General features: G+C 44.3%; 4 protein-coding genes and 1 pseudogene across 6 annotated transcripts; 1 reads left to right on the forward strand and 4 right to left on the reverse strand.

Annotated features, from left to right (window-relative positions):
- Positions 1-11,120: 11,120 nt before the first annotated feature.
- On the reverse strand, positions 11,121-17,872 carry LOC121599036. Its single transcript, XM_041926510.1, has 3 exons — positions 17,516-17,872; positions 14,780-14,940; positions 11,121-14,681 (listed from the first exon to the last, which is right to left on the reverse strand). Exon 3 carries the CDS (start codon positions 14,670-14,672, stop codon positions 11,121-11,123), a length of 3,552 nt encoding a protein of 1,183 aa, XP_041782444.1. The 5' UTR covers positions 14,673-14,681; positions 14,780-14,940; positions 17,516-17,872.
- A 1,242-nt stretch (positions 17,873-19,114) lies between these two features.
- Positions 19,115-80,735, reverse strand: LOC121599055 (oxidative stress-induced growth inhibitor 2-like). 2 transcript variants are annotated; one of them, XM_041926549.1, is made up of 6 exons: positions 80,230-80,735; positions 30,836-33,057; positions 26,712-26,917; positions 26,522-26,605; positions 22,840-23,492; positions 19,115-22,759 (listed from the first exon to the last, which is right to left on the reverse strand). In XM_041926549.1, the coding sequence occupies exons 2-6, from the start codon at positions 30,906-30,908 to the stop codon at positions 21,682-21,684; spliced, it is 2,094 nt and encodes a 697-aa protein (XP_041782483.1). In that variant the 5' UTR covers positions 30,909-33,057; positions 80,230-80,735; the 3' UTR covers positions 19,115-21,681. The 2 variants fall into 2 exon arrangements, with proteins under 2 accessions (XP_041782483.1, XP_041782482.1); XM_041926548.1 differs by lacking the exon at positions 80,230-80,735 and adding an exon at positions 44,379-44,684.
- Positions 80,736-81,815: 1,080 nt separating this feature from the next.
- LOC121599037 lies at positions 81,816-84,911 on the reverse strand (annotated as a pseudogene).
- A 2,600-nt stretch (positions 84,912-87,511) lies between these two features.
- On the forward strand, positions 87,512-91,148 carry LOC121600014 (nischarin-like). 2 transcript variants are annotated; one of them, XM_041928258.1, is made up of 4 exons: positions 87,512-88,601; positions 88,739-88,863; positions 88,952-89,351; positions 90,446-91,148. In XM_041928258.1, exons 1-4 carry the CDS (start codon positions 87,851-87,853, stop codon positions 90,694-90,696), a joined length of 1,527 nt encoding a protein of 508 aa, XP_041784192.1. In that variant the 5' UTR covers positions 87,512-87,850; the 3' UTR covers positions 90,697-91,148. The 2 variants fall into 2 exon arrangements, with proteins under 2 accessions (XP_041784192.1, XP_041784191.1); XM_041928257.1 differs by having other exon boundaries at positions 87,514-88,601; positions 88,949-89,351; positions 90,446-91,144.
- A 45-nt stretch (positions 91,149-91,193) lies between these two features.
- On the reverse strand, positions 91,194-93,220 carry LOC121600013. Its single transcript, XM_041928256.1, has 3 exons — positions 93,066-93,220; positions 91,999-92,997; positions 91,194-91,929 (listed from the first exon to the last, which is right to left on the reverse strand). The coding sequence occupies exons 1-3, from the start codon at positions 93,183-93,185 to the stop codon at positions 91,204-91,206; spliced, it is 1,845 nt and encodes a 614-aa protein (XP_041784190.1). The 5' UTR covers positions 93,186-93,220; the 3' UTR covers positions 91,194-91,203.
- Between the last annotated feature and the right edge of the window lie 29,996 nt (positions 93,221-123,216).

Genomic DNA, 123,216 nt, shown 5'->3' on the forward strand with positions numbered 1-123,216 from the left:
CACTGTTTTAGAATCTAGTTCTTCGAGACGAGAAAGATGTCAATGTGCTGTTCTTGAGTAAATAATCGACAACTCGAATGTTAAGACGGTTTGCAATTAGTTTTGGAGCTTTCGTTTGACTGAAGCCATCGCCATAATACCCTATGCCAGTCAAGATATGACGCAAGTTGTTAGAAAGTATCTGTTGAAGAAGTATCTGTTCGTGGACTGTCGCTCCAGTTGATAATACTCTTGGGACTTGACTTTGTATCGTTCGGCGAATGCGTAATCCAAGACTCCATACAAACAGATGGTCTATTTGTGTTAATGAACTTAATAGACATCGTATCGAGCAAAAGTTTACTATTTTCAAAGATGCGTACGTAACTGCCAAGTAAATAATCAATCGACCAACAGTATCTTTCACCATCCAGTTAATGGTATTTGTCAGTATCCTCGTCTACTAGATCATATGACTGATTTACAACAGCCATGTGAAGACATTTTCTTGCTTTCTCTAAGAACGATTCGATTGAACAAGTCACGCATTTGATACACTTCACCTTTCCAATATGAGCCGAATCGAGAATCTCCTCGCTTCTCATGCGGTTCTTGTTATCGTTCATCCAACAAACCGCAAAGTACTCAGCAAATATTCGATGAGTAAACTGAGCAATGTCATTTCGAACTACTTTGATGAACACAGTCTTTCATTGCTCTCAGCTATGAGTTTCATACATTCCAAAGCTTCCTGTTTTTCATGGTCATTCAACCTTGGTGCATTCTGTTTGTCAAGCAAAAACATCATTGCCAGCAAGCCGTATTGGTTTTTGGTTAACCGATCGTATTTGTTGTGTCTTGAGCTCCAGCAATATGAATGGAGTAGTTCTTAGTCATCTCACGGTCGTTTCTGTGTAGCATGTTATCCAACAAATCAAACCAAACCTATTGCAATGTTTCAACAAATACTCTAAGATTTCACCTGAACGATTCTCTTCCTCATTTAAAACAATGTAATGAAACACGTTCCAGTCATTTGATGCGTTTACGTAGCCGGGTCAAATCCCTTAGAAGTCAAACAATGCATCATGAAGAAACAACCATTTTGAGCAGTCATGTGGAGCAGATTTCGACCCTCATCATCTACACTGTCCGTCTGTTGTATGATCGAGAAGATACATGAATGCAGGCATCGATTTCTTGTGACAAACGTTTTACCTTTCGGAAGTAATCTCATGGTCATTGCGATGAGTCTGTTGGTGATGGTCATATTGGTCTTGAGATGAATGTATCTGAGCATAGAGACGTTTCCTTCGTGAACTGAATAAGCCAGAAGAGCTTCCAGAACATATCCATCATGCAGGATATCTTTGCATCATATTCAGGCAACGATAATCGAACGTTGCTAGATGAGAGTACACAACATACCTCAGAAAGATGTCGTTCAGTGGTGGAATGATTGAACACAATAGTCGTCGGGAATATCAGTTTCCTCGTTCATAGGAATGTTTTGTTGGATACAGAGTTGTTGAAAGATAGCTTTGAATGAGGTTAGCTTGTTGTTTTGTATGGTATATTTGAGAGCAGAAATAAGCCCAACGATGTTGTTCATTTGAGGTACAGGAATGTCACGATCTTCGATAAAATGAACTATTATTTTGTGAGCATTGTTTTCGAATGCTATCTTGAAGAGCGAGTAAAGTCTTGCTCCGAAAGCTTAGAATGAACGTTGATTTGCAATACAAATTGTTTGAATACTTCCAGGAAATCTTTAGCGATGCAAAATTCAAGCACTGTTTTAGAATCTATTTCTTCGAAACGAGAGAAGATGTCAATTGCTGTTCGTTGAGTAAATAATCAACAACACGAATGTTAAGACGATTTGCAATTGGTTTGAGCTTTCGTTTGAATGAAGATATTCTCCATAATAATGTAGCCCATACAACAATGAACGCAAGTTGTTAGAAAGTATCTGTTGAAGAAGTATCTGTTCGTTGACTGTCGCTCCAGTTGATAATACTCTTGCGACTGTACTCTTGTATCGTTCGGCGAATGCGTAATCCAAGGCACTCCATCCAAACAGATGGTCTGTTGTGTTATGGACTGAACGGACATCTTATCGAGCGACAAAATTTCTATTTTCAATGATGGGTACGCAATTGCGAAATGAAGAGGCAATCGACCCACAGCATCTTTCACCAATGCAGCTGATGGATTATTTGTCAGTATCTCGTCTACTAGATCATATGATTGATTTACAACAGCCATGTGAAGATCATGTTCTTTGCTTTCTCTAAGAACGATTCGATTGAACAAGTCACGCATTTGATGCAGTTGAGGTTTCCAATATGACCACGAATGGAAGAACTCTCGTTTCTCATGCGGTTCTTGTTATCGTTCATCCAACAAGCCGCAAAGTACTCAGCAAATATTCGATGAGTAAACTGAGCAATCTCATTTCGAACTACTTTGATGAAATAGTCTTTTCATTGCTCTCAGCTATGAGTTTCATACATTCCAAAGCTTCCTGTTTTTCTAAATCATTCAATACCTTGGCTGCATTCTGTTTGTCAAGCAAAAACAATAATGCCAGCAAGCCGTATTGGTTTTTGGTTAACCGGATCGTATTTGTTGTGTCTTGAGCTCCAGCAATATGAATGGAGTAGTTCTTAGTCATCTCACGGTCGTTTCTGTGTAGCATGTTATCCAACAAATCAAACCAAACCATATTGCAATGTTTCAACAATACTCTAAGATTTCACCTGAACGATTCTCTTCCATTTAAAACATGTAATGAAACACGTTCCAGTCATTTGATGCGTTTACTGTAGCCGGGTCAAATCCTTAGAAGTCAAACAATGCATCATGAAGAAACAACCATTTGAGCAGTCATGTGGAGCAGATTTCGACCCTCATCATCTACACTGTCCGGATCTGTTGTATGATCGAGAAGATACTGAATGCAGGCATCGATTTCTTGTGACAAACGTTTTTACCTTTCGGAAGTAATCTCATGGTCATTGCGATGAGTCTGTTGGTGATGGTCATATTGGTCTTGAGATGAATGTATCTGAGCATAGAGACGTTTCCTTCGTGAACTGAATAAGCCAGAAGAAGCTTCCAGAACATATCCATCATGCAGGATATCTTTTGCATCATATTCAGGCAACGATAATCGAACGTTGTTAGATGAGAGTACACAACATACCTCAGGAGAAAGATTGTCGTTCAGTGGTGGAATGATTGGAACACAATAGTCGTCGGGAATATCAGTTTCCTCGTTCATAGGAATGTTTTGTTGATACAGAGTTGTTGAAAGATAGCTTTGAATGAGGTTAGCTTGTTGTTTTGTATGGTATATTTGAGAGCAGAAATAAGCCCAACGATGTTGTTCATTTGAGGTACAGGAATGTCACGATCTTCGATAAATGAACTATTATTTTGTGAGCATTGTTTTCGAATGCTATCTTGAAGAAGCGAGTAAAGTCTTGCTCCGAAAGCTTAGAATGAACGTTGATTTGCAATACAAATTGTTTGAATACTTCCAGGAAATCTTTAGCGATGCAAAATTCAAGCACTGTTTTAGAATCTATTTCTTCGAAACGAGAGAAGATGTCAATGTGCTGTTCGTTGAGTAAATAATCAACAACACGAATGTTAAGACGATTTGCAATTGGTTGGAGCTTTCGTTTGAATGAAGATTTCTCCATAATATGTAGCCCATACAACAATGAACGCAAGTTGTTAGAAAGTATCTGTTGAAGAAGTATCTGTTCGTTGACTGTCGCTCCAGTTGATAATACTCTTGCGACTGTACTCTTGTATCGTTCGGCGAATGCGTAATCCAAGGCACTCCATCCAAACAGATGGTCTGTTGTGTTAATGGACTGAAACGGACATCTTATCGAGCGACAAAATTTCTATTTTCAATGATGGGTACGCAATTGCGAAATGAAGAGGCAATCGACCCACAGCATCTTTCACCAATGCAGCTGATGGATTTTTGTCAGTATCTCGTCTACTAGATCATATGATTGATTTACAACAGCCATGTGAAGATCATGTTCTTTGCTTTCTCTAAGAACGATTCGATTGAACAAGTCACGCATTTGATGCAGTTGAGGTTTCCAATATGACCACGAATGGAAGAAACTCTCGTTTCTCATGCGGTTCTTGTTATCGTTCATCCAACAAGCCGCAAAGTACTCAGCAAATATTCGATGAGTAAACTGAGCAATCTCATTTCGAACTACTTTGATGAACATAGTCTTTTCATTGCTCTCAGCTATGAGTTTCATACATTCCAAAGCTTCCTGTTTTCTAAATCTTCAATACCTTGGCTGCATTCTGTTTGTCAAGCAAAAACAATAATGCCAGCAAGCCGTATTGGTTTTTGGTTAACCGGATCGTATTTGTTGTGTCTTGAGCTCCAGCAATATGAATGGAGTAGTTCTTAGTCATCTCACGGTCGTTTCTGTGTAGCATGTTATCCAACAAATCAAACCAAACCATATTGCAATGTTTCAACAAATACTCTAAGATTTCACCTGAACGATTCTCTTCCTCATTTAAAACAATGTAATGAAACACGTTCCAGTCATTTGATGCGTTTACTGTAGCCGGGTCAAATCCCTTAGAAATCAAACAATGCATCATGAAGAAACAACCATTTTGAGCAGTCATGTGAGAAGATTTCGACCCTCATCATCTACACTGTCCGGATCTGTTGTATGATCGAGAAGATACATGAATGCAGGCATCGATTTCTTGTGACAAACGTTTTTACCTTTCGGAAGTAATCTCATGGTCATTGCGATGAGTCTGTTGGTGATGGTCATATTGGTCTTGAGATGAATGTATCTGAGCATAGAGACGTTTCCTTTCGTGAACTGAATAAGCCAGAAGAGCTTCCAGAACATATCCATCATGCAGGATATCTTTTGCATCATATTCAGGCAACGATAATCGAACGTTGCTAGATGAGAGTACACAGCATACCTCAGGAGAAAGATTGTCGTTCAGTGGTGGAATGATTGGAACACAATAGTCGTCAGGAATATCAGTTTCCTCGTTCATAGGAATGTTTTGTTGATACAGAGTTTTGAAAGATAGCTTTGAATGAGGTTAGCTTGTTGTTTTGTATGGTATATTTGAGAGCAGAAATAAGCCCAGCGGTGTTGTTTATTTGGGGTAGAGGAATGTCACGATCTTCGATAAAATGAACTATTATTTTGTGAGCATTGTTTTCGAATGCTATCTTGAAGAAGCGAGTAAAGTCTTGCTCCGAAAGCTTAGAAGGAACGTTGATTTGCAATACAAATTGTTTGAATACTTCCAGGAATTCTTTGGCTATGCAAACTCAAGCACTGTTTTAGAATCTAGTTCTTCGAGACGAGAAAGATGTCAATGTGCTGTTCGTTGAGTAAATAATCGACAACTCGAATGTTAAGACGGTTTGCAATTAGTTTGGAGCTTTCGTTTGACTGAAGCCATTCGCCATAATACCCTATGCCAGTCAAGATATGACGCAAGTTGTTAGAAAGTATCTGTTGAAGAAGTATCTGTTCGTTGACTGTCGCTCCAGTTGATAATACTCCTGGGACTTGACTATTGTATCGTTCGGCGAATGCGTAATCCAAGAGACTCCATACAAACAGATGGTCTATTGTGTTAATGAACTTAATAGACATCGTATCGAGCAACAAGTTTACTATTTTCAAAGATGCGTACGTAACTGCCAAGTAAATAATCAATCGACCAACAGTATCTTTCACCAATCCAGTTAATGGATTATTTGTCAGTATCTCGTCTACTAGATCATATGACTGATTTACAACAGCCATGTGAAGAACATTTTCTTTGCTTTCTCTAAGAACAATTCGATTGAACAAGTCACGCATTTGATACACTTCACCTTTCCAATATGAGCCCGAATTCGAGAATCTCTCGCTTCTCATGCGGTTCTTGTTATCGTTCATCCAACAAACCGCAAAGTACTCAGCAAATATTCGATGAGTAACTGAGCAATGTCATTTCGAACTACTTTGATGAACACAGTCTTTTCATTGCTCTCAGCTATGAGTTTCATACATTCCAAAGCTTCCTGTTTTTCATGGTCATTCAACACCTTGGCTGCATTCTTTTGTCAAGCAAAAACATCATTGCCAGCAAGCCGTATTGGTTTTTGGTTAACCGGATCGTATTTGTTGTGTCTTGAGCTCCAGCAATATGAATGGAGTAGTTCTTAGTCATCTCACGGTCGTTTCTGTGTAGCATGTTATCCAACAAATCAAACCAAACCATATTGCAATGTTTCAACAAATACTCTAAGATTTCACCTGAACGATTCTCTTCCTCATTTAAACAATGTAATGAAACACGTTCCAGTCATTTGATGCTTTACTGTAGCCGGGTCAAATCCCTTAGAAGTCAAACAATGCATCATGAAGAAACAACCATTTGAGCAGTCATGTGGAGCAGATTTCGACCCTCATCATCTACACTGTCCGGATCTGTTGTATGATCGAGAAGATACATGAATGCAGGCATCGATTTCTTGTGACAAACGTTTTTACCTTTCGGAAGTAATCTCATGGTCATTGCGATGAGTCTGTTGGTGATGGTCATATTGGTCTTGAGATGAATGTATCTGAGCATAGAGACGTTTCCTTCGTGAACTGAATAAGCCAGAACAGCTTCCAGAACATATCCATCATGCAGGATATCTTTTGCATCATATTCAGGCAACGATAATCGAACGTTGTTAGATGAGAGTACACAACATACCTCAGGAGAAAGATTGTCGTTCAGTGGTGGAATGATTGGAACACAATAGTCGTCAGGAATATCAGTTTCCTCGTTCATAGGAATGTTTTGTTGGATACAGAGTTGTTGAAAGATAGCTTTGAATGAGGTTAGCTTGTTGTTTTGTATGGTATATTTGAGAGCAGAAATAAGCCCAACGATTTGTTCATTTGAGGTACAGGAATGTCACGATCTTCGATAAAATGAACTATTATTTTGTGAGCATTGTTTTCGAATGCTATCTTGAAGAAGCGAGTAAAGTCTTGCTCCGAAAGCTTAGAAGGAACGTTGATTTGCAATACAAATTGTTTGAATACTTCCAGGAAATCTTTAGCGATGCAAAATTCAAGCACTGTTTTAGAATCTATTTCTTCGAAACGAGAGAAGATGTCAATGTGCTGTTCGTTGAGTAAATAATCGACAACTCGAATGTTAAGACGGTTTGCAATTAGTTTGGAGCTTTCGTTTGACTGAAGCCATTCGCCATAATACCTATGCCAGTCAAGATATGACGCAAGTTGTTAGAAAGTATCTGTTGAAGAAGTATCTGTTCGTTGACTGTCGCTCCAGTTGATAATACTCTTGGGACTGTACTATCGTATCGTTTGGCGAATGCGTAATCCAAGGCACTCCATCCAAACAGATCATCTGTTGTGTTAATGGCCTTAATAGACATCTTATCGAGGAACAAGTTTTCCATTTGACTAGATGGGTACGTAACTGCCAAGTGTAGAGGCAATCGACCCACAGCATCTTTCACCAATGCAGCTGATGGATTATTTGTCAGTATCTCGCGAACTAGACCAAGGGATTGATTTACAACAGCCATGTGAAGATCATTTTCTTTGCTTACTCTAAGAACGATTCGATTGAACAAGTCACGCATTTGATGCAGTTGAGGTTTCCAATATGACCACGAATGGAAGAAACTCTCGCTTCTCATGCGGTTCTTGTTATCGTTCATCCAACAAGCCGCAAAGTACTCAGCAAATATTCGATGAGTAAACTGAGGAATGTCATTTCGAACTACTTTGATGAACATAGTCTTTTCATTGCTCAGCTATGAGTTTCATACATTCCAAAGCTTCCTGTTTTTCATGGTCATTCAACACCTTGGCTGCATTCTGTTGTCAAGCAAAAACATCATTGCCAGCAAGCCGTATTGGTTTTTGGTTAACCGGATCGTATTTGTTGTGTCTTGAGCTCCAGCAATATGAATGGAGTAGTTCTTAGTCATCTCACGGTCGTTTCTGTGTAGCATGTTATCCAACAAATCAAACCACCATATTGCAATGTTTCAACAAATACTCTAAGATTTCACCTGAACGATTCTCTTCCTCATTTAAAACAATGTAATGAAACACGTTCCAGTCATTTGATGCGTTTACTGTAGCCGGGTCAAATCCTTAGAAGTCAAACAATGCATCATGAAGAAACAACCATTTTGAGCAGTCATGTGGAGCAGATTTCGACCCTCATCATCTACACTGTCCGGATCTGTTGTATGATCGAGAAGATACATGAATGCAGGCATCGATTTCTTGTGACAAACGTTTTTACCTTTCGGAAGTAATCTCATGGTCATTGCGATGAGTCTGTTGGTGATGGTCTATTGGTCTTGAGATGAATGTATCTGAGCATAGAGACGTTTCCTTCGTGAACTGAATAAGCCAGAACAGCTTCCAGAACATATCCATCATGCAGGATATCTTTTGCATCATATTCAGGCAACGATAATCGAACGTTGTTAGATGAGAGTACACAACATACCTCAGGAGAAAGATTGTCGTTCAGTGGGGAATGATTGGAACACATAGTCGTCGGGAATATCAGTTTCCTCGTTCATAGGAATGTTTTGTTGGATACAGAGTTGTTGAAAGATAGCTTTGAATGAGGTTAGCTTGTTGTTTTGTATGGTATATTTGAGAGCAGAAATAAGCCCAACGATGTTGTTCATTTGAGGTACAGGAATGTCACGATCTTCGATAAAATGAACTATTATTTTGTGAGCATTGTTTTCGAATGCTATCTTGAAGAAGCGAGTAAAGTCTTGCTCCGAAAGCTTAGAATGAACGTTGATTTGCAATACAAATTGTTTGAATACTTCCAGGAAATCTTTAGCGATGCAAAATCAAGCACTGTTTTAGAATCTATTTCTTCGAAACGAGAGAAGATGTCAATGTGCTGTTCGTTGAGTAAATAATCAACAACACGAATGTTAAGACGATTTGCAATTGGTTTGGAGCTTTCGTTTGAATGAAGATATTCTCCATAATAATGTAGCCCATACAACAATGAACGCAAGTTGTTAGAAAGTATCTGTTGAAGAAGTATCTGTTCGTTGACTGTCGCTCCAGTTGATAATACTCTTGCGACTGTACTCTTGTATCGTTCGGCGAATGCGTAATCCAAGGCACTCCATCCAAACAGATGGTCTGTTGTGTTAATGGACTGAACGGACATCTTATCGAGCGACAAAATTTCTATTTTCAATGATGGGTACGCAATTGCGAAATGAAGAGGCAATCGACCCACAGCATCTTTCACCAATGCAGCTGATGGATTATTTGTCAGTATCTCGTCTACTAGATCATATGATTGATTTACAACAGCCATGTGAAGATCATGTTCTTTGCTTTCTCTAAGAATATTCGATTGAACAAGTCACGCATTTGATGCAGTTGAGGTTTCCAATATGACCACGAATGGAAGAAACTCTCGTTCTCATGCGGTTCTTGTTATCGTTCATCCAACAAGCCGCAAAGTACTCAGCAATATTCGATGAGTAAACTGAGGAATGTCATTCGAACTACTTTGATGAACATAGTCTTTTCATTGCTCTCAAGCTATGAGTTTCATACATTCCAAAGCTTCCTGTTTTTCATGGTCATTCAACACCTTGGCTGCATTCTGTTTGTCAAGCAAAAACATCATTGCCAGCAAGCCGTAATGGTTTTTGGTTAACCGGATCGTATTTGTTGTGTATTGAGCTCCAGCATTTTGAATGGAGAAACTATCTGTTACCTCACGGTCGTTCCTGTGTAGCATGTTATCCAACAAATCAAACCAAACCATGTTGCAATGTTTCAACAAATACTCCAAAATTTTACCAGAGCGATTCTCTTCCTCATTCAAAACAATGTAATGAAACACATTCCAGCCATTTGATGCGTTTGCTGTAGCCGGGTCAAATCCCTTAGAAGTCAAACAATGTATCATGAAGAAACATCCATTTTGAACAGTCATGTGGAGAAGATTTCGACCCTCATCATCCACACTGTCCGGATCTGTTGTATGGTTGAGAAGATACATGAATGCAGGCATCGACTTCTTGTGGCAAACGTTTTTACCTTTCGGAAGTAATCTCATGATCATTGCGATGAGTCTGTTGGTGATGGTCATATTGGTCTTGAGATGAATGTATCTGAGCATGAAGACGTTCCCTTCATGAACTGAATCAGCCAGAAGAGCTTCCAGAACGTATACATCATGCAGGATATCATTTGCATCATATTCAGGCAACGGTAATCGAACGTTGTTAGAGGACAGTACACAGCATACCTCAGGAGAAAGATTGTCGTTCAGTGGTGGAATGATTGGAACACAATAGTCGTCAGGAATATCAGCTACCTCGTTCATAGCAATATTTTGTTGGATGCAGAGTTGTTGAAAGATGGCTTTGAATGAGGTAAGCTTGTTGTTTTGTATGGTATATTTGAGAGCAGAAATAAGCCCAACGATGTTGTTCATTTGAGGTACAGGAATGTCACGATCTTCGATAAAATGAACTATTATTTTGTGAGCATTGTTTTCGAATGCTATCTTGAAGAAGCGAGTAAAGTCTTGCTCCGAAAGCTTAGAATGAACGTTGATTTGCAATACAAATTGTTTGAATACTTCCAGGAAATCTTTAGCGATGCAAAACTCAAGCACTGTTTTAGAATCTAGTTCTTCGAGACGAGAAAAGATGTCAATGTGCTGTTCGTTGAGTAAATAATCGACAACTCGAATGTTAAGACGGTTTGCAATTAGTTTGGAGCTTTCGTTTGACTGAAGCCATTCGCCATAATACCCTATGCCAGTCAAGATATGACGCAAGTTGTTAGAAAGTATCTGTTGAAGAAGTATCTGTTCGTTGACTGTCGCTCCAGTTGATAATACTCTTGGGACTGTACTATCGTATCGTTTGGCGAATGCGTAATCCAAGGCACTCCATCCAAACAGATCATCTGTTGTGTTAATGGCCTTAATAGACATCTTATCGAGGAACAAGTTTTCCATTTGACTAGATGGGTACGTAACTGCCAAGTGTAGAGGCAATCGACCCACAGCATCTTTCACCAATGCAGCTGATGGATTATTGTCAGTATCTCGCGAACTAGACCAAGGGATTGATTTACAACAGCCATGTGAAGATCATTTTCTTTGCTTACTCTAAGAACGATTCGATTGAACAAGTCACGCATTTGATGCAGTTGAGGTTTCCAATATGACCACGAATGGAAGAAACTCTCGCTTCTCATGCGGTTCTTGTTATCGTTCATCCAACAAGCCGCAAAGTACTCAGCAAATATTCGATGAGTAAACTGAGGAGTTTCATCATGAATTTGTTTGATGATTCCTGTTTTTTCAATGCCCTCGCGTACTTCTTTTATGAATTTATTTATTTGGATGGTTTCATTTGATGTCAAAAGTACCTCTCTTTGCTTTTGGTCAAACATTACCACCATGGCTAATAAAATGTGTCGTTTTTTAATTTTGTCCCAAAACTTTTCGTTTATTGCCTTTTGGTGAGGGTAGTCTAAGATGTATTCCGGTAATCCATTTTTGTGACTGCATAAAATTCTTAGTTTTTGATTGATGAAATTTTCGATAAGTGATAAAAGATCTACATTTGCTTTATATAACATCGCTTCTGGAATAGTAAAACGTCTTAAGTCCATGTTTTTTTGTGCTATTGGTAGATTTATAATGCATGCCATGTTAAGAAATAAAGGTATACGCTTCAAATTTCCTAAATATTCTACTATCTGGCGATAAAGGTAACCTAAAACCTTATCCCGCTTACTCGAGTCGCATTGTTTATAACCTTCTAGTTCCTGCATCAAATAATTGTGAACAAATTGCAGCTGATCGTGCTGTGATAAAAGCGTGAGATAATGCATTCTGCAGTTAGAAAATGTACTTTTTAGCTGTTCCATGTAATCGTAAGGTCTAGTTGAGATGAACAGAGCTCGAATACCATCCAAACTTGCAAGTCTTCTAAAGAAATGCACTACGAACTCTTTATAGAAAGGAGCAGTCTCGTCAAGCCCATCGAATAAGATAATCAGTTGTTTTTGGTTGAACTTCTGCTGGAAAACCTTCAGCTCGATCAACTGTGCGAATGTTAATTCTAACGTTTTTGTTTTACATGTGTTGACATAAAGTGTTCCGTTCACTAACGTCAATAGCTCTGCAGCATGATCAGCTTGGTCGCGGAACACATCCGTTGATTCAATCGAAAAGCTATAAACGTTTGGAACAAAATGGGTAAGATGGATCAAACGGTAAAGAAATCGAACGATGGCGGTATCATCAAGCAACTTAATGTCAGATTTTTGCCATCGTTTGTAATCGGTGCAATACTGTGAAGCATTCATTTGAATAACATACTGTGATGGATCATCGATCGATAAAGCATGTGTAAGCCATGTGAAATATGTTGACTTTCCTGCTCCAGCTTCATCAAGTAACAAATGTACTTTCGTTTCATCGTGGTGCTTGAAAACATCAGGAATGGTATATTGTACATCATCATTTGCGGATGAAACCGATGCGACCATTTGAGAAAACTCATCACTGTTGAACCGGATATTGTCAAGGAATATTTTTTGAAATTCGACCCTATAAGTGAAATAAAAATTATTCTCCTCTACTTCTGAATCTTTTGCATTTTCTCCAACATATGGATTAACGGTGCGCGAAATATACCTTGGCTTGATTGCTTCAAAGTTCTGTTCCTTCGATTCGATATATTTAATGTGATCTAGTTCATAATAATTGTACAAGAACTTACACACGAAGCTTAAGCCATCATCATCATTTACAATACCACTCAGTGATATCGTGGTTCCAAAAAGATTTAATGTTGTTTTGCAATATTTTGCGTACAGCTTTTGTCTTGCCTTTTCGGTTAGATCACGTACGTAAAAACATTCTTCATCCGGGAGTGCTTTAAGTACTTCTTCGATTACTATAAACTTTATCTTATATTCTTTGGCATATCTTTGAATTTCTGGCAATATCGATTTCTTCGACTGCTCAATGGTCATTATAATGGTGTAAGAGATGGGATCTACTTCTGCAAAGAACTCAAATAATCCACGGAGTACATCACGTATATCTTCCTCAAAATCACTCGCTGCATAGTGTATGAATAATGCATTGCATTGAAGCAATGCAACGGTCTGGGATGCAACAAGGGAATACAATACGATATCCAATGTGGTATAATACTGGTAACGTTCATAAGTGGTCTTACCACTGAGAAACTCGTACAATTCAGTGTGTTGAAGTCGATCTGATCGAACCACAATGTATCGATACATATATTGCCATCGACTAAGGTCACACTGTGATTCAATTTGGAATCTAGAAAAGTTATAATTTACTTTCATACTGATAAACTGTTGTTTCAAATAGTTCAAATCCATAGGAATAGGCTGGGGCAAGCTCATCGAATCAAACAGTCGCATGAACATAATGTTATGCGTTGTCTTTCTATCGTCGACCCAGTGTGGCATTATTTCTAGAACACTGTTGTGTAGCTGGTCCCCGTTCAAGGATCCACAAACAAGCATAAACTCTTTGTAAAATCTCTTTATAACACGATTTACCTGATCAAAGAAAAATGATTCGTCGTGCGTGGAAGTCGGAGGACCCTTGGTTTGAAAGAAGGACTTATCGATCATGAATTGCATCTCTTCCCAGCTAACACAACTATTGTCACACTGCTTCGCTCTTATAAGCCTATCATATTCCTTCTTAAGAACAGCTCGCAACTTCCCCATGATTGATGTCTCACATGCAGTTAGCAATCGATGGCTTAGTTTAAACTTCCCTGTGCCCCCTTCTAGTTCCTCGACACACACAGCAATCAGATCGACGAATACGTTTAACGAAGAATAATTCGATTTAATTTCTGTGTTGTAACGAACATGTAGTACGAGCATCTGTCCTAGCTTTTCTAGACTTGCTTGCCGCAATGCATCAGTCAGAGCATGAAATTGTTCCTCAGAGCTGAAGCTGTAACACGTTGCTCCTATGACGTCGCAAAAGGAAAGTATCTCGCTGCTGTCCTGTGGCCGTAATGTTAATTTTTGTTTCAATTTGTTGTCAATCGTTGCATTAGTGCACAGCAGGTATGTATGCGAACCTGTGATCGATCTTTCATATCCTTCCAGGTACGAAATGAAGTACTTAGCAATTGAAAATGGCCCATTGGAGTTCCATTTCGTGAGCAGCGTTCCTTCCGTAATGGCTGGTCGCTCTTTTCGCGTTGGCGTGTACGGATGGTTTGGATGGATTTTTTTCGATTTCCTTGGCTTCTCGGATGGATATTTATGTTTAGCTTGTATGTAGACAGTACCTTCCGGTATCGTTGGCGATGAGTAGCGAAACACCAGGTCGTCGAACTTTCCTGCATCTGGAACCTCCATCTTCAATTCAAATTGGGGCAACTTTCCTTGGCGGTGCAATGCGAATGCCCGGAAAAGAATGATCATCGTCAATCGAATGTGGTAAGCGGCGCCTTGTAAAGGGGATCTTTTGCTGGTTACTGTGTTTCCTGATGGTCTGGAACCACCGCTTGATGTTGCGTTCGATGCATTGTTATTGGTCGGGTCCATGTTTCTTTTCTAAAAGTAATGTGAAATATACATATTACGGCTGCAGCTTGAAGTTGAATGATATAAGAGATCTGTTAATTGCGATTTACGTAGAAACGTATTTTTACCTTTGTTAAAGATGAGTTGCTACTGTATACTATCAAGATGTTAGCCTCAGTAAGATTTCCGAGAGGCTTTGGTCCTTAAAAAAACGTGATTAACGCTGGCTAGTTAAGTTTTCTAGAACCAGTTGTACAGATGTTTTTATTGGATAGTTTTGTACTGTATCCTACGATATTTGATAAAATAAAAACTGGTAAGTTTTATGATAAACGTTCCAACATTTTTCTTGCTAAAATTTAATCCTAAATCTAGAAAAGTTATGATTAATATTGTGTTAAAAATTATTATGAATAATAATAAATGAACCAATCCCGTCATACAGGCGTCGTCTCGTACGATTTTCACCATTTTCCAAATAAACAATGTTAAGGTGCTTTCGAACATTGTTCAACTATTAGTAAACATTTTTCGTCTAGCTCAAGGTTCATAAATTATTGCAGGTCGGTCCGTCCAGAGTACTTTGAAAAATTTTCATTTGACAGCTAGGAAGTCCAAAGTTACTAAGCAATTCATACAAAGTCCTTAACAACTCTAACTCCCTAACTGCCAATCTTTATAGAAATCTCCATCCATTCATCCATCCATCCAAAATCTACCTAAATCGGAACTAAGCTTACCTACCTGTAGTTTATGTTTGATATGTTTATTGACTAATCCATCGGGATCTTGGAGATCCTACATGAATGTACTTACATTAGTGCCTATAGACTATGTAAGGTACATAAATCGATAGGAGAGAACTGGTACACAAGAATAGAAAATGTATATTGAAAATATGATTATCACGTAAGTTGTGTCCTAAGTCTATCTTTAAAAACATTATGTGATATGTTGAAATCAAATAAATCATAGGTATTGAATCATAGGTATAGAAAGCCATAACTAAAAGCACTTCACATCGAAAAGCTCGTGGTTCAATGCTCAATTTCAGCTATTTAATTACACAGCTGTTTGGGATGGTTCTATCAACGTTATCGAATCAAAACCTCAGAAAATTTCACTCACAAATAATAACTCGCTTTTCACATATCGATTCTGGCTCACATGTTAATCGTTCATATCACGCATTGTTTTTCATGTGTACACAGAACTACAGTTTTACTGTCATATGTGAAAAATTGACAACCATTTCAAGAATTCAGTCCTTAGTAACATTTGAATAGCAATTGCTCATACAATTTCACAAACTAGGTGTGTACACTTCAACAGTTGGTATGAAACTTAAGCGATAAGTTCTTCTATCGACCGTCTTTGGCTGATAAGGTTACAAAATTTATCTAAAATTCGTAGAATATCGTTATCTTGTGTTTGCACCATTGATTACTGGTAATCTCAACCGAGCAATAACGCTCGAACCTCTGTTCACACAGAAACATTCACGCATAAAATAAGCTTCGTAACTAGCGTAACATAGCTGGCCAAAGTTTGACTCCATTTTCGTTGTACCATTGAAACACGTACATGCTATATATAGCTACAGTCAGCTGACTAGATTTGACCCAAAACATGATTGGATGAGATTGGATAGATATGAGATTTAATGTACAGTTAAGTTATTATGCAACCTGTTATTTAGATGATCGCCAAAAACCTTCTCATTGCATGCATCCCTGAGTTTATCAGGGGTACTCATAATATGGCGATACTTTCCTGACTCTTTCTTAGTCGCAACTTAAGACAGCTTAAAGCAGTGCTGTAAAATGACATTGACTTTTTTATAAAAAAAATGTCGACTGAAGCAAACTGAATGTCAGCGTCACGTGCTCAACTGTGATGATCAGAGGTCAGACTCAAACAGTTGGTGTGGCCAATCACATGCTTGGTGACATTTGTTGTAACATCCAACTCTTGGTCCCTCACTTGGTCATGACATTTTCTCTCTATGATAATCACGACATTGTTGGAAAATTCTTGGCGAGTGGTTCCAAGCAACAAAATGAGCATGATTGCTCTCTCTGTGTGTTTTGATGATCTGTTGGGGGTAGAATGGTAAAACATTTGTGCAAAACAGCATGCTCATTTTGTTGCTTGGGACCACACGAACGCACGGCTTATCTCCCATGACTGGTTGCTCAAAATGTCACCAAGCGTGTGATGGTCGCAACAACTGTTCGACTCTTACCTCTGATCATCACAGTACAGCTCGTGACGTTGACATGATTTCGTGTCAGTCAGAATTTGTTTATGCTGATTATCACAATTGAGTATGTGACGCTGTCATGGATTTTGTTTCAGTCACAACTTTGTATGACATTGACAGTGACAGTTTGCAGCACTGCGGGCAACGACATCAGCAGCGAAATCTGAGGATGTATTATGGAATCTTCCATACTATGGGCTTCACACAACACCAAACAACTCGCTGTTTTCCTCAACCGTTCCTCCCTTGCTGGTCATATTAGGTAATAAAAGCGTCACGTGTGTCCCGATCGTAGCCACTTATTCAAATACTTTTGAGTACAGTTCCCAGAACTGCAATTCATATTTGAAAACTTCGCCTGCAACAGGTGTTTTTCAAATTGGATAGAGAAGTAATGTCTCAAATGAGTTTTCGGTGTGTTCTGTTGATGGTGAGTGACTACACGAGCTTGAAAAGTCACATATAAAAGCACTTCACATCGAAAAGCTCGTGGTTCATCGCTCGATTTACTCGATTTACCCCACAGCCATTTACTTACAACACTGTTTGGGATGGTTCTATCAACGTTATCGATTCAAAAACCTCAGAAAGTTTCACTCACAAATAAGAACTCGCTTTTCGCATATCGATTCAGGCTCATTCGTCAATCATTCATATCACGCATTGTTTTTCCATGTGTACACAGAACTAAAGTTTTACTCTCACACGAGAAATTGAGAAATTGACAATCATTTCAAGAATTCAGTCCTTAGCAACACTTGGATAGCAATTGCTCATACAATTTCACAAACTAGGTGTGTACACTTCAACAGTTGGTATAAAACTTATCGCTTTTTGCGCTTCTATCGACCGTCTTTGGCTGATAAGGTTACAACATTTATCTAAAATTCGTAGAATATCGTTATCTGGTGTTTGCACCATTGATTACTGGTAATCTCAAACGAGCAATAACGCTCGAACCTCTGTTCACACAGAAACATTCACGCATAAAATAAGCTTCGTAGCTAGCGTAACATAACTGGCCAAAGTTTGACTCCATTTTCGTTGTACCATTGAAACACGTACATGCTATATATAGCTACAGTCAGCTGACTAGATTTGACCCAAAACATGATTGGATGAGATTGGATTGGATGATTGCCAAAAACCTTCTCATTGCATGCATCCCTGAGTTTATCAGGGGTACTCATAATATGGCGATACTTTCCTGACTCTTTCTTAGTCGCAACTTAAGACAGCTTAAAGCAGTGCTGTAAAATGACATTGACTTTTTTATAAAAAAAATGTCGACTGAAGCAAACTGAATGTCAGCGTCACGTGCTCAACTGTGATGATCAGAGGTCAGACTCAAACAGTTGGTGTGGCCAATCACATGCTTGGTGACATTTGTTGTAACATCCAACTCTTGGTCCCTCACTTGGTCATGACATTTTCTCTCTATGATAATCACGACATTGTTGGAAAATTCTTGGCGAGTGGTTCCAAGCAACAAAATGAGCATGATTGCTCTCTCTGTGTGTTTTGATGATCTGTTGGGGGTAGAATGGTAAAACATTTGTGCAAAACAGCATGCTCATTTTGTTGCTTGGGACCACACGAACGCACGGCTTATCTCCCATGACTGGTTGCTCAAAATGTCACCAAGCGTGTGATGGTCGCAACAACTGTTCGACTCTTACCTCTGATCATCACAGTACAGCTCGTGACGTTGACATGATTTCGTGTCAGTCAGAATTTGTTTATGCTGATTATCACAATTGAGTATGTGACGCTGTCATGGATTTTGTTTCAGTCACAACTTTGTATGACATTGACAGTGCCAGTTTGCAGCACTGCAGACAACGACATCAACAGCGAAATCGAGGATGTATTATGCGTGGAATCTTGCTTGCGCTATGGGCTTCACCATCTATAGAAATCCACAAGACTTTGTATTTTTACCCAAAACATCCATTTGGCTTTAGTAATGTTCTGAATTACAAAACTGGCCAATGGGAGACCGTACGTATGGCAGCAAACCACGGTACTTTTCCATACGGCTACCAAATGCCAAGCAACATTCAAATGGAATCCATCACATGTAGCCTCCCAACTGCCTAGAAGCATCTCTCATGCCTTTGAAGAATAATATCAAAACAAACAGGGTTTCGGATATTTAAATTATATTTAAGTGGAAATCCACCATTAGCTGGAATGATTATTTGAGTATCTTTTTTTCTGTATTATATTTTCAACTTTCCATAAAAGAAGAGCAAAACGTAACAGCTTACGCTAAAGACGTAATGTTTTGATTCGCAACGTTTGATTTGCGGGGTGTTTGTTTCTTTGTTTTCCAACTGTTTTCCATAGTGTCGATTGCGCGTTGGTGAGTGCATGGCAAGGAGAGAGAATGTGGTATAATTTCTCACAAGGTATAAACTGTGGTATAAACTTCTCTCTACGATAAGAAAGGGTTATTGATGGCTAACAAAAACAAAACACTCTCCATTCTCCAAACTTTCCAACCAACACATGCACACACACAAACACGATTGACGACTATGATATCGTGATAATACAATTTAAGTAACAGTTTATATGTGCAACTTGTGAAACGATAGGTGCTTCGGTAGAGTAGATCAGTAAAAGTTTGTATGTTTGGGTGCATTGTAAATGTTGGCGTTTGGCTTTGAGTCTACCCTGTTTTGAATTGAATAAAAGACAATTTTAATATCACTCCTCCAACTGTAGATGTCGAAGCGGTTGAATAATCAATGAAAAAGAAATAGGGCAACGATTACACGACGGTGGAAAACGATTGGAAAGTACAACATATGCCGGGTTCGTTCGAGCGCATTGCCACAAAAGGCTCTCGTTCGCACCCGAACGTACTCGTAGACTAGTTCTAAAACGTACAAAGATCAGTCTCTAGGTTGTCGCCTCTTGCTACTAGGTTTGTTCATATAGGTTTCCTACTCGATCTCCACTAACGGCTCTTACACCTCATCCACCTGCAATCGGGTGTGCATTACCTAGGATGAACGTTATTACTTTAGAATTCGGTTACATTCCTAAGAAAACGGGTGTACAATAATTGCACAACAGGCAACCGCATGAGAGATATAAATTGAAGTTGGTTGGTTGGTTTGAATTTTCTTACACATTATTTCCAACATGCCGCCTACCTTTGCATACATCCACATCTGCACAAAATGTTACGCACGTTGGTAATTACAGGTTGCGTCCGTTTACTACACTACCGAGGTACGTCGCCTGCAACGGTAGCAGGAAGTAAATGTATGTATATAGAACCGGGTATATGCTTACATCCCGCTTCCCTAATCTAACTGCCTGCCCTTGTGTTTCTGTCAAATCAACAGGAAAGTATGATGAGAGTCATCTCTAGCAACTGCAATCGGATGGTTGGATGGGACTCGCATCAAGCGGCCAAGGCAGGTTTAGGTTCCGCGCTAGTGTTCGGTTGCTACAAAAATGGGGTTTTACAACGATGGCAGTAGGACACTACGGACGAAATAAGGAGGCCCACCGCACTACACTCAACCGTGTTAAATGTAAAACAAAAGCATTTCGATCGCGTGTACCACCGATCCTGTCTCACTAGACCGGGTCGATGTGTAGTGTGTGCGAGCGTGGATTGCTTCCTGTGTTTTGGTGAAAAATAAATAATCTCTAACGCAAAATGCTCTACATAAGTAAAGCCGAAACTAAATCACAGACGGGCAATAAGTGTACTCCAAACCGAAGTGAAGCTTTGAAAGAGGCAAAGAAAAACTCTAGACCGAAGCTACCATTAAAGCGAAACACCGCGCAAGGCGGACATTGTGTCGGCCCTCCGGTCGACTCTAACAGTTTCGCCGTATCTCGTCGAGCCCGGCAGCTTAGTGCTATCCGTAGTAGAGTATTTGTGGGGCATACATTAAGCGCTGGGAATGTTATGGGGCATGCAAGGCGGATTTGTTGTGGGGGGTTTTTCCCTCTTCCCGGGTGCGAAAACCAAGTGCGTCTAGGTATGGATTGTAGGACATTGGGGGGAGAAAACGTTAAGTTTAAAATAATATAAACAATTTATCTACGTGAAAACTACTCTCTTCGACTGCCTCTTCCCCTAGTCGGGTTTGCTGCACCCGAAACGAGCTACAATCTTCCTTTGATTGATACAAACAAATTTAACTACACTTGCTGCTGTGCCGTACGACGGTGCAACAGCAGCCAACCCATCTTCAAATACTTTAACCGCTCCGTTAAACATGAGTATTAGCATTACGTGCGATTAGAACTTCGGTCGGTTAGATTAAAAAAAAAAATTATATATACACACACACGATAAGCTACTAACAGCGGCAGCTTCAATTGACGTATTCGGTGAACTGATCATCCACGCCGTCCCAATCATCAATCAACGTGTTTAACGCTTCCCTACCCATCGTAGCTACCCGGGTTGTTATTCGTCCAACGAAAACCCTCATTCCCGTGTGGCAGAAGGTGACGCTGGTGCCGATATAATGATGATAATAACACAATTTATCGGTTAGCATTTTCTTCTTCTTCGTTTTTGTGCAGGATCAGCGTTCATCTCCCACGGCCACAATGGACGCATTTCGCCACGCACTGCAGACACGTTGCGGGAGCGAACCCATACCCATAACGATCGAAAAACCCACTCGCGAGGGGCCCGATTCGATCAGCGGGAGCCAAAAAAACACACACAAATTGAATGAAACCCACGTCCAGTCGTCGGGGTCGGTTCTAGCAGCTGCCCCGCGCCCATCAATCGTTTTCCGTGTGCTTGTGCAGGGCGGCGGTAATGCAGAGCGCACCGCCGGGTATGAAGCGCACAAAGTTGTCGCCCACCAGCGGTCCCATCGCGTACAGGCCGGGAAGGGCCGTGCGCAGTACCGCGTTCGTGTACTTATCCACCTCGATTGGATTGTTTTTGCAGTCGATCGGTTTGGTCGGATCTTCGCCGAGGCCCAGCCCCGAGGCGGCGCTTAGATTGGACGCCCCCAGCTGACAGTGACCGCCGCCCGCACTGAGCGCCGGTGCGTTGTAGTGCTGCTGCTGCTGCTTGTGATGTTGGTGGTGGCGCGGTTTATCGGTGAGGTTGATGTGTTTGCATTTGGCACACATGTGCTTCAGCCAGTACAGCTTCCGGCCGAGGCAGGAGGTCAGCAGCTGCTCGGTAAACGTCCACATCGTGAGCGGCTGGACCGGGGGCCGGCCGAAGCACCGGTCCGGAGCCACCTGGTCGTCCTCCGTTTCCGAGTCGGGACTGGCGTTGCCGTCCCCGCCCGCCGCCGGCTTCGTCAGCGTGGCGATGAAGCGAAGGTCGGGCCGGGACCCGATCAGTATCGCACAGTACGACACGTCCAGCACGCGCCGCTCGCCCGTCTTCAGGTGCTGGACGGTGACGCGGCCGGCCCCCGCCAGATCCACTAGCGTGTGCTCGGGCAGCGGGGTGTACAGGTCGTGCTTGCGGTTCGCGTCCTTCATCATCTTGTGCACCTCGTGGTACTCCGGGTACACGTTGCCCGGCAGCATCTTGTCCAGCCCGGCCGTCCGGTTGCGGTACACGTGCACCACCGGGATGCCGGACGAGCGGCAGATCGTGACGGCGTCGGCCGCACTCAGCCCCGCCCCCACGATCAGCACCGGCTTGAGCTGGGAGCGGCCCGGCTCGTCGTACTGCTCCAGCGCCCGCTCGAGATGGGGCAGCTCGTACTTCACCCACGGCATCTCCAGCCCCTCGCCCTTCACGCCGAGCCGGTTCGCCAGATCGGAGGCACCGTTTGCCAGGACGAGGTTTTGGCACACGATCGCGAACCGTTTGTTCGTCATTCGGTTGAATCTAATGGGTGGAGAGGGAAAGAAGCAAAAGGGGTTTAGTACAGCAAGTTCACGCTCAGGCCCTTGCCCGACAGGACTCACCCCGCTACGATCCACCGGCCGTGGCGGAAACGCTCCGGCAGCACCGTCTCGCACTTCCCGTCCAGCGGCACCACCGTCGTCACGATCGTTTCGTTCATGAAGTACCGCTCCAGCCCCATCTCCGCGACGTAGCTCGCGTAGTACTGGGCGACGCGCGAAATCAGTGCGCGCGTTTCCACCTCCTTCGACACCTGCCGCTTGAGCGAAAGGTTGCGGCGCGGGGGGCAAAGCAGCTGGACGTTCACCTTGCCGGTGCGCTCGTCCAGCATTGCCACCACGTTCCCACCGTCACCGTGCTGCTGCTGCCGCGTCATGCCATTATTTCCTGCCCCGCTCGTGTTGTTGTTACCGTCCGTGCCGCTGCGATGACATTTGCTACACTTGCTGCTGCTGCTTAAGGCCACTTTCTGTCCGGTGCGTTTGGCACGCTTCGTCAGCTCGCTGTTGCAGCGGGCGCAAACCGACGGCACCGGTTCGGACGTTACGGGTTCGTCACCGTCAGCCGCTGCCACCGGTGGATGGCGCGATTCCCAGTCCGCGAACGGTAAGCCGGGCAGTGACATCCAGGCGGCCAGCGACAGGGTGCGCAGGTTCGGATCCATCCGATGCCAGGAGCCGCCCGGCGGTCCGCGTCCTAGCACAAGATGGTCAATCTGTCAGAGGGAGAGAGGAAAAAAAACAAATCGAGAGAAACACGATTAGCTTCTGTTTGTTTACAGACACACACAGGTGGGCGAAATGAAATTGGAGATAAATTAAAGGTTCACGATTCAATCGGTGTTTGCGTAATGGCTACGCAGCAGAAACACTATTTGGCGCAAACGTGTGAGTGTACCCATTATTTGCTGAACACCATTTTTATGCACCGTTTGCACGAAATGAAAGATCCCCGCACGCTTGGTCCACCCCAGTGCCCGGTGGGGTGAGCGGCACGTGTTACTTACTAGCGCCTAATGAACAAAAAAAATAATACAATAACAGAACATCACACACACGCATAGAGAGACACAATTAATGTACTCTTAAAATTGCTTCGCGGATACAATTGTCACCAGCAGTGGCAGCAGTTGGTGGATTATTGCACGCGTGCAATCAAGCGGCACAGCACACAGGGTGGTTGTGTGCGGCTCCCGGTTCACTATCGATTCGCAGCGGCCCCCCGGCAGCGTTTGCATATCAAATCGAGCATAAACATTGTGCGGTGGCGCGTACAGCGTGATATGGGGGCACACGCTCAGCTCGGCGGCAAACTGTTACTTGCAAGCGTGGGAGGAAGCGAGACGAGCGAGATGCAGCGCCGCCAAAGCGAACGTGCCTTAACGTTTGTTTGTAATAAGGGCTGGGTAGGAAAAGCGCTACTGATGGCACCGATCTGTGCGCAGGAAATAAGGATGAGCTATTGTGTGTGTGCAGTGTGGAATATTGGCAGGGTTTGTTGTCAAAGTTGGTCAAATAATGTTTTCCCCCAAAATTGTATTTCAAGTGCTCGTAAGATTTACGTAGCTGTTGATACATTTGCCGGTAATCACGCTATGATATGTGTTTAAAGATGTTTTATTAATCAAAATCAATTGCTAATTAATTATATCTATCAAATTCCGTATAATATTGTGTTTTTTTTTTCAATGTAGGAGAAACAGTCCAGAAAGGCCATACAGGGTTTTCCGAGTCAATTTCCAATGTGTACAACATGTTTCATTGATTGCGAGATGTTTTTCAACAGCTGACAAATATTGTATTTGGATGACAGTAATGGTTCTGTTCTTCCACATGATTTTCAACACATGTCAAACTGAGTTGAGTTTTTTGTGATTCGTTGAAAATCGTGTGTAAGAAATGAAATGTTTAAAAACTGTTGAAAAACATGTTGGCGGTGATGAATAATGATGTGCACATTCGAAAGTGACTTGAAAAATCTTGTATTGCTTGTTTTGAATTTTTTTTTGATACAGGGAAACAAAGGAAAACTAATAAAAAAACACTGTTCTATATTTTTTACCATTTTTTATATTCTAAGATATTTGACTAATTGGCTCAAAAAAAAAACCTCAAAAAAAATAGATCGAATTGAACGACTCAAATTAAAAATTTAACTAACTCGTTGCAAATCTTCTTCAAAGAGAGATGAAATAAAAGGGTAAAGGAAGTTGATAAAAATGTGTAGTGTGACCCACAGTAGGTTTAAGTACGATTTGAAAGTATTACAATTTAATTCCGGAAATCGTGCACGATCTTGTCGAACATTTTTCGGATAAAAAACTTTGCATCTTAGGGAACCCTCAGGGGCATGGGTTTGACATACCTGCTATACAGTGACCGGCAAGATAATGTGCCGACTATTTACAATTTAAGATTTTTTTTTTGTTTTTTCGTATTTTCTCTTAAAAACATTTTTTCTAATTATGGATGAATGTGCAGTGCCAAAAACAATTGACAAAAATGAAAAGTTAGAGAAAAACGAAAATTATTATTATTATTATTATTATTATTATTATTATTATTATTATTATTATTATTATTCTTATTATTATAATAATAATAATAATAATTCTTATTGTTATTAACTAACATATGATTCCCAATTAAACACAATTTGGAGCTAACATGCTCTAGAGAGCTGGTCTGAAACCTAGATTTGACCAGTTTCACAAATAAAAATAAAAAAACTTTTTGTTACCAGCTTTCGATAGCATAACTGATCATTTTTAACAATACAGGGTTATTGACTATTTCCTATGGGAAGTGAACTTCATATGATGGAAAATGGACTCTGTGGTACCCTTTTTAGGCAGGCTCCATGGAAATTCCTATTGGATGTGTTCATTTCACTTACGAAACAGTCAATAAAGTGTCCCACAGCTATGAGAACTACTGGAAAGCACTGTAACAAGAAAAAAAAACATCACATCTTTACGGCAGCAGCACAGCAAATGACTCACGAACCGTCCCAACATTATGTCGATGTTGTAAATTGCATTTTATTTCACGCAAAATCTTATCATCCAATCCAATCAAAAAATTATTCACCTCCACCGCCACTTGCGCTCCCACTATCGCACTTGCCCACTCTGCGCGGTGACAAACGCACACACATTCGGGAGGGGGACATTGTTTTATTGTTTAATGTGCGCGACGACGTTTTATCACCGTACACAGCAAAAGCACAACTAACCGAGCAAATATTGAAATAGTGATTACAAATTCGGTGTCAGCTAGTGGCAAAACGTCATCAGCCTGTCAGCACTCCCCGGGGGTGGAAAATCCCCCGCGTTGGTTTCGATTTCAATTACGCCACTGATAGCGAATGTGAGGGAAGAGAAGGAGCCTTTTATTTTTTCACTACTCATCAGCACGGAGAAGAAAAAAAAACAACACCACAATAGGTAAATATTTATCCACCTTTGCCGCCCCCCGCCGGGGACGGTCGATGCGTGACGATAAGGGAGAAATAGAAGCATCATCATCAACAACGACAAGCGCGAATTTATGATAGCAATCCTCGCACCGCGCCTCCATTCCAGCCCGTATCTAACGCAAAGCAACGCGCAACAATCGCAGTCATGTGCTGTAGCGATTAGAGCGATAGAAAATCAATGCCCCCCTTTCGACTAGACCCAGAAAACCAGGACACACGCAGATAAGGCGCCGCTGTAACGTCACCGGTGGGAATTCGACTGCTTACCTCCTTCTCCGGATGGTGCCGGTACTCGACCATCGGGGGCAGATCCATGCCCAAATCGGCACACGGATGCTGCAAACTGTCCAGCTGGAAATGGGGGGAACAAAAATGGGAGAAGGACGCCAACGAGCGACGTTAGCAAATCATTATTCCACTCCAGCAAGTCCAGGCCAGACGCACGGTCGGTACTTACCAGCAGCGAGACGGGATTGGTGCTCCGTCCCTCCAGCCCGTCGGCCAGGCTGAACAGATCGTGCTCGACCAGGCTCTTCTGTGCGTCGTAGTAGTTCAGCCGTGCCCGCAGCAGCTCGTCCGGATGCTTCTGGGCCTTCTCCGGCGACCAGTAGGGCCAGTGGCCCGCCAGCATGTACGACAGTGATATACCGCTCGGCCCATTGCCTATTTGGGAGAGACCGACAGAGAGAGAGAGAGAAAGAGAAAATGTAAGAAACAGGAGGAATGACTTTTGTTTTTTGTTTGTTTGCTATTGAATCGACATGAATATTCCACGGTTTTGTACCACACACTGGGCCCGTTCGGTGGCCGCTTGTTGCCAATGGGTAGCAATCCGGGCGCGAGCGCCGAACAATCAAACGCCCGCGGACAGGGTCGAAAGGTTAGGCAATGCACTTCCCACATTCGCGACCAAGAGTCCCGATAACACACTGCCTTGGCCGGAGGGTGCTTGATTAATATTAATTACTGGCCTGACGGCGCTGACTGCGTCCGACTGCGTAACCGACCGATCGGGAGTCGAGTTCAGAGTGCCGGTCGGTAATTTATTGTTGGCAGCGCAGGCTCGCCATCTCCGACAAGATGTCCAGCTGTCCAAAGATCACTGTCAAGGTTTTGCAAATAGTGCCGGCTGTAATCTGTACATCATCAGCTGTGCGCGAACATTCTTGGACATTGGAGACCGGAACCGGCCGCATTTCATTATGCAATTCATGACTCTCCAAAACCCAAGCTTCTGCACGATCATCTGACGTCATGAGGTCATGCACTAACAGCTCGCAACAAAAAAAAAATGGATGCTCTTTTAATCCCGCCACAAGAGAAAGCGCGTAATCTTATCAACCGAACCGCTTCTAACAAGGCCCGGCATTGGGGTTTATGTGCGCTCGAACACGTCTACGCGACTATCAGATAACTGTGCGCGGGCGCGCGCGTGTTAGTCATCGCAGCAACAGAGATGTGCGCGCACACACACGTCAGGTTTGTGCGCACAGTTCAGCACAACGAGCCTCCCGCAAACACAGCTGATTGGTGGTTGGTGTACGGAAATAGACGCGCCGACGCGGCGATAAGACGCGGCGGTCCCCGCTGCGTTCCAATTGTGTCCGTCAGGCGCACGTTTTTGGTCGTGCGCAAGCGTTTGACAGGCGCACGCGAGCACATTTATCAGCGCGCACGGCGCACATATACATACCGGTGCGAGCCGGACGCGTTCGTCGAGTTGTCCTCTCGTGTTTGCGCCGACCGGGGTCGTGTTCTAGCAGGTAGCTACCAGGGGGACGCGCGCTTTATTTAGATCGTAACAGAGAACGGGATGCAGATTACTTGGCCTATTCGGACGCGTCTTGATGGCGTGGATGACACGCCGCTACCACATGATAGTGATAAACAGTTTTGCATACTATCTTGCCCACCACCGGCTCACGTGCTCAAGGTTGTCGCATGACGCATCACGCACACACGCAGTATCATGGGACATTTTAACACATCTGGAACGCAATAAGTGGGCACAGCGCAGAGGGGTGGTCCGCAGTTCCCACAATCGTTATATCGCTCCTCACCCATCCATCTCCTGTGCCGTTGTCGACAGCAAAATAAGAAACATGCTTCTTATCAGGATCGCGAATGAGTTTGCAAAATCAGTGGAACCAGTGCGAGAATCAGAGAAGTTCAGAACCAAGTACAACCCGACAGCGCTGATTACGGTATCCGCCTGATGGATGATCTAATTGGGTTTTGAGGTTCGACACAAAAACAGATTCCGGCACAATCTTATCGATCTCGCACCTGGCACCGTCTGCCGACCGATGATTGATCTGGGCACGTTGCGACGCTAGTTCCTGGAACATTCAACCTAATGCACGTGCAAACTCTGAACAAACAATACAAAAATTAGTTCCTACAACCAGTGCTGCAAAATGTCACTGTCAATGTCATAACATCCAATATATGCTTCCCGCTCCTTATTCCTTCCCGCCAAACTCGTCATGGCCAGAATGACTCTTTCTTGCGCGCTCTTTCTGCCTTCAACGATTCGTATCTCCTATTCGACTTCAACGTCCCAGTTTCCCAATTCCGCTCCCGTCTTCGTGAATCCTCATCCCTTATGTTTCCCTAGATTATAAGAACACATTTGTAAAACCCTAGAGGCCAACAAATTATTAAATAAATAATAATAATAATAAATAATAATTGACATTTTTGCGACCATCGCTTGATCAGTCACTATGTCATGACTTGTTTTATTACTGTGATCAGTGCTGCAAAATGTCACTGACATAGTCATGACAAATTCTCGCTGAAACAAAATCATGTCAGCTCTACTGTGATGATCAGAGGCGAGACTCAAACAGTTGATGCGACCATCACATGCTTTGTGTCATTTTGTGCGACCAATTCTTGGTCAGTCACTTGGTCGGAACATTGTGTGTCGGTGATCATCACGATAGCCATGGGAGATGATATGCGGTGCTCGCGGAGTGGTTCCAAGAAGCATAATGAACCTATTTTCTCGCGCTGTTTGACCCGACAGACCAGGCAGAGCAAGAAAGCATGCTTATTTTGTGGCTTGGTACCACACGCCAAGTATATTCCAAGAATGACGTGATTATCACCAACATAAAATGTAATGACCAAGTGAGTGACCACGAGTTTCGCGTTTGATTCAAGCACTCGCATGCCATGATGCATTTTCATCGAGTATCAGCAATGAGCATCAAGCCACCAAGGATATGTTCATTGTTTTCGTTGGTGAAATTCTCATGTTGCTCATAACATTTTGCAGCACTGGCTACAACACGTGAGGCGCTAAAATAGTTCCACCCTTAGAGCAGCAAGCAGATCTCACCCGAACGAAGGCAGAAGTAATACAAATGAGTGAATTTACTAAACATAGCGCGCTGAGCGATGTCTTTACTATCAACATACAACAATGCGGTGCGATAAGGCTAGCAGATTTATGGCCACTCAAAGTAACTGCACTGTGAGTGTGGGTGTTTGTGTGTGCAATAGGTTTAGCAGCGCTCAAATCTTGATACTGACGCCAATCCCATCCATTCCATTGAACCTTCCAGGTACTTCATGAGACTGGTGGGTGAGTTGTAGCAAGAAAAGGAAAAAAACCGTTTAACTATTTTATTGCGCAATTGCCCACTACACTTTGTACTACGGGCTCCGATTAAAGATCCCGATCGTCCTCTACCGGGAGCTGATTAGAAGTTACACTGTTTGGTAAAAAAAAAACCATAGTGCCGTATCGACCCCCTAGGGACTTTGTTGGGAGATCACAACATAGCACGATCGCTCCCCTCAACCACCTATTGGCCGCGGATGACATTCTTTGTGGTTTAAAAGTTGTGTGCTTTAAAGTCCAACAGGGTTCAGGGTTGCTTGTGGTTAAGGTTTCCCGAGAAGATTGTGCTCTTCTCCGTTCTTATCAGTCTAAAAAGTTTCCGCTTTAAACGATGTGTGGTTCCGCGTAGCGGGTAGATCAAGTGACATCCAGAGCGAAATTCCTACAACAACACGCAAAACCTTATCTTAGGTACATTGTTTTGAGTTGCTTCGTAATTATTTCAAACTCCAAATTACTTTTGAAAACTGTTATTAAATTGTCCAGCAATTTACGACACTATGAATAATTGAGCCGATAGCTACTTATCTTTCAACGCATTTTTATTTCGACTCTCTCCTTGCTAGTTCTTGCTTGCACAGTCACCTGCATAGTCCTCACAAACACGCACACAAAACCATTCGAGGGGCGGGAAATAATTAATGAGCCAATATTGATCGAACAGGACGTGATAAACGGGCCACAATTGTCTGTTCAATAGTAATCGGGGCCATAATGTACAGTGCGAACCCCATACAGACAAGCCGTTTGTCGTATTTCGTCACACTTGGTAATGGTCACGGTGGATCATCATATCGCAAGCTTCCGTACCGGTGATTTCCAACCGATCGTACACGCTCTCTGTCTCTCGATCGTTTCCGGCATGATCGGCGAGATAATTTGACATCCGGTCGTTTACGGTTTTACGACACTACACTCTTTCGCTCTACATACCGCCGTGCGCAACTTACCGATAATGACCACATCCTTGTAGATGGTGTCCTTGTGCAGTAGTAGATTTCCCTTGCTGTAGAGATCCTTCATTTTGTGATTTTGTGTGTATTTCACGGTCCACTAAAACGCGAACGTTACCACTGTTTATCGCTTTTACAGCAGAGCGTCACAGTTTGGTATTTTTCTACCGAACAATTTTTTTTTTTAGCCAACTTTGATACAAACCGAGACAACTCTCGACACACACACACGAACAGTGTTGCGGTACACACTTTCCAATTGGATTGCTTCGATCGAGCAAAGCACGTGCGTGCACGATTACTAATCACCGCGTGGTATCAAACAAAAAAAAAACACGACTTCAGCCACGCGCAACCGCTCTACTGGCAGCTACTCCTCTACGACAGATCACAACCGCCACGGCAGCCACGAACTTCACGAGCTTACACTAATTGCACTCGAATTGTGGCAACTATTGCGCCAGCTAAACGGATCGCCTTAATACGGGCACCACTACTCACGGGCACAATAGCAACAAACGCCGGCAGCACGCCAAACCAAACAGGCACAATCGCGCTTCGCGCTTCTCGAACAATCTTCCGCCGAAACCGCACGTTCTGCCGGTGAAACGCGGTCTCGAAAAATGGCCCGATAAGTGTAGCTCTACACCCCTTTTGATCTGCCTCTGCCTGACTGCTTCTCGCTTTCACGTACCAAAAGGCCGCCCAAGTTCACTGTTGTCCACCACGCTGGATTGCACTCCCTGTTTTTTTGTTGCTCCCCTAACTCTCTATCACTGCTGTTGGTAATGCGCTCCCGAACAGTGCTGTGGCCCGGTCGCGAATGACTGTGGAACCTCGTTTGTATCGCAAACTTTACCCGCAACGTTCTCGTTGCTCACTGGCGGCGAGCGAATGTTAACACACACAGTTAAGTCCCTCTCCCAGCTGACGGGTGCGTGTCTGTAGCGCGTCTATGGTGTAGTCTGCTGTTGCGGACCGACTCGCGACCAAGCTCGTACTGATGGAGCAGTGCGCGCGGTTCGGTAATTTTATTCGCGATGTGTGCAACACCCTAACCCTCCGCTAGTCGCCGGCCGCGCTGTGTCCGATGCGTAGGGCGTCGATGCTGTGTGTGTTGTGTTAGGCAGGGGGTGTTAGTGTTGGCTTTAATGCTTCGCCTTTCCCGCGATTTCATTCACAGCCGAGCGGAACACGACGGACTCGGATGGACAGTGGTGAGCGAAACACACGAAACAATTCTCTCTATCGCGCTGCCGATGCGGACCTACCCCGGGCCGATGCACGAGACGGTGGATGGATCTGCCCCGGGACGCAGTCGACGTCGACAGTTGGCTCCCCTGGTGGTTGGGTCGCACACTCTTGCGCTCTCGCTCTCTTTACCCGCGGAGGTTCGATGCTAATGTTTAGTAGCGTCACGCTACGCGCTCCATCGAGCAAAAGCGAAGGCGTCTTGCCGAAGGGCTCTCTCACGCTCTCACCCGTACAGCACAGCGTTCTCGAACGTATCCAAATCGTTGCCAGCAGTTTGGGGTGCGATGCTCTCGGGGCCTTCTCGGTGGTTCGGTTTACGATTTAGCGCGCCAAGTTGGCCGGTGTACGTACGCGAGACAGCAGCACATGTTCATCATCATCATCATCATCAGCGCCATCATCATCATCTTGGTCATCATTCTGTCTGCACTCCAAGGGAACACCAAATACGAGGCCGCAGGAAGGAGTAATGGCTTTAACCGCAGCGATTAATTAATATCATTACATTGTGCCGACACGGCCGTCGCGCATGTGTGTGTGTGTGTGTGAACATCTTGAGAACCAGACTGTGTTTGCGTTTTCATTCACGATTTAGCTTTCGGTAGTTTTTGGCACACTTGACCAAAGAGTGTGTTCGGTGGTACTCAAGGAAACTTTGCTACGGAAGCCACCACCACGCTCATCATAGCATACGCGCTCGCCGGGCTAGAGAGCAAATTGCAGTGCACCTCGTTTGATGACGTACACGATGTCCTAATTCTTTTTTTTTCTGCCTGTTGGCTGCGTCAAAACTCGATTGCAGAGCGATATGTCAGTAAGGACATTGCAGGATTGGTAGTTGCACCTGCTATGACGTCATTAGCACGCACGGTGTCCCATCTGGAACTGGGTCGAGTTCGGGTGTTCGATCGTCCGATTATGCTCTAGTTTATCACTATCGGTTGGTTTTTTTCTGCCGCTCGGTTCTAAAACGAGAAATAAGAGCAAAGTTTTAATTAGTTGAGAGTGGCAGGAGCTGGATGTCGCTGCAGGACATTAGAAACAAAGGAAAATAATAGATAATCAGAGTTTTGCTCATTACATCTTGCCTTTCAACACTCATTTGGTTTTGATTGATTTGTTCATTTATTGCAATACACGGCAAGCAGATACTTTAGAGATCTGTAAACTTTTCAGATATACGATTTATGATTCCCAGCTTACAGCTGTAGATGAAAGAAAGGCTTATTTCTTGGAAGCAAGAACATTAAAACAAACAACGACATTGAAATTTAAGGTATACAAGCGTAAAACTCTGAACAGCTCTTAGCGCAAGAGTATTTTACATCTAGGGCGGACAATATATCATGTTACACAATGGAAGAGTAAGGTTCGTCCCAATTTCACTTATTTACGTCCCAAAGGTATTCTCCATTGGAAATTCCTGAATATCAATTTGCACTAAAAGATAATCGGAGAATCGAGGGTAACTCTAGAGGGCTCGGGCAACATCTAACAGCAGTTCCACAATATCTACTTGCAATTGAATCGAGAATCGAGTGTAACTCAAGAATGTTAGCAACACTTCTAACAGGACTTCCACAATATCTCGTTTCAAAGGCATTCTCTTCTACGAACGATAAGAATCTCCTACCAATATTGATCAAAAGTATGATAGCGGCGGTGTCCTAGCAATATTCTCAATTTGGGTTTTGTATGATATTGTATCAATTGCGAAAGATAATTATAAGCTACTATAATGTCTGCAGAATTCTAATTATTCCAAAATTGGCAATTGACAATTAACCTAGAAAAAATAGTAACAGGAAGACCTCGTTCAGATTCCCAAATAAATTTGAGTTCTAGACAAATTTCAAGAAATATCCAGAACGAAAGAATTATCATAAATCCCCTTTTCAATAACAACTTCTTTAAACCGACGCTTATCAAACCTTGATATAAATTATCCAAGTGAAGTCTTAATATTAAATTGTTTATTTACGCTCCGAAAACGTTGCCTCCTCTTACACAAGCTAATACACTTGTAAATTAGCATCTCCCAATGAAACCCCACAGGGCGAAATGCATGGTAACTGCCCTGCTACTAAACATGATTCAGTTTTGTTTTAACCCCGTGGCACGATCCAATCAATTAACACGATGTTGTGTATCGAGCTCACCATCACCTCCTTTGGCAGGGTGGAAGAGAAAAAAAACAAAAAGAAACTCACTAAAATCATAAGATCCGCAGTCACGTCACGATGATCGTCCTCTTTTTTCTTTTGCTTTCGATGGTTGCATCGAACGATGCCAATACCAGTTCATTGCCTTCTAGTGATCGCTTGTCATGTGTATGTGTTGTGTGTGTGTTGTGCGATGCAACGGGTTTGTGTGCGACCGTTACTACCGATGCTGTGTTACGTTTGTGCCAGTTCTAGGGCAGGGCGGGTGGGTCGTGAGAGCGCTATAAATGGATGGCAGATACCGTTTGCATTTCTAATGGGCGGCAGATGACGGCACTCGCTAAACTGCAACTCATTGCAGTTGAGATTCGCTGGCACACACACGTTCTTGATCATTTATATTATCTAAAAAGATCCCTGCTAAAAATGGCGGTTACACTACATTTTCGTATTTGTCCTCACTGTTCCGAAACTAGTCTACTCGATCGATGTTTATTGAGGGTGTAGCACAAATTAATCATTTACAGTGGACGCCAAGACAAAGCAAACATCAATCAAGTATCGACGGACGTGGACGATTAGTAATAGCCGGTGGAAGCGTCCAAACGAAAGTAAACGAGCCAGTAACGACGAAGACCCCCACCGGTGACGGTCAGTGAAAGTAATCGTAACATTGTACTACCGTCGACCAATACCGATTACGGGTGGTCTAATAGTATGATGACTAAAATAAAGCATCCATTGGAACTCATCAGCACTAATGCATGATGGACATTCTTGGTGTGAGATACCAACCGGAAAGGCCCAATTTATCGACGTCCACATCTGTAGTAATGCCAGTCAGCCAATTTGATAACCTGGCATAACCTCGATGTTTAGTAATTTTTGTTGTGTACTTTGTTATTTTCCTTCAATTTACCCTCCACTTTGCTCTTAACATGGAACATGAAATGCTGTAAAGTATAGGACAATACAAACGCCTTTAACACTTCACCACTGTTTACTGACTTTCTTTTATGGAAGTATTCTGAGTCAAGCACACCATCTAGTGTAATTATTCCGATCCATTGAAATGTTTTTTTCATGTTTTTATTTTTGTTCCAGTGCACGGTTAGAATCCGCTAACGAAACAATCTCTAGGTCGAGGTCATTCTTCCCCATCTCTGCCTCTGCAATCTCGTCCCAAAAATTGGTCGACCTTTGAAAAGAATTCTTGCAAAAGCGTGGTCGTCGTTATGTGCCAAAAACCCGTGGTTTGGTGTTGCCAATAGCAGATTGTGGTTATCGCACTGCAAAGCGGGAGGCCCCCCCATAGAGTGGTCAAAGCTTTGCGGCCAGTACCGGGCAACTGGTTTTTGGGTGCACCTTCAATTAATCTCCCAGACGCGGGCACTTCCTAATCTTTCCAGTTCCAGGGGGGCGATTGTTGTAGACTTGGTTAGACGATGAAGTTGGATGTGTTTGTATGTCTTTTTTTAATACCCACTATCAAATCAACAGTGAGTTAGCAACAAACGAATGCACAAAGATTTGGAGTACATTTCCTATTCCCAGGTTCTTCTAGATTTTTGAGTTTTGTTTTCTTTTTTTGGTTTAGTTCCAATTCCTAGCAAGCTTGTTTTATCTTATCTGAGCCGTTTCTTCATAAAATTTAGGGTGTCAAGATTAGATATTCGCTGTGTTTCTTATTGATTGGGAAGACAATGCTAGCATTTTTTTATTGGTGAAATAAACTGGAACAGATTTAGTGATACGCAATATCCTTCTGCTATCTATAATCTGCCTTTCCATTGAAAATATTATTTTCACCAAGCCATCACTATGATTACACCACTCTTTATATCTTTCACAGATATTAATTTATTCAAGGCACATGAAAATGTCCATAATATGAGTGGTAGCATCGAACTATTTGATCGTTCTCTTTCTTGGGTTTGGATTGGGGTTTAATAGTAAGCGTGAACGGGGTTTCAAAAGTTATCACAACGAGACAAGCATTAAGAGAAATAGCATATACAACGATATTATTCTCAAATCATTAGGAGTCAACTTAAGATCTTGCGCTTTCTAATAGTTGATATTTAACGCGTTCGAGGTCTCGTTTTACAAATGAAAATCTGCCATTGTACTATCATCAACTCGTAAGCAGCGTAAGCAGAATCATTCAGTAATCACTAACAATTTTTCTACTGTTCTTAATGTCTTCTACACATCCCAGGTTTACCCCCTACAAAGATGATAAGCAGCATGATCGTGCAATTAAAGTTGTTTACCATTCTGTTAACGGTTAACGGTTCAGTGTTATGTTATCAGGAATAAATTTGACGGGTAAAAAATCGCAAACGTTCTCATTGATACGCTCACAAAATCCCCAAATTCAGTAACTACCTCCTACATCCAGATGCGTTCCTAGAATGCTCGCAGGAAATTTTAGCCTATTTTGAAGTGATTCTTTCCATTGAAACATAGCTTTCCTGTTGGTTTAACATACAACAGCAAAAGCAATGGTACAACAATCAATAATGGTCTAATGATTGTTTAGAATCTGCAATCACGCTGCAAAATTTCTCAAACTTCAAGTTGTTCGCTGCCAAACGCACGGTGCCATGGAAAAACACAAAACAATTCCACCAGCGCATGACGAAAATTGGAGCTAATGTTTCACCGTTCAGCGAAATTCCCGGTTGATCTTGCCAAGAACAATATTGACTGCTCCCTCCCGTCATCCTTATCAGTGTAGGGCGGGCGCGCGAGGATGCTCATTTTCTGGAAAGTACCATTGCTCATCCCGCCCGGGGCACACTTGAGCGATTTCGTAACGCCAAACAGGAACAAAAATGTTTGACTATCAAAACACATCCGTGCGCTTCGTTCGTGCACTGTGTGTTGCAATACACAACACCACCACGATAATGGTGTTTCGATTTTGCACGTTGAACTCGTCTTCAAATGCTGCCGATACCGTGGGGGGGGGGGGGGGGGGCTAGACTCTCGCCTGCAAAGCGACCCAAATTGCATCCGCCGCTGCGTTCGGGGTGCATTATTCGTGCTTGACCTACACACATTAGTGGCCAATTTCGTGGCAGCCACAACTGCTACAACACAAGCACAAGCACAACATCACTATCGTATTCTGAGTGCACGCAACTTGCCCCTCTTTCCCAAGGCGTATGGGGGCGACCGCCCTCACACTTGCATCGCGCATCATTGCACATTAAAAACGTTTATTCTGCTTTTATCTGCAGGGAGAGAAACAGAAAAAAGCCTATGGGGCACACCGTACATGCCCGCGCGGTCGTACTTCTTGGCAGCATCAGCAACGGTGCAGTGCCCTGTACGACTCGGCTTTTTTTTTGTTTCTATTTCGCCCTTGAAATCAATTCTTCTTTGCTAGCCGCTTGCTAGTTCCCCTTCTTACTCCATCAGCTTGTTTAGCACTGCCATAAATCTTCGTTTGCAAACAGGGCAATTTATCAAACAACCGCAAGGAGAAGAGCGAAACAATCGAACGGTGCAAAAATACCCGCCCCACGTAGCGCACGGTGCAGCTCTAATGTGTTCCTCTAGTTGTTCTCCCACCCGGTCCCAGCCCATCCACGCGCGCACAACCATTCGGAAACACGAAAGATTTAATAGCCGATATCGCAAACTAGCGACTGTTTATCAACGTGGCGGGCAAATGGCGGGTGCGCCAGAATCGGCAAAATGACAATTGATCGCTTGGCCGCTGTGGAGAAGGTTGCAGTCCTCCCCCATCCCCACCACCCCCTTCCGGCCCCTTTTGATGGTGCAACAGTGCAATAGTCAATGCACCAATAATGGCTAGAACGTGACTAAACACGTCCCAACCAGCTCCCCTCCATTCTTCAATGGCGTGACTAATGGGCGTCCCAGATGGAAATGCCCGTACGATTGTACGTAGCGAGCGACGGGTAGGTTAGGGGAGGAGGTGGTAGCAGAAAAAATCAGAATGTGATTAAAATTGTTTCACTAAACAAAATGACAGCTGCTTGTGCCCTTGCCCCTTAGAACGTGGCAAGGGCGAGGTATGAAGAAAACACAAACACACTCAGGCTCAGAAGGTTTTCAAGGGTGATTTGAACAATGTGCTAGATTTTTGTGTGCACTAGTTGAAGTACGGACGTCCGTTTAGGTTGTACAATAAATACTCTTTGTTTTTATTCGTCGCTTTCTTGTACACAAAACTATCATCTCAGCTTCCACGTGCTTAATATGTGTGCAGTTTTTAATCAATAAATTTAAATTGTTTACCTACACAGGCCTATACAATATGAGGTTAAACCTAATTTAGCTTAATACTAATAAGCTTCAGTTTAATGCTAATGTCAGATTGAATGATGATGAGTTCTTAACTTTAAGCGCAAAGTACTGAACAACTTCAGATCACGCTTAAACATCTTTTTCAAGTTTCCTAATACACCGATATCAATTCTTTAACATGGTCTTTATTGTATCAACAATACACTACTATGCTCTTCTCTTGACCTTAGCAAATCTACTGAAGCTACCCGTTGCATCGTTACCTGATACTGGGACCGCTACTCATCTTCTATTTGGCGTAAACGTCCTACGAGGACATGCCGGCCCTATACAGGCTTTCAAAACTTTATTACAGGGTTTTCGAGGATTATATAGACATGTTCAGCGAGTTGATTCGTTCGGGCATATAATTGACTCTTTCAGCGAGATATAGAATTGTTCGGGAGTAGGCGTTGACATGTTCAGCGATTCTGTTGTGCTGTCATTTGTTTTGTTTACAACCTGTGCCGAAGCGTGTAATTTTCATTCTTAGTTGTCCTAACAAATAACCATTCCCCAAGCTTTTTAATTGATATATTAGTTAATACCAGCAGATTTTTCGAAAACCGTTTGTTTACCTTCTGATGGAAAAGATCCAAGTTGCAGTCCAAGGGGTACGAAAGTGACAGCTCTATAGTATCGCCGAACATGTCAACGCCTGCTTCCGAACAGTTCAATATCTCGCTGAAAGAGTCAATTATATGCTCGAACGAATCAACAACTCGCTGAACATGTCAATAATATCATTGAAAACCCTGTAATGCCACGTAGCCGGATAGTCAAGTCTTTACTACGGGGGGACGGTCCATTCCGGGTTTAAACCCATTACGGGCGTGATATTGAGTCGTTCGAGTTGACGAATGTACCACGGGACCGCTACTCATATTTGGTGTAAAAATTCGAAACAAAAGTGAGAGTGAGTGAGTGAGTTGAGTGAGAGATAAGAGTTTGGTAATAACTAACCTAACCTTCCGAATAGTTCTTTATCTGGGCCAGTAACTAAACTGTACTCTATGCCTAGGATTTTTTTTTTGGTTAATAAAATGTCCTTCAAATAGAAAAACAGTGCTGTAGAGTCACACAAGAGCTATCGACTTCACACTATAAACGCGGTGCTGATGACGTAGAATGCATTATTTAACAAATAATAAGCAGCAAATTCGGCATTTTAATAATGGGAAAATGTATTGATGTTATTATTAGAACGAAAAATTATTAGGGATGACGATTTTGATTGTGTTTATTAATTTTTCAACACATTCGCAATTTAATCGATCATATGACATTATACACACATGAAAAAAAAGGTCGTAATGCAACAAAGCATGTTGTCAATTAAAAATAACATGACGTGTTTTCGAACATATTTAAAAACACATTACTAACATTGATTGTGCCCAAGCTTGCAAATATGCCCGTCACACAAAGAAAACATAAGAAATAATCGAAAGCAATGTATTAAAGAATTCCTACAAGGAAATGAACAATGCTGCTTATTATGTCTCGAGACAACTGACCTCAAGGACGAGACCGTCTAATGTCAGCATTCACTTCTAAACCTTACCCTCCTCTCTCTCACTCTCTCTTTCCTTCTGTACTCGAAATGGCAAGCAGCAAATCTAGGCGCGAGAAGCCCATAACTGTGTAGCAGTTGTGTATTTAATTAGTTTCCTCGTTTCCCGGTGTTCCGGAGCTGTTTACGATTTTAGCATACGAGCAACTGTTTTACGATTTTAATTGGAAAGCCTACTGCACCCTGGCCCACCGATCACCCTTTCGCCTTGCACATAAACACAACCACATTGGAGTCGATCTAATCGTCGGGCGGACAAAGGAGCACTCTTGCTCGCTGCTGGCACATCCATCGTTTGAAGCCGACGCCCTGTCCGCGGCCCCTTGCGATCATATCCAATACACTACACCAAACAGAAGCGCACGCTGCTGTATCCTGCCATCTTGCATCGCATCATCATCGCACGTATCAAGAGCACTTGTGCACCCGCTTTACGTCATACGCGCACTGGGCTCGACCTCAAATGTCTAGCACTTCGCTCAAGTATTTCGCACATGTTTTGCGGAGCGCCGGGTTGTTGCTAGACGTGTGGATGGGTGAAGATGATTCAACCGGCAGACGGCAAGGACACAGAAGAGCATAGACCGGGGACCATGGTTCGTTCAGCTCGCGTTTGGTTTGGATGATGATACAGGTCTGTGGATGATGACAGGCAAATAAACGCAACACTATGGGGCCCGTGTGGTGCCGGCCAATAATAGCGAACATTAGTTTGGATCTTTTATTCGGTGGTATGGAAAGATGGTTCACACTGGCCGGTTTAGTCCGCAGAAAAAGGAAGATGTCAGAAGCAAAAAAACACAATGATTTAAGACAAAAACAGGTGTAGAGTGGAGATTTAATTTATATCTCTCATAAGCTTGAATATCTATTGCCTATTCCCACAAAAACCTTCATCTTCAAGAATTTACATTTAGAGACCGGGAACGACTTTACTTGGTAGGCTACAACAAGGGATCTACTTCTTTGCTGGCTGCAACGGAATTATTAGTTAAGACATTTAGCTGAAATTGAACTATCCCCACGATTTACTATATCCTTCTGTACCGTCACCAATACGTCACCTAATGCTCATTGAGCGACCAAAACTATCACCATCAAATATGATGAGTCAATGCTTACGAAACGCCGTCTTTAAATTTGGATAAACAAAGTTCCGACCCAAAACACATTTACATGATTCCCACCGTAAGCTGCGAAACGGGTTCGATTTGCATGCAAATCAGCCGCACAGCGTCCAATCTCCATATTGGGGCCCGACTTTAAGCACTTTGGCATCATCATCATTATCATCATCGCCATCATCGTGCATTCACCGACCACGTGCTTGCCAAATCACGTTTTTCTCCATTCTCGTCCCGTACTGCCAGGGCTCAAAGCCTGTCTGTTCCCCTCTCCGGCCCCTTTCGGGATGATAAGTTTGCGGAGAAAAAAAAAAACCTTCCCGTTCATTCTATGCAACCGGTTTATGATGCCATGGTAAGAAGGTGGTAGAAATACAATTTTACTACATTAAAACCACACATAAAACACAAAAAAAAGACCCACAGTGCGACCCAATCGGAACCACAGCTTCTGCAGAGGAAGCCCAAGACCGAGCGAGATTTGAAGTTAGATTATCGGATATGTCTGTACCGGAGATAAAGCCGAGCGGAATGGATGATGTCCAAACGAGGAGATATCGGAGGATATTTCGTGAAGGGGGACCACAACAAAAAACTTTCGCCGATCGAATTATTCAAATTAAACTTGCCCGGGTCGGTGGGGCAGATTCGCCGTGAGCAGAAAGTTGGAGAAACACAAACCCTTAAAACCTGCTTTCGGATCTTCTGGTGCAAGAAGGGACCGGGAAACGGGTTTTCGCTCCATTCCAGTGTGCTTCCCCTTCCTCTTGGGGACCCCGCCCAAAGACATCCGACGAAACTCTTCACAGATTGGGGCATAGATTCCGCCGAGTCATGGTAGCGCTAGCATGACCGCGAATACTTGTGGAGTGAAGTTTTTGCAGCAAGTGAAACAGACCTTGGTCGGCCCCGGCTTTGGCGAGGGAGCAAGTAAGTACCCAAACCTGACCGAACGTCACCCACCCCAGGCGGGAGATCCCCATCCACGCGGTCAAAGGAATATGCCTTCTCATCGTTTTGTTGCCGCTAACCGACGATGGAATTGGTCAAGTGGTGGGGCCGCTGGGGTAGACGTGAAGGTGAACCGGTTGAAATCATGGAGGGTTTTGATGGAGGCTTTTGCCGGCTGAGAATAACCAGGTACGGAATTACCAGGTGAAGGAAAAAAAAACGCCGGGACCGGTTTTTGATGAGTGAGTGAGACTTTTTTTTTTTGCATATCTCCTCTCAAGGTAGTTTATGCCGGTGCACAGGCATATGATTATTATTCAACTGTACTTCTTCTTTTTATCGATCTCCAATGACCGATTTGTTCAGGAGGTGGTCCAGGTCGTGACTAGAGTGGGGTGAACACGTTTCGAGGAAGACGTTTCTTCTTATTCCTCTTCCAGACGATCAATAATAATCGATTCAATATGGACATGATGGTTGTTATATATTACCACCGTGGGTTTGATGAATGATACCGAGCGAGGTAAGTTATGTCGGTACGTTTCCTATCGATAAGTTTTATTAGCTGACATTAGAAACGCTGGTCGAATCAATGACCTACGATCTCTCTCTCTCTCAAGGTATTCTACATCTTTTCAAAGAATAACCAAGGGACAGGTCCTGTAGTCATCAACTCGTACGACTTAAAAACGTGCCCGACGTGAGTTCAAGTCTAGAATAGACCGTCTCTCGTAGCAAGGAATAACTATCCGACTGTTTGGTACTGAATGAGTCTCGAAAGCCTGAATATGCCGATATGTCTACGAAGGATGTTACGCCAAGTAGAAGAAGAGCTTAGGATAATAGCGCTATTGGAGCAATAATAGGAAACGAAGTATTAATTATTCTTCAAATCATTTGGCAATTTAATAAATAACAACAAGGTTATTTGTACCAATTTGTCTAATGTACCCCCAATGTCTTCAAGATTATAAAGACAATATCTAAGACAGTCAGACAGAAAGACAATATAAAGATCAATATCTAATAATACTCATTGTCTGTCTACCAAGGTTGGGTACAATAACCCATGAGGACAAATATTGTTTGTCCTTCAACACACTTTATCTCGCAAAAGTACCATCGCCTACTTCAGATATCATTCAAAATGACTACTCACTGACCACTAAGAGTTGTCGCAATAATGATAACCCAAGCCAACAATAAAGAGCGATCTAATTTCCTTGTGACCGACAAAAATCACCTCTACAGAATGTTCAGAACACATCCTAAAACCTTGTCCCACCATGCGGACGAGTGTGGTGGCGCTAAAAGTGATGGTACGTGAGTCATTGCAGCTCTTCTTGCCCCTACTTGTCTACCACCATACGCGTTCAAAAATAAACTCAACATGACGAAAAAACTGAACACACAAGCGCGGAGCGTAGTCTCGTGCCGTTCACACTTGTTGAATTTCCAGAAATACTTTCGCTCCCGAGGACAACAAGCGAACCGGCTTCTACAACACCTATCAACGGCTCGGGAAAGGATGATACTGGGGGTACGTGATTGGGATTGCTGCGTGTCCCCGCTAGATGCGCAAGATGAAGATATCTGTGTGCTGTTATGGTGCAGAAAAAGAGAGAGAGAGAGAGAGCGCGTGCGGGGGATACTGTCACTTTACTTCGAATACTAGGGAAGATGGTTCATAATGTTGACCGCCCGTGTCCCGTGTCGTGTGTTGATAAACAGGTCCCCAACGCCGGTTTGTCTCGCAAGGTAAAGCGGTTTACTCTTGGGGTCTTGAGGTAAGTCACCCTCACCGCAAGCGAAGAACGCAGAACAGAACATCGTGTCGGACACACTAGTAGCCGACGTATGGCACGTATTCACTCTAGCGCTACCCCTCTAGGGGAAAGTGAGAAAACATACCCGTCTGCCGGGGGGAAAAGTGCGCCGAGTGGAAAGCAAAAACTGCCGCGCCTGTTCACCGCCTTCCTTTATGGCTGTTGCTATTTAAAAATATTTTCAAAAACACTGTGCAGACCTCAGCACTCTTTGTGGACAACCTTTTGGGGCGACCTTTTCGTGGATGGAGCGTGTAGGTTGTTTCTTAAACGGTGCAGAGTCGGCTGTTTCATGGATTGTGTTTTTTTTAATGCACACCAGTTACTCACATTGGGTGTCAGCTTGTATTAGAGTTTCTTCGAACTGCGAAGAATTAATGATACACACTGCATGGCACTGATCTTATATTAATACTTAATGTCTTTAACACCTCCAACTTCCTGAACGGAAGTGGTCACGACTCACGTGTTGAAATTATCGATACATTAATTGTCTGAAGCAAAACACAACACCAGCTATCACTCTTCTCTGCGTTCCACTGGCTCAACACAAACAAAATGAAATACAATTTTCGCTTCCGAGCGCGACTACCGTTCTGCTGACACACTGCACTTACTACAGCCAAACGTCTGCCGAAGACGACGTTCGACAAATGACTACCGTAACCGGGGTTCAGCGGTACCGTTGGCCGAACACCGTCCAAGGGTGTCCAAGTTTTTCATGTTTTCCCAGGTTTTTTTGTTGTTGTTGTTGCTCCTCAACCATGGGAGCGCTTACGGTGGCAGAAAAAGGCGGTCCGTTTCGTGTCATCATCGTTCACAAAAAGACATTTGTAAATTAACAGCACTCCTCTTCGTCGATGTTGTGGTCCGACCACGGACCATTCGTACCGGTTTGGATGGGGTGTGAGAATGTATTGCAGAGCAAATGTAAACAACGATGTGATCGAAAACATTGCTCAATATAAGGAAGTGAGGGGAAATTGAGATCCAAGAGATCTAAACGGAATTTCTTGATATAGCTGAAGCTCCACCGTATTCGAAGCTGATAGGAAACAAGCTGGTACCAATGATTCTGTGTCACTGAGACACTTAAGCAGGTCAGCAAACAGTTTTCCCGCTAAATCCCCGCCATCCATTAGCGACTAATGCGCACTCCAATATCTCTCCAAAGCGTACTTCAAACGTGACCACTAAACTCCAGAACCGCACAATGTCACGCCATACTGTGGCACAGGCAACTGCCAAACTGGAGCACCTTCTCTTGCGAAAGCGCGTACGTGGTATGAAATTTATTGCATCAACATTAGCCAACTATCGGGAAGAGCTGTGTCTGCTCTAGCAGTGTGTTGTAGCGGAGTAGCTCCGAGATTCTGCTTACGGTTCGGGATGAAGGTGCAGCAGTTAGGCAACATTGTCGATCCGCGCGCACTCCCGTAACTGGGTCAATGGGAAATTTCGTAAGGATTTCCTATCCCCGGTGCGGCAGAATGCTCTTGACCCGTGTGCGCCAATAAACCATCGATTCTGGTGCGCTACGCCACAACATGGGAAGCAAAAGGTCACCACTCCTCCAGCTGGGACCAACCAATGGGAAGCGCATGAATCTTTGCAAAGGTTACGCATGAGAGCTGTTTACCCACCGGAGGGTGGTTAACAGATCGAATTTTGACTCACTTCGTTCAACAAATTGTACCGCGTAAACACAAACAGAGAGTTAGCGGTGCGGGGTACCGAGCTATCCAGGGAGGGTCGTACCCGGGGTAGTGATGAAAGATTGCCCCCTGGAGAACGTACACCGGCTGTTGTGTCCTTTCTGGTCGTTATGTGCGTAGCTTCTCGTTATTGATTGTAAAATTTCCACGCAACACAAAGCCACAACGTGACTATTCCGGTGGAATGTACGGCACAAAGTTCAGGGATGGGCGAAGTATTGGTTTCGTCCACCGCTTCCTTAAACAATTTTGCTGTACAAGAGCGAACGATGCTGTACCAAAAAGTACAACAGCTCTATTAGGGTATTGTTTTTCCCTGAACCTCGTAAACTCATCCACACACTTCCTGCCACGGTTTGCGTTTCGCTACTGGTAAAAGATCAGACGGCAACAAACCAGTTGTGGCCAGTGTGTGTGTGTTCTTCTCATACAAACCGTAAAAACAAGAAGAAAAAAAACTCTACCCTTTTCGGATAGAGATGCGGAAGATGGCACGAATGTTTACGGTACATTCGCATCGCGACCTTCAAAAAGGGAACGCTTCCGTCCCGTGTCAGCGTTACCACATCGCACCAGTATAATAACTGCCCGGTAGCGTTAGTGTGGCATGTTTGTGGTGTGTTATCAGTAGCGGAATATCGCCTCCCGCACTGCCTCATAGCATATAGTTTCGGCACCTAAACGCCCAACCAGACCGGAGTCAAATAAATCCACAAAAACACGGGGTGGAGGGGACACAGTCTGTGATCGATAGTTTGGGCGCGTGCTGGTAAACACGTAAAGCACCGGCGACTCAACAAACCGCTCTTCCCGGTTTGGGTTGGCCTGGATGACCTTCGAGCAAACCGAACCCAACACAGTTTGTGCTGGAATATTTCGGCAAGCCGACTTCCTCCGGGAGTCATCCACCCTCCCTCACCACGGTGATGGTGGTGATTGCGTAGCGGATTTTCAGCATAAGAAATTGACAGCATTATGTTAACCGTGTTCAGGAAGCGTGTGTCAAGCATTTGGTTGCTCTCCAGTAAACTCCCACCATGAGTGAAGCCCTTCCATAAGCCCGGACACGGTTAAATGGCTGCAAAGGTGTAAGCTGGTTAAGGGGAACCTAAGGTTGAGCGCATTTCGTACCGTTCGTGTTGTTCTAGCAGCGCATTTAGGACGCATTTATACCATTACGCTCCGGTTGCAAATTGCTCTGCTTGGCGTTATGTAACGCGGGGAGCACCCCACGCGTGTGGTGCTTTGTCGCAGAGATTATAGATGTTTTATGCATATATTCCCCCGGAGCGTGTGCTACCACCGCTAAGAAGAGGCACTTCCGAACAGAGTCATTTGGCGGTTTCCCATAATCGCATTCGAACGGATGATCGGTGTTACGGCAGCATACAAAAAAGTCGTATAAACCATTCTTTTTGCTTTTATGGGGATCATAATTCATGGTGATTTCACAAGAAAACTGAAGATTTTGAACTGAAGAAATTACTGAAGAAACTGAAGAATTTACAAGGTTATAGTATAACACAAGGATCTCTAAAAGTAGTGACTCAGAATAAGTTTTATTTTTATTTGTTTAGATTCGAGAGCATCCAATCTAGTTTTTATAATAGTAATCTGAGAAGGCTAGATAAAATCTGCTATTGTAACTAAACTTAGAGCACGAACTAATGCGACTGTGATGAAAGGAACTGCGAGACATAATCATTTTGGAAAAAGTATCAATGGATCATTTGTAGTGGCTTTAGAGCATATAAAATCAAATAAACTCAGTCCATAGTAAGCTACAAAAGGCTATACATTTTACAGTTACACATGATTAAGTCTGATCATGTCTGTAGCAAACACAAAACAAAGCTACTATAAAAGAATTAAAAAATCTATGATTTCTTCAAACAATTCTGCAACCTCTAGACAAATGATGGGTAAATTTGGCAAAAATCCAGAGTCGACTCCGATCTGACTCCGATACATTCGGAATCGACTCCGAAAGGTAGGTCCGCGCTGGAATATCCGGAGTCGTTCGGAATCGTCCAGAATCGCCCGGAGTCGCCCGAAGTCGGAGACGTCCGGAGTCGTTCGGAGTCGTTCGGAGTCGTTCGGAGTCGTTCGGAGTCGTTCGGAGTCGTCCGGAGTCGTCCGGAGTCGTCTGGAGTCGTCCGGAGTCGTTCGGAGTCGTTCGGAGTCGTCCGGAGTCGTCCGAAGTCATTCGGAGTCGTTCGGAGTCGTCCGGAGTCGTCCGGAGTCGTCCGGAGACATACTTTTACCTCTGATCATGAAGCTTGATTCTTGGTACTACTCCTCATTCACCTCTATGATATGAAGTCAACTCTGTCTAGAGTAGTGATGTGCTGTATGGAGCGCACCCACGACTCCGATCCGACTCCGACTATTGTTAGTTCGATTCCAACTCCGGCAAAATGGAACCACTAGATCCGTCCGGAGTCGTCTGGAGTCGTCTGGAGTCGTCCGGAGTCGTCCGGAGTCGTTCGGAGTCGTTCGGAGTCGTTCAAAGTCGTTCGGAGTCGTCCGGAGTCGTTCGAAGTCGTCCGGAGTCGTCAGAGTCGTCCGGAGTCGTCAGAGTTGTTCAGAGTAGCCTGGAATCGGAGTCGTCCGGAGTCGTCCGGAGTCGAACGACTCTGAACGACTCGGAATGACTCCGAACGACTCCGACTCTGGGCGACTCTGAACGACCCCGAACGACTCCGGACGGATCTAGTGGTTCCATTTTGCCGGAGTCGGAATCGAACTAACAATAGTCGGAGTCGGATCGGAGTCGTGGGTGCGCTCCATACAGCACATCACTACTCTAGACAGAGTTGACTTCATATCATAGAGGTGAATGAGGAGTAGTACCAAGAATCAAGCTTCATGATCAGAGGTAAAAGTATGTCTAAAAATCAATGTCCGAAACATCATTTATCCTCAAAAACATTTTACTGTATACGTTGTATTATGTTTCCTGAACATTCGAAAAACGCAGTACTGAAGGCGTCAACATTAGAGTCAAGGAAGCAGAATAATTCATTTTAAAGATCAAAGACATTCATTAAAGAACGATGTTGAGCTAACAACTACCAAAAACTAGTAAATGATCATACTTCAGAAAAAAAATCATAACCAGCAAAACCTTGTATAACAAGCTACACAATGTGCGTTCTTCAAAAAATTATTTAAATCATTTTTTTATATAGAATTGATAATGAGAACCATTACCAAAAAAGATGTATTTTAAAAATATTTGTCACTTTAAAAACTGTATAAATTGGTAATTAAAATACCGAATTAATAAATTAATAGTATATTCTGTCGCACACAGGAAAGTTTTGATGAAATATTTAATTTCTAACGTTTTCAAATTAATACCAAAAATATTCATTTTGTTCTAACATTGTCTTGAACCTGGATTCAATATTTTTGATTACTAAGATAGCTCTTTTCTAACATATTATTTAGCTTAGCCCAAACTTCTTCTTCAATAGTGCGAGCTAAATCCAAAGACCATCAATTCCTCTCCAGCAGTTTTATTTTTTACACACTCAGAGAGATGCAATCTTAGTTGAATCGGTCACGTTTACCCAACACGCAGCTTAGGTGCAGTTGAACGAACTGAACCTCATACGTCACAAACAGTGAATGTTCTAGCCAGTGTATAAACATTGCAGGCGAAAAAAAAGTAAACAAATTCATTGACAAAATCACGACCGATGACTAATGGTACTATTTCGTAGAGTGAAAACCTTGAAATCAAACGATGTCCCGTACCATCTTCAAAGACCCATTAAATCTCATTGACGTAGAACAGGCCCACTTGTCCAATGCTGTCCAAAAACTGTGCCATAAAACACACACACAAATACACTCTTTTTTCGAAACGTTTGATGGGCTAATTTTTCCACATGGCAGTTGCAGTTGGAAGATGGCCAAACTGTCTACAGTCGTCTTCGAATCGATATACCCCCAACTGCGCGAAGCGTATTGATAAGCTTCCGGTAGGTCTTAGCGGAATCGGCACTATGATGCTCAGCAACTTACAATCGAAGCCAATAGGGAGGAATTGCCCCGAAAAGTAAAACATCCATCGGGGCACAAAACGTGGGGTTTGCAGGCAGCGTTGGTCAGCTTGCAAGTTGTCGCCGTGCCGTCGGAAAAATTTAGTCAACACCTGATTTATGGCACCGCCACGCCAACCCTGCCTCCTGCTGGGCAGAGCAAAAAGGGAACCCCTCCCAAATGGGAAAGGACACATCCGGGCCACGCTCCTTGGAGAGCCGCCAACGGTTGAGCGCGGCTGGCGCGTGTGGGCGAGTTTAGTGGCGAGCACACAGAGCCGGGGCAGGGGGGGGGGGGGGTGGCCCAACAAACAAAGCCAGCGACTAAAGGTGTTTCGCAGCTTTGGAAGTGCGTTTCGGGCACCGAAAATAAACTACGATGTGGGGAGAGTTGGATCTTCAGTCGTGACAGTAGGCAGAATGAAAGTGTCGTAGCAAAGCGAAGATGCGATTCAGTATCATCATCATCATTCGGACAGAGTGGGTCGACATGAATTAATACCCGACCGATGTGACGTGCGAGCGAGAAACATCAGTACATAATTCATATGCCATCTTTTGAGGGATCAAACGCGCGAATTGGACGCGAGGGTTTCGAGATCAAGGGCGGGAAACCTTCCTCATGACATGCCTTCCTACCTTTGTCACTGGAAAATGTTCTGTGCATCTGTTTCCCATTGCCGGGGGAAGCTTATGCTAATATCGTCCAAAGATATGTTTGTTGTACCTTGTCGGTTTACCTTTTATTTTTCTTCCCCAAGTGACGATTGTTTTGCTTTTGCGCACACCCAATCTGGCAAACAAGATGAGGAAAAAACTAATGACTAAAATACGAACCAGCTGCACGATTCATGGAGAGTGTTTATTTTTGGACAACAAAGTACAGCGACGGGAAGTATATTAATAAAAAAAAGCATCGCTTTGCTCCCGGTTTGCTGCTAGCACATGTGGAATATATTAATAAAAACCGAACAAACAGGATCAGTTTCCTCCCACTTTTCCAAGGCACACACATGAGTGCTGCTTTTCATCGTCAAAACAAACCAACAAAAAATTAAACTCGCGTCCCTTTGCGCTCAGGGTGTGCCGTTTATTCGCACACAAACAGGGCGCATGATTAATAACGCTTGAGTTGGGCAAAAATTAGAACAGTCGCGTGTGTGTTAGATTTTTTTTTTCTAGCCGAGGATCAAAGGTCCAGCCGAGAGAGTGAGATTTGCGTCGAATCAAAGGTGATCAGGATCGCGGAACCGCAGACAAAAAGAGCCAGAAACTCCAAACACAATCAATTACGTACCGATTGATTACGGTCGTGTAAATCATTTTAATGGAGCTCCTGTGCTAGGCGAGAGCCAAAACATGCTCCAACCATCAACACGAAGCGGTTGGTGCCGTGATTGTCAAGGTTAGGTTAGTATTTATGCTATCGCGCACGGGAAGCTATGCAGGCATAAATTACAGCACCGTGGCAGGTGTGTTGACGGTGAGAAAAATACGGTAAGGCTCTTAATGGACGACGGCACACGGCAAGTGGCTTAGCTGTCAGCGCAGGGGAATGAATCATGTTAAAATGTCTTTTGCTTTAAATTAATGGAGATTATTTTGAGTCTAGGTTGAACAAGGGCTTTGCTACTAGGTCTCTAAATCGGACCCAGGTAGTCACAGATAACAATAGCGAAATACAATGTTGTCAATTAATTTTAATCAAATTATTGGCATAATTCAATGTTCTATAACACTCTTTAATACGTCTCAATTTTAGTTCCTATTTACTAAAAATAATAATTAATAATTTACATTATATGATTTCTACAACTGAAATTATAATTTCTGCACTGCACATTTGCTGGAAATAGGTCAACGAGCAGTATGTTAGCAGAATCATGTACCGGATAGGCACAGGCAACAGGAGCAATTTCAGGACCGATATGGGTTTAAGATAAGGTTCAGAACTCAGATAACAGATAAGTACTCACATTGCTCTTCCTACAGCTAAAATGAAAGCTTTCTCCGCTAAATAAAAAGAGTTACAACAACGAAGAAATAGATAGCGAACACCAAAATGCTATTGATATTTGCCTACCCCGACAAACAAATATCATTTGTCACCGAAAGACAAAAACAATAGGCGTGCCCCCGTCCGCACCGCAGAATGTACGAAATGTCTGCGCGATGAAACACATTCCACAAATCATCCGCAAAATGCCACCAAAAATGTCACAACAGCTCAAATCCAAACTATTAAAATACGTTCTTCTCGTTCCGTTTGCGTGCGGCATGAAGCCCTCCGAGGGCGGGGGAGAGAGCGGAAAGGGAAGGGAGGCACAATTCTGAGTGCACTAGAACAAATTTGCTAGCGCCTCGCGCCCGTCCGTGCACTCTCACTCCGTCAGTGTTAATCAAAGTCAAAATTGCATCCATTGCTGTCACCAGTCATTTTCTGCAAAGCGAACGCAAACGAATTGCGTCAAACGGTAAAGCTTGGGCGGCGGCTGGGCAGAATGCAGAAGGGATAGGATTAAAAAAAACAGACACACACACACAATGCAGCCACCAGCGTAAGCATATGTTAGCTGGCTCAAAATTTCGCTACGAACCAGTGCCAACGGCTACGGTCCACAGAACTACCACTGTTCTCATTTTTCACCAACGTCCTCCTGTGCAAACGATTTCCCAGAAACCAAACGTTTTCCCTTCCGGGTGTAGGCGCGGAGTAGTGTGTGTGTGTGCGCGGGTTGATGGTTGACACAGATGGAAGATGGCAAACCAACTACGCACGATGGGTTGATTTATGTGCCCGTTGCAGCACACTACTGGCCGCTTGACCGTGATTTGAATAAACAATACAACCATCGTTTTTTTACTATTATTAGGTTCTGCCGACCGAAAACTACACTACACAACAACCCAAGTGTGCACGGCCAATGTCACAAGGCTTGGGTATAGCAAGCAAAGGGAACGAAATGGCGCAAATGAAAGGGTGCTTTTTTGCAATCCATCTGCACCTTCAAAAAATGTTCTAACACACCCCGCAAAACAACAGCAAACAGATGCAATTCGACCGGTTCGGTTGACAATGATAGCACAAGAACAATATTAAAAAAAAAAAGACGGACAAATTTCAACAGCACCCGAAACTCACAGCCGAAGGGACAGGAGAACGGAGATTGCCTGCAGTTGGAAGGGATCCTCGCATCTTCCTACCGATTGCGTTTGCAGTGCAACTGCAGTATGCAGCAGCCGATGGGAGGGGGGGGAGTGAGCGATAAAAAATAGTCTATCCCAAGCAGGTTCTCAACGATACCCCGTAGAGAGCTTATAACATGCGGGTGCAACTGTTCCTGCTGATCCACTTTTTTGGCAACCGTTCAAACGCCCCGGGGGCCAAAGTCGATGATGTGCAATAGGCCAACGAAATGTCGGCGCACAGTGAGCTCGTTCGGAGCTCCTGGATTGGTGAAGCGCAAAAATAAATAACAGTAAAATTTTGTGTAAATTATTCCATTAGTTCGAAACCGATGCACACTGAAGGTAAAACGTTGTAGTTCATTTTATGATCCAGAAAAAAAAACAATAGAAATAGAGCACAGGCAGGTTGCAGCTATATAAAATGTATTAGATTTAGGATTTAAGTAAAACTAACTTGCCAGCCATACTAATTTTAGCTACGTTACGGTAGCCATTCAGCAATTTAACTGTGAAATTTCAATGTAATGGATATAATCGTTCCGAAAATCGTAGATACCATTTTAAAAATCAAGTTCAAGACAATCTTCTTAAAAAGCTGAAAAAAGCTCAATTATCTATTGATGAATAACTCTAGTAGAAATAATTTTTTTAAGTAAATGGGAAAAAGGTCTGACAAAACAGCTGAAAGAATCACAATAACAATAGGCAAGAAAATGTCTAACGAAGTACGAAAAGCACCTTTTTTTTTCTTTTAACATTTGCATTTAAAAATGGATTCTTTTCGGTTGGTTATACAAAAAAAAAACTAAGAAAGATAATGTCTTTCCAAGGAATATCCTTTGAAAGGTAATTATTTAAACTTACTTGCACAACTAAATCTAAGACTTTACGAGCATCCTTCCGGAAGATATCAGAAATTTTCGCTAGAACAGACGAAGGCAAGCGTGCAGGAATGTTTTAAGGTTAGCCTTCGATTTTTATCAATTCCTCCGAAATTTTCGGGACAACATTGTTTGAGTAGAGCTTTGGGATCATGTTTGTCCAGAAAATGTCGACAGCTGGGAGATGTGGGAGAGGATCGCTTACTAGGGAGTCATACTAGGGAGTGCACGCAATTTCTGCTTTCTGATATGTTTTTTAAAATGATTTCTAGGTACCATTTCACTGTTTGGCCGGTTGCATCGACCTCCCGGTCAAGCGAACGCAGGGATGTAGCGACTTCTTCACCTTCAGCTTTCTTTGGAGCCTCAAGTCGCTCAGAAACGTCGACCATTCGGAACTGGGCTGTTTTTCAATGCTCAGATTGTTGTCTAACAGTGCCAGCATATTGTAGATGACGGAACAGGCTTATACGACGACCACAAACTACCGCACCAAGTCCGTTTTAAACACTACAAGGTGTCGTTCTTTGAGCACGCCCACTTATAATCGAAGTTGCTTCACTTTTTGGAGCCATCACGCTTATAGTTCGACTAATGGAGGTGTTAAATTTTATCTACATGCTCATGAGATACTATTATTGAAAGTGCAATTAACGTTTCGTTAGTGTGAATGAAGATAAACACATTAAAAATCAATTATTAGCATTGCATTATGGTGCCGTGACCAGGATACTGCTCTTTAATGTCGTAGTAGCACGTGAAATGTTACTGTATACTAATATAAACGTTAACTTATTTTATAATTTAGAAAGACACATGTTAACGTGGAACAAAGATTGCAAAATGTTGGCAAAATATTTCAAGCGAAAAGAATAAACATGCCGAAAGTCTTCATTCTTTTTATGCGCAAAATAACTGAAAAAATAACCTCAAGATCAACACAATCCTATCTCTACTACGAAAAAAAAGAAAAAAACTGGCACCGAGCCTACTGATTCAACACTTAAACCTTGATCCCATTCGTAGATAGTTGCAAGAAAATGCACCCTTTCTCACCCATTGTCCATGCGCGGCCAGCGATACCGATAGTTTCGAGCGCATTGCATCGCAATCGACGTGACGCAAAACGTGCACCACCACACCATGCCATAGTGATGGCCGGATGGCGGATCAGTGATGGAGAGAAACGGGGAACAGTAGTGCAGGTCTTGGCGACGTGTCACAAGAACAATCATTGCTGCTGACTCTATTATTGAGCGTACGGCGACGTTCCCGTGCATCCCCCGTCCGTTGCGCAAGATACCGCCACCCCCCCTGATGAAATATTAACAGGTGCTAATGCTGACCTTCGGGGTGGGGCCCCGGGCTGTTGAAATTTATTATTAATTTGTGAATGCCGCAAAGCAGCGAGGCAAAATGCATTTGCGAAACGTTTGTTAGTATTTTTCTTCTCTTTTCTTTCTCTTTATTGCAGGCAAAATCCAAAAGCGAACACGGAACATTTACGAGGCCGTCTTTATAGCTAATATAATGTCCAGTCGGAAATTTGAACTTGAAAAAGGTTTTCAATTTACATTCCCCCACCGGTTAGACGATTATCAGAAAGCATCACACCACCACCAACCCAACATCAAACGAAACAGAGTATTTTTTTTACAACGAAAATAAAATGGAATTTTTACTCCACCGCAACCATATCGCTTGCATTTGTTAAAAATAAAAAGGAGAAAAAACAATAACATAACTAAAACAAACGATTCCAGAGGGGAAAAAATACCAATCCAACTGTTTTACGAGATTTTTACACCTTCTCCTTCCCAATTTTGGCCGGTGGCGTAAAGTACCTTGCGCCTCCATTGCGCATTCCGGTCCGGGCCGGGGGAATGTTTTTTCAATTCCGGCTTTTATTGCTGCTTCTTATTCTCCACAATCGCGCACCGTTTGTCGGGCACCATAAATCAGGTGGTTTAATAGCCGGCAGTGGGACGGACCGGCATGAAAGCATGACGACCCTGCACACTCATCGCGCATCATTTGGCAGCGTGTCTCGCCACAGCTTCTACACCCGGCATTCTATACCCGCACGGGGCAGCAGCTCGGTACGGGGACGGCTAAAATAAAAACACAAATTTACGACCACACGAAGCTGATCGACGAGCCGCCAATTAATCATTTTAAGTTTGCGGTTCGCCAAAAACTACACCGGCATCTTCATTCCAGCCAGCGAGCAAACCCACCTCGACCTACTATATTCACGCCTGCCTTCCCTCAATGTGTCATCGTTGGTTCGCACCTTTCTTTTTTCATTGGTGGTAATAGTGCGCCACAAATGAACATTCCGATATTAATTTAATATACTCTGTTCAGTTGCGATGCCCGACCCCCGACCTGGGTGTGAAAATGCTGGAATATAGCGAAGTAATTGCGTATGTGCCAAATCTTCTGTAGCTGGCACACCAGCAGCGACGATGATGCAGCGAGATTAATCAAAACAGCACGCGTTCGGCACACGGTACACGTGCCCGGTTTTACACGCGCGCGCAATAACCCGCTCGACACAGTGGGTTTTAGAGGTACACATTTACATCGGTGAGAAAAAATGAAGTGCTATTACAGTGGAATGTATATTTTTTAAATGTATCTTTCGTTATGATTAAGGGATTAATATGAGGAGGATTGGTTCTAAGGCCATCTGTTTGGGTTTGGTTGTTTTTAGGGAGCTTTTTCTTTGTTAAAATGTTTTGGGAAAACTGAAAGCCTTTCAAAAAAGAATAATTAGCGTACAGATTTGAGCGGTTAACAGCTACAGCTACACATTACAGGGTTTCCGAGTCAATTTCCAATGTGTACAACATGTTTCATTGATTGCCAGATGTTTTTCAACAGCTGTCAAATGTTGTAATTGCATCACAATAATGTTTCAGTTCTTCTACATGATTTTCAACATTTCGCAAGCTGGATTGTGCTTGACAGTTATTTATGATGTGTTGAAAATCATGTGTAAGAACTGAATTTTTATTTTCATGCAAATAAACCTTTTGATAGGTGTTGAAAAACATCTAGGAGGTGCTGAATGTGGGATGCGGACATTGGACATTGGATTGTGACTAGGAAAACCCTGCAAGACCCACATGTGCTAAATTCCAACATCATCCAGGTGATTAAATGGAACAAAGGTTTATAAAATCGCCATGAAGGAGAAATTTCTCAATTCTTTTTCTATGCGGCGCAGTGATATTACTGGTCAAATATTATTGGATATCATCTGATCTGCAAGATGTTAATACACACCAATCTGACATTTTATTTCCAACACAATCATTTGTAAATTCTTCAGCATGATTTTCAACATGACTCAAGCTGAATTGAGTTTGACTGTTCTTTGTGATTTGTTGAAAATCATGTGTAAGAATTGAATATTTATTATGAATCAAATATACCATTCGACAGCTGTTGAAAATCATCTCGAAGGTGGCGAATACTGGATTTTCAGAGTTAATGAGTTAAAATTGTTCATTGATTGTGAGATGTTTTTCAACGGCTGTTAAATGTAGCATTTGGGTCAAATTACTATTTCAGTTCTTCCACATGATTTTCAACACGTATCTAGCAGGATTGAGTTTGACAGTTCTTTGTGGTGTGTTGAAAATCATGAGTTGATACTGAAATTTCATTTTGAAACAATTAAAACCATTTAACAGCTGTTGAAAAACATCTTGGGTGCGGTGAATAACTATGTGAAAATTGGAATTCGACTTGAAAAACCCTGTATTTACCGCCTACACGATGCTCTTCAACAGCTATTCACATATTGTATTGACTTCACAATACAATTTCAGCCTTTTCGCTTGATTTTCAACACATCAATTAAGCTCAAGGCGTGCTGAAAATCATGTGGATGAATTGATAAACTATTGTGATGCAAATAAAACATTTAACAGCTGTCGAAAAACATCTCAAAATCAATGAAAAATGCTGTTGACATTGGAAATTGACCCGGAAACCCATTATTGCAATGGAACACGGTGTTTTGAGAATAATTAATGAAACATTTACATATTTATGTTACGCACTGTAGGAGCAAAATCCAATTATTAAATTATTTACACGTTTTATCGTGTAATGGTGAAGTTTAATAGGATTTTACACTTTATCTAAGAAAATTGCTAGCTACTCACATTCGCATTCCACGCTCGTTACCTAACGCACGTCGTTTTGAACAACCAGGCAACAATTTTCATACAATCACAGCCGGGCCAGACCAAGCCCCGCAGGCAAATAATTTGCTACAAAAACGGTTTCATCTAAATAAACCGACCGGCCATGATAGATTATTCAAAAACAATACCCGACGCAGCACCGCGAGCATTTCAGCGAGCGTTTCACCTGTACGCTCTAGTTGTAGCATTTAATTTCTCCGCCACCCCTTCCTCACCCTTTCGGCTGCATGATTTACCGGCTGCATTATGCAAATGACCATCAACCAGGGGCTGCACACGATCTGCCAGCCAGCGGGAGCTCCACGGTTCGCAGAACAAAACACCCCTTTAATGAACGTGCTACAGAAACACAACTGTAGTGCTGTCCGAGCGCCTAATGCACAATCCACAACGCAGAGTGAAATATTGTACCAACCTTGCAAAGGCCAGGGCATGAAGACGTTTTGTCTATTTGTCTATGCGGCATACCTTAGGGCACAAACAAAAAATTGCGCTGCTGCAGGAGAAGGATGAGAGTAGCATTTTTTTGGTTTTGGCACTGCATGGCAAACGCGCACACAAATTATTACACTTAATATGCTCCCCACACATCACTGCCGAATGCCGAATAATCCACCCGCAAGTGGGCTTTGAATTGAAATAATTGCCCTCCCCTCTGGTACAGTGAATATTGCACATACCGACGCCTGTTTGGGAAATTGCTGTCACTCACTGTTTGCGCTGTCGGCGGAGTATTTAAACTACAGTTACGGCGGGAGGAAGCGGCAAATGTAACGTTGTTAACTGAATTAAGCTTGCGCTAGAGTGGGGGGCTTAATTAAGTTTGGAAGCGCAAAAGCGATATACGTATGTGCTGCAGCCGATGCGGATGCAGGTGCACCAGGAGACACCAGGATTTGATTACAATCACAAGCCACACTTTTAATCTGATGATGGTTTGTTGCAATGTGCAGAAGGACAGGAGCAGTGCTGCAAAATGTCACTGTCGATGTGATAAAAAAAAATCTGACAGAAACAAAATCCATATCAGCGTCACGTACTCAATTGTGATAATCAGAGGGTATACTCAGAACGGTTGGTGTGACTAATACATGCTCATGGCATGTTTGCGACCATCGGTTGGTCAGTGACTATGTCACGACTTTTTTATTTTTGCTGTGATCAGTTTTGCAAAATGTCACTGACATAGTCATAACAAATTCCGGCTGAAACAAAATAATGTCAGCGTTACGAGCTCTACTGTGATGATCAGAGGTGAGCCTCAAACAGTTGGTGCGACCATCACATGCTTGGTGACATTGTGTGCAACCTACTCTTGATCTGTCACTTGGTCGCGACATTTTCAATCGGTGATCATCGCGATGGTCATGGGTGATATGCGGAGACATGCGGAGTGGTTCCAAGAAACAAAATGAGCATATTTTCTCGCTCTGTTTGACCCGACAGATAATCGAGAACAGAGGGAGAAAGCATGCTCATTTTGTTGCTAGAGCCCACGCGCCAAGTATATTCCAAGAACGACGTGATTATCACCGACAGAAAATGTCATGACCAAGTGAGTGACCAAAAGTTGGGTGCTAAGCTAACTGTCACCAAGCATGTGATTGATTCGCCAACTGTTTGAGTATCGTCACCGATCATCTCAGTTGTATACGTGAGCTGATTTGGGCATCGTTTCAGTCAGAATTCAGAGTGTTGGTTATTGAAACAGTGGCATTTGGCAGCACTGTTTACAGTCAGAAAAAAACATGATTATGCTTGCGCCGACATTAAGCTCAGCATGTCAGTTAGAGTTTCGCATTTGACTCAATCACTCACATATCGCGTTCGGCATGTCATAACGCACTTTCTTTGAGTATCAGCAATGAGCATTATGCTACCATGGATATGTTCATTGTTTTCGTTGGTGAAAATCTCGTGATGCTCATGACATTTTGCAGCACTGGACAGGTGTGTTTGACGCTACAAATACAATTTGTAAAATGTCACCAGTGAATGATGCTAAAACTGCTGTAATGAATGCATACAAATGTTCCTTTTCTTTGGGTTTGAAATCAAATTTAAATAAACCACAACCAACAAACTGTACTTTGGGAAGTAAAAAAAAATAAAAATGAAAGCAAATTCCATTACAAGCTTCTGTTTTTCTTTCATTTACAAAACTAATACCATTATCATAAAACATGCGTTGCTGAAAGTGTTTACCCACAAAACGGGACGATGATAAGCTGATAAGCGTCACGATCCACCGTCACGCTTGTCACTCCAAACGTTGGGCCCGACGATCGCGGAAAGATCTCGAGACTCGAGTTGTTTATCACAGTGCAAGGGGAGGAACGGGCACAAACCCGTGCACAATACCGTGAGCCTGTGTCACCGTGCGAACCGCTCTGTGTCGTCCCTCGGGAGAAATGCTGTCTTCCATCTTTTTCCTCTTCCGACAAATGCCAACCTTAGAGAGGCACGGTTATTTACTAGCGGCAAAAAAAAGTAAAAATCGGGTGAAAATATATCACACGAAAGAAGGGAAAAAAACCCCTCTGTTGCTGAGTAAAAACACGGGAAAAGAAAATCAGCCAATGTGAGAGAGATGGGAAGTATTTTTAGACGAAAACGGAAAAGCAAAACCTTCACATTTAGCAACAGTGACACAGGCACGCACACACAAACACACACACACACACACAGACACACGAAATGCTGCCCCTCGGGTGTGGTGGAGATAAGAAGCAGGCAAGAAAGAGCAAAAAACTGCAAAGTGTCCCAATCTGTGGAGCAAGGATAAAACATAATAAGGCATAACGAGCCGTTTTTTTTATTTTGCGCTTCCGACGAACAACCTTTCCTGCAAGTTTTATGATACTTCCGCGCCTTCCCTACGCAACCGGTGGGTGCTGGAGGCGATATATGAAAACAAGAAATAGATAAGCTTGTTCTTATCACAGTGCAAAACAGCCAAGCAGGCAGGCAGCAGTTTACAAACTCTCAATCACGTGCGCCTGCCATTTCGTTGCCAAAAGGCGTATAATTGCCATTAATTGTCCAACTCACTCTCTTTCGCTCTGTCTTTTTGAGCTTGTGTATGTTTGAGTTAGATAAAACAGTCAGTTAACGAGCGTGAAAGCAAACTATTTACGTAGCTTTGACATTTTTCCACACCGACCGGCTGTACACAACAACCCGTTTCGATTCACCCTCGCGCGAAGCGGGAGGGATTAAATTGAATATACGCGCCTGGTGGTAGCGCGCGCGCTTGGAATGTCTCGTGTCGCGTGTTTTCAGTAACGCAGGGCAGGGCGCGCGTTGAAGGAAAGAATCATCTTCCCACCTCGGAAGACACTCACGCCCGCCCGTGGGTGAAACGGTTCCGCACGAGACGAGTATTATTATCACCCGATGATCGGCACACCGGCGCAATGGAACGGAGAAAGGAGGAAATTTACGGCCAATAGAGAGAACAAAATAAGCTAAAAGCGAGCCGAGGAGCTGACGAGCCTTCTTCAATCTGCTGCAGATGATGGGGATGATGGCGATGGTTGTCGCCGATTGTGCAATACGTGTGATGTGCCGTGACGGAAGCGCACGGCTTTACCCATGTTTGCAGTTGTAAGGGATGAGATGATTGCGTACGCTTAAGCTTAAGCTGATTTTTATTGCACGCCAAACCAAACGAATGGAAGTGGAAACTAGCAGCAAAACTAGGTTAAAGCTTTGTAAAGTTCTTGAATTGAGGACTCCAAATGATCGAGTGAGCGGAATTATTGGACGACAACTACAAGATAAACGTTGCACCCATGTTTAAAAATAGCTTTCAAATACAGAAATAAATATTTGAGGCAGATTATTACATTGAAAACGAATAGAAGACAATAATATGATTACTTAATTTTTTTATATTTGTTTGGAAAACAAAATTCTTTTTGTTTTTCTTTTCCGTGATATAAGTATTCTGAGCCGCCATGCTGACCATGTGCCATTCGGTATGAATGTAAAAATCGGCCTTTACACTGGCGTATAAGTTACTGGTCCATAAGTTACGTTACGGTTGCGTATACTTTCAGGCCGCTTCCAGACAAAAAAAGAAAAACACCGCCGTAACGATGAATTTTGTCAACCGAACAATAACGCATGTTATTGTAAACAATAAGAACGGAGGTTTGTATCCCTCAACTTTGTTGGTAGTTTGCACTGCCGATACTAACAGTTATTCCGTTAAGATTTCACTCGCTGACGGGTGGTCGAATGAAATCGCCCGCTGTGCAAAGCGACGGAAGGCGTTATGGCGTTCTGAGAATTTTATCATGCCTTCCTTTTCTCTCCAACGGCAAATTTGTCGAGCAGCTCGTCGAGCTACCCGTCCCTGGCTCCGCCTCATACCCCTCGCCTGAGAGCGCTCTTACAGGTATCGATGTGTTGGTGCGTCAGACGGCCAATCGCTATCAGCCGTCGTCCGTGCCTTTTCTCTCCATAGCGCTATCTCTTTCTCGCGTGTGGACAATGCTCATGAGTTGCTGTGGCGCTTAAAAAGCCGTTAATAAACATTGCGCCGGTAAAGTTGCATTTTTACAAATCAAACCGAAAAAGCGCAATGAGTTCAATCGCTGCCACGTAAAAATGACCAAGGAATCGCTAGCTCACGTTGGAGGGTTTGCTGTGCAACGCGCAGAACCCTAATTCGCATGATCACGTTCAGCCTGGCGCTGATTTTCATCAGCTTTCCGTTCCGCCGGCATCTAAAACGCAAGCTGATTGTGAAACCGGTATACTGGAAAGTTCACTGGCAGTTCCTGGGGCCTGCCATCGAACTGAATGTGCTAAGCATTAAGCATAACTTTCTTACACTAAGCTTTTGCTTTCGTATGGTTTAGATTACACAGATATGCTGAGCCGTCAGCGCATGGGTGTGTACGTGCGTGTGTATGCACTTTAGCCAAATGTGCTTTCTTCCGGAATGTTATGATCCATCGGTCAAAGAAAGGAAGGTGTTTATGACTGTGGCGGAAGGACGAGTTGAGGTCCATGTAAATGGTAACTGATGACCGGGAGGAGGGGGTACTGGCACACACCTGTTGGGAGATTGAACATTATACTTAAATCGACGGCGCGGAGGGGGGGGGTCGCCAAGGGACCCCTACGATCATCGGTCACAAGCCCTAAAATTGTTGCCGGCATGGGGAGGGGGAGAGCGGTGCAAATGGTTTTCCAGCCACGGGGCCCCAACGACCATCTTTCCAGGGGCCCTTGTCGCTAATACTCTGTCCACTTGTTGTTGTTGTTGTTTTATTTACGAGGCCTCTGTCCACTTGTAGACATACGGCATACTATAGACTAGAGATCTTCAGCGACCGCCTAGTCCGCCTACCGTTAGATCCGCCGCTGGTTCATGACGGTGTTTTTTTTTGTGGAGGAGCATCCTTCCCCCTGCCTGCAGCGTATGCATCGGACAGAAGACAGTGTGGCAGTATGCAAGTTGCCCGCTGGATAGGAGCCGTCCCGCGGCACCACCATCATTCCGCACATCTTAACAGCATGCCCGTCATGGGTTCTAACCGCGTATGAACCGTCCGCCGTAGCAAGCGCTGACTATCCGGCTACGTGGTACTCAAGTCCTGAAATGGCCGGCATGATCGCGTAGGCTATTACGCCAACAATAACAATAATAAGAAGAAGAACTTAGCATAACAGTCCACACCCGGAGAAGAGATTAGCTTGTCTTTGTTGCTGCCGCGCTACCACTCTGACGCGACAAATGCACGGAATGCCCTCGACCAAAGGACATGAGCCTACCGAGCCGAACTCATTCCAAGGCAGTGCCGATCGCTCGGCGTCATGATACCGGCTTGCCCAGCCAACAAGCCACCAGATTCTGGACGGACAGGTGCAGCACCATACGCGCACCGTAATAAACAAATCCAGGATCCTTTTTTGTATGGATTCAATTCAAAAAGTTGCTTCAACTTGCATCCGATAGCAGAATTGGAAAGAAATGTGCTACATATCACATGCACGTTTGCTTCGATCGTGTGTCTTTTTAATACCCCCAACAGCAGAGCCGATCGCAAAGATGGTGGTGCCAATCCAATGGTTGTGTTGTCTCTCAGGTAGCGAGATCGAAAATGCACGGACTTTGTTGCCGCAGTGGATGAAAATTTACGCATCAGAATCAAATATTTTTGGGGTTTCCACACGCTCGCACACACACACACACACACACACACACACACACGCGCGCGCGCAAACACACACACGCATGCACGCACACATGCACGAACGCGCGCACGCGAGCGCGCACCCACGAATGTGCGCACGCGAGCGCGCACCCACGAAAGCGCGAAGGCGAGCGCGCATCCACCACCAGTCCCCCCCCCCCCTCTCCCGCACGAGCGAGTACGGCTACCTTATCGGAAGAAAGGCTGGTTCAGCTATCTTGTAGCGCATCCTCATCCAAAGCGCTGGGCGGGGTGGGGGATCGCGACATGATAGAGTGAACGGTCACTTTCCCCGCGCTGTGTGTGTGCGTGTGTGTGTCGAGACCCAAACTCGAGACAGATTTCAGCACTTTACAAAAAAAAATATAGCACTTTACTATACACCGTGCTACATGATGCATAGAAGGTCGTTGAAGCATCAAACATGCTCAAATAAAAAATATTAGATTAGTGTTAGACGTTCTCCTACGCTTGTTTTAAATAGGCTTCTTCACCCTCAATTGGCACGGGCGTCGAATGGTCTCATCAGCAGCGGCACGAAATAAAATAATCCATCAATACACCGATAACACTTTAAATCCCAATCCAGCTTCTCCCACAGCGTCTCAAGGTCACACACAAATTAATAAATGCTAACACCCACCAATAACAATACATAACCGCAATGCACATATAAGTATCAACGCATACACCACAACACCCAATCAGCTGGCGGCGGAAGGCACGGGCTGAAGCTCAAGTAAGGCAAGCCAGGGTGAAGGAGGGAGAGGAGAGGAAGAAGCGGACGAAAAAATGGGCGCCATTATTTTTTTTAAATTTTTTGACCGTTTTTTTTTTTTTTTTGCTCCGCCGCCGCCCGAACTGCCCGAACTGCCCGAACTGCGCGAGCCAGCGCTGGAATCGCTGAAGTCCAGCGCGTCAGACGAGCCAAAATCTGCGCTGGCCCGCTGCGCAAATTCGAGCAGTTTCCAGCGCAGAAAATGCACCAAAATCTGCGCTGGCCAGCGCAGATTTTGGCTCGTCTGACGCGCTGTTCTTCAGCGATTCCAGCGCTGGTCGCGCAGTTCGGGCAGTTCGGGCAGTTCGGGCGGCGGCGGAGCAAAAAAAAAAAAACGGTCAAAAAATTTAAAAAAATAATGGCGCCCATTTTTTCGTCCGCTTCTTCCTCTCCTCTCCCTCCTTCACCCTGGCTTGCCTTACTTGAGCTTCAGCCCGTGCCTTCCGCCGCCAGCTGATTGGGTGTTGTGGTGTATGCGTTGATACTTATATGTGCATTGCGGTTACCCGCTGCGCAAATTCGAGCAGTTTCCAGCGCAGAAAATGCACCAAAATCTGCGCTGGCCAGCGCAGATTTTGGCTCGTCTGACGCGCTGGACTTCAGCGATTCCAGCGCTGGCTCGCGCAGTTCGGGCAGTTCGGGCAGTTCGGGCGGCAAGTTCGGGCGGCGGCGGAGCAAAAAAAAAACGGTCAAAAATTTAAAAAAAAAAATGGCGCCCATTTTTTCATCCGCTTCCTCTCCCTCCCTCACCCTGCCTTGCCTTACTTGCGCTTCAGCCCGTGCCTTCCGCCGCCAGCTGATTGGGTGTTGTGGTGTATGCGTTGATACTTCTATGTGCATTGCGGTTGTGTATTGTTATTGGTGGGTGTTAGCATTTATTAATTAGTGTGTGACCTTGAGACGATGCGGGAGAAGCTGGATTGGGATTTAAAGTGTTATCGGTGTATTGATGGATTATTTTATTTCGTGCCGCTGCTGATGAGACCATTCGATGCCCCTGCCAATTGAGGGTGAAGAAGCCTATTTAAAACAAGCGTAGGAGAACGTCTAACACTAAACTAATATTTTTTAATTTGAACATGTTTGATGCTTCAACGACCTTCTAAGCATCATGTAGCACGGTGTATAGTGGCAATATTTTTTTTTTGTAAAGTGCTGAAATCTGTCTCGAGTTTTGGGTCTCGACACACACACGCACACACACAGCGCGGGGAAAGTGACCGTTCACTCTATCATGTCGCGATCCCCCACCCCGCCCAGCGCTTTGGATGAGGATGCGCTACAAGATAGCTGAACCAGCCTTTCTTCCGATAAGGTAGCCGTACTCGCTCGTGCGGGAGAGGGGGGGGGACTGGTGGTGGATGCGCGCTCGCCTTCGCGCTTTCGTGGGTGCGCGCTCGCGTGCGCACATTCGTGGGTGCGCGCTCGCGTGCGCGCGTTCGTGCATGTGTGCGTGCATGCGTGTGTGTGTTTGCGCGCGCGCGTGTGTGTGTGTGTGTGTGTGTGTGTGTGCGAGCGTGTGGAAACCCCAAAAATATTTGATTCTGATGCGTAAATTTTCATCCACTGCGGCAACAAAGTCCGTGCATTTTCGATCTCGCTACCTGAGAGACAACACAACCATTGGATTGGCACCACCATCTTTGCGATCGGCTCTGCTGTTGGGGTATTAAAAAGACACACGATCGAAGCAAACGTGCATGTGATATGTAGCACATTTCTTTCCAATTCTGCTATCGGATGCAAGTTGAAGCAACTTTTTGAATTGAATCCATACAAAAAAGGATCCTGGATTTGTTTATTACGGTGCGCGTATGGTGCTGCACCTGTCCGTCCAGAATCTGGTGGCTTGTTGGCTGGCAAGCCGGTATCATGACGCCGAGCGACCGGCACTGCCTTGGAATGAGTTCGGCTCGGTAGGCTCATGTCCTTTGGTCGAGGGCATTCCGTGCATTTGTCGCGTCAGAGTGGTAGCGCGGCAGCAACAAAGACAAGCTAATCTCTTCTCCGGGTGTGGACTGTTATGCTAAGTTCTTCTTCTTATTATTGTTATTGTTGGCGTAATAGCCTACGCGATCATGCCGGCCATTTCAGGACTTGAGTACCACGTAGCCGGATAGTCAGCGCTTGCTACGGCGGACGGTTCATACGCGGTTAGAACCCATGACGGGCATGCTGTTAAGATGTGCGGAATGATGGTGGTGCCGCGGGACGGCTCCTATCCAGCGGGCAACTTGCATACTGCCACACTGTCTTCTGCCCGATGCATACGCTGCAGGCAGGGGGAAGGATGCTCCTCCACAAAAAAAACACCGTCATGAACCAGCGGCGGATCTAACGGTAGGCGGACTAGGCGGTCGCTGAAGATCTCTAGTCTATAGTATGCCGTATGTCTACAAGTGGACAGAGGCCTCGTAATAAAACAACAACAACAACAAGTGGACAGAGTATTAGCGACAAGGGCCCCTGGAAAGATGGTCGTTGGGGCCCCGTGGCTGGAAAACCATTTGCACCGCTCTCCCCCTCCCCATGCCGGCAACAATTTTAGGGCTTGTGACCGATGATCGTAGGGGTCCCTTGGCGACCCCCCCCCCCTCCGCGCCGTCGATTTAAGTATAATGTTCAATCTCCCAACAGGTGTGTGCCAGTACCCCCTCCTCCCGGTCATCAGTTACCATTTACATGGACCTCAACTCGTCCTTCCGCCACAGTCATAAACACCTTCCTTTCTTTGACCGATGGATCATAACATTCCGGAAGAAAGCACATTTGGCTAAAGTGCATACACACGCACGTACACACCCATGCGCTGACGGCTCAGCATATCTGTGTAATCTAAACCATACGAAAGCAAAAGCTTAGTGTAAGAAAGTTATGCTTAATGCTTAGCACATTCAGTTCGATGGCAGGCCCCAGGAACTGCCAGTGAACTTTCCAGTATACCGGTTTCACAATCAGCTTGCGTTCTAGATGCCGGCGGAACGGAAAGCTGATGAAAATCAGCGCCAGGCTGAACGTGATCATGCGAATTAGGGTTCTGCGCGTTGCACAGCAAACCCTCCAACGTGAGCTAGCGATTCCTTGGTCATTTTTACGTGGCAGCGATTGAACTCATTGCGCTTTTTCGGTTTGATTTGTAAAAATGCAACTTTACCGGCGCAATGTTTATTAACGGCTTTTAAGCGCCACAGCAACTCATGAGCATTGTCCACACGCGAGAAAGAGATAGCGCTATGGAGAGAAAAGGCACGGACGACGGCTGATAGCGATTGGCCGTCTGACGCACCAACACATCGATACCTGTAAGAGCGCTCTCAGGCGAGGGGTATGAGGCGGAGCCAGGGACGGGTAGCTCGACGAGCTGCTCGACAAATTTGCCGTTGGAGAGAAAAGGAAGGAATGATAAAATTCTCAGAACGCCATAACGCCTTCCGTCGCTTTGCGCAGCGGGTATGTATTGTTATTGTGGGTGTTAGCATTATTAATTTGTGTGTGACCTTGAGACGCTGTGAGAAGCTGGATTGGGATTTAAAGTGTTATCGGTGTATTGATGGATTATTTTATTTCGTGCCGCTGCTGATGAGACCATTCGACGCCCGTGCCAATTGAGGGTGAAGAAGCCTATTTAAAACAAGCGTAGGAGAACGTCTAACACTAATCTAATATTTTTTATTTGAGCATGTTTGATGCTTCAACGACCTTCTATGCATCATGTAGCACGGTGTATAGTAAAGTGCTATATTTTTTTTTGTAAAGTGCTGAAATCTGTCTCGAGTTTTGGGTCTCGACACACACACGCACACACACAGCGCGGGGAAAGTGACCGTTCACTCTATCATGTCGCGATCCCCCACCCCGCCCAGCGCTTTGGATGAGGATGCGCTACAAGATAGCTGAACCAGCCTTTCTTCCGATAAGGTAGCCGTACTCGCTCGTGCGGGAGAGGGGGGGGGACTGGTGGTGGATGCGCGCTCGCCTTCGCGCTTTCGTGGGTGCGCGCTCGCGTGCGCACATTCGTGGGTGCGCGCTCGCGTGCGCGCGTTCGTGCATGTGTGCGTGCATGCGTGTGTGTGTTTGCGCGCGCGCGCGTGTGTGTGTGTGTGTGTGTGTGTGTGTGTGTGTGTGTGTGTGCGAGCGTGTGGAAACCCCAAAAATATTTGATTCTGATGCGTAAATTTTCATCCACTGCGGCAACAAAGTCCGTGCATTTTCGATCTCGCTACCTGAGAGACAACACAACCATTGGATTGGCACCACCATCTTTGCGATCGGCTCTGCTGTTGGGGTATTAAAAAGACACACGATCGAAGCAAACGTGCATGTGATATGTAGCACATTTCTTTCCAATTCTGCTATCGGATGCAAGTTGAAGCAACTTTTTGAATTGAATCCATACAAAAAAGGATCCTGGATTTGTTTATTACGGTGCGCGTATGGTGCTGCACCTGTCCGTCCAGAATCTGGTGGCTTGTTGGCTGGGCAAGCCGGTATCATGACGCCGAGCGACCGGCACTGCCTTGGAATGAGTTCGGCTCGGTAGGCTCATGTCCTTGGTCGAGGCATTCCGTGCATTTGTCGCGTCAGAGTGGTAGCGCGGCAGCAACAAAGACAAGCTAATCTCTTCTCCGGGTGTGGACTGTTATGCTAAGTTCTTCTTCTTATTATTGTTATTGTTGCGTAATAGCCTACGCGATCATGCCGGCCATTTCAGGACTTGAGTACCACGTAGCCGGATAGTCAGCGCTTGCTACGGCGGACGGTTCATACGCGGTTAGAACCCACGACGGGCATGCAGATGTGAGGAATGACGGCGGTGCCGCGGACCGCTCCTATCCAGCGGGTAACTTGCATACTGCCACATTGTCTGCTTCCCGATGCATACGCTGCAGGCAGGGGGAAGGATGCACCTCCACAACAAAAAAACACCGTTATGAACCAGCGGCGGATCTAAAGGTAGACGGACTAGGCGGTCGCCGATATCGCTAGTCTGTAGTATGCCGTATGTCTACAAGTGGACAGATTATTAGCGACAAGGGCCGCCGGAAAGATGGTCGTTGGGGCCCCGTCGCTGGAGAACCTTCTGCACTCCCCCTCCCCCCCGCCGGCAATTTAAGTATAATGTTAAATCTCATAACAGCTGTATGCCAGTACCACCCTCCTCCCGGTCATCAGCTACCATTTACAGGGGCCTCAAATCGTCTTTCCGCCTAGGGCGCCCCCGATTCCCCCTACTCCGCCACTGTCATGAACACCTTCCTTCGATCGATCATAACATTCCGGAAGAAAACACATTTGGCGACAGTTTTGGCACACACACGCACACTCACACCCTTGCGCAGACGGCTCAGCATATCTGTGTAATCTACACCATACGAAAGCAAAAAAGCTTAGTGTAACAAAGTTATGCTTAATGCTTAACACGTTAAGTTCGATGGCAGGCCCCAGGAACTGCCAGTGAACTTTCCAGTATACCGTTTTCACAATCAGCTTGCGTTCTAGATGCCGGCGGAACGGAAAGCTGATGAAAATCAGCGCCAGGCTGAACGTGATCATGCGAATTAGGGTTCTGCGCGTTGCACAGCAAACCCTCCAAACGCGCTATGGAGAGAAAAGGCACGGACGACGGCTGATAGCGATTGGCCGTCTGACGCACCAACACATCGATACCTGTAAGAGCGCTCTCAGGCGAGGGGTATGAGGCGGAGCCAGGACGGGTAGCTCGACGAGCTGCTCGACAAATTTGCCGTTGGAGAGAAAAGGAAGGCATGATAAAATTCTCAGAACGCCATAACGCCTTCCGTCGCTTTGCGCAGCGGCCCGCTGTGCAAAGCGACGGAAGGCGTTATGGCGTTCTGAGAATTTTATCATGCCTTCCTTTTCTCTCCAACGGCAAATTTGTCGAGCAGCTCGTCGAGCTGCCCGTCCCTGGCTCCGCCTCATACCCCTCGCCTGAGCGCGCTGCCGAAGGTTTGGATGTGTTGGTGTGTCAGACGGCCAATCGCTGTCAGCCATCGTCCGTGCTCTTTCCCTCCCTAGCGCTATCTCTTTCTCGCGTGTGGTCAATGCTCGCGAGCTGTTGTGGCGCCAAAAATGCCGTTAACAAACATTGCGGCGATGAAGTTGTACTTTCACAAATCAAACCAAAAAAGCGCAATAAGTTCAATTGCTGCAATGTAAAATGACTAAGAAAACGCTAGCTCACGATGGAGGGTTTGCTGTGCAACGTGCAGAATCCTAATTCGCATTAACACGTTCATCCCGGCGCTGATTTTCATCAACTTTCCTTTCCACCAGCACCTAGAACGCAGGCTGGAAAGTTCACTGGCAGGCAGTGGGGCCTGCCATCGAACTTAACGTGTTAAGCATTAAGCATAACTTTGTTACACTAAGCTTTTTTGCTTTCGTATGGTGTAGATTACACAGATATGCTGAGCCGTCTGCGCAAGGGTGTGAGTGTGCGTGTGTGTGCCAAAACTGTCGCCAAATGTGTTTTCTTCCGGAATGTTATGATCGATCGAAGGAAGGTGTTCATGACAGTGGCGGAGTAGGGGGAATCGGGGGCGCCCTAGGCGGAAAGACGATTTGAGGCCCCTGTAAATGGTAGCTGATGACCGGGAGGAGGGGGTACTGGCATACAGCTGTTATGAGATTTAACATTATACTTAAATTGCCGGCGGGGGGAGGGGAGTGCAGAAGGTTCTCCAGCGACGGGGCCCCAACGACCATCTTTCCGGCGGCCCTTGTCGCTAATAATCTGTCCACTTGTAGACATACGGCATACTACAGACTAGCGATCTTCGGCGACCGCCTAGTCCGTCTACCTTTAGATCCGCCGCTGGTTCATAACGGTGTTTTTTTGTTGTGGAGGTGCATCCTTCCCCCTGCCTGCAGCGTATGCATCGGGAAGCAGACAATGTGGCAGTATGCAAGTTACCCGCTGGATAGGAGCGGTCCCGCGGCACCGCCGTCATTCCTCACATCTGCATGCCCGTCGTGGGTTCTAACCGCGTATGAACCGTCCGCCGTAGCAAGAGATGACTATCCGGCTACGTGTTACTCAAGTCCTGAAAAGGCCGGCGTGATCGCGTAGGCCATTACGCCAATAATAATAATAATAATAAGAAGAAGAACTTAGCATAGCAGTCCACACTCGGGGAAGGTTTTTGTTTTGACTTTGGTGCTGCCGGGTCTACCGCTGTGGCGCGACAAATGCACGGAATTCACTCGACTAAAACATGAACCTACCGATCCGAACCCATTCCAAGGCAATGCCGGTCAATCCGTGTCATGATAACTTCTCCAAACCAACAAGCCGCCAGATTCTGGACGGGCAGGTGCAGCACCATATGCGCGAAAGAAATTTGCTACATATCACACGCACGTTTGCTTCGATCGTGTGCCTTTTTAACACCCCCAACAGCAGAACCGATCGCAAAGATCGTGGTGCCAATCCGATAGTTGTGTTGTCTCTCAGGTAGCGAAATCGAAAATGCATGAACTTTGTAGCCGCAGCGGATGAAAATGTACGCATCAGAATCAAATAGTTTGGGGTTTCCACACGCACGCACACACACACAAAAACACACACGCACACATGCACGTACGCGTGTACGCGGGCAGGCACCCGCGAAAGCGCAAACGCAAGCACGCACCCACGAAAGCGCGAACGCAAGCACGCACTCCCCCCCTTCCCCCCACCAGACCACCCCCCCCCCTCCCCGCATGATCGATTACGGCTACCCTATCGGTAGAACGGCTGGTTCAGCTTTCTTGTATCGCATCCTCATCCAAAGCGCCGGGCGGGGTGGGGGATCGCGGCATGATAGAGTGAACGGTCACTTTCCCCGCGCTGTGTGCGTGTGTGTGTGTGTCGAGACCCAAAAACTGGAGACAGATTTCGGCAAATAAAAAAAAAATTATTACCACTATACACCGTGCTACATGATGATTAGAAGGTCGTTGAAGCATCAAACATGCTCAAATAAAAAAATATTAGATTAGTGTTAGACGTTCTCCTACGCTTGTTTTAAATAGGCTTCTTCACCCTCAATTGGCAGGGGCATCGAATGGTCTCATCAGCAGCGGCACGAAATAAAATAATCCATCAATACACCGATAACACTTTAAATCCCAATCCAGCTTCTCCCGCATCGTCTCAAGGTCACACACTAATTAATAAATGCTAACACCCACCAATAACAATACACAACCGCAATGCACATAGAAGTATCAACGCATACACCACAACACCCAATCAGCTGGCGGCGGAAGGCACGGGCTGAAGCGCAAGTAAGGCAAGGCAGGGTGAGGGAGGGAGAGGAGAGGAAGAAGCGGACGAAAAAATGGGCGCCATTATTTTTTTTAAATTTTTTGACCGTTTTTTTTTTTTGCTCCGCCGCCGCCCGAACTGCCCGAACTGCCCGAACTGCGCGACCCAGCGCTGGAATCGCTGAAGTCCAGCGCGTCAGACGAGCCAAAATCTGCGCTGGCCAGCGCAGATTTTCCCGCTGCGCAAATTCGAGCAGTTTCCAGCGCAGAAAATGCACCAAAATCTGCGCTGGCCAGCGCAGATTTTGGCTCGTCTGACGCGCTGGACTTCAGCGATTCCAGCGCTGGCTCGCGCAGTTCGGGCAGTTCGGGCGGCAAGTTCGGGCGGCGGCGGAGCAAAAAAAAAAAACGGTCAAAATTAAAAAAAAAAAATGGCGCCCATTTTTTCGTCCGCTTCCTCTCCCTCCCTCACCCTGCCTTGCCTTACTTGCGCTTCAGCCCGTGCCTTCCGCCGCCAGCTGATTGGGTGTTGTGGTGTATGCGTTGATACTTATATGTGCATTGCGATTATGTATTGTTATTGGTGGGTGTTAGCATTTATTAATTTGTGTGTGACCTTGGGACGATGCGGGAGAAGCTGGATTGGGATTTAAAGTGTTATCGGTGTATTGATGGATTATTTTATTTCGTGCCGCTGCTGATGAGACCATTCGATGCCCCTGCCAATTGAAGGTGAAGAAGCCTATTTAACACAAGCGTAGGAGAACGTCTAACACTAAACTAATATTTTTTTTATTAGAACATGTTTGATGCTTCAATGACCTTCTAAGCATCATGTAGCACGGCGTATAGTGGCAATAATTTTTGTTTTTAATGTGCAGAAATCTGTCTCGAGTTTTGGGTCTCGACACACACACGCACACAGCGCGGGGAAAGTGACCGTTCACTCTATCATGTCGCGATCCCCCACCCCGCCCGGCGCTTTGAATGAGGATGCGATACAAGAAAGCTGAACCAGCCGTTCTACCGATACGGTAGCCGTAATCGATCATGTGGGAGGGGGGGGGGGAGTGCGTGCTTGCGTTCGCGCTTTCGTGGGTGCGTGCTTGCGTTTGCGCTTTCGCGGGTGCCTGCCCGCGTACACGCGTACGTGCATGTGTGCGTGTGCGTGCGTGCGTGCTCGCGTGCGTGTGTGTGTGTTTTTGTGTGAGTGTGTGTGCGTGCGTGTGGAAACCTCAAAACTATTTGATTCTGATGCGTACATTTTCATCCGCTACGACTACAAAGTCCATGCATTTTCGATCTCGTTACCTGAGAGACAACACAACTATCGGATTGGCACCACGATCTTTGCGATCGGTTCTGCTGTTGGGGTGTTAAAAAGGCACACGATCGAAGCAAACGTGCATGTGATATGTAGCACATTTCTTTCGCGCATATGGTGCTGCACCTGCCCGTCCAGAATCTGGCGGCTTGTTGGTTTGGAGAAGTTATCATGACGCTGATTGACCGGCAATGCCTTGGAATGGGTTCGGATCGGTAGGTTCATGTTTTAGTCGAGTGAATTCCGTGCATTTGTCGCGCCACAGCGGTAGACCCGGCAGCACCAAAGTCAAAACAAAAACCTTCCCCGGTACGGATGGCGCTTCAAAGTTCTTTTTCTTATTATTATTCTTGTAATTACGGCCTACGCGATCATGCCAGCCTTTTCAGGACTTGAGTACCACGTAGCCGGATAGTCATCTCTTGCTACGGCGGACGGTTCATACACGGTTAGAACCCACGACGAGCATGCAGATGTGCGGAATGATGTTTTAGCCGCGGGACCGCTCCTATCCAGCGTGCAACTTGCATACTGCCACACTGTCTCCTGTTCGATGCATACGCTGCAGGCAGGGGGAAGGATGCACCTCCACGATAAAAAAAAACACGGCCATGATCCAGCGGTAGACCTAACGATAGGCGGACTAGGCGGTCGCCGAATATCGCTAGTCTGTAGTATGCCGTATGTCTACAAGTGGACAGAGTATTAGCGACAAGGGCCCCCGGAAAGATGGTCTTTAGGGCTCCGTGGCTGGAGAAAACCATTTGCACCTCCCCTCCCCCCATGGCAACTACAATTTTAGGGCCTGTGACCGATGATCGTAGGGGTCCCATGGCCACCCCCCTTCCCGCCGGCAATATAAGTATACTGTTCAATCTCCCAACAGCTGTGTGCCACTACCCCCTCCTCCCTGTCTTCAGTTACCATTGACAGGGGCCTCAATTCGTCTTTCCGCCTTTCATGAACACCTTCCTTTCTTTGATCGATGGATCATAACATTTCGGAAAAAACACATTTGGCGACAGTTTTGCACACACACGCACGCTCATACCCTTGCGCAGACGGCTCAGCATATCTGTGTAATCTACAACATACGAAAGCAAAAGCTTAGTGTAACAAAGTTATGCTTAATGCTTAACACGTTCAGATCGATGGCAGGCCCCACTGCCTGCCAGTGAACTTTCCAGCCTGCGTTCTAGGTGTTGGTGGAAAGGAAAGTTGATGAAAATCAGCGCCGGGATGAACGTGTTAATGCGAATTAGGATTCAGCGCGTTTCACAGCAAATCCTCCAGCGTTAGCTAGCGATTCCTTAGTCATTTTTACATTGCAGCAATAGAACTTATTGCGCTTTTTTGGTTTGATTTGTGAAAATTCAAATGCATCGCAGCAGTGTAAACGGTTTTTTAAGCGCCACAGCAACTCATGAGCATTGTCCACACGCGAGAAAGAGATAGCGCTATGGAGGGAAAAAGCACGGACGACGGCTGACAGCGATTGGCCGTCTGACGCACCAACACATCCAAACCTTCGGCAGCGCGCTCAGGCGAGGGGAATGAGGCGGAGCCAGGGACGGGCAGCTCGACGAGCTGCTCGACAAATTTGCCGTTGGAGAGAAAAGGAAGGCATGATAAAATTCTCAGAACGCCATAACGCCTTCCGTCGCTTTGCGCAGCGGGTTTGGTGCATTTTCTGCGCTGGAAACTGCTCGAATTTGCGCAGCGGGGGGTTTTGGTGCATTTTCTGCGCTGGAAACTGCTCGAATTTGCGCAGCGGGCGGTTTACCAAAAACAGAAGCGTTTACAATGCGTTACTTTTCATATACAATTTTTTTTACGAATTTTTTTCGGAGTGTCTGGAAGCGGCTTCTAGCAATAAGATTTGTGCGTTATAGGCCGCTGCAAGAGACACCGAAAAACCACCGTAACGATAAATTTTGACAACCGAAAAGTAACACTTGTTACTGTAAACAAACGAAAAGTGAGTTTTGATTTCCTCAATTTTAACGAGAATAACGAGGAATATTAAAGTTTAATTTGTATTAAATTGATATTTGGCACTGCAGAAGCATGCTAACAGCATTTTTTGTTAGGATTTGGCTCGCCAACGAAATCGGTGTTCAAAAAAAGGAGCGTTACAATGCGTTACTTTTCATGTGTCAATTTTTTTGTGTCGCTACGGTGGTTTTTAGGTGTGTCTGAGAGCGGTCATAGAGTGGAGAAGTCACTCCCTATTATATTACTAATTATAAAACGATTAAATGATAATTTATTCTATACAAGCTGAATAACGTTTATTTTATTATTTGAAAACTTATGCGGAACGACAGTATGTTCGATATTAGCAGGTAAAAAAACAAATCTAATTGTTAACGATATATTTAATGCATTAGCTTCAAATAACATGTCTCGAAAACTCGATGGACGGCCAAGCTGTGCTTGAAGCGTTTCTAGACCAGCGATAAAATTTGTCAGGCTCCAAAGGTATGAGACCTCTAAAAAGCAATGTAAAAAACTTTGCGAAAAGAACCAGAACAACTTCTCGGTTCATTTATTCAATTAAAAGAAAATAACGACCTTCGATCCTCATATAATCAACATTCATCTGTTCTTTATAAATCATAATGAACTAAGTTGCTTATTAAAAGAACGTCACATTTCGAACGGCGGGTCGAAATAAGGAACGTTCTTGTAAGCCAGGTCGTTTATTTCCTCTAATACAAATACGAACGTGAACCGCATGTCCAGCAAGTTCACAAAAAAAGTTTATTTCAAACCAAATTTGTATGTTTTCGAACCATTACATTATTGATATAGTGTGTTGAATTATTTCAAAGTACTTGTAAAAGGCGTGTAACCATGCAATCCTGTATATACAAGCTTTCGTGACCAATTTCAAAAGAGGAGGTAAAATTTCAAACTTGACATGGTACGTTACGTATTTTATAGACAACGATCAGCCCCATTTACATGCGGTTTTACATTGGAAATGAGCCTTAAAAAACTCAATATTTTTTAAACTTTTGAAGGTTAAGCAAATGTGAACATTTCAAAATACATCGCAAAGGACTGTGGCTACGCTCTAAATCACAACCAGAGAGCACCACAGGACGGTAGTTAAAAGCGATTCTGAACCTTCCACTAACGAGCACAAAATGATTACGAGCCGTTGTAAATTAAGTGACCCATTTTATCTTACCAAAATAGGAAAAGCCACAGGAAACAAGTTCTTCAGAAACAAATTCAACAATCCAATAATCCTGTAGTTTCACTCGAACCACAATTACTAGGCGTTCTCTTTCTATGTGCTATTTTTTATGATTACATCCCAACAAGCACATCTAGATTAAACCCCAATCTTCAACAACGCCATGACAACTTTCACCCACCCTCGCCCGAAACATTTTAATATTCATCACTAAGAATTTGGACAATCCCGTCCAGCAGCAACATCATCATCATCCGCATCGTCTCAGGCAAAGTGGAACGGACCGGCCAGCTCCAACCCGGCCGCTCCAGTAGGTCAAAGGTTGGATGGGAAATAGCACAGCAAGTCCAGTAGCAGGAGCAAAACCTTGCCTTCGCCTTAACATAACCAAGTCGTTCCGTTTTGGGGGGGTAAAATTCATTCCATTCACATCGCGTCGAGCTTCACCCGTTCACCACTCGAATCGGAGAGATGCATTATTCAGCTGGCCAGAAATAAAAGCAAAAAAAAGCCCAGCTTCCCCTAAAAGAAATAATAGAAAATAAACTGAAAAAACAAATCCCTACGCCAAGGAATTGGCAAATGTCAACCTCGGACGCCCGAGCCTGGTGGGAAAAGTTTTGTGCCGTGGAAAGCTCTCCTGCTCCCCATCACCATTACCCCGGACACTTGAGCGCTCGTCAACTTTCGTTTCAATTGCAGCCGAGGGAGTTTTATTGATTTTCATACGAACCCAAACGGATCAGCTAGTGGGTGAGGCTCCCCACGGTATAGGTAACCGCAAGGACTATCGACGTCCACTGTAATGCGCTGGTCATTGATTTAAATGGATAAGCCAGACGAAAGGCACCGGTGCGCTTATCAACCGGGGACAAAGCATGGGCAGCATGTCGGCAAAGCGCTTGTCGTTTATTCGTCGTTGCCCGATGGGTGGCTCTTGTAATCGATAAAAGTGCGTCCTTGTGGCTTACCTACTGTCCCGACCAAGCATTCCAGATCAACCAGCCAGCCGGTGTGCGAAGGACGATTTCATCAGGGTCATTCTTCTTTTCCAAGCAAGTCCCACCAGCAACAGGTTGCCACGGAGGGAGGAAGAGTGAGCTGTGCAATGCTTGCTTCGATTGTGCTGTCCACAAACTTCCAAACTTCCAGAACCTCAGACAATTCGCATCAAATATTCACGCCCGTTAAGTGAAATCAACTTTTAATTAAAAGCAACACCTCCCGGCATGGGACACGCAACGCAATAGGACGAGCTGCCGTGTTTTTTTTTTTTCGGGGCAAACGGAAACCCGACGCCTATCTGGTAAGGTATTTAACTCCCTCGGGGTGGGGAGGAGGTAACATGAACCTAGAAATACGCAAGGTAAACAGTAAATCCCCGCGTGGGGACAGAAAGAAAAAAAAGAAAAACGCAAAGGATCTACCCTTAAAACCAACTCCCCTTCATTTCCCCACACATACACACACGACGTAAAGCTTTCCAAGGATTGAGTGTGTGTGTGTGTGTGTGTGTGTGTGTGTGTGGGGCGGGAGGGTTATTTCGCACTTTTGCGCAACATTCCCGGTGGTCTCGGCTCGGTGGGTAAAGGGAGAAGCACGTGAATTCGGGCATGGCATGGGTCGGGTTGGCAAACATTGCGCGAGAGCTTCAAAGGAAAGCTCGGAAAATCGGCCCGGGATGTGGGCGTACGCGTGCCGCCACCAGGGACCGGAGCGGTTCACGGCCCATTACGGACAGGTGTGTGTGTGTGTGTGTGTGTGTGTGGGTGGGTTGGACCGCGTTGGGGCGGTGGTTCTGAATCGTACAACCGGGCGCAACTGCGCATGGCCAGCCGGTATAGCGTGTTTTGTTTCGGCACTGTTTGTAAGCCGTGGTTTCTTCCGCTCGTTTTGGAAGATTTGGTGTGCTGCCTTGGGTAGAAAAGCAGGGGTAATGGGCCAGCCGGAGGAGGACGACCGCCAGTTATGGTCCAAAAATGTAGAAAGGTCGCACGGCCGGTATTGTGTAATTGGTCGCACAGCTACTTCGCCAAATACTTTCTCCGCACTCACTGGCAAGCAAGTCTAATGAGATTATTATTTCAATCCGTCGATGGGTGACGGTGTGCCCAGGGACGATGCCGGAAGTGTTGTTTTATTTAGGTTTTTTTTTTCGAGGATAGTGTAATGGGGTATGCTAAAAATAAGCTAACGCTGTCTACTTGTAAGCGTAACATTGCGAGCGTATTGCAGCATGGGAAATAATTTTAATCCATTATATGACATTAACTGGAAATAGATGATAGAAAGATGGGGGAAACCCGAAGCAGGAAGAATGTGTTATGTTCCGGAAAATCTTACCATTTACGTAGCGGTATCGTTGAATCGAGAAGCAATTGTTTGCTTCCCTCACGTCGTCAATGTTTCGACTCGGGGTACCGGATAGACGCTCGCTTCTAGCAGTTTTCCCAGCTAGTTCGTCCTACTCTGCCACTGCTTTTTCAATATCCCTGATGAGGCAGCTTGTGCGGGAAACTTTTCAAACACCGACGACCCACTGGACACACTTTAGTGACGCTTCTTTCCATACACAGTTTGTCCGAAACATGCGGCAGCCGGATGCAGTAGCCGGATGCCTTTGATTCTGATCAGACCGCGTTGCATCGCATATGCACCGACGATGGACACTTTGCATCGCTGTTTTACGTCGATCATTATGAATTACACACTCATTCTACTGTTCCCCTGCAACTCCTTACGCTTAATTGTTCAACTGTACGCTTCAGTTCAGTCAAGTACACAACTTCACACACGAAAAAGCACAAAATTCACAACACATTTAGCGAGCATGCGATGGGAAAACGCAGTAGCACGCACACAAATCGGGCTCGGTGTTGTTTTTCCCAAAAAAAGAAAAGAAAACCACAACAATGAACCGTCAAAGTTTGAACGTCAACTGCCAACGTAGGGGGAATGGTAGAATTTTGAATTTTTGCCGTAATTCTGGTAAAAAAAGGTGGCCTTAAAGCGAAAAAATATGTTATTTTAAATTATATATTACGATTTATCAAAGGGAACAAGTATAGAAGTTATGTTATTGTCTAGAGAAAATTACATTCTCTTTGTCATCCACGCGATCTACAAATAACGCCTTAATTTGGATATCCTGTCAAAGCGCGCCAACATGTCACCGGGAGTTTGTTTGTAAACAAAACTAAATTAGAGCTAAAAAAAAAAAAAATCCAATGCGAACGAAGCAATTGGTCGTTCATTTTTTCTTCAAGGACTTCAAGTGAGTAATTTATTGAGCTAAGTATTCGGAACATGTTTTACCCAAAATAAAATAATGAAATTCACGTCTCATGTGTTTACAGCGATCAGGTGCTAAAACATTCTTGTACTGTTGCTACGAACGTATCCTGGAGCCGCTTTTCACGTCGTTTATTGTCGGAAATCCCTCTAACAAGGATGCTGTTGGATGTAGTCATATTCAACTCGGTCGGAAAATAAAGAGCGGTAAATCAATTGTTTTGAAAACGAGGTGCAAGCATCATTAATTCGACGACCCTCGTCTTGAGCTAACTTTCAACCGGACATTCGTCCAATGGAACGGTACAAGTGTGGCTGTTTTGGCCACATCCAGCTACACTGTAAGCCGTGGTATAAACAGTACATTGCTGATCCTTGCTGCAAGGACAGGCATAATATCCGGAAGATTGACAATAACCGATCTTACGGTGAGACACGCAAAGCTCTATTTAATTCCGAGATTTGTAAGGCTCAAGGCCTCGCACCAGCGTATTACGTAAACACTCGAGAAATTGGCTGAAATGAAGAAATGGTTGAAATAACCTGAATTGTCCGATCAATGTAGAGTGGAATTATTGTGTTTGGAAATAAAAAAAAAGTTCAATGTACAAAACTAAACCTGAAGCGTTGTTCCAATTCGAAAATGTTTCATAATACACTTTATTGTTAGAAAAAAAATCGTACAAAATATAAAGCCCTTCCAATTACTTTGCACTTTAAAACCTCCTCACGGTCGACTGCATTCCGAGCGACTGTTTGTGATTATCCTCCGGTATGCGCACGAGCAGCGTACTCTTCGGCCCGGTCTGCCACATCACCCCATTGTCGTCGATGATGCACGTCTCCAGATTCAGCTGCCACTGGCCACCCAAGCTGACCGGCCCACCATTAAACGTGTGCGCCGTGTTGTTCAGCGCAATCAGGAAGCTGCCGCTCAGAAAGTCCCGGTGCGGTTTCACCACCTGCGTCAGCGTGAGACTGTCCGACAGCAGCTTCACATCGTTCGGCCGGACGTCATCAGGGTGGAGTTTAGCGTCAGCTGGATGCTGTTGATCGCCCGAACAGCGACGGCGTACGGCCGTAGTGCTGGATGACACCTTCCACCTTCACCACCAAATGGCTGTTCGGCTGCACAAACACCGGTTCACCGGTGGCGCGGGGCTGTGGTTCAGTGCCAGCTTCACAGACGTATTCTGCAGCACCTGGAAGAAGAAGCGCGGCGTACAGTGGGACGAACGGACCACCGTTTCAATCTGCTTCATCATCATGTCCGTGTGCTCGTGGGTGAGCGTTTTGGTGCCGCCAGGAACCTCGGCCGGTATCAGCTGCAGATGTTTCAGCACCGTCCGGCACACAGAAGCAGGTAGCGCGTCTCGGGATGGCTCGATTGCGGTGCCACCTTCGGCGTTTCCGACGGGTTGATGAACGAAATCGTCTCGATGGAAAGCTGCAGCGTGGCACAGAGGTGCTGTACCGCTTCCAGGTGCTCCAGCGTGCCGGGATCGGCATCGAACGAGCTTTTGTACAGCCGGCCGTACGCATCTTCGCAGTTTTTCAGCAGCTTCACGTGCTTGCGCAGCTGGTTCGTGATGTGACCGTACTTTTGCAGCGGATCGCGGCAGTTTTGCGCCAGCGTTTGGGAAATTTCCGACGGCGGCGTGATGCAGAGCGTGTTCCGCGTGATCACCACACTGTGCAACACCTCGAGAAACGTGCACCGGAGGCGGATCAGCTCCGACTGGAACGCCAGCGGGTGCTGGGGCGACGAGCTGGCCTTCAGCGTGGACAGCGCGATGCAGTACAGATTGATTGCCTTCTCGAGCCGATCGATGAGCGAGAGGGAACCGGTCGCACCCGGCAGCGCCGCACCCGGTTCCCGCTTAACGTGCCTCTGGGCAAGCGCTTCATACTCCTGGCCGTGGTTAGGATGCACTCCGCCTTCGAGATCTGGCCCAGTGCCACCAGATAGAAGTGCAAGTTTTCCAGCGAAATGTTCCGCGACAGCTTCTCGTAGATGAGCGCGGCAAGGAAGTGCTGCCCGTAGCGGGAGGCCGAGCGGGCGATCCGGTACTGCGTCCACGGGTTCGTCGTCTGCAGCAGCTGCACAAAGATTCCGATCACGTTGTCCGGCATGAAGGATCCCAGCATGGCCTGCATGCAAATCGCGGCGAGCTCCACGATGTTCGTCCTCTCCTTGTCCAGCGTCTCCGGCCCGCCGCTCGACCGGGCCAGCGCTTCCAGCTTGCGCAGCAAATGCTGCATCACGCCACTGAAGGGGCTCGTGCCGGGTAGTTGTGTTTCGTAAAACTCGCACGACACGATCACGTTCGAGCAGATCGCACCGAGCGCCTCGCAGATCAGCTTCGAGTGGCCGGCGGTAGACGTGGAGTGCTCCTCGCTCAGCAGCTCCGCAATCATTTCCGCGAAGCTTTCCCCAAACTCACGGCTCGTCTTGGACAGCTGCACGCCACACTTCAGATACAGGCGGAAGTCCTTCAGCGAGGCCCTGTTCTGCAGCGATGCCTGAATGAGAAAACTCCAGATGCATGTCCAGATACTCGAGCACGTGCACCGGCGGTGGGATGTTCTCCGTGTGGCAGTACGTGATCAGGCTGGTGAGGATCGTCATCGCGCGGCCACCGCTGTCGTTCTCCTCAGCAGGCAGTTCTTGCACACGTCCAGTATCTGCTGCTGCTCCTCGTTCAGCATCGTGTGGCAGGTGTGAGGACACTTGGTGAGCGTCAGTATCACGTCCAGCGCCATGTTCTGGTTGCTGCACTGCACGGTAAGCTGCAGCAGCCGGCTGATCGCCGTCTTGGGCCACAGATACGCGCCCTTCTCCGCCAGCTTCTTCAGCGACAGCAGCACCGTACACTGTACCCGCTTGCGCGGGTCCTGCAGGTACACCAGCAGCAAATCGACCTGATCCGGTATGTCCACCAGCGTGGCACAGGACAGCTGCGACAGGGAGCGTATGATTTCCACCACAAACTGCTCGGACGGATACTTCGGCAGCAGATCGCGGCAGAGCGCGCGCACCAGTGCGGCCGTACTGGCGTCGTGGTGCATGTGCCGCAGCACCGTATCAGGTGCAGCTTCATGTTGACCGGCGTCTGCAGGCTCTCGATCATCGACGCCACCTTCGAGCACATGCCGACGGCGAACGTTTTCGACTGGGCCGCGAACTGTACGCTGGCGAAGATGGCCGCCTCCACCTCGACCGTATCGTGACTGTCCAGCGCCATGCGAATCGCATGATGGACGTGCTGCTTCTCCGGAATGACGAACGCCACTGCGCCGAGCGTGCGGAGCGTGAGGGCCCGCGCCACCGGATCGTTCGAGTGGATCACCATAAAGATGCGCTTCAGAAACTCGTCGATGTTGATGATCTTTTCCAGGTGCTTTTCGCTCTGCTGGCAAACGCGCAGTATCCACAGCCGGGACAGGTTCGAGCCGATGCGAAAGAACTCGGCCAGCTTCAGGAAGGACGAGTTGATCAGGATGGGGAAGGGATAGCGTTCGAACAGCTTGGGGAAGCGGATGATTGCCTCGCACTGGTCGCCGATCTTGCTCGACCGCAGGCCCTTGTCCAGCTCGATGAGTACCGAGTTCGAGTCGCCATCGGTTTCGTTGAGGAAGTTTTCGTTGAAATTGTTCACTCGCACGCTGATCATTGTGAGTTTTGCTGTTTTCTTTTCTCGCACGCACGCAGTTGCCGTCCGGCGTTGGGGCGGTGTTTGGTGATTTTGTAAACAAATGGTGAAAGTGTCATCGTGTGCGGGACCGTTCCCAAGTAGCAATTTGAAAAGCAGCGGAATTTCAAATGTGACCGTTATTTCGTTTGTTTCATTTCAAAAGCCAATTGGTTTGAAAAGTCACAAGGGATGCTGGCAACACAAAAATTCAAAATGATTAAAATGATCAAAAACAGTGGATTACGTTTGTAACCACCGCTGTTATCCAAATTTGAAATGGCATTGACACTCAGTGCACCCAAGTGCCACAAATCCACTAAACGACCACTAAACGGCTTCTAAACGACTCAAGTTCTCTACCTAAACGGAATATAGAAAGACTTCGTTTAGCAGACGCCAAACGACTCATGCATTCTAAAATAGCAAAAAAGCTGGTGGCGCTATCTGTTGGTGGATACCCCAACCAGTTGAGCTTCATCGCTTGGAGGAGAGCTTTCTCATTTCCTCTGTACTGTTGTATGGTTTCGCATTGAAGTTATGCATCGCTAGAACTAGAACGGCGATACGATTGTTTAAATACTAAACTCCAACGGAAACCACCAGCACTGAAGCAAGTGAGATTAGAGCAATGGTCATTGGTGTTGATACCCACGTATCTAACCACACGACCATAATATAGATTTTTGCTCAGAAAGTTAGAAGGCTATATAGGTCATAATAAATGCAACTTGTCGAAACACATTGCAAGAAAAGGATAGCAATATATGATGAGTTGTAATACGCCATCTATTGATCAAACCAATGAAGCTGTGGAGCTTTCATTTTTTTTCTATGGATATTCAATTTTCCAGTCGTTTAAGCTTAATCTGTGGCGCTTGGGCAGTTTAAAATTTTGTAAGATTAAAGTCTTCAGACATCCCAAATAGCCAAAATAGCTTAGGCAGCTAATTTCAGCAAACTAAAGATCGCTGCTTGAATTCGCCTTTTGCAGTAGTTGAACAGCATCAAAGTTCCAATTGGTCCTTCTAAATAGCGCATAAGCAGCTTCCTTATGCTACGGTGCCGGGGATTATATTTCTTTGAGTTTATTTTTAACCCAGCTTCATCGATGAAAAAACACAACAGGATTTGTTTTGTTTGTGTACATGTGTATATTTTTAAAAACCTTAATATTCATGAATTATACAAAATGTCCCACTATTTACCGTACAATCACAATCACCTCACTCAATATTCCTCCTTGAATTAACTTAACTAGTTTTTTGCAGCAGAAACGAGATGATTGACGACACCAGTCTTTGACACTTTGACAAAGGTCACCTCGTACCGATGTCATGCATTAAAAAGCTATAAAGTTCCACCAAGTCCGGTACGCTTTCTTAACAGCCTTCAAGTTCCACCGTGAACCATACACATCAGGCTAATCAGTTACAAGGTTCCTGAGAGTACCATGTGCCTGTTAAAACCCAAGCGCCACAGATTAAGCTTAAACGACTGAAAATTGAATATCCATATAAAAAAATGAAAGCTCCACAGCTTCATTGGTTTGATCAATAGATGGCGTATTACAACTCATCATATATTGCTATCCTTTTCTTGCAATGTGTTTCGCTATTATACCTATTATATAGCCTTCTAACTTTCCGAGCAAAAATCTATAGCATGGTCGTGTGGTCAGATACATGGGTATCAACACCAACGACCATTACTCAAATCTCACTTGCTTCAGTACTGGTGGTTTCCATTGGAGTTTAGTATTTAAACAATCGTATCGCCGTTCTAGTTCTAGCGATGCATAACTTCAATGCGAAACCATACAACAGTACAGAGGAATGAGAAAGCTCTCCTCCAAGCGAGGAAGCTCAACTGGTTGGGTATCCCACAAACAGATGGCGCCACCAGCTTTTTTTTGCTATTTTTAGAATGCATGAGTCGTTTGCCGTCTGCTAAACGAAGTCTTTCTATATTCCATTTAGGTAGAGTGCTTGAGTCGTTTAGAAGCCGTTTAGTGGTCGTTTAGTGGATTTGTGGCACTTGGGAAAGCTCCATAGTTCCGCAAAGTACCGTTTATCTCTTAATCAGCCATCGGCACGAGTTTTCGTTAAACAGCCCCGAATCAGCTATAAAGAACGAGCTGGCTATTTGGGAGTCTGCTCCCGAGACACGCGGTGTATGGGTTCCCAAGACATTCGCGTAGATAGAATATCCGTCTTATTTGAAAATTGCATTTTTTAGCCAAAATTCATTAAATAGAATGAAGTTTTGGTTGAGTTTAGCATTTTTTCGGAAATTAAATTATTTCTGGTTTTAAGCAATATACTATTATGAGCATAATAGCGTTTTTTAATGATTGCTGGAGAAAATAACACCAATTAAACATAAACTTTGATAATTATAAAATCGCATAACCGACAAATAAGATATTTAGGGTATAAAATATTCTTCCAAATTTCATATGAATTAAAAGTCGAATTCAGTGTTATTTGTTAAAAAATTAAAAAAAAAACAAATTGTGAAAAATTGAGAAAGTCCAACAAGCCTATTTCACTTACACATCCAGCAAGCACTGTAGCAGCCCATGATAGCACCGCCCCTGAAAAGGCCTTTTGCATTTGCTACTTGGGCGCTAGGCCGGAGCTGTCACTGAGGGCAGAAAATTTCTCCCGAATGAGTAATAAATGTTTTTATTTTGTTTGTGCACCGCGCGCTGTATGTTCTTTCCCCTGTTTGTTCGATGATAAAGTGGCTTTTATTCGCTTCAATTGATAAATGAGTCGCGCAGGTACGGCGATGAAAACGTGACCGTGCTCCCGCCCAAGAAACGCCTCGCCCAGAGTGCGCCTAACACGTGCTGGTGCATCGCAGTCCGCAGTCCGAGGGGTGTGGGCCACCCGTTGATAAGAGCGTTGATACGCTGCCTGCAACCACCGATGGTGAACTAATCCGGGGAGCTAGAGCGACAGAAACGACTAGGCACCATGTCCAACTATCAGCTGCACGCCAACGAAACCACCATCTCGATCCCGCGCATCATCACGGTGGACAGTGTGAACTACTACGAGATACTGGTGAAATGTGGCCAGGTCATGTGGACGGTCAACCATCGGTATCGCGACTTTGCCGAGCTGCACGACCAGCTCGTGTCGGAACGGGGCGTCTCGAAGGACAAGCTGCCGCCGAAGAAGGTGCTCGGCAACAAGAGCCCCACCTTCCTGAAGAAACGCCAGGAAGCGCTCGAGCAGTACCTGAGGGAGATGCTGATCTTTCTGAAGGTAACGATGCCGCGAGAGTTTGTCGAGTTTCTCGACTTCCACCGGTACGATATCATCTTTCTGGTGCAGCACCTGGCCAGCTCGCTCTTTCTGCGCGGGGACGCGTTTCTGGCCAAGTCGAAAAAGTACGGCTTCTCGGTGCTGGAGCTGCACGCGATCAGCGAGCGAATGCAGATCCCTTGCCCGCCGACCGAGGCGGCCTGCAGCAACTACAACTTCTCCCACATACTGGACTTTTGCGCCCAGCTCGAGACGATCATCGTGCTGCCGACCAAGAACAGTCTGCCCACGATCCTGTACGACGACGATACGGATAAGTACATCCCGCACGCGCTCCACAAACCGATCGGTAGTAGCAATCTCATCCCGGTGCAGCTGCGGTACGAGCTGAGCGTGTTCAAGGTGTTGCGTAATCTCATCATTTACGGCGTGCCGACGGAAAACATTCAAAATGTAGGTCAGTACCGTTTTCGCGCTGATAGGAGAGGGGAGGGGGTTTGGAATGGAGCAATGTTTTGTATGATGGGTGGTGGTGGTGGTGGTGGAGATTGTACTTACCCTTGCTTCACTTGTTTCGGTGCCACGTGTTTTTAGGTGCCTTGCGTGAAACGCTCTCAAGGATAGAGGTGTACAAGAGCGAAACGAAGCAAATCTGCCAAATTGCGCTGTGTGATAATGTCCACAAGGATGCGGCCGAAGACGAGCTGGACAAGTCGAAGGTAAGTTGAAGTGAAAAAAAAAGAAAAAGGCATTTTTAAAAATTTTAATTTTAATTAATTTACCTCACTTTTCCCTTCTTTGCAGCAGTGGAAAAACCTTCGCCACGCGGTGTTTAAGGAAAACCAGCTGACGGTGATCGATCGAACGATCCGGCTGTTTCCCACCGTCAAGGATCTGGTGCTGGACAAGAACAAGCTGGAAAGCATCGCCCATCTTAGCCACCTGAACAACCTGCAGATACTCAGCCTGCGCTGCAACCGGATAGCGCAGTGCGCGAACTGGCACGTCCAGCTCGGCAATCTGGTCACGCTGAACCTGTCCCAGAACCGGATACGCCTGCTCGAAGGGCTGGGCAAGCTGTACTCGCTGGTGAACTTGGATTTGAGCTGCAATTTAATTGACGATATTAATGAAATTGATTACATCGGTAATTTACCGCTGCTGGAGAATCTGCGCCTCATGGGGAATCCGGTCGCCGGTGGTGTCGGTAAGTTGTGGTCGGTATGTAGTGCCGCAAAATGTCACTGTCATTGTCATAAAAAAATCTGACTGGAAACAAAAGTGTAACGTTAAGTGTAAACGTAACGTTTGACGACACCCCTCCTATCAGCGTTACATAATTCATGGATGACGCCATATTGATAATCAGAGGTGATACTTAAAACGATTGGTGTGACTAATGAATACTTCGTGACATTTTTGCGACCAACGCTTGGTCATGAGTCACTACTTGATGACTTTTTTTTACTGTGATCAGTTCTGCAAAATGTCACCGGCATAGTCATGACAAATTCCAGCCGAAACAAAATCCATGTCAGCGTCAAGAGCAGTACTGTGATGATCAGAGGTAAGACTCAAACAGTTGCTGCGACCATCACATGCTTGGCGACATTTTGTACGACCAACTCTTGGCCAGTAATTTGATCGCGACATTTTGTGTCGGTGATCATCACGATTGTCATGGAAGATATGCGGTGCTTGCGAGAGGTCCCAAGAAACAAAATGAGCATGATTTTTCGCTCTGTGCCCCGAAAGACAATTAAAGCAGAGAGTGTGAGAAAGAATGCTCATTTTGTTGCTTGGGATGACACGCCAAGTATATTCTAAGAATGTCATGATTATCAACGACAGAAAATGTCATGATCACGTGAGTGACCAAGAGTTGAGTGCTATAAAAAATGTCACCAAGCATGTGTTTGGTCCACCAACTGTTTGAGTTTCACTTCTGATCATCTCAGTGGTTTACGTGAGCTGATTTGAACTTCGTTTCAGTCATGAGTATTGGTGATTGAAACATGGGCATTTGGCAGCACTGTTCACAGTCAGAAAAAAAAAACATTATTATGCTTGGGCCGACATTAAGCTCAGCTTGTCAGTTAGAGTTTCGCATTTGACTCAATCACTCGCATATCGCGTTCGCACTTTCATTGAGTATCAGCAATGAGCATCAACCTACCACAAATATGCTCATTGTTTTCGTTGGTCAACATCTCGTGATGCTCATGACATTTTGCACCACTGCAGCACATGTTGCTTCTTTCATTTTCAAACACTAATGACCGTTACCTTCACCACTTTTAGACTACCGTGCCCGGGTGCTTTCGCGATTCGGCGAACGGTTGCAGGAGATCTATCTGGACAATGAGAAGGGCAACCAGACGGAGTACGATATGGCGCTGGTGCTATCTGCGCTGCGCATATCGGCCCAGAAATCGCACCGCAAGCTGCACAGCCTGCTCGAACCGGGCGGTAGTACGCCCGCCGAAGAGCAGCAGGAGAAGCAGAAGAACGATACCGAACGTGCCGGACCGAGTGGTGGAGCGGGCAGTTGAAACGATGCTACATTCCAAGCAGGCCGAGCGGACCATCGTCAGCCTGCGAGAAACGATGAAGGGTGTTTTTATTGAACGTAACTAGTACAGCAAAGCTGGACGAGGCCAAGCATACCAGGGAGAGAGCGTGTGGGGAGAATGAAAGAGATATTTTAACACCCAACACAGTTGACCGGAACGGATAGAAGCGTTCGGGAAAATTATTATTATTATTATTATTATTACTATTATTTTATACTGAAATCTTTATAAGCCAAAACCGCCCCCTTCGTGACGTGCTCTTGGTAGGGCGAAAAGGGTTTGATGCAATATATATATGTATCTGTAACAGAAGCTCTCCACGTTCCTACTGGGCGCTTTTTCGTCATGTTCCGGATCGTGATATATCACTGAAAATTGGCAGCTGCAGAAAGCTTATTTAAAAATAATTCATTCTCAATTATTAAACATCCGAGGGACCTGATAGGATCGTGATAACAAAGGTAACAAAGCTCCGGTAAGGTCCGTTCAATCACACATCGATTCATTCCAGATCTTCTTACGCCGTTTCTTTTCTTTCTTCCCCTCCGTCTGCCCGTAGGGTATTTGCTTCATGTGGCCCTGCTCGAACAGCTGCGTCCGCCACCGTACCTCGTCCTCCATCTTGAGCACCGTGCTGACCGGTTCGGCGTCACAGTGACGCAACGTCACGGAGCAGCGCGGCAGGTAGCCTTTTAATCGGCGCTGCAAGAAAGCGACCGGCTGCACACCGTCCGGCAGCCGCCGGTACGCAATCATCGTGCCTTCCAGCGTGAGCACTTTCAGCCCGGGGAACAGTTTCGGCAGCAGGGCAAAGTTACCGCGCAACAGATAGCACCGGCGCAGTATTAGCTGCTCCACGTTTGGCATCGGTTGGCAGTGGTCCCAGGGGCGGGTGTTCGTTTTCATCCCGTTGATGGTTAACGTGCGCAGACCCGGCAGCAGGGCGAGGGAACGGAAGTGTTCGCGTATCGCTTCCGCAACGGGCGCCCTGGTGCGCAGCACTATCTCCAACTCCTCCAGCATGGTCAGGTGGCGGCAGAGCCGCGACAGCTGCGAATCCATGCTGTACTGTAGCCGGCGCACGTGCGCAAAGCCAGCATCGAGCCGGAAGCAGGTGCCGCTGTTGATGAGCTCGAGCTGCTGGAGCTTCGGCAGGTCGACGTGCCGTAGCCGACTTCCTTCCTCAAGGATGCACTCTTCGAGGCGCAGGAACTGTGGGCGCAAAAAAGGTAAATCATTATTTATACAATTAAATTCCTTTTCTTTAACGAAAACACTCACCTCCAGATTCTTCAGCTCGAGGATGAGCACAAACAGGGCGCGCGGAAAGATGACATCGCTTAGCGTGAGCCGTGTCAGCGTGCCGGCATTGTGGAGACACACCGCACGAAAGATCCGGTACGCAACCGTGCACGAATCGATGGTAAGGTCCTTGAGCAGCGGGGCACTTTGCGCGAACCGGTCCGCGGCCAGATCGTCCCCGCGCGTGTTTGGTTCGGGCGAGAGGGGACCCTTGTCGAACCGCTTCATCAGCAGCTTCCTTAGGCGCGGGAACGGCCGGGTAAGTGTTTGCTCCATCGCGCGCTCGAAGTAAAACCACACGGTCAGCTCGACCAGCTGCTCGCTGCACTCCATCAGATAGTGCAGGTCGAAATCGTTCGCAACGTCCACCGTGTAGCGCTCGAGCGCCGGCAGCTTTAGCTCGTACCCGTTCGTGTTGGCGAACAGCTGCCAGGTGAGGCTCGGGAGCGTACCGTGCTCGATTACCCAGCGCGGTGCCTTTTCCGGCAGCTCGTCTCCCGCCACCTCGGCCAAGACGGTAAGCGTGAGGTGCTGCAGGTTTTGCATGTTCTTTAACCGATCGGCTAGAAAGCGGCGCATCCGATCGAACGATGCTTTGATGTGGAGGCTCTTCAGTGGCAGCTCGCCGGAGAACAGTAGCTGCTCGGGTGTGAGCAAACCGGCAGCGCTCGCCGGCGTTGGTCTGGACGATGGGCCCGGCACATCGTTGGCAGCGGTTGCCTTCCGTACCATTTCGAGCACCTTTGCCTGATTGGCAGGGACCGGGTCGGAGCCACAGTCGTCGAACACGCAGTGGAACGCACTGGCCATGTACTGTAGGTGATGGCTCGCGATCGGCAGCCCGAAGCAGTGGCTATAGTTGAAGCTCATGCGCTCCTGGAACGGTTCGGAGCGCAAAATCGCATACCAGCGTTTGCAGACCAGCGCACACGGGAGCTGGTCTTCCAGGTAGAGGTGTTGAAAGATTTTACAAAGTATCTAAAATGGGCGGAAAATATTAACCGGTCGGCGACTAGAGGCACCTTTTGCACCATGCCTTTGTTTACCTCGTATGGCAAACGGTTTATGTGATCGATTTCGCACTCTGTCTGGTTGAGCGTATCCGAATCATCTTTTCTACGCTTTTTGCTTGATGGTTCACTACAATCAGCTGTATTTTGTTCCATTTTGTGAGATTGTGTTCGACGCTATTGCTTCTGCCGGTTCAATGCTAACCAAAACAACATACACAGTAAACAAAAGACTATGGTTCGTGGACGGTAAAGCAGCTTGACAGTTTTTGAAAGAACAGGGTTGGGATAAAATAGGACAGAAAAATAATTATTTCGCACGTTACATGATTGGTTATGGGATATGTGATATTAACTTATTTTTATTTGAATTATCTGCATTATTATAATGTTTTTAAACAGTTTACACGAAATTCGGATGGAAAAAATAATGGCACTAGCTCGCCCACTGTTCTGTTACATCGAAGCGTTACGAAGCGTTACATGGACAGTTGTGCGTGTGGCGGGAAAACAGGGTTTGGTTTGTATTTTATCCACGTTTTCGTTAATTGATTTTAAATTTTAGTTCAAAGCTTTATTCCAAATATTTTCAATTTAAAAGGGAAAAAGATTTTTTTTTTCGAAGCATGGGAATGTTTAGTTGACAATAGTTGCAGCAAAGTGGGTAGAAAGGAGGTGTCGTCATGTAGAACAATAGGGCATCGAGGCTTTAGAAAAAAGCACAAAACCAGGATCGACGGCAGTTGTCAAATGCGACGAATGTTGCTGGTATTTAGATATGATATATGAATTGTTTTCGTTTAATACACATTTTTTTAGCATTAAAAATTCGTATTTTGCATCCACACTCCATAAATCGACATTTTACACGTTATAATGTAGCTGCTGCCTGTAAACAAATATCGACGGCTGTTGTCGAACTGAATCTCAAAATAGCAACATGCCAAACGCTAAGAAGACACCTCCTCTATATTCCACCTTGAGTTGCAGTAAAGCTTACAAATCAAACCTTACTTTGAAGAAGAGACTTTCGTTTTCTTATAGGAAAAGGGAAAAAATGGGCATGCGGGGCAAAATTAACACCTTTTAGTTAAGCATTAATACACAGGCAAGAAACACATCGCTACTAAAAAAAAACTTGGAATGTTGTAACAACGCTAAACAGCAAGGACATAAGAAAAATATGTATTATGATTTCTTCTTTTTCTTCTTCTATGGTAACAACCGTTGTCGGTCAAGGCCTGCCTGTACCACTAGTGGGCTCGGCTTTCAGTGACTTATTGATTACCATAGCATAGCACTAATAATCTGAATGAATCTTTGAAATGAATCCTAATCTCCATTGGGCAGCAGATTCACGAATCTCAAATATTAATGAGTTTTGAAATGACTCGTTTCTCATAAGATTTACTTACTTCAAAAGATTCTTATATCTCGAAACATTAACGAATCTTTAGGGATTTGTGAAGTTCAAGGTCTAAAAAATTTCCAAAGATTCATAGAGCTTGAGCTTCCTATTATTATTCTTTTTGACGTAAGAACCTAACTGTCTTGTCACACAACCGGATATTGTATGCCCTTGCTTTGGAGAGACGGTCCATGCGATGCTTGAACCCACGACGGGCATGTTGATAAGACTATCTTGGAAATGATACGTGTCCATTGATTCATCACTCTCTGAAGATTTATGACACTTTATGGATTCATGAATCTTTCGAGATTAATGAGTCTTTGGACATTTGATTCGAGAATCGAATCACTAATCGCTGAAAATTCATACGAATGAATCTCACTAGTATTGGGTTATTGACTTAGTCGTCAACTCGCACGGCTTAACAACGTGTCCGTCGTGGATTCAAGCCTCGTACGGATCGTCTCCACTAACAAGGGACTGACTATCCACTCTGAACTCTGACGCTGAATATCACTCGAAAGTTTGTATAGTTTGTCATGACCTCGTGTAGGTCGTTAAGCCAAAAAGGAGAAGAAGAAGAAGAAGAAGCTTATAGACATGTTCAGTTTTCGTACGCATCGTATATTTACGCAATGTTCAAATTTTATACGCATCGTATGATCGCTCCTATTCTCGGCATGTTCTAGGTGACGATCAATCTCACAACCTGCGGCGTAATACATCTGGGATTTGTCAGACCCTTAATGATCACTTGATTAGTCGCTGTATCCGCTGTATTTCCGAGAAAAGGGCAAAATAATAGTATCTTTGTAACAAAATTGTATTGCTTTTCACCCGCGTCTCACCGTGCATGTAACAGATGCTCTGGAAACTTTATCCCGGCTGCAGACAGCGTGTCATACCCACGGGCCTAGGTTAGAGGAACCTCGGAAAGCCACCCAAGGGACAACAATTTCATTAGCTTCCCGTTGACAGTTTATGATTGACATCGGCAAGCGACGGGTTGTTCTCTCCGCCGTGCGCGATCAGTGGGGCGTGTGGGGCGGACGGTAACAATTAATCTTCACCCGCCCGGATCTTGCGTGCCCCTATCGGGATTCGTAATCGTCTTTACAACGAGACCACCCTCTAAGCACGGCCATAAATCTTGCACTACTATCCCGTTTCACCGCGGACCTCCCCAGCTCGCTGGGACGATCGTCGCGTCCGATATCCCGGTACCATGGCACGTTGCAGGAGAATTAGACCGATGGCGCATGGATGTGAGGGTCGCGGATGGCAGCGAACGCAAGATGAAAGGGAGAGGAATCAAGAGACAGTCGTAAGGGAAGGATTGTGACCAGGCGGACGATAAGAGGAGGGTGGTGTTAAGGGTTTCTACCTCTTGTGCTAACACCACCCGCCGCTAGAGTGCATGAAGAAGATGTCAGTGGGTAGCAGGGACCGTCAGATACGCGGAGAAGGGTCGCGGGGGCCCGTGTGACGGCACGGTATTCAAACACTAACGTTTTATGACACTCGGCCTTTGGACCTCATTTCATCTATTGCATCTATCGCCGTACGCGCCGGGTAATTTCCTAGATCGGCTGGTTGGGGAATTTCTGGCGTTCTGGGGTGTTCTGGAGCAGACATGCGGTAATTAGGATTCTTGTGCGATCTTTGCCCCTCCGCTCGTCGGCACTGTTGAACCGACGAATGTCGCAAATCAGAGCCAAAGGGTGAAATATATGTAACGCTAACGATCCATGTGCTAGGGAGTGTTCTACTATCATTTTGTGTTTTGTTTAGGACATTATTAAAAATACCTTGATATACCATATTGAATCATACCTTATTAGACTCTTTACAATCTTCTATATTCCCATGTTTTAAGATCATCATGGAAAATCAGATCACAGTTTCAGGTAGCTAGTTAAACTTCGATTCGAGTTTATAATTTTTTTTAAATCTTTTGTTTCAATTTCTCCATGCGTGTTTTGAATTAAATTTTGAGCCACGCATTGAATATCGAACCCAGTAGTGCAGTTATCAACTCGCAATACTTAACCAATGAAATGACCGTTTTGGGTTCTATTGCAGTATGGAGCTTACTCCTCATTGAACAACCTTTTATTCTCCTACAACAGCTCTGAGACGAACGTTTCAAGATAAAGTTTATCAAGTTGTTAACAACTGTACTACTTATTAATCATTTTCATGAAGGTGAATGTTATCAAATGTTTCAGAACTCATCACATCAGGATCAGGTCGAAATAAGGTAGTCAAACTCCCTGTCAAGAAAACAAAAAAAAGATCGCTTAATCGCAAGTGCGCTCCTTTTCCAAAGGGGCTTTCCATATATAACGTAGCAAAAATGTGTGTCTTCTTTTAATGTCATTCTCTGCAGAAGTGTAACGTAATTTATGGATGGGTATAACGCGCTGTATAAGTCTTTCCCCGAGTTCCGGAGACATTCGCGTAAGTCGAATATCACGTTTTACAGCCAAAATATACTTAAACAATAATGAGTTTTTATTAAATTTAGTTTATTTATGTAGTTTATTACTTACTTAATGCAGGATTCGTGTAGAAAATTAGGTTCTTTCTGTTTGTTTAGGGATATAAAGCTTTTGGAAAAAAAAATCCAATTATTTTTCATTTGGCAACTGATGAAGATAATAGTACTGATTTGACATATAAACTGTCAAAAATGAAATTTCGCGTAACTTAAGTGTCGCGTAACTCGGGAAAAGACTTTACATTCTTAAAACTCTTAAAAAATGTCAGTATCTCTTATGAAATTTGATAATTTATTGCAGGCAGATAGAATCCTTAAAAAAATTGAAAAAATTGAAGCTTAAGATTTTTAGAGTAGATTGCACCCTTCCGTGCTAGGCGCGTGACAGTGCTTCCCCGCTCGATCCCCGGTGATGCTTCATTTGTCTGCAAGCACAAAACCACCACCACCACTTAAAATCCCTCGGTGGAAGCATCCAGTTCCCTAAAACCTTACCGTGCTTACCGTACGCACAGGTGACATTAGTCGCCGCCATGCACCGTTCGCCGCCAAGACCAACTGCAAAATCAACCCTTACCCATCCACGCCTGCGCTGGCACGGTAGAGTTGAGTGGAAATTTGCAACAGTGAGTTGCACTTCACGCATCGATGCCAAAACCCAAAAAGTTGAACACACATACCCTTGTCTGCGGGAAGGGTTGGGAGGGGGTTGCCCGTCCTGGCAGCTAGAAGCAAAGAAGAGGGTTGGGTTCAGTAGATCAGTTTTCTGATTGTGCCGAAGCTGTCCATCCATCCATCGTTCACCCGTCGTGCCAGGCGGAACCATCGTCGTCGTCGTCGTCTTCGGTTGCGCGAACGCGCCTCATCTCGCCGATGATGACACGACACGATGGCAGCAGAAGGTGGATGATCGGGATGTGGAAAGGCCCTGAGGGGAAGGGCCCCCGGGAAGCATCGCCGGGTAAGTGTTGCGATCAAAATGTGCGTTTTTCGTCTTGTGTGGTCCCCGGAGCGACCGCGCTGGGTGGTCCGACGAAGCGGATCGGTTCGGCTTGGCTGTTTCTGCTTGGGCCGTTGTTCGGTCTCTTCTCTCCAGGCCCCGGCGGCCACACTGCTGCTTCGGCTGCTCCGGCACGCTGTCAGTGGTGTGCATTGTGTGTGGTCCTTTTTTTTTTGCTCTTTTTCTCTCTGTCTCTATCTCTTACTCTCTCAGTTATTCTCCGTTTCCTTTCGGTGATGCCCTGCTGATTCCGAGGGCTCGCGGCTCTCCTTTGCTCCTCGCACTCTACGTTGGACGACTACCAACGATTGCTCTCTTTTTACGGGAATTGGGATTTTTTTCGTCTATTCGGGTGAGGGGATGGTGAGAGCATGGGCATCAAGGGACGACCTAGGACACGGGCGGAAAATGAAGATATTCCAATGCCATCGTACGTTTTCGGCAAGTCAGCTTCAGCTGTTTTGTGCAGGACGCAAGAACGTATTAGCCCAAACGAAGGAACTGGTACTGAGGTCTATTTTGATGGTTTAGGTACGGGGCCCGGGTTTAGGTTCGTTGACATTCGTTGCTCTATTGCAAAAGCGTGGCGTTACGTGAGGTATGCGACAAACGAGGTTTTAGCTATAACTCTCTGCACATTTAGCTATAACTCTCTGCACAAGCATTTAATTAATAGTCTGAAGTATGTTCACCTGGGAAATCTACTCTCTACACTGTTGCGTATACGGGGTATACGTTTTTCGAGTCTATAAAATCAACTCCAACAAAACATAATCTCCACGGCTGACCACACATGATCTTGCACAGTTGTATTGGCGAGCACCTAACCTCGAGCTCGAATCGTTTTCAACGCTAATGTGTAAAAGCTACGACACTGGTTACGATCCTGTTGATGGTTGATAATTATAAGATTAGCCACACACACACACACACCACACATCGGTATAATCATGACCGTGGATCGTTATCGCCGATCGAAGGACATCAAACTCCAAACTGTTCTCCCCGCTCCCCTGCCAACGCCCGACAAACAGACCGACCGCTACGTTTTGCAGTGCGACGACAGGTGGTTTGGCGTGGCGTCTGAAGAAGCGTCTGAGAAACCTGTTGACTGAAGACGTCGACGACGACGACGACGACGACGACGACGACGACGGCAAAGAGCACCTAGCTAGGGACCCGTACCGTACCGGGGTATGGGCAAACCGGCAAACCGGTTGCATCTATTCCCGCTGCAAGGCACAAATCAGCTAATTAGACGTCTCTGGAGATGGTTTATTGAAAATTATCGCATTGCGCGCGTGGTAATGCTCGCGCGCGCGCGCCCGCCCGCCCGCTTCGAAAATGGAAATGGAAAACGATCGGGGTAATGGTGCGTTTGTTGTTGTCGTTTTTTTTAAAGAAATGCTATTACATTTATTTATTTCTTGGAAATAATGAACGCCATTTGTTTGGTTAGTTTATGACTTGCGTACTGTTGTGTGCGTATTGCTGGAAAGTTGCTGCTTCTTGAAGGAGAATAGATAAAATGGATTTTTAGTGCCAAAATAGAGGAAAAGAGGTCAACATTTTCATGTTCTGCACTTAAACAGTGCAACAAAATATCATGGCAAATAATTTAGAATGTAAATAAAATTCAAATTTTTCGATGAATTAGCTTTTGAAGTCGACAAATATTGAAATGGAATGAAAAGTTTTAAAAACATTTAGGATGTTTTTATTATTTTATAGTAATATAATTTAATATTTAAATCTACTGTGAATTTTAGTGAAAGAAGTAAATATAATCATAAATGTTGGACTTGACATTTCAAGCTAATGAACAAAATCATAGTAGATAGTGTTAAAAAAGGACGTAGGACTGACTATCCTGCTATGGTAACCATAAGTCACTGAAAGCCATGCTCACTTCACTAGTGGGTATAGGCAAGCCTTGACCGACAGCGGTTGTTGTGCCAAATAAGAAGAAGAAGAAGTGTTAAAGAAGAAATATGAGAAACAAAACAACAAATATTGATAATCAATTGAAACATATATTTCTTGTGTATTACGATACGAATGCGAGAAATACGAATACAATAATTTAGTCAAAACCAAATATTTGAAAAGATAATAAGGAGAAAAATGGAGCTACTGAGGGGATTAAAGCTGGTTAAACATTCAAAGGCTTAGCATTAAATCTTGGAAGAAAAGGAATAAGCGTTTTGTGTTTCATAGCAAGGAAATTAAAATTAAGGAAAAACTAATAAGATTGCAAACCACCAAAGAAAAGAACTAACTTCTTTGGTAGAAAGTAGTAACATTTGAAAAATAAGTAAAAAAATAAATGATGCCCAAAATAGATGACAAAAAAAGGTAATAAAATTAAATACAATAAATTCAATGGACACTATTTTGAACCTTTGTTACTTGCCAAAAATAACAAATTTCAGGATTTTGATCACAAAAACAAGTCAATAAACTGAAAATTGAGTAATAAAATTCATAATTTATAGTGACTTCTTGTCAATGGTTAGGATTGTAAGATTTAAAAAATGCTTTATTTTATCTACCCAAAGATAAAATAGCCTAGAATCCATCCAATTCTCTTCCATAGATAATCCGATTGAATGAAAAAAGATTTAAAAAATCAAGAGAAACAAACAAAAAAGACGTCCACATTAATAGGTAGTCCTGTGGCTTCCGTGTTACCTCGCGACATTCCGTACCCATTGCTAGCCGCACCGCGGGCACTATCGGGTCAATTTATCAACCACTTCATTAGAGCCCACCGAAGCAGCAGTAGCAGCAAAACAGCAGCAGGACACGGGACTGCAAAGCATTGCATCTTATTCTTCAAATTTCTAATACCCCCATTGCCTTGCCCTTTTCATCAGCCGCGCTGTGGCCCCCGTACGCCTACATTTTTTGTTGCTGTTGTTTTTGTTGCGGTCGTTGCTATCTTTCCCTTTTCCCATGTGTGTGTGTGTGTGTGTGTGTGTTTTTTTTTGGTTTTTGTACTCCTGTCTCTTGCTGCTCTTGTCCTCTTCGCTTGAGACACACATTTTGATCTAGCTACTAGTACCGGAGCAGCAGCGAATCGTAGAAGGGGCTGCATTTTTTTTCTTCTGTTTCTGTTGTACCATTCCCCCTTTACTTTATTAAGGCCACACCGCACACGAACACGCGCTACCGTATGATTAGCTGCGGCCCGTTGTGTGCGGCCGGTCTTCCTGTGCGGCCTGTCCGCTGCGCTGCTCTGGCAGCGTGTGTGGTCCAATAATTTTCGGCAACCCCATTTCGGGTTGACGCGGGCACGAGCGAGACAGTTCAACCGGTGATCGGACCGGGGAAGGTCAAGCCGCTAAACCCTAGCAGCGAACCCAGCCCGGGAGGCTTTTTGTGCGATCATATCGAAAGAGGGGATTTTGGTGGTTTCGTTTAAGACATTAATCTGTTTGCGGAGGGTGGACTCCTAGTTTGGTGTTCTGTGTGGGTGGCTAGACACGAACCGGCCGGCGAGGATGGAAAACCCGTGGTTCGAATTGTGTGGTTTAATTTAATTGTATTTTAAATCGTTTTTGTTCTGTGCCCGGGGTAGCATTCTTTGAATTGGGTATTAGATAATCCTACGCCTACAGTGGGAGAGATCCGTTGCGTAGCGTTAGTCATTGCGTATTGCAGTAGCTACACGGTTCGATGGTTTATACCACCAGGAATGAAATGTTAAAATTAAAATGAGATATCATTTTTCAAACATCTTGATGGAAGGTTTTGTGTTCGGATCAGATTGTAAAGAATGTAGTAGTGGAGTGGTTGTAATTAAGATGGGTGGATACATTTACTACATAATGCATTATATATAAGTTTCGTGTTAAAAAGCTGTCATTTTCCAGCTACGAAAAAGGTCAAAAATTTATCACATGCTTGACAAGACTTTTATGAAAAAAAAAAAACATACTATATCATACTTTTGAATTTCCATTGAATGAATACTACCATTTTGCAGTTTTTGATTAAATTGATACATTATTGTTGATATTGAGACAATCTGTAATAAATTTGTATGATGTTTAATTTTCTTGTATCATAGTAGTAGCAGCAGCAGTATTAATATGCAGTATTAATATGGTATTAAAATGTATTGGCATTGAAATGAGCTTTTAAAATATTAAATAGTAAGCTTAGGGTCATCCACAAACTACGACACGCAAAAAATCGGGCGTTTTCTGTTCTGCCAACAGGCTCACTTTTTGAGCCTGTCAGTGGTACAATGGTCAGCATCCGAGTTGTATGCATTTAACAATTACGTTCCGCCATATTGGATTGCACCATATTTTTTTAAATATGCATTTTAAAATTGTTTAGTATTTTTTTTAATGGGCTTTAATATATATATGAAATTTTAAAATGTAAATGTTATGAAAGTTTATAACCTTTCACTACAGAATATGTATGCGTCAGTCTTTTTCAGACTGAAATAATAATAATTTTGTTTTGCATGAGGTTTTATATTAATTGATTGAATGATTTTAGCCGCCAACTTTTAAAATCCGTAAAAAAAGGCTTGCTAGTATCGTAAACACCCTGCCCCTCCACATTCTTTTTACTTTGATAATATTTTATAATGAAAATTGATTTTAACCTTTGCTCTTCGTAAACACTTCCATATTGGTCAAATCATTCTGTTGTTTTTGTTTTTAACTAATATCGATAATTTTTTCCCTTTTTTAATAGTAATAATCCGGGCTGCAAAATGTCACTGTAAATGTCATAAAAAATCTGACTGCAACAAATTCCATGTCAGCGCCACGTACTCAATTGTGATAATCAATGGTGATACTGAGTGTTTTGAGGTTAGTTGGTGAGGAATAAGAGGACATGAAAGAGAGCAGATCATCGAGCGTTGCAGACCGTATCGGAAAGATCGCTGACAGAAACATGTTCATTTTGAAATTGGATGAACGCAACGCACATCACTAATTGAAAGGTATCGTTCCTATTCCTACGCGTGTTACGTGATTCATGGATGGCCCCTTGTCAGTGTAATCCGGATAGAGGATATTTTTGATTTTTTTTTTGGTAAGCGAATCCGTGTATCTGAGGTCGTTAGTATACTTGTTCGAGCTCCTATGATCCAAAGTAATCGCAAACGCAGAGGTCATCACGTACATCACGTCACATATTCTCGAGAAAGTACACAAATGCTAGAAATCAATTAATTTATGTTATAAAACCACGTCAAAAGTGGAATTATTAATCTAGCAATTTAAACGACGTCAAATTGTATGTTCACACTCCCAATAAGTACTTCTTCACCCTGTCTATTTGATAGTGCAACTCATTTGCGCAATGATTACGCAAACATTGTGTCCGTGTGACATAAACAAAGTATGTTGGTGGGACCGCAACCAAACCAGGCGCACCAAAAGCGGCAAAATAATCAATTCAACTCACATAATCATAGCCCAGAACGAAACCGCGCGAAACCGGGCGCACTACAACCCTTCAAACTCCTCTCCACTACCACCCCCAATACGCCCCCGCTGTACCGCGAGACTTTCATTCATTCATCATTTTTCCTCATCGCCGGAGGTCGCACTGTTCATTCTCTCGAGCGTGTTTCGTTTGCTTTTATCTTAAGATTTTCCCCCTGCGCGTCAAGAGCGTACGCAAGCCCTGGGCCGGCTCTCAACCCGTTTTTCCTTTCCGGTGCTTGGGCCCCATTCTTAACCCTTTGGTCACTTTTCGTTGCTTTGCCTCGTGTGCGTGTGTGTAGCAGTACGCCCACCACACACCACTCCACTGCCAGGTCAGCCGTCGCCAAGAATAATAATATTAATATCTAAACCGTTTCAAACATGACAAATTTAATTTCAATTTCAAACCCATCCGAACGTCGTTGGTGGTCTCGCGCTTTCGATTCCTGCACGACTCCTTTTTTTGTTTCTTCTGCTTTCCACCTACTTCCACGGCGTTGCTGCCGTGTTTCCACCACCAGTTCGTGCCTAATGAACGTCGCTTGTAATGCATGCGCCCTTCTGATGTTTTGGACCACGGCTGGTAGACACATATACCCCTTTTGCGCAGTCGTCTCTTGTGGGTTTATTTGTTTTTCGGTGCCTTTTCCGGAACTAAAGCGAATTCTGGGTGTTCACAGATCGAAGGGAAGTCCCTGGTAAGAGTGCAAAGCAGAAAATGTGTATAGAAAAAAGCTTTTGACTTCGACATTTCCGTTTTCCGACCATCGAACGAGGGAAGTCGGAATGAGTTGCTGTGTCCAAAACTCGCTTCTTGATCTCCCACCCAAACAACGGGCGATTGGGTGAGTGCTCCGCTTTTCTTTGTGGACAGCTTGGTCACTTTATTGGCGGGCGGGAAGGGACAGTTCTTTCACTGCGCCCCGAGTGCCCCGATTGCGACACAAACCGTTTCCCGCGCTCTCGTCCGGTTGGTGTTCTTCCATTCGCATGCGTTTGTGGGCCGCTTTTGGGCCGGCTGTCCGACCGTTCTGCCGGCCGGGCGGACATAAATTTGTACCAACTGTCGGCCGGTTACGTTTTCCGCAGCGGAGAAAATGGTTGCGCGGGCTGAGTGCGTGAAGGCGGTTGACAAACAGGCGGGCGCGCGTTCGCGATCGCTCACACCATATGCTAATCTTGCTTAAGTCCCATTGGATTAAGAAAATCCCACTTCAACCCGCTCATGGGGCACATGGCGGGGGATTGGGTTGTGTTGGGTTTAATGGAAAGTAACCGGAAATGTTACTTCCGCTTTTGGATGGGGCGATCCGGTCGGGATTAACAGCTTTCGTTCCCCTTTTTGGATGAGAGTTTAAACGGTTTTTGTGATTTCTTATGTTCGAAGCTGCTTTCCGTTCGAGATTTTATAGCCATTTGATTCGATACTTTATGTGGGCATGTTAGCTTTCATGTCACTTACAATCTTGCTTGGGTTTCTTTGGTCCGCTTGGTAAATACGCATTACATTGTATTTAATTGTTCTTTGATTCGAGATTTTTCTTTCACTTTTTTCACTTGTGACCTTTTTATGTCTTTGAATTTTTATGTATGTACATGTTTCAAAAATTTCTTTTATTTAATGTTTAATTTTTTATGTTTGAAGTTTTTTTTTTTAATTATCTTTAACTCTTTTATTAGCCTCTCTTTTATTACTCTTTAATTAAGATATTCGGCGGTTTCATGTTTCTTTTTTTATTTATTTGTTACCTCTTACAGTCGTTGCCGCCATATTTTGTCTCTGAGGTCTCAATTTTATGACATTTTTGACTCTAACGCACCTATTTTTGTCTGTAAGCCAAGATTTTTTTTACTTTTGAAGAATTCATGATAATTTTACAAATAATTTTAGCAGATGTAAGACAACTTTGATTTAACATTACAAAAACACTACGAAAGCCATAATTTTTTGTTAAAACATTTATTAAATTTAATAAAATCTCAAGACATTGTTTACACCTGAAAATAATGCATGCCAACTTCTACTTTTTTCACTACATCAAAACTTCCAAAATTAGCATAACAATTGTAATGTTTCAAATTCTTCAATAATTTTATTATACACAGTTTTGTTCCCGAAATTAGGTTAAATTTTGTAAAAAATTAAATTGACTTAAAACAAAACAAAAATTACAACGACTGTGTTTTGGTGCATGAAACGTATCACAAGCAGAATATTTACTTTTGAAATACAGCATTTTATCCCTTTTTTGTTGTGAGCAATTAGTACTCTTTTAAATTTCGTTTTATTTCTTTGTTATTATTTTTTTAAATGTTTGTGTTCTGATTGCTTAATGCTTGCAAAAGAACAAGGTTTTTTTGTGTTTTTAGTGCAAAAAAGATATGTTTAAAATTGTTTTAAATACCAAAGGTAATAATTGCAAAGTTCATGTTTTAGCTGATTCAATAATTAATTCAATATCTAATGAACGAAGAAAACGTTAAAACAAATATTAAGCAAACTATGTTTACACATGTGCTTGAAAGCAATCGGTTGAACTGTAAACCAACAACAAATTAAAGTCAAATCAGCAAACCTTCAGATCCCAAAAAGAAGGTAAACAACAGATTAAATCCATCCACGCGAAATGAAATAGATCAACAGAGCTTCCCGATCACGTACGCGCCCGGCCCAACTCTACGCCGGTGGTCAAACGAACCGAGCGACCACCACCACCGCCGGACACAAAATGGGAGAATGGAAGGGAGGAAGCCACCACCCATTCCAGCGCGAATCCGTGATCGATTCGGGAGTTTCGAGCAGGGTGGGGCCGGCTTTTCATAATCGCAAATAATTGCCCGACAAAACCCTGCGGTCGAAAACCAATCCCACTCGACCGCGGTCGAGTTCGTAGCGCCACCGGGCGGCCGGTCGCCCGGCTGCGAGAGCGAGCGAACGTGTCTTGGGAGCGGCGGTGGTGGTGGGTATCGAACGCGCTTGGGTGGCCCAAGAAAGCAGCACCCGGTGCACGATGGTGAGGATCGTGCGCGGCGCGGTTCGCTGGGTGCGCGCGCGGAAGGTGGAGTCGAAGTTTCCCGTAACAAATGAAGGGTAATTAGCCAAATGCGCGGAAGAACGGACAGGGCACAACAGAAAGAAAAACAACGGCGCACACAGGCCCCGGCGCCCGGGCTACCGTGGGCTGCTCGCGATCTTTACGCGCGATTCCTATACAGCAGCCGGGCGGCTATCGGGACCGGGACCGACGGGTAAAAGTGCAAAAGAAAGGCAAACGACGCGACTCACGTCACGTGCATCCTTTGCGAACGTTGTAGAACGGTAACGATTGTGATTCATTTTCGAGTCCCGGGAGCGGTTGGTTGGTTGTCGTCGGTGGCAATATTGTGGCCGTCGATCGTTTGCACTTAATCGTGTTTGCTGTTTAAGGGCAGTGAGCCACCATAAATCGTTTGATAAAGTGTGGCGTTTATTGAAAGATGGTAGCGGACGCGCTGTATTGTTCGAGGGCGTGTGTATTGATCATTAATAGAAAATTAATAATGATAATTTATAATCACAATCGGGGAAGTGATGAATAGATACGATTAGGTTCAGAAAATAGCGCAGAAGTTGTTTCAGGATAAAGTATGGCCAAGAACTAGTTAAAACATCATATTTATTATCTATATTACTGTTTTTTATTTTTTGAGACCAGCATCATGGCTGGAACATGTATAAACATATTATAACAATTCGCTCGATAACTTTCGGTTCCTCTCCTTTTAATTTAACCTTGAAGTACTCCATTCACTTTCTTTATCTAACTCCTTACCAGGCTTATATGATTTATTTTTTTTTATATAAAAGCTGTATACAAAAGATAGCCAAAAATAGATGCTCTGGTATGGTATGTATTCTGGTATTGAGAAAAACGTGCAATACACCTAGCAGCAGTAACTTTTGATCGCACTAATCACGGTGAACTACGAGCAGCATACAAGATGGACATTGAAGAGTTTATTCAAGACATAAGGTATAATATGGGAATTGGTAATCCAAATTCTATGTCAATAATGATAGGAATCTGAACGTACAATTCAATTGCTTGATTTTAATGAAGATTGCCGTCTATCAAATAAACAAAAATCAGTTATTCAGTTTTCTACGACGGCTATGCTGGAGTTTTGCAACCTTAAAACAATCCCGTCGTGGGTTTTTGTACGCTGTGGCCTGAGTTTACCACATGCAGGACTACAATTATCTGATAAGGGAGCTCCAATTTTTCACAGGCTATATCTTTAGAGACATACCATCTCTTCATTGACTTCAAAGCCGCATATGATAGCATAGCCAGGGTAAAACTGTACGACGCTATGAGCTCTTTTAGAATCCCGGCCAAACTGATAAGGCTAGTTAGAATGACTATGACCAACGTCACATGCCAGGTGAGGGTGGATGGAAAACTCTCAGGACCTTTTGCTACCACCGAGAGGGCCATCCGTGACTCGAGGGTGGAGACTACGGGAACCATCATCTATAAGTCAACCCAGATCCTGGCATACGCTGATGATATAGACATCATTGGTCTGCGGTTATCTTATGAGCCTGAAGCCTACCAAGGGATCAAGCAGGCGGCAGAGAACCTCGGATTGCAGATAAACGAGGCAAAGACCAAACTAATGGTGATGTACAGAAGTCGTCCCAGAATTCAACTATCTGGGGTCAAAAGTCAGCCACGACAATAGCATGGAAGCTGAGTTGCGCGCAAGGATGCTGGCTGCCAACCGGTCATTCTACAGTCTGAAAAATAGTACCTATATAGTACCGGTACTCACATACGCCTCTGAGACATGGACACTGTCCAAATCTGACGAAACCCTCTTAGCCGCGTTCGAGAAGCCGCGAGCCGCGATGCTCAGAAGGATACTTGGCCCCGTTTGTGTGGAAGGACAATGGAGGAGCCGCTATAATGACGAGCTATACGAGATGTACGGCGACCTCACTCTCGTACAGCGTATCAAGCTCGCCAGGCTCCGGTGGGCTGGCCATGTTGTACGCATGGAAGCGGACGACCCAGCCCGTAAAGTCTTTTTAGGCCGTCCACAAGGACAGAGGAGGCGTGGTAGGCCCAAATTGAGGTGGCAAGATGGCGTGGAGGCGTCCGCCATTAAGGCCGGGATAACGGACTGGCAGACGAAGGCGCGAGACCGTGAGCGGTTTCGGACACTCCTGAGGCAGGCCAAGCGCAAAGCGGTTGTACGCCGGATAAGTAAGTAAGTAAGTATATCTTTGGCGGCCGCTAGTCTTAAGGCGGTCTCGTGGTACAGCCGTCAACTTGTACGACTTAACAACATGCCCGTCTTGGGTTAAAGCCCCGAATGGACTGTGCCACCATACATAGGACTGACTATCCTGCTATGGGGGGAAATCAATAACTCACTGAAAGCCAAGCCTACCAGTGGTACAGGCAAGATCTTGACCGACAGAGGTTGTTGAGCCAAAGAAACAGAAGAAGATATCTTTAAAGGTCTGAGGCAGGCTTAGACCATCTAAGGTTGATGCATATAATACGAAGAAGAAGCATAAATTCAATTTAATTTCATTCTGAATTCAATTGAATTACATATAAATAACTTCCTTTCATTTTATTTGTTTTGAATAATATTTTGTAGGAAATAATCATTATTACAGTTATCATTATTGCGTTGAATATACCCAACTTAACCGTAATGCAAGGTGTCTATCCCGAAATTTCTTAAAGACATCTTATAAACTTTCATTTTAATTATTAAGGCACAATTTTTGAAGAAGATTATCCTTTCTCAGAACAAAAATACTACTGCTTTTCGAAATCATTCTCCCGAATTTCGGTAAAATCATTATAATAATGTTATAAACCGATAATAGGTGAACATTAGCAAGATAGGCAATTTATGAGCCCGCAGCAGAAAAGCTTCCCATCGGATGATTTATAGCACTCCCCCTGCCGCCTCTTCCTACCGCAAATCCCCTGCGTGTAAAAAAAGATAAAAACCCACCTAACTAAATGAGACTTTAGCATTAATGGTAAACATGAATGCGAATTTAATACTGTCTACACCCTGTGTCCCCCCCTGGGTCCAGCCCCGGTTATCGGACGCAATTTTACGATGTTTAAAATTAGCAATTTCCTTTTCTCCATAATTTTCATCCATTTCGCGGCCTCGGCCTCGGATCAAATAGTGCCGCAAGGAGTAGTAGTGGGTTGCCGGAGAGGCAGGGTGTGGTTTTATTTATCGGTGATTGACAGTTATCGTCGTTTGCTGATGAGTTTTGACTGCCAATTCGTGGTCGCCAATCGGTGGTGGTGATCTCACTGTCCCGCGCGGGAAAGGAAGCGCTCGGCGTGTTTCGGTTTTGATCACGCATATGCTCCGAAGGATATGTGGGGCCTGGGTTGGCATGGGCATTGGAATCGGTCGCGGTTCCCGAGCGAACCTTTCATTCCGAGAAATGTGCTCTTATGTTAATCGGCCGTGTTCGGTTGTGGTAGACACATAAAAAAATGCTTCAACCGGTGGACGATTGATGGCTATATTTATTGAGTGTTGAACGCGTACAGTGATGGTGTAGGGATTAGACTGCCTTTTTATTATGATTATTATTGTGTGGGAGGAGGTTGAAGTTGAGCGGCTTAACGACTTGAGGCAGTTCATTTGAAATTTTGTTGAGCATGGGAAAAATGAGGGAAGTTTTGCCGGACATACCTTTGGTCATTTTATGGAACAGGAAATAGAGACTGTAAAATGTTTAACCCAATTCCAAAACATTGTTAAACGTATGGTCTAATGCCATAAAAAAAAAATACGATCAACATGTGGCAGCCAGTTGCGCAGTGAGTTACGGAGAGGCATAGCTTAAATGAGCGGAACTCCAGACCACACACATGCTACGTGGCACAGTTTCGCAAGCAACCCTGAAAAGTCCTTGGAAGGTCCTTGTGCGAATGCTCCAGTAATGTCAAAACCGCAATAAACACTGTACCCTACCGGGTGTCTGCAGTTTTTTTTCTCTGCCCTGTACTTAATCCTCCCGAGGTACGCCAAGGGCACGATTGTTGAGCAAAACAAAACAAGAACTACCAACTTCCAAGCCGCTGCAAGCCTCTTATCCTTATCCCGGTTCTGCGTTCATGCCGAGCAACGTCAACATGTGCACACGGTACGCAGATTTCCAGAGACTCCTTCGAAAGCGCAATTTTTCTACACAGTCCTTCTTGCAGCCGAACAAAAGGGGACACAATCGTTATCCCTGTGGGCTACCCGCAGGGAAAACACGGCTAGACACGCACAAAAGCGAGAAGCGAGTAAATATTTGTGTTTGTGCCAAAACAACAAAGCCCGCACGGCAACAAAAACCCTGCTGAGGAGCTAAGGTACCAGTCGTTTTTTCTTCGGCGAAAAGAGGACTTCTTCGCAGTAGGATGCTCTGGACGAGTCATAAAACGAGGGAAGAAGAATGTGTACATCTACGTGTGAGTGTCGAAGCGAACGAGAATTGAAGCCGTACGAGCGCAGCATAGAATGTGTTGGCTTTTGGCACCTTTTTTACCTTTTTGGCTTGGCAAGGAGGACGAAGCTGTTTGCGCTGCCACTGTCCTTTGAACGATCATATTGAGCAAAGGAGATGCTCGCACGGAACGAGAAGGATAAGTCGCTTTTCAAAGGCAATATTTGTGTGTAATACTCCACACGGCGGGTTCGGTGTAAGATCGAACGATCGTTGCGCGTATATTTGTCAAAACGTGACAGTTTTTCATAACAGACATCGACACGATACAATTGATGAAGAGTGATGAGATATCAGGTTTTTTGGTTTTGAATTTTGGGTTTTGAGTTTTGTTCATTATTTACTTTAAAGCTCAACTCAATGAAAAGGAGCAAACATTTGAGCATGGGAAAAGATCAAATTCTTTCATTCAGTTTGTGATCGATGCCGGTGGTTGGAAATATTCAATGCAATGTTTTGGATACTTAGGTATTAGTATGTACTGATTAATTGACAGATGTTTCCCAAACATTGTTCTCTCTTATTGCTTCATGAGAATACGCCGCTTGAAGTGTTTGAATGTTTTGAAATTTAACAAATCGTTCGTTTTATGCGGCTTCTTGTGAGACTCATATTGTAATAGTTTCTGTCATGTTTGGCAGATGGCTTTTTTATGAAACGTTCAAGCATTTTTGTCTTCAGGGTGTGTGTCTTCAGAGTCGGTAATTTGTAACACTCGCGTTTAATATTCTTCAGTAAAACTGAACTCTACAAATCCTGCGCAGCATTGTAGATCCTGAACTCATTTGAGAGTCGTGAAAGTTAGCGACTAACTGACATAAAAGACACCATCTTGCAGGATTCAAAACGTTCATTCATACTTACTTATAGTACGCATATCTATCTATTTTGGTGATCAAGAAGTTGTCATTCTTAAACAAGTAGTTCCTTTTTTTCATTCCAGTTTCTCAAACTTTAACTATAGGCTATTGAACCCAAATATTTTATCTCAGACTTACGTGATACAGGAGAACTTCTTTCCTCTCTCTCTCTCTCTCTCTCTCTCTCTCTCTCTCTCTCTTTCCTATCCCCAAACTAACACAGTGTTGGACGTTGTCTAATCTGAACTCTTGCGGTTTAGCCCTCTGTTGGGAATTACAAAACCTTGCATGTTGTTCTTAAATATTTAAATATGTCTTTGTTGCTGTGGTCAAAACATTATTGTGCTATTTTGAGCTGAGTTTGGTTTTCTAGTTGTTCCAAAGAATACAATATTTGTAATAATTCTATGTAGAGCCGATGCAGATATAAACTCATAGACAAGAACTGACATACTGAAGCGATACAGTGCAGGACTGAGGCTAGAACGAAATACTAGTTTCAAAATCCTGAGTACAAATTGGGACATTTGCAAAGACCTAAAAAGGTACCAGACGAGAGATTAGGACCGTAGTGTATTCTTGTTATTAAGAGCAACATGGCAGGCTTAGGACATTATACTAGAAGGATACTCTCCGGAATTTAGACTACGAATGTTTTTCTATTCGGCGTAACGTCCTACGCGGACATGCCGGCCTATACAGGCTTTCGAGACTTAATTCATTACCACGCTGCCGGATAGTCAATCTTTGCTACGGGGGGACGGTCCATTCTAGGGTTGAACCCATGACGGGGATATTATTGCATTGTTCGAGTTAACGACTGCCCCACTACGAATGATACAGGGATATAAAAATCAATCAAAACCGTAAACATAGATGTCAGGTAGAACATTCTATGCTAATTTTCATTTATTGGAGTTCAAGAAAATGAACTCCAAAAGGAAATTTTCAAGTTAAAAATTAGTAACCCTATCAGCGAAATTGCTAGAATATAATATGCCTGTTTATGTAAGCAGTTTTTCGAAAACAATCCACAAAACTACTACGTCATCAGCATATTTCCCCCGAAAAACCCTCAACCAAGCGATCGTTATCCACACGACGAAACATCAACGTTCGGTGTACGAGTGTGTTTCCAACTGCGTCCACTTTTACCCCGCTCCTCACCTGGGCGTCCGAAATGTGACAAATGGTATGTCATTAGACGTTGTCGCATCCAATCGGCTACTGGAACTGAACGGTCGTCGCGTCGACCACCAGCCAGCCTACCTTTACCCATCCGACAGTGAATGGGCGCCCCGTTGATCGATCGGCAACGGACGCCACTTACGGAGGAAATGTATTTTGCATACGGGTTGATTCTCTTCGTTGCCAACGAATATCGGGGGCTGATCAATTATTCGACGTAGGTGGCATATGGGCAAATGTCTGTATAGACTGACCACGGCAACAGCAACAACCGCAAGCAAAAAGCGCGCGCTCCACCGTACACCATTTAGAGAATATTGATGGCTCAACGGGCCGAGCAGGGCGTTGGATGGATGGGTGAAGCTGGCAATTAAGGAAGCGGGAAGAATATAAAGTGCAGTGGGTGAGATTTCATCGGTAAGCAGCAATAATAATCCACCCATAAATTGCACAATTTTTTACCGCTCTTGCATGTTGTCTGTTGCCCGACAGCGGATGTCTGTATTTCGGTTCGGCAAGGTAGACGTTTTTGGAGATTTCTTCATGTTCGCATTGAGCGCTTCTTGGGCCGCTGTTGCCGTGGCAGTCGATGCGCGAAGAGTTGCTAATTTATGAAACCAATAAATCGGACTTTTTTGGAGCTATATGTGTGGTTCCCCCGTTTTTTTTTTGGTTTTGGTTATTTTCCTCTTTAGCTGGAATGTCTCAGTGTGGCGGCAGTGCACGCGAAGGACAGGACGGTAGCGGCAGAACTGGCGTCTAATAAACCTGTATTGCTAATCTAATGCTAATTAATTAGCCGATTTATCCTAATCCTTCCCAAGCAAAAGCATCGAACGCGCTCGGTTCGGTTCCGCTTGGATATGGTGGCTGGTGGAAAAGAAAACTCCGAAAACGAGCAACGCACACAAACAGCACACAGCGCTTAAAACGTTCGCTGAATGCGTACGGATACCCAAAATCGATGTTGATAATAACTAAAACCACTTTTTTTTGCCGGCGATCCTTGGCTGCTTTTGTCGAAGGGGGGGGGGGAGGTTTTAAGGGGGGAACAAAGTGCCGCCCGGACGGTGCAAAGACGGTGGAACGAATCGTCGATCGTCGACCGATCGTACCGAAATGGTAAATAATCGCTAAAGACCACACAGCACAGCAAATTGCCTAAATATTATGGATGAGTTCATCTGCCGCCGCTTAATCCGTCTACGAATTTCTGTACCTCTGTCTGTAGAGGCACGGTTGAGGAGGGTGAGTTGGGGGCTGGAAGAGAAGTTTTTGTTTTCGTTTGTTGCGTGCTGCTTGTTGCGTGGATGGTGGATGTACCAGTGTGCCAAAGGAGTTTCGCCATTTCCATTTAGATGGCAAAAGGTGAAAGGATAAGGACGAGTTTGCAGTAGTGTTTGAAGCGAAGCAAGCAGAGACTCTCGCAATGGTAAAGATTGAAGACGCTTGATCTTCAAGGTATGCCCTGACTTATTGGAAAGGACACTGGTGTATGTTTGAAACAGAATAAATCAGCTCATGCTGGAATAATTTAATGAAGGAAGTGAACAATTTATTTCATACATGTAAGATTTTTAAATAAAAAGAGATTAATAAATGATAAAGTTAAACAAAAAAATATAAAAGATAGCCTTAAAGCTAAATAAACTATCAAGAAAAGCATAACGAAACAGTAACTGAAAACTCCACAAAAGCAAGTGAGAGAAAACTTAAAAAATCATAAAGTAGCAAACAGATAAAACCTGATAAATGCAGCAGCAGGTGTCATCTTCGTTCTTATTTATGCTGATGCTATTTACAAAAACATCGAAATATGTTTAGTTTTCTTAGGATCAATCTGAAGTAATATAAAAACCTGAAAAAATAAAAACAATTAATAATGAAACTAAATATGTTAAAGAAAATAAAACACATGGAAGAAATGAATTAAACACGAGTACATTCAGAAAGCTTAATAAATTAGGTAAAAAAAAGAGAATAAATCAAGCATAAAAACTAGAAAAATAAAGCTAATTGCACACAACACCATAAAAGTGTAAAATAACACATAATAAAAGTGGTATTTGGCTAAAAATGAGCAAATGAAATAGAAAGCTTTAATACTGATTAATATAAAAAGGGTAGAGGTTTATGTTTTGTGTCCCTAATTCATGTAAAATCGTAGTAAATTTTAAAAAAATGAAACAAATTATATCTTTTAAATTCAAATTCATTTCAATTTCAAATAAAAAAAAAAAACACCAAAAAGCAACAAAAGCTCTTCTCCGTTTTGTCATAAATCTGTTCGCTTAACGTGCACACCTTGTCACACACACACACACCGGCCAGGCGCGGCAGTCCCACTAGTCGAAGAAGCTACCCAAATTTATACGCAATTTGTTGCGGAGCAGCTTCTCCTATATGGCCCAATAAAAATGTTTTCACCAGCACTGTGCAATAAAAACAATCTCGCCACCCCTCCCCCCTTTTAAGACCTAAGACCGGACTGAATTAAGCATGTCGCGCTTGTCGTCTCTCTATCGACGGGCTTTATCAGCCCGGGCGCATGATAAACAATTGCCACAGTGCGCGTATCCAGCTGAAACGTTTCTTGGTTGGATTTGTAGGTGCGGGGCAGCCTTTTCTAGCGTGATCTGCACGTGTCTGCCAAAGGTTTTAATGATTTTTCCCCCGTTTCGACATGGCAGCTTATCGGTAGTGCTGCTGCCGATGCTGCTGCCACAGCGACAACGAGACGGACCAAAAATATCCAAAAAAAAAAACCAAAACAAAGCAGGCTGCTTCCCTCCGGATACGTTGAGTCAATCGGTGTGAGATGCATGGCAACCGCCGATTGCTCCGTTCCACGATTCCGGGGCCCTTCTCTCTTCCTCTCCCTCTCACATGCTTTGGACTGGCCTTCGAATATGTACGTATGGTTTTTTTTTTGTTCGTTGCTGTCGCTGTTGTTATTTCCTTCGCATCCATCGGAGACCACCCAGGATGATTTTTTGACTTTTATTATAAAAGCGCACGGCATTATGCTGCATATTATTATCCCAGGGCAATGCTGGGTGTGTTTGTGTGCCGGTGCGGTGAGGACGTTTCCGTCCCATCGCCCGTGGCCAGCCTCTTGCCGTCATCTGTTGTCAGGTTTGCTGTGCCTGCTCCTGCTGGCAGACCCGGGAACGGTTGTAAGCAAGCGAACGTTTCACTGTGCGACCAGCACTAATCACTTTAATTTCAAAACGAGAGCTTAACATTTAAAACAAGAATATTTTAAAGAAAAAATCAATAAAACAAAAGCTAAACAGTAGCTTTAAAATGCCGATTTAGCTTCATTTTAACCTAACATTTAATTCGTCTCTACACATTTATGATGGTTTAAAAGGATAATTGTGAAACAAATTGCACAGCTTTTTCGCTTTCATTGCACGGGCAATAAATATTACAATTAAACAACGAACCAAAATACAAACCACCAGCTCGCAGGATACAATGTTTCACTGATGCAAGAGCTGAAACGCGGCGGAACCGTGGCGTCTCAGCAATTAGTTGTGCAAGCTGTAACGGACCGAGCCGAGCCCAACCCTTTCTGCGTGCCCGGCAGCGGAACCGATGTGCAGAGCGTTGAACACAGAATTCAAAGTGCACACGGTAGGCACTCCAGCAGCACAAAAGCACACCCATAAGCAAAGACAATCCAAAAATCCTTCAAAACTGAAAAAAAGGAAAATAAAGCAAAAAAAAAACGGTACAAAATGTTTCTGAATAAAATCTCCCAGCCAGGTCAGCAAATTAAGAATGGTTCGTGTGCGCGGGAAGGGAAACATAACACAACCCGAGCAAGAAAGACATACTGGCCCAAATCGTGAGCTTTTGAAGCAGGGCAAAGAGCGCCAAGAAGCTTTGCTTCCTTCCCCGTGCCGCGCGCCTGTGCCTGTCCATTAGCGGGATGTGGAGTTTTCGCGAGCTCTCGTGCTTTCGGGATTTTTCTCGATCGTCTGTACTCTCGCAGTTTGGTTTGGTGTGTGTTGTTGTGTTGGTTGTTGTTCTTGTTGCTTAATTTGCTTTCCTTCTGACAAGAAATCAGGCTCCAGCCACATTCACCCGCCGGCCATGAAACGAATAATTTGTTACAGTTTTTTTTGTTTGTTATGTTTGCTCTTTCTTCTGCTCCTTCCAAGTCCTTACAGCCACCCCCAGTGCGTCCTTCGGAGATGGTGCGGAGTGCTGATCGCTAGCACAGGTGGTGGCCGGGGCTGGCGCTCATTGGTGTTTTGTACTTTATTGAAAAGAACTGCACTCGGCTCCGCGAACGCACGAACGATGCATGGGGGGCAATGGGGAGCAGTCCCCGTAAGAACGGGACTATGGGTAATGGGATGAAAATATGTACGCACTGTTGCGAGACATGATCAAATCAACGAAATTGACATAATTGCGGCAATAATTGTACAATGTTTGTTTGATTTCGTTTTTTTGTTTTCCTTCGTGGTGGTGGTGGTGGTCGATTATTTTGGCGACTACAAGATTGTTATCGTTGTTTACCCATTCGTTCGGGTGTGTGTGTGCGTAGTAGAAGAGCAGGACAAGAAATGTTGATTTCAATCATAAAGCTATTATCAAGAGGAAATGTAGCTTTTTGGGGAAGGAATTACGTATGATTTAAATTTAATTTATTTTTGGCGAATTGTGAAGTATAAATAGCGTACATCATTCGAACACGAGAGTGATCTGATCGTATTTAGCGAATTAATTAAGCTTTCTTGAAGAACGTTCTAGAGAATTATTCTGAAATAATACTCATGTTCTATTTTTATTACACTTTTTTATTGAAGTTATGGAATGTCATAGTAGAATGTCTGGTGACATGTGTAGTAGGATGAATCTAATTAATGAAATATAATACGAAATCATCATATAATCAAAATATACAAAACAAATTAAAATCAAGTTTTAATGCACTAAAATAATGAAAAAAATAATTTTTGTAATTTTATTTACAACCTCAATTTAAAAAAATGCCGCACTAAAAAGAGTCATGAAATGTTATTACTATATCGCTTACAAATAGTATTTTTAGACGATTTTTAAATGCATTTGTTAGAACAAAGAAACCAATTTTTCGAAGTGTTTTTATAATTATGGAACGACTCTTATTTGTTTTTGTAATAAGCCTTGTAATAATCGCTCTAAAATTTGAAAAAAATGTACAAAGATGCGAAATAGTAGTTTGCACAATTTATAGATTTACTGATTTTATCTATCTCTTCCGAATTTTCCGAAAATCGCGAAAAACGACTGTTCACATAGTTATGGTAGGCGGTGTAGACGAGTGAAAATTGATAAATTGAATGATCACTGTAGTTTAAAAAAAACCCTGACAAAATTATAAATAAGGCAAAAATATCTCAAAACTCATTAGCAATAAAATAAAAATAAATAAATATTTAAATAAATAAATAGTCGCGTTCTCTTGCCATTATACTTGTTTGCTCTTCATTTTGCAACATCCTAAGAGTTGGTTAATTTTATGTCTACTTTATTGGTTTTTTTTATAGATCAAATTAGTCAGATTTATCGCTACTCTGCCCGTTTGCATATTTATTGAATCATTTTAACAATTATAAAAATAGTTATAATTAACCACCGTTTAATTTAAAGTTTGTTGATATTATTTCATTGTCTGTTTTATGAATCGATTGCGTTAGATGCAAAACAGAAGGAATGCTAAATGTCATTTTTAATTAGAATTTTCTTACAGTTTCCTTCTACCGTCAACGCGCGTTTCGATTTAAATGCCAACGGCGAACTGTACGAGCATCTTCCACATTTCCGCCACAAACGCATTTCGCATGATGCTGGTGCTGGATGGTAACTAAAAAGACTTCGTACCCAGTCCGTTACGGCCAAAATTCTCCGAAGTGGCGTGTCGTAATTTTTCACCTTAAAAGCAATTTCCGCAAATTAATTACCCTGCACCGAGTTCACGCTGAAACGGTTCCAACCCGGTTGTCGGCTGCTCAATACGGCGATTGACGTATGCGAGCTAATTAAAACCAGTACCAGGTTGTCCCTTTTTCGGCAGAACGTTGTGTTTTGTTCCCCCTGTTTTATTTCATTCAGCATTGGCAGTGCGAAATCGTGAAATGCACCGTGCTGAAATTTTACCACTTCACACCACCGCCAAATGTGGCGAAGAGAAGGTTAAACGGTGTCAAAACGTTCCACTTTGGCAGACGGTGCATCATCGATTTTGGATGCAGTGGCGATTTTTTTGTTGATTTAGTGGTATTTTAACTATTAAAAGGCGTGTGCCATAATTTATAGTTTTATAAATTCCTCAATATGCTTGTTTAAATGTCTTTAAATGCTTTTATATAAACTAATTCAGATTGGCACGGTATGTATTTAACGCTAACAGTCTCAAGTGCTGCATATTATCGATGTTTTATTCAATGTACGTGGATCGTTGGTCTCGTACGGATACTTTCAGTTCTCCGAAAAAGGGTAAACCTCCCAGCTCGACTCGACTTGTCCGCCACAATCCTCCAGGAGAAACCAGGCCAATTTGGAGGAAATAATAAAAAAAAAAAAAACAACAAAAGTAAATACAAAACCAGCAGTTGACGAAAGCGATTGAACCGTACGTGCTGCCATTCGCTTGAACGGTGATTTATGCAAATTTGACTTGCGCTGCAGTTTGCGCCCCTGTTTTCAGTTCAATTTTAACCTTTCTTCTGCTACCCGTGCCGAACGCGCCCAACCTTAGGTGGACTTCCGGTGGCACAAATTGGCAATTGACCATCATATCTGGGCAACCGGATCACACAGTGGAATATGCCAGAGGTTTGGCAAAAGCTGCCCACGACTTTGCGAATGGGGAGGGAAGAGGGTTTGGGGTTTCAAGCGCTGTTCCCAATTTGCCAATTCTGACGACAGACGGGAAAGGTTAAACTTTGCTAGAAGCGGTTTGTAAAGACGAGCGCATTTTTTTAAGGAGTGGGCAAATGTTAATCTTTCAGACATTTAGACGTTGAAATGAGTTTGTATTGTGCAATGCTTAGACCAATGCTTAAACAATAAGTACATTTGGAATACATGAAATGTTATTGAAGTTGCTCATCAAAGCTGGGTTCGTCGCTTAAGTCTTTTGTAGCTTGTATGAGGTTTCTAGCTTTACCAGCATTGAAGTCTTCTGTAAATTTAAGTCAATTCGTATAAATAGCAGCTGTCTAATGCTCATACCGCTATTAGTATTTATTTTTTTTTTATTAAATTGAACATTAAGTAACGTGACGCACGTTCACTCGATTTATTACAAAACAATACGAGCCGGGTGTGTGAAACTTGTCTGCCCGTAAATTGAGCTCGAGTACATTTCCTGCGATTGTAATTGATTATTGTTTCTGTTTGCCGTTAACAACATCACTGGTAACGTGCTATATTAAACTCCAGCCACTTTCCGTATCTCACAGCGTCGGACGACCAGCAGTGGGTCATCACCCAAGAAGTCATGAATTCCATTTTTGGTACGCTGCAATACGCTGTCGTGCTCTCGGTACACCGAATTGGACAACTGTCTCGGTCACGGTAGATAGAAATGAAAGAAAGAATGTGTATTCCTTTTATTTCTTGCTTTTTAAAAAGGAATCCAACTTAAAATTGGACAAGCGTAACGCATCGCAAACGATCAAAGACACGTTGCTTTGAAGTGGTCATTTCACGCACTGTCAGAGCCCACCTGATGTGACATCTTTGTTGCAAATGGTAGTAGTCATCGTTTCGTAAAACTGTGTCTAGAATTTTCTGCAAAGAGAACGAATGTGCCAACCGCACCAATTAATAGAGCCATTGCGCAGCATCCCGAAAAAAAGGAACACCACAATGAACCATTTTTCCCAAGCCGATAATCGATGGGAAGGTTCGGGTCTTTCACTCCAACAACCTAATTACCCGTCACCGAGCGATCCGGTGAAGATGTGCGTAAAAAGTTACCAATGTTGTGATACGATTTCTCTACACACCCTTCCCGTGCGTTACTCTCCCTTTTTGGCTTTACGCAAACTTTCTTCCCTTTTTGCGGCATAGTGTCCTTTTTTTCTTCGGCAGAGAAGAAAAGATACATTTATCAGCTCTGCTCAATGGACGGTATTCGATCGGGCTTTGATCCTGTACCGACAAAGGATGGGAATACACACACGCACGGGCTCTGTTGAGACGATCGGAAACCAATGTCTTTTACTTAGGTCGTCAGTAAAGTTAGTCGAACCCTCGGCCAAATCAGTCGGAAGCGGTTGGAATCGTACCTGGTGATAATTATGTTCTCGATTGATGTTCGGTAATTTATTCAGTGATTGTTTCTGACAAGTCTATTTAAGTGTGCCGGTGTGGGCTGTGTATTTGCGGCAACCTTTTAGTTGCGATGAGCGGAAGATGTGTCTTCTTTTTGCAACCTTCCACGAACGTTATTTGGGGCGTTTCCACTGCCAGATTAATGCATAGTAAGTATTGTTATTATTGTAAGAAATAAAGAAGCAGACATACTGCTACAATAGTTTAAATCACATGTTAGTGGTCTGAGTCACGGGGCGGTCCCGTGGTACAGTCATCAACTTGTACGACTTAATACCATGCCCGTTGTAAGCTAGGATGCTTCCAACCGCACCTATAAAGTATACTCATGGTTCAATGTTGTGTGTAATTTATCTTTGTACTTCAATAGATTTGGTTCTTGGCCCTAATTTCGATATCTCTCGAATTGGACTTACTATCCCGCTATCGGGATCTGTCGTATTTGTAAAATCCAATTCTTTGAATAAGTTCACGGCCTTCATCCAGAGTCTTAAAGTCCAGCGTCTTATGGAAGTAATAGTTTCTGTGATTGTGTTCGCTTAGTCTTTCCTTTGAACAATATAAGGAGATCTGAAGTTCCAACCAGGCAATTTGCACTTATTTCCCTTAGGATTATCCGCGATCCAGTCTTCATTAGGATTCAGGCCACTTTCATATGATCCAACGTTTAACTATTCCATATAATTCAGCGATTTCTATCGATTGCAGTTCACTTCATTTCAGTTTGGTTTCCTGTGCGAATTGCTGACTACAATGATGGCTATATTGCGAGTCTTGTAGGTATCTTTTCATAAATCACGGTAATTGTCCACCTAACAGCTTCATGATCGACCAAGAAAGATAATCAAATCAAATTGGAATCATATCAGTTGAACGGATTTTTAAAACTTTTCCTGGCTGTCATTGGACATTCATTGGATGTTTCTGCTTCTCATAGCTTTTTTTCAAACGTTTTCTCAAACGTTTAAGCAAGCAATTCAATCAAAATCCCTATGCAAAATTAGCGAAAGCTGTTCCAGCGGTTGCATATTTCGGGAAAAAAGGAAGCACTTAATGATGACGACTTTCGAAAGTTATCATTCATAAAACGCACCGGTACGGCACTGGCCCGCGTCTAAACGGATGCAGCAACAGACGAATCATTTAACGGCTTTCTAATGATTGGTGAAAATGATGGAGCGCACAGTGGTGGACGGTCCATCCATTACGCTACATCCTGTGCGAAACGGCCACAGCCGGTGGGTTCATCATCTAATTTGACCATAAGTTTTGGCCAAACACTGCAAATCGACCCAGTGCGGCGAAACACTTTCCATTCGGGATTAGGTTTGGGCTTTTATTGTCCATCCACAGCGGGCCAGGCTCGAGACGCACAAAACCACACGGCGAGTTGTAATAAAATATAATTCAACGACATTCGGATTGTCATTTACAACATCATCTTCGGTTTAACGGTCGAGGGGGAGGGGGGGGGGAGCGAGGGAGGAAATGAGAAATCAGAGAACACCATCTCCATCCATCCGCTCGATTAGCTGTAAATTTGTTCGTTGTTTTGTCGTAAAGGTAAAGAAGACATAAAACACGACCATGTTGAACGTCGTCGCCGTCGCCGTCTTGGTCGTCGTCGTTGGTCCAGGTTCGGGTATCTTAATCGGTGTCGATATCGCGGGACCACCCTCCATTTTTAAAGAGATAGGGTGTGGCCTCCTCCGTAGCCCTTGTTCGAGCGAAACCGAGTGGTCATTAGTCCTAGAGCGTAATAAAAGGAGAGAAATTAAAAAACCACGTGAAGAAACGCACACGAACGACCGGGGCTGATAAGATACGTTACGTGTTCGATCCAGACCGACCTCGCCGCTCCGACTACGTGCACTCGCGGCCCGATCTAGCCGGCCCGCGGG

The sequence above is a fragment of the Anopheles merus genome, chromosome 3L (genome assembly GCF_017562075.2).
Source record: "Anopheles merus strain MAF chromosome 3L, AmerM5.1, whole genome shotgun sequence".
Taxonomy (NCBI): Eukaryota; Metazoa; Arthropoda; class Insecta; order Diptera; family Culicidae; genus Anopheles; species Anopheles merus.

Bases quoted from the DNA above. Each gene is read 5' to 3' on its own strand.
- LOC121599036 (XM_041926510.1), bottom strand. From the start codon at position 14,672: ATGGACCCGACCAATAACAATGCATCGAACGCAACATCAAGCGGTGGT.
- LOC121599055 (XM_041926549.1), bottom strand. From the start codon at position 30,908: ATGAAGGATCTCTACAGCAAGGGAAATCTACTACTGCACAAGGACACC. The intron at 23,493-26,521 runs GTAAGCAGTCGA...TCCCTCTGACAG, and splicing joins GGCACCATCCGGAGAAGGAG to ATTGACCATCTTGTGCTAGG. The intron at 22,760-22,839 runs GTGAGTCCTGTC...TCCACCCATTAG, and splicing joins GGCCGGTGGATCGTAGCGGG to ATTCAACCGAATGACGAACA.
- LOC121600014 (XM_041928257.1), top strand. From the start codon at position 87,851: ATGTCCAACTATCAGCTGCACGCCAACGAAACCACCATCTCGATCCCG. The intron at 88,864-88,948 runs GTAAGTTGAAGT...CCTTCTTTGCAG, and splicing joins ACGAGCTGGACAAGTCGAAG to CAGTGGAAAAACCTTCGCCA. The intron at 89,352-90,445 runs GTAAGTTGTGGT...CACCACTTTTAG, and splicing joins TCCGGTCGCCGGTGGTGTCG to ACTACCGTGCCCGGGTGCTT.
- LOC121600013 (XM_041928256.1), bottom strand. From the start codon at position 93,185: ATGGAACAAAATACAGCTGATTGTAGTGAACCATCAAGCAAAAAGCGT. The intron at 92,998-93,065 runs GTAAACAAAGGC...CGCCCATTTTAG, and splicing joins TAAACCGTTTGCCATACGAG to ATACTTTGTAAAATCTTTCA. The intron at 91,930-91,998 runs GTGAGTGTTTTC...TTGCGCCCACAG, and splicing joins TCGAGCTGAAGAATCTGGAG to TTCCTGCGCCTCGAAGAGTG.